Source organism: Pinus tabuliformis, chromosome 4_2 (assembly GCF_031772625.1).
Source record: "Pinus tabuliformis cultivar Carrire ecotype Pingquan chromosome 4_2, CPIR1, whole genome shotgun sequence".
In the NCBI taxonomy this organism is placed as follows: Eukaryota; Viridiplantae; Streptophyta; class Pinopsida; order Pinales; family Pinaceae; genus Pinus; species Pinus tabuliformis.
The window spans coordinates 53,536,914-53,681,092 of record NC_142304.1 but is presented as its reverse complement, the minus strand read 5'-3'; positions in this window follow the sequence as shown (position 1 = coordinate 53,681,092).

Sequence of the window (144,179 nt, the reverse complement as noted above, 5' to 3'; positions counted from 1 at the left end):
AAGATGTGTATGCAAGAAAGGGAGATTAGATTCTAATCTAACAAACAATAGGCACACAGGGATAATGTGTAGCGGGACTTGCAGATGCAAGAGACATAGGACAATCCATTCAAAGTGCAGGTGAATGGTAGAACAAGATCATGCAGAGATATTGAAGGTGAGATGGTATGTTTTTATTTTAATTTGATTTGAAGATTGGAGAGTTGTGGTTTTAATATTGATGCACAGGTAGCAACATAAGAAGGTGAGAAGATTGCAGAAACCTAGAGCAAGGAGTGCTCAATTGGTTCCAAAGGAAAGAACCAGAGAGATGCTAAAAGATTGAGCTCAGAGGAGAGAAGCTTAGTGAGGCATATGTAGCAAGAAGGAGGCTTGTTACTGCAGAGGTATTGTTGCAACTCAAAAAGGCAATTCCACAGAGGATGTGGGTAGAATTGATAAGGGATAAAAGAAGCTGGTAAAAGTTTCTAAGTGAAAGAAGAGGTGGTCAGAACCAAGTATTTCTTGGTGATTGAAATACAAGAGGAAAATTGTGTTCTTAAGAGGTGCATATGAGTTGAAGCCTAGAAGGAATAGAGAGAAGTGCTAAAAAGGTTTCGGAGACAGAGAAATAAGGGCTTGCCAAAAGACCAAGTACAAAGGAAATCTTGGTGAGGTAAGTGGCAGCAGGGAGGACTTTTTGTTGCAGAGGCTTTAATGCAGCTCATAGGGAGTGAGTGAGGAACTCATAGAGATGGAGAAGAATATGACTATTGATATTCATAGTGGAGGTTCTGAGGAAGACCACAACAGAAGAAAGGTGAAGAAGGAGGATGCCAAGGTAAATGGTAAGAGAATGAGTCGAGAGGAATTTGACAAGGAAATTGCTGAGATGAAAGAACAACTCAATGTATTGAGGATGATACTAGAGGAAAGCTAAAGACAAGGTTGGGTCTTAAAGAAGAAGCCAGTAAAGTGGCATAAGTTACCAAGAAAGCTACAACAAAGGCAAGTAAAGTCGCTGATGGAAAAACTCAGAGAAGCTGAATTGGAAATGGAAGTGTCTATTTGTGAACTAGAGCAAGGTGAAGTTTTGGGTGAAGAGGAAGATTTAATGACTAAAACTTCGAGTGAGACCAAAGCATCATATGATTTTAAATCTGGTAATTTCTATATGTTTGCAGGTGAAACATGTGAGGGACAACAATTTGCTGATATTGGCATAAAGAAGGAAAAAGATAGGCATAATCTAAGTTTTGTTCTAAAAGAAGAAGTAGAGAAGGATATCAAGCAATCAAGTAAAGGACTTGATGAGATTGAGGAGAAGGCCAACGAAATATTTCTAAGTCATGTAAAGAACTTGGAACAGAAGGAGGAATTGGTGATTGAATCATCAAATGAGATCATGAGGTCTTATGGTTTTACAACTGACAAAACAATGTAAACTTTGAAACAGGAACTATAAACTCAAAACGGGAACTCTAGCCAAAAAACCCCAAAAAAACATAAAAAACAGTGCTAAAAATGAAAAGTGTGTATACTGGAACGATGTTTTTATTTTTCAGGCGTTAATTTTGAACATGTTTTAAAAATGGCAGTGACTACGAAATTTACTATGAAAATTTCGTGCAAAATATAGCTTCAAAATGAAAGTGATGATACTGGAATAATGATTTTTTTTTTAGGTTCAATTTTCAAAATTTAAAAAAAATGCTAATAAAACCAAATTTTTATGTGTCAAACAAAGTTGTTTATGAGGAAAAAAACACATTAATGGTTTTGGTAGAATATCATTTTTCTTTCCTAATTATAAATTTAACATGTTTTCAACCATAACATACTAGATACAAAAGAAATTGAAATTTTTTCAACTATAAAATTAAAAAATCATGACATTAGGAACAAATTACATCACTAAATGAATTCAAAAGTCATTATTTCTATATTGAATAAAACATTCATTATATCTCTAATTTAATATTGCATTGTAGATACTTTAAAAAATAACATTTATCATAATTAAGACATATAATCCAACAACATAAAAATGCCTCAAAACTTCTCATTTAACACCATATGGAAAAAGATACGATGCATACATCAGTGATATAAACTGTCTTAAACAATTATTCAAAATCAGTCATATTTTCTTTCACACCATCAAAATTCACATCTTTAGATGACTGACTGGATGCTGACGAAGATGTTCCATATTCTTCTCTTTCATCAACTAGTGCCCCATCTGAGTCCACATGCATGTGTTGTTGGGAAAAGTATCCAATACGGAATGACCCTATCCCACTCTAAGGGTGATAGTACCTCATCAACAATCAAAGCAAAGCTATTCGAGATTACTTCTTTATGAGATGTAAGAGAGGGGAGAAAGAGATCCACTAACCGATGTCTTCCGCTAATGATTGATCCAATCTTCTCTCTTTGTTGCTTGCTCCCAGCTCCTTGCTCTTTCACTGGCCCAGCTACACCAAGATCCTGCAAAATAACAAGAGAGGGAAACTACAAGAAGCATACATTCATAATTGATTCAAGGATTAGAATAAATCAAATACACAAGTATAACAACACATCATTGAGACACATGCATATAGAAGAACCTCAAATGCTTTATTAATGGAAGAAGTAAAGTTCAGGAAGTAATACAACCATAAAAGGCCCAATCCAGCATCACCTCCCAGCAGAAAGAAATCTCCTCTTCACCTCCTTCAAAGAAAATCACCCAATAGTTCTATACTCAAACCAACAACACTTCCTTACATTCACAAGATTCCAGCCTCCATAGACCTCATGAGAGAGCTCTATATATAGGAGATTTGGAGAAAGGGTGAGTCAGCTTGTAGCTGGCATGAAGCTGACTAGTGTCCTCTCTCACTTCAGTTATTCTTCAGTTCTTGAGTCCACTTGGAGGTTCTTGCTTCCACTTGGAGATCTAGACCCTCTTACTCATCACCAGTCGAATTCCTTGATCCAAGTGTCATTTTGGAAGCTTCCTGGGCATTGACACCTTGAAGAATGACTGTGCCACTTGTCCCAACTCGCCCAGCGCAGGTAGCCTTCTTTGCAGTTGACATTCAGCGCAGGTAGACAGTGGAGCTCTTGACATTCAGCACAGATGCTTAGTGGAGCAGTTGACATGATCCAGAATTAGCTTGTTTTTGAGTGTTTTCAGGTGGAGAACTGATATTCAGTGCTGTGGTTTGCTGACCTTGTTCCTCCAGGGATAGGAACAACATGTTTAGGGACTTTGGATTCCTTAGATTATGGACATTTCGTGCTTCATGTTGTAAGGCACAAAAATGTCTATAACAGTTGCCCCCTAAAGTATGAGGCCGTTTATCGGGTGAAATGATTTATCAGGAGGATCCGAAGTTCATTCAATCGCTGAGAGGTGACCTGTAATAAAATACAATACAATACATTATGATTCATTCTGCTTTCATGATCTAGCTGAGGCGGGCATTCCCATGCTCAGCTTTATAAATTCATTTTGGTACATATAACAGACGATCGTCTGATGGTAGACTGATAATTCTCTGCTGAAATTATCATCCTTTGAGTAGGATGATCATCTGCTGCAATGATGTACATGTCAAATGTCTTTATATTTCCTGAATATATATCGCAGCCCGGATGGATGAAACTAGATCCGGGGTCTTCAAACTCGTTCGATCTTCACTCTAAGTACAAGTCGATCCATGTGAGAATTGCGCTGAAGTCGAACATGGAAAGACATCGCTTGATTACCGGTCAATGATGTAAACCGTTAACAAGCGCGAGAGGAATCACCGATAATGATAATGACCCTCAAGGTACTGCAGTACAATTCACGTGGTGTGAATAAAGGACTTGGCGTCGAACACCACGCAAAATCTTCTGGTCGAAGGTCATTGATGTATACCTGTCGCCGGAAGTGAGAAACTTGCCATTGAGGCATACAAGCTTCAAAGTACTGAGGGGGGTGTTCCTAGATCAACTTCTTGGATAATGAGCTGAAGTCGACAAGAAGCGATCCGTCAAAGGAGGGCCTTAATGAATCCCACATCAGTGACACAGAACGGAGCTAATGATTTTAGTGGAGGTGAAAACAATCTGTGAAATATGATTCAGGGTGGCGATCATGGGTGGATGAAGGATAATGTATGGCAGTGGATGGGACACGGTTGACTCTTTCTGAACAACATCTCTTGAACATATAACGACACTGATGCGATGGATCAGTAGCATTACCCCAAATGTGGATGGTTTGGCGAGACCATGGTGATGAGACCGGTGAATGAAACAACCCAACCCGATGTGATACGGATGAAAAGTGTCATGTTCAAGAGCGACTTGCTACCATTAAAGCTTTGAGGTTCTCCCAATTTTTCCCCAGTCATTTCTGACCAGTACCTCTTTATTTTTGTCAAGCTTGAGGAGGATAACATATGCTTGTTCTATAACCTGCCCTTCGGGCAAGCCCATCGCTATGTTTTAACGAGCTTAGCGATAGGGAAACTCGTTCTCGTCTAAAGACAAGTTTGTCGCTATTTAATCATTTTAACGAGTCTAACGACAAGGAAAACTCGGTCCTTTTCATTTTTAGAGAGTCTGAAAAGGTACAGAAAGTTAACTCCAAAATTCCTTTTTCGTCATCTAATCCCTTAAGTCCGAAAAAGTATAAAACAATACAAAAGGGATGAGTTTTCGATAACTTTAACGAGCCGAACAAAACAAGCGCTCGACCTTTTTGTGCAATAATCCCTCAGGTCCAAAAATATTAAAATTTAGAGGAGGGATAGCTCTTCCGGTCACTTTAACGAGCTGGAAGGCCAAAACTCGGCAAACTTTTCATATTTTACGAGTCAAATGAAAAGAGCTCAAAGAAGACTCGTCTTTTGAGGAACGAGTGATAAACAGGGATAGCAGCAGATTCCAGGTACAGGTTGGAATTTTCCAATCACGGCAGTGTCACAAGGATGGCTAGGTGAAATCACTCTTCGCAGCTGTTCCTCAAAATGGGTAAACAATCATATGGAGGTGAACGATTGGCCAAATGGAATGGAGGTGGCAGGTGCAAAACACGACCAAGGCTTTTTATGGCTAATAAATTTATGATCACAGTGGTTATTTACCGGGGTATGTTCATTTTTTAATGAGCTTGACTGCTCAATCTTATGTTTATTTTTTAACGAGCATGAACTAAGTGCTAAAACTGCTCGGATCTTGCGTTTATTTTTTAACGAGCATGAACTTTATGATAAAACTGCTCGAATCTTATGTTTATTTTTTAACGAGCATGAACTATGTGCTAAAACTGCTCGATGTTAAGCTTGCATGCCCCCAGCATAATAACGCAAAACGAGGTGCATGCCCCCCAAGCTTCATTGCAATCAACTCGGTGGTTGGAATGAAGGTTTACCTTTGAGATTTGAAAAGGGGATTTGTTTCATTTTTTAATGAGGTTGACATAAGATAGGAACTATCCTCGACTCTTCATTTTTTAACGAGGTTGATATGAGATAGGAACTATCCTCGACTCTTCATTTTTTAACGAGGTTGACATGAGATAGGAACTATCCTCGACTCCTTATTTCATTTTTTAACGAGGTTGACATGAGATAGGAACTATCCTTGAAGTTTTAGATCCATTAGAAATAGAAGGTTTCATATTCCATTGTGGCCATTTCCTCCAGATTACTCGGAGGCGGTAGGGCAAAAGTACCCATTAAGGCAGGGTCTTTTAGGAGACCTACTCCGATATTTTGGAGCGAATAATTGCTTCCATGGATCTTTGGAATGCTTCCCGTAACTTGTGAACTGTTGGGGAGAAAAGTTTGTTGGTCGACGATTGTAATTCCTCCTTGGAAGGGAAATGCAATCTTCCTGAAGTAGGTTGACACAACCGCGGCCATGGCATAGATCCAGGGCCTTCCCAGTAGGATGTTGTAATCGAGGTTTCCATCAATTACTTCAACATCAATTCCTACTATTTTGCCCCCCAGTTCAACTTGCAAGTTACTTAAAATCCCGTATGGAGTGTATGATCGTCCATCAAATGCTTTTAACGTCGTTGACGATTTCGACAAGGGTGGTGAGCCTAAATCTTTCCAGCAACTCATCGACATAAGACATGTAGATGCCCCCTCATCAATAATTGTTCGATGAACAGTTTTGTTGAGGGATTTCACTTGAATAAGGAAAGCTAGTTGAGCTGGTAACTGAGGGTCATATCCTTTATGATCAAAGGCAACAAGATTGGAATCCATTGGGTCAATTCCACCTATTGCTGATAATAAAGCTTGTTCTTGGGAGAAGCAATTTTGCGGTACCTCAAGTGTCGACAGAACGGACGGCGATTGGGCCAGGTCCTCTATCTGTGCTATTTTCGCACAAGGATTAAATGTCGATTTGTGTACTGCTCCCTTTTGCGACTTTATTATTGGCTCAGGGACGATGGGTGGCACAACTTCGGTCAAAGTTGTTGTCGAACTACTAGGTCGTTCATTAGCCTTGTTGTTCGACAACTTTGGATTCCTGTAATCCTTATTCCTCGTCAAAGCATTATTTTGCTGCTTTGAGGTAGACAACATAAGCACTTGGGATAGGGAAGCATTTTGATTAGCAACCAGATTTTGACCTGGATTAGGAAACGGATCAGTCAATACTGCCGGGGTTTTTGAACTCTTAAAGAGTTTCTTAACTTCAGCTATATGTGGACAATCTTTCGTCCAATGATCCTCATCACATATATGACACCCTGCTGGGGGTTTCCTTTTTCTCCCTTTCGTTTTCTTCTTGCCCCCTGGTTGTTTCAGTTGTTTGCCCTTGTCGGTGGACATGGCATTTACTTCTGAGGCAAGAAGTTTTTCATTTGCATTTTGACTATAAATTTTGTGCTTGCCAATCACGCCATCGTCGGCGTGAGAGTCATTGTTTGATTTAGGAGGAGGAGGAATTGAGAATTCTGGTCTAGGGGTGTCAGGTATTTTGTCGTAGAGCGTGCCGGACTGAGTATAGACCAAGTCCAGATATTGCGCACGAGCGATAACCTGCTCTTCCGTTACGACCCCCCCCCCCTTTGCCACATCTTCCGTGATGGCAGGAAGTAATGACTTGATAAACCATTCAGCTAATAGCTGATCGGGAACGTACATTTTTACCATCCTACGACGACGTCGCCACTCATGTATATGATCAGATATGTGGGTGGCAGTCGTCTGTTTGAAGTTGGTAAGGAGTTCTGTTCCCGTTTCATACCTTATCGGTAACTGAAAATGGGTTAAAAAGGTTGTGGCTAAGGTACTTGTTACACTAAAAAATGTCACCATGACTACTTACTGTTAGTATGGCTCAATCAACAGTCATGCTACCCTCTTAGGCAAGTCTTATGCCTCTGCTATCCATCTCAAACTCAAAAAAGAGAGAAAGTCTTGTAAAAAATGTGTTTATCTCTGGGGACGCAGGTTCTCTCAAGCCTTACCTGCGGGGACGCTCACAATGTTCACAAAGACTGCGTCCTTGGACGCTCTGTATGTTAAGGGACAGGTGCGTCCTCCTGTAAAAGGCAAAATGCGCAAGTTTCATCTTAAAAAAGTTACTTGTGGTTACTTCTAGAACTTTCTAGAGGTCGGTTTGATGAAATGGATGCGCCTCCAGTTGGTTCATGTATCCCTATTAAGGAGGAACTTATCCCATCAATAAGGGAGCTATCCCACCCAAAGAGGGGGATTATCCCATTGATGGTGGACCTGAATAACCTCTTTACAGCACTATAAATAAAGGCATTGAGCCAGAGGGAGGGGAGGTTGAAGCTATACATTTTCTTTGGGTAAATGCTGCAGGAATTAGGACTCCCATTTAGAACCTTGTGAGGAGAGATTGTCTTTGCTTGATTCTACTTGGAAGTGGGTGAGCTTTGTCAAAGTAGAGGAAAACCCTTGATGGACCCTGGGAGGAACTTGCACAACACCAAGGCCAGGTTGTAAGAGTTTCTTTGTTTCATTATTAATACAAACTGGTTTATTTTTCTCAATAGCTTGTGTTAATGAGTTATTTCATGTGTTCCTTGGTCTGCATGTTGAATATATGTTTTATTATATGAAATGCAAGTGCTTGGTAATTGTTTGATTGTTTGTGGTTGCAGGAATTGATGTGAAGGAGGAGCTCATCCGGATCGGCAAGGACGGACTACAACAACAGCGTTTTGGAATAAGGTAAGCCTAAACACTTGTAGTTTTCATGTTTTAAAAGGTATATTTAGAGAAATATCACTCCATTTTGTCTTGTTTGTCGCTAGAGAGTTTAGACTCCTAGGGAGGTCAGTTGTGTCCGCACAAACGAATTTTTCCGCCACGACAAATTGGCGACTCCGCTGGGGAATCCATTAATGAGAAAGTCTTTTCCTTTGTGTGAACTTTGCTCTGAGAAAATCATTTTTATTTTCTGGTTTTTGACTGTGAGAATTAGTATTTGGGTGGTTTAGCTTTAGATTTAGTTAGATTTGGTTTTTCTTAACTTTTCCAGAAGGACGCACCCTTTGAGTACTGCACAGTGCGTCTTTGGACGCACTGTTGCCGTTTGCACAGAGCGGGCCCGCGCCTGTTATAACGGGTTGCCTGCGTCTTCCTGTAAAATTTAGGAAAATTCCATTTTTTGCTTTAATTGCTTTTAGATTTTGATTTTTCTTAGTGTTTTCTGCCCAGATCCTTTAGTACCCTATCAAAAAATTTTCACCTGAACTTGTTTTGTGAGCTTTGAGTGTTTTAGTGGATTTCAACGAAGTTTAGGCCTAGGGTTTGATTTTTGGATAGGTCCTGTAGTGACTTTGACGGTAGAAAGTTGTCCAGCCTTAGATCTCTCTGGTTTGTCAGCCTTCTTAGAAGTCGGGCCTGTCGTAAAGTCTCCTTGTGTGAGCAGCTTGCCATTTAAGTTGTTTTGGGTCAAATTTCGAATTACTTGTTTATAAAGTGTTGATTTCCATTTTACAAAAGAACAAAAAGATTAGAGTTTTGTTTTGGCTAGTTTTTGGTTCTGCAATAAGCTAGTCCTTGATTTGATTGTGATCAAGTAAAACACCTTAGAATAATCATTGTTGGTTTTGACCTCGTTAAGATTGCTTAGAGTAAATTTACCTTTTAGTTTGCTTATGACTGAATTTTCGTAGATTTTAATAGTTGTTAAGATTGATTTTTGTTACCTTAGATTTATTTGCTTTATTAAAAGAAAAATACAAAAACATCTTCTTTAAAAGTCTTGTTTCAAGTAGCTTTTTGTTTTTGAAAGAGAAAAAGAGTTTTTTCGTGCATGTAAAGAGCGGTCATGTTTTTATGCTTGGAAAAGACAAACGAATTGTTTCTTTGATTGTCTTCAATTAAGAAGTTGCTTTTATAAAGATTGCATTCTCTCAACTTTTTAGTTAAGCAATTCATCGAAAAAGTAAAGTAGTGGGTAAATCATCCTAGGTGCATTTTGTAGTGGTTTCGAGTCGAGTCAACACACCACTGGTTTCACTTCCATCACCTTTTGACTTAAGAAACAACCTTAAAAGTAACGCTTAAATTAAAATCAATCTAGTAATTTTTATTTTTCTAGGGCTCTGAAACACCAACATAGCTTAGGCTAGGGTCTTGGAGTAGGTGAGTACTTAACTCTCCAAGACTACAAAACCAAACAGATAGTTTATCTTGAGTAGAATAAATCCAATTGTTTCAGTTGCACTCTGGGAAAGCTCCTCTTAAAGGAGAAGCACGAGCTCGTGTCCGAACCAGTGAGGGGATCATTCCCCCCTCGTTGGGAACGACGCCAGACAGTACGTATTACAAACGGTAAACCTCGGATTAACCATTGTCAAGGAGCCAGGGGTCACTTATCGGTAAACCTTGGATTATTGTCAAGGAGCCGGTAAGGGGATTGAGCTTGTTACTCTGCCCTTGCGTGCTGTCGGAGTTTAGACTGTTCCCCCAGGTGTAATTGTTGTGATTGGTAACTTTAGTGACCATAATCTTTAGGGTTCTACTGAGGTGACGGTGGAGGGAAGGTCCCACTGTACCTGGAGCAGACGTCGGTTATACTCACTTGGATTTTCCGGGGGGTTCACTTCACTTCGAGACGGTTAAAGTGGAGGAACTTGTGCCGGTCTATTCATTAAGCAGGTTGCCGGGGTAACTATTCCACCCGCCATTTCTGTACTGAATCCTGCGAGGTTGGGCCTAATCACCAACTAGCGCTTTTGGTCCGGAAGACTACTGTTTGTGTTTGGTTTGACGCTCTAGATTATTTAGGCGTGTGCTTCAAATTTGTTTGCTTCTTTAGAAGACTTTAGGTGGTTTGATTTGAAATTTTTACTTTGTTTTCGTGTGTTGTAGTTAAAAATCTTTAATTGTGGCGGAATTACCGAGACAGTCCCGTCGACTTCGGGGCAAGTCTCCTGAGATTGTTACCGGAATAGATTTGTTAAGAAAACTCCGTAAATCGCGGGGTGAATCTCCTGAAGACATTCCGGGTCAGTACGAAGGGTTAAAGGTCCTTGTAACTCCTCCTAGTGACAGTAGAGTAGGTTCACCTGAAGAAGGAGAATCTTCCTTGGTAGTCCATCCAGATTACCAAAGTTTAGAAACAGGTTACAATCCCGAAACTGTTACAGTTTCTGAGCTTGCTGGTAGTTTTTCATCTGCCAGTGAAACAGGCGAAGAACCTGAAATTTCCGAACCTGTTACTCCAACTTCTAGTGTCCCTGATTCACCGAGAATAGAAAGAATTATCACCGAAAATCTTCCTTCTGGTTTGATTGCTATAGAAGAACTTGCTCCAGAAGAAGATATAGGTGTCTCTCACCTTGAAGGTCAACTTACTATTGATCTAAGGGAGCGTGAATCCATCTTTTACAGTCCGCCTAGAAGTACTTCTTGGTACCTTGCGTTAACCAATTTTTTAGACAACTCAGTAGGTTTTTCTACACCTCGTACTCCTTTTCCACCTGGAGGTATTTATACTCCTGTAAATATGTCTGGTCAGTCGTCCGTGTTTACTCAAAGTCCTGAATCTTTTTTACACGGCGGTCCTTCTGTTCCCACTGGGTATCAGTCACTTTCTGGTACCTTTGCGGGGGCATCTCCTCAACCCGTTGATCATGGGTTATTTGCTGGAAACAGTGGTAATGTACCATTGGGTGTAGGAGACATTTACATGATGTCAGGTTCAGTTCCCGTTTCCCAACCTCAAGGTGGCCAATTACCGCCTGGGGGGCAACCGCAGTTAACGCCTGGGGGGCAACCTCAAGGTACACAAATCGTGTCTGGGGGGCAACCTCAAAGTCAGTATGTACCTATGGTGCAATACGTGCCTCAAGGTCAACCTCAGCCTCAATATGTACCCCAAGGTCAACCTCAGTATCAATATCAACCTCAAGGATGGCAACCCCAAGGATGGCAACCTCAAGGGTATCAACCCCAAGGTTATCAACCTCAAGGGTACCAACCTCAAGGTCAAGGTCAACCCCAGTATCAGTATTTACCTCAAGGTTATCAACCTCAAGGTCAATACTCAAGTCAAGGTTATCAACCGCCTCAAGGTCAGTCGTATGTTCCAAGTATGGGAACTGCACCTTACAATTATCAATCCTACCCTCAATCTGGTTATGGATCTCAGTATCCTCAACCTGTTACGGGTCAGTACCCTGGAATGTTAGTGTGGGATCCATCACAGGGTCAACAGGTGTTGCAGCCAAGTGTACAGATGGTTCCTCAAGCTGGACAACCCGTAGTTTCTGGTCCAACCCAGCAACCGCAACCTGTCCAGCCAAATGTTCAAACTTCTGTAGCTTCGGTAGTTAATCAGCCGTCAATTGCACCTAGTACTCCATCTCAAACGGCTGCTGCAACTACCGCTACATCTACCATACTTACTTCTGGAGTATCGACGGCTCCAGTTTCTACTGTCCCTGTTACCACACCTCAGACATCTTTACCGTTGTCTGGATCTACGATTCAAACCACGGTCCAGATGCCTGTAGGTTAGCCTGGTATAAGTACGGTTGTCACTACTCAACCTCAATTTGTTCAGCCTCCGTACCAGGGACAGTACCAACATGGGCAAGCTGTCCAACAACCGGTTTACCAGTATCAACCGTATCCTGGGTACACTTATCAACAACCTCAACAACCCCAGTACGGTCCGGTTAATCCTGGTTTTCCAGGAGGATATAATATCCCAAATGCGACTCCTGTTCCTAGTTATCTTGGATATCCTCCTCCTGGGGCTGGTATTGTGACCCAGAGTTTTAGAGATCCTAACCGGCAGTTACCGTTTATTGCAACTTTGGATTTACCCGACTTGATGCGCCTAACGAACGATCCAATTCAATATCTTCAGTTCTGGCCGCCAATGCCAAATAAGTTGCCCAGCGATATACCCAAGTTCGAAGGTAAGTCTGGAGAGGATCCGTCCAATCATGTGATGACTTACCACCTCTGGTGTGCTTCGAATTCTATCTCAGATGATTCCATCCGCTTACGTCTTTTTCAACGTACACTCATTGGTCTCGCGGCCAAGTGGTACATTGAGTTGCCACGGGCCTCTTTTTACAACTTTAGCCAGTTAGCTACCTCGTTCTTAACTCACTTTCAGTTGCCGGTCAGATACGATAACAGCACGGAGTTATTAACTTCGCTAAAACAATCGACGTCCACGTACATTTCTGATCACATCCATGAGTGGAGACGTCGTAGGAGGTTAGTGAAAGTTTTTATCCCGGACCAAATCTTAGCTGAATGGTTTGTCAAATCATTATTACCGAAGATTACTGAAGATGTAGCTAAGGCCGGAGTAGTTACTGAGGAGCAAGTCATTGCTCAGGCACAATACCTTGACTTAGTTTACACTCAGTCGGGTACGTTACACGAGAAGATTCCGGATCTTCCAAAATCGAATCAAATCGCTGCTGCTCCTTCGGGATCTCATGCCGCTGATGGTATGATTGGTATCGTGACTACGAAGAGCAAGAAGAAGTCTTCCAAGGCTTCAACTACTCCAATTATCACTTTGCCTGATTCTCCGACAGGAGAGTCTTCTCCTGAACTCACCGCCGACATTCACGCTGTAGAGTCATCTACGGCCAAATCAAAAAACGGTGGAAAGAAGAAAGGAAAGAAGAAGGCTAAAGCAGACAAGGCTCCAAAGGAGAAAACTGAAAAGTCGGAAACCAATGATGAAAAACGCAAACCTCGATATCCTTGTCTTATTTGTGAAGAGGATCATTTTACGAGAGATTGCCCTCATCGGACCGAGGTTGTGAAAATAGTCAAAGGTTCTCCCACTCCTGCTGTGTTAAAGAATCCCTTTCCGGAGCAGGAGAATAAGATGATAGGTTCTTCTTCGAATGCCAGTGAAGAACCCATTTTGATGATGTCTCATGTGAGGATTGCGACTCGATCGCAAGATTATGGTAGTAAGGCTCCTGTGATGGTAAGGAAGCAGAATCTTCTCACTCTAACCCATCAACCTCAGCTCCTGGTTCCGATCCACTACAGATCAAAAAACCTAACCCAGACTTAGTGATTAAGCCGCCCGCCAAGGGTGTACTTCGAAGGTCTGCTTTCAATCCACATGCGAGAGCAGCCCAGAATTACAACATTGTTGAGGACTTAGCTGTTTCACCTTCAGCAATGTCGGCACTCGAAGTGCTGCAATCATGCCCAGCACAACGGAAATTGCTTTTGTCGGCTATCAGAGCTGTCGATGTTCAGGACCCGAACCTAATGATCTTTGATCTAGAGAATAGTACGCCACATCTCCCCCATCAAATGGCTTTCCAAATTCCAGTGATAGTCAAAAACAGGCCTATTCATCGGACTGTGATTGATGAGGGAGCTTCTACGTGTATTATGTCGATTCAATGTTGGAGATCGCTTGGTTCTCCTTCGTTGAACCAATCCCCCACCATCCTTAAGGCCTTTGATGGCCGTGGGTTCCGTCCGTTTGGTATTCTACAAGAATTGCCTATAGGGGTTGAAGGTAAAACCGTTAGTCTGGATGTGGAAGTGGTTGATGCCCCTCTAGACTACAACCTTCTTTTGGGTCGAAGTTGGTCATATGCTATGACAGCGGTCGTTTCATCGGTCTTCAGAGTAATTAAGTTTCCACACAACGGTAAGATCGTGACTATTGATCAGCTGACATACTTTTCATCCGACCCAGCCTCTTCAGAGAGTATCCAGCATGTCGGTAAGACGACAATCCCTTATAGGGACGTTGGTGTAGGTTTAGTTAAGGATTCCGGTTTACTGGGAACTTTTCCTCTCCCTCCACTCAGCGCAGATCCTTCGTTTGCAACAATTCATATGATTACATCAGAAAATATTATTTATGATGATCCTTGGTTCGTCCCATCTGACTCTGAGATAGACTCACTCGGTAATGCTATGCCTTTGAGTCCGTATGAAATTGCTTATGAAGCTCTCATGTCTTTTACCGACTTTCATTCAACCGAAGTCGACCAAATGAATGTGGTCAGTGAAGAGTCACTTTTCACCTCACCCTTAGAACGGATAACGTTTCCCGAAGTCGTGTCATCTGACGAACAACTTCGCGAAATCCTAAGTGTAGACGATCTACCATGGGAGGATCTCCATCACAAATCTTCGTTTTTACCTAAGGATGATGCATTTGAAAATGATTTTTCATCTATCTTTACCGCTGAATATGTCAAAGACGCTCAGGATCCAACGAAACATTCTGATTCAGAGTTGAATTTAGGGAATATTTCTCGTACTATTCCCATTGATATTTCAGTGAAGCCCGGAATCGAGGAAAACATTCATATAGGTGCCGCTTGTACAGAAGATGAAATCCAAACTTACAAGGCCCTATTCCAAGAATTCCGCGACGTGTTTGCCTGGTCTTACGAGGAAATGCCGGGAATTGATCCTGCCATTGTTGTTCATGAAATAAAGACCTACCCGGATGCTAAACCCGTCCGGCAACGGTTGCGTCAAATTCACCCTCGAAAAGCGGCTGCGATTAAAGCAGAAGTCGAAAAGCTGTTGAAAGCAGGTTTCATTTATCCGATCCCGTTAACGGATTGGGTATCGAATATTGTTCCGGTCAATAAGAAACAAGGAACAATAAGAATCTGTATCGACTATAGGGATATAAATCGAGCTTGTCCAAAAGACAACTATCCTACGCCTTATATCGATCAAATTATTGATGATTGTGCCGGAAGTGAAATGTTTTCCTTCATGGATGGTTTCTCGGGCTATAATCAAATCAATATTCTACCTGCCGACCAACCAAAAACGGCATTCATTTGTCCATGGGGGACATTTGCTTATTGCAAATTACCTTTTGGGCTTAAGAATGCCGGGGCTACTTTTCAACGGGTGATGTCTTATGCATTTCATGACATCAAGCACATTGTGCAACCCTATCTCGATGATTTGCCTGCTCATTCTTTACATCGAGCTGATCACCTTGTCCACCTACGAGCAATCTTTATGAGGTGTAGGCATTATCGAATTCGGTTGAATCCCCACAAGTGTGTTTTCTGTATAGAAACAGGTCGATTGCTGGGATTTGTTGTTTCAAAAGCCGGCATTCGCGTCGATCCCTCGAAAGTCGAGGCTATCATCAAATTGCCTCCTCCTTCGAGTTTGCGCCAACTCCAAAGTTTGCAAGGGAAAGCGAACTTTTTACGCCGATTCATCCCAAACTACGCCGAGGTCACTAAAGGTTTTACACGGTTGTTGAAACAGAACGCACAATTCTTTTGGGACGAGATTGCCCAACAATCTTTTGATGCACTTAAACACGCGTTGACCCATGCACCGTTATTGCATCCTCCCAACTACAACCAGGACTACTTCTTATACCTCGCAGCTTCGCATTCCACCATAGGAATGGTGTTAGTTCAAGAAGATGAATTCGGAGCGGAGCATGTGATATATTATCTTAGTAGAACCTTGAATCCCACTGAGCTAAAATATTCGCATGTGGAGAAATTGGCCCTGGCAGCCGTTCAAGCTGTCCAGCGTTTTCGTCACTACATTCTTCTCCGTAAAACTACAGTTATTTCGGATTGCAACCCTATGATTTACATTTTGACAAAACAACTGCTAGGGGGAAAGTACTCTAAATGGATTGTCATCCTGCAAGAGTTCGACTTGGAGTTCGAGAAGTCCAAGTCTAAGAAATCCTTAGTTTTTGCGGAATTGATGTGTGATTTCCCGAGTGCTGACACAGAGACTGTGGCAGAGGAGTCCATTGCGGACGAATCTTTGTTTCTTATCAGTACGTTAGATCCGTGGTACGGGGATATAATCATCTATCTCCAAACCCAAACCTTTCGGCCTGAAGCTTCCAAAGCGGAACGTCGAAAAATTCGGTTTCAATCCCAGCCATACAAAATTATTGGAGATACACTTTATCGCCGGGGGGCAGACTTAGTTTTTCGACGTTGTTTAACTCACGAAGAGGCTGAGAGGGTTTTGAATGATTGTCACTCTGGAGCATGTGGCGGTCATATGTCTGGGTATGCCACAGCTCAGAAGGTGTTGCGCGCTGGCTATTTCTGGCCGTCTATGTTTAAGGATTGTATCATTGCAGTCAGGAAGTTCCACAACTATCAAGTGTTTGATCGCAAGATGCGCGCTCCACCTGCTCCTCTCCACCCTATAATTGCCGTTGGTCCATTCGCCAAATGGGGTATCGACTTTATTACTTGTAACCCTCACTCAGCCGGGGGGCATGCGTATATCATCCTTGCGGTTGATTATTTTACTAAGTGGGCCGAGGCGATGCCTACATTCGACGCAAGCGGCAAAACAGCTGCAGTTTTCGTATTCAATCATATCATAACTAGGTTTGGTGTCCCACAAGCAATCATTACTGACCATGGGAGCCATTTTCGAAACGTCATGATGACTGAGCTTACAAGCCAGCTTGGTTTGCGCCACGATAGCTCTACTCCTTATTATCCGCAAGCCAACGGTTTGGTTGAGTCTATCAACAAAGTTCTAGTTATCATGATCCGACGAACCATTGGTGTTCATCGGTCGAATTGGCACAACATGTTATTTTCAGCGCTATGGGCATACCGAACCTCAGTGAAAAATTCAACAGGGTTCACTCCTTTCCAGCTAGTTTATGGCTTAGAAGCTGTGTTACCCATTGAATGCGAAATCCCATCACTTCAAATGGCTGTCGAATTACTTCCAGCTACTTCCGAAGAGGAGAAACGTTTATTGTACTTGGCTAAATTAGATGAGACTCGACGTGACGCTACATTGGCAATCGAGACTCACGCGAAACGAATGAAAGCTCAGTATGATAGAAATGTAACCCCTCGAAGTTTTTCAGAAGGAGACCTAGTACTATTATATGATCAAGCTAACGATAAGCTAGGTGCTGGAAAATTCGTTCCCATGTGGCATGGGCCCTACATTGTAAAGCGAAAGCTAGCAAAAGGGGCTTATGAGCTAGTTGACTTTGATGGGGACTCTTTGGGTAAACCCAGAAATGGACTTTACCTAAAGAGGTATTATGCTTAAATGATGGGTATGGAGAAATTTTTAGATAGGTTAGATTTTCTTTCTAGCTAGCGAGTGTGTTAGTTTAGTCAGTGTGCTTAGCTTAGAGAGTGTGGTTTTTCGTCGTTATTCTGGCTTATCTTGGTTTTACTCTTGATATTGCAGATGTCGACGCCTCTCCAAACATACATTGGATTTGCTGATGGTGCTTGTCGTAGTACACGGAATATCTCTTCCGCAGCTTGGGTTATCTATTCGCCCTCTGACGAGTTAGTTTCTATGCATGGGGTAAGCCTCGGTCAAACAACGAACAACATTGCAGAATACAGTGCAGTGATTGAATTATTATCCGAATCTATTTCATTTGGAATTCGACGTTTGATAGTGAGGTTAGATTCTGAACTTGTTGTATTACAGCTTAATAGAGTTTATGCCATTAGGAATCCTGTGTTATTAAGGTTGTTTTTGAGAGTGCGTCTCTTGGAACGTGAATTTGATTACATTGAATATCAACATATTCCAAGGTCTTTGAATACATTAGCAGATGCAATTGCTTCTCGAATGTTGGACGGACATTTACGATAATCATGCAAGTAAATTTAAAAAACATTTCATCACATATGTTAAACAGGATAAGCCGGTAATAGTGATATATATAGATAGAAGTGTGTCAAAAAATATATACATCGTCTTCGATCATAGGTTGAAAACACCTTATGATCGGCAAAATGATAGTACAAAAAGTCAAAATGTCACATGTGACTACAAAAGTGACTAGTCAATCACTGGTGGTGCTCTTTGTATGACACCACTGCGCGGGCTACCTTACGCAAAAATCTCCTAAACGGTCCAGGGACCGCGACTACGAAGCGCTGAAGCCTGGTAGGAATGTCGTCCATAGTAGTCTCAGGTATATCTGCCGTGAGACGCTCTAGATCATGCTCCAACTCAGCTAGTACTTCTGCAGCCGCGTCCTGTGGGGCCGGTACCGGTGCAGCTGGATGTAGTCTATCAAAAGGCCGGAGGTTGGCTGGATGCTGTGGACCAACATCTGCATTTTGAAAATTTTACTGTTAGTTTTGAGACGATATATATGAAAAATAAAAAAATACATAATTAGAAAACTTGTGAAAATAAAAGTACCTCTGTCATCCCATTGTTCTCCCTGTGGAAGAACCATGTCCGGATCATGTCGAAAGTCTACTCCGGCATACGGAAAGTCCTGTATCGAAAAAACCTGGTCCTCTAACCAGTGAAAGTAACTATCTGAGAATCGAACCACTGTCGCGCCCTCGTCAGGATGCCGGGCCATCACCGTAACCCATCGTATCAGCTTTGGCTCCCGAGGACCCAAGATATCAACAGTGAGTTGCTGAGGGATCAACATTGGAACTCTCTCCAAGGCAAAGCTCACGACTAGAGGCCCATATCCAAAAGTCTTTAGTCGTCCGTTCTTTGCCTTGGTCAGTTGGCTCTTCATATGAGCCGACACAGCTTCACACCAGTTGAAAATGGTGCCTTGGTAACAGTCAATTGCCATCCGCATTTGGGATCCGGAAGCAATGTGTAAAGCGGCCGCGCCGCAAATTCTGGTAACCGTGAACGCTATGACTTTGAGTTCACGCAGAGTGATGTGTTTTATCTCTATGCCTTTCGAATGGTGAGCCCCAGGTGTGCACCACTCGTCGCGGAGACTATCAAGGGATTGGCCACCCGGCCTAGTCCTCGCAAGACTGAGTTGCTCGCCTCTGTTCGGAAATCCAGTGAGAAAGTATACATCCGAGGGCTCTATCTCGAGCTGGTACCCTCCTATGTAAAAGCATTGTTCTTGAACGTTCCATCGCTCAACCAGCCATTCCAAGAATCTTACCTGGCCCCTCATGCCCGGTATGGTCCAATATTTGTATAATCCGCATGCTCTTAGGGCATCCAGGGAAGGTTGATGATTTATTGCAGCTTCATCATCCTCTACATGCTCTCTTTCTCTCCAATCTAACATGGTTAATGCCCTGCACACCAGAAATAGTCATTAGAAATTGATTTGGGGATTTTTAGATAGTTTTTTGAGGGGATTGGGGTTTTGAAATGCGCGTTTCACGGAAGACGCACCCCGACTTTACAGCACAGGGCGCCCGGACGCGGATTCCCTGAAGGCGGGCTGCGTCTTCCGACCGTTTTCCTGTATAGGAAAAAGTCGGGGGACGCGGGTCACCCGAAGGGCACCCGCGTCCGCCGAGAGGCGCATTCCAAAACCAAAACCCCCCCAAAAAATGAAACTAAGACCTAAAAATTAATTCTAAACGGATAGAAATGCAGAGTAGGATGTGTAAAATACCTGGATAAGACGGCGTTCGATTCCGACGGTCGGATTTTCCGCAGCGACCACGGGAAGTTTCTTGTCAAAAGCTCCTTTTTCAACCTCAACAGTCAAACGGTAAAAATGACATGGTAAAAGGTCTTTTTATAGGTTTTTTGGATGAATTAGTTCATTTTTTACCATGAAAAGATATTTTTCGATGTATTTTTGCCTATTTTAAACAGGTATGAGTAATGTATTGCTTTTGTGCAGGACAAAGGGATTTCGAGGGAAATTGTCATTTTTCACAAACAAAAATATCAGAGTCATCTTTTAAGCCCTTTTCTGACTCCTAAAAACATGAAAAGATCGCCGAGCGTTTCTTTTACACTCGTTAAAACGGAATTAAAAGACGGTCCCCTTTTAGCTCTTTTCTGACCGCAAAATCAGGAAAAGATTGTCGGGTTTTTGTCGTTTCAAACTCGATAAGGAAATAAAACGACGTTTCCTTGATCGCTTTTTACTTTTCAGGTCAACGACACTATTATGAAAGTACTCCTTGGTCGCAAGATCAAGCGGTTCCCCCAGGTATTATTTTATACTTTTTCGGGCTTGAGGGACACAAATATACGAAAAAGTTCAACGTGGAGTCTCCTTTTGTTTTTCAGACTCTCTAAAATTGAAAAACGCCGAGTTTCTCCTATACTGGGCTCGTTAAACTTTTACAGTAGAGGACCTATTCAATTACAAACAGGAACGAACCACTCCTTCCTAGGGTTCGAATTTAAACTAGGTTGGACTCGTCCGAAGGATGAGCTTATAATCAAGCATATGTTATCCTCCTCAAGCTTGTTAAAAATAAAGAGGTACTTGCCAGAAATGGTGGGGGAAAAGAGAGAAGAATGAACTTGTTTGTTACCTTTTGTCTCAAAAGAAACTTTATTACCACTCTTGAACACGACACTTTTTTCATTCACCTGGGTTGGGAAATCTTTTACCTCACAGTTGATCAAACCACTTTGAAAGTCTTTAACCGGGTTCCGGGGATTAACTTTGAGTTATTCGTCACCAAGCCATCTGTCGTGTCGTTATGTGTTCAAGAGGTCTGCAAGCAAAACTTTCATCTGCAAAATACTTGTCATCCATTTGACCATCCCTGAGTCAGTCCTTACAGCAACATTTCTTCAACTTGAACAATGATTTCGTGTTGCGGGCTTGCCTGCAACGGGTCGCTTTCTATCGACATCGACACATTATCTAGAAAGATGACTTAGGAATCGACAGTACCTTGAAGTCTGCATGCATCAATGGCAGGTTTCTCGCCTTTGACGTCAGTTTACATCATTGACTTTCGATCAAAGGATTCCGTGAAGTGTTCGACATCAAAACATCTATTCACATTTCACGGGTTGTGCTTGGTACTTTGAGAACCATTGACATTACTGGTGGTCTCTCTCACGCTTGTTAACAGTTTACATCATCGACTGGTAATCAAGTGGTTTCTAACATGTTCGACATCAAATCATTTAATCACATGGCTAGAATCGTACCAATTCGGGAAGTAGAAGTGAAGACCCTGGATCTAGTTTCTACCATCCAGGCTGCGAGGAGTTTTGTATTCATTATCTATGTAGACTAATCATAAACAGATGGCTGCGTCCATACTGTGTCTACAAAAGTCTATAAAAATGATGTACTGCAAGATCATTCTTGTATCAGAGTAGTTAGTCCTTTAGTTAAAGTTTTGAATCTGAGTATGGGAATGCCTACCTCAGTGATGATATAATCTTATACATGTATTTTGTGTTGAAAATTGCAGGTTCCAACCAGGTCATCCACAAGACAATCCTTGAAATGATAAAGCGCTTCACCCTTCCTAGAATTACAAACCCTAATCTATTCCAGGCTTCGCACTTTAGGGGGCAATCTGTTACACTAAAAAATGTCACCATGACTACTTACAGTTAGTATGGCTCAATCAACAGTCATGCTACCCTCTTAGGCAAGTCTTATGCCTCTGCTATCCATCTCAAACTCAAAAAAGAGAGAAAGTCTTGTAAAAAATGTGTTTATCTCTGGGGACGCAGGTTCTCTCAAGCCTTACCTGCGGGGACGCTCACAATGTTCACAAAGACTGCGTCCTTGGACGCTCTGTATGTTAAGGGACAGGTGCGTCCTTCTGTAAAAGGCAAAATGCGCAAGTTTCATCTTAAAAAAGTTACTTGTGGTTACTTCTAGAACTTTCTAGAGGTCGGTTTGATGAAATGGATGCGCCTCCAGTTGGTTCATGTATCCCTATTAAGGAGGAACTTATCCCATCAATAAGGGAGCTATCCCACCCAAAGAGGGGGATTATCCCATTGATGGTGGACCTGAATAACCTCTTTACAACACTATAAATAAAGGCATTGAGCCAGAGGGAGGGGAGGTTGAAGCTATACATTTTCTTTGGGTAAATGCTGCAGGAATTAGGACTCCCATTTAGAACCTTGTGAGGAGAGATTGTCTTTGCTTGATTCTACTTGGAAGTGGGTGAGCTTTGTCAAAGTAGAGGAAAACCCTTGATGGACCCTGGGAGGAACTTGCACAACACCAAGGCCAGGTTGTAAGAGTTTATTTGTTTCGTTATTAATACAAACTGGTTTATTTTTCTCAATAGCTTGTGTTAATGAGTTATTTCATGTGTTCCTTGGTCTGCATGTTGAATATATGTTTTATTATATGAAATGCAAGTGCTTGGTAATTGTTTGATTGTTTGTGGTTGCAGGAATTGATGTGAAGGAGGAGCTCATCCGGATCGGCAAGGACGGACTACAACAACAGCGTTTTGGAATAAGGTAAGCCTAAACACTTGTAGTTTTCATGTTTTAAAAGGTATATTTAGAGAAAGATCACTCCATTTTGTCTTGTTTGTCGCTAGAGAGTTTAGACTCCTAGGGAGGTCAGTTGTGTCCGCACAAACGACTTTTTCCGCCACGACAGTACTGAAGTTGTCGAACGAAGCTCTAGGCAATTCAATGTACCATTTTGCCGCTGGACCCGTTAACGTCCTTTGAAAGAGGCGAAGTCTTATCGAATCATCATTCAGGGTGTTCAATGAACACCATAGATGGAATGTCATCACATGATTCGACGGATCTTCACCCGGATTTCCATTAAATTTAGGAATATCTGACGGAAGTTTATGCGGAATCGCTGGCCACCAAGGGGCATAAGCAATTGGATCATTCGTCAGCCGGTTTAGATCTGGTAATTCTAGAGTTGCTACAAAGGGCAGCTGTTGGTTCAGGTTAGGCGAAGCATATCCAGGATAAGATGGTATCGCCTGAGCAATGGGTCTTTGCAGACCAGCATAATGCTGGCAACTTTGACAAGGTTGATGGGCATAACCATTATAGCATGGTTTCCCATTACTTACAAAGACTTGTTGCTCGGGTCCTTGATATGATTGTTGGAATGGCGGTTGTTGAGATTGAACCAGCTCTGGTTGTTGGACCATTTGCTGTTGACCAATACTGGATGATTGACCAAGATGAGGAGTCACAGTACTTGTTTGAGCCTGAGTCGCTCCAGATAAGGAGGCACTACCCTGAGATTGTGATTGAGTCGTTGAGACAAGAGGCTGTTGTATTGCAACCTGAGAAACTTGGGGTTGACATACAACAGGTAGCGCTTGTATTAGCGACGCATTCACCATAGCAGGTGTGGTGGGAATATCCGACACAGGGTGTACTGGTTGCATTGAATATACAACCCCTGGTTGTCGAGGCAGTATTGGTACCCAACCGCTGGATGTAATTCCAGTTTGACCTGAACTTTGTTGTAAACTCCCATATGGTTGTTCTCTAGGAGGGAACAATGAAAGAGCATACTGCCCTCCATACGGTGGAAATCCAGTACTTAAAGGGTAAATTGGCCTTTGAAGACACATTGGATCAATTTGTTGAGTTTCAACATAAGAAATACCAGATGATAATCCGGATGAAGAAATAGGAACTAACCATGTCGTCGTCCCTGATGGGACTCCGGCTTGTTGTTGAGGACAATTTGCCGGGACAGATGGTATACCAGCGAACATCGTTGGAGTAGTGGCAGGAGGCTCTGCTGCTGTTGTGTCGGACGACACAGTCCTAGACGTCGACGGTTGTTCAGACATATTGAGTCTATCCAATAGATTGCCTAGCGATTCTACAGGAACTTCACTGGTGATAGACTAACTTTGAAGATCAACGAGGGAAAGGTGATGATTATTCCGCTTAAAATAAATTTTATAACGACGCTTTAGACACAACTTTCTTTTTCATTTTTTAAGAGTCGAGAAAAAGCTAAAGATGACTCTAGTCTCCTTCGATGTTTTAACGAGCCCGAAGTGACAAATGCTCGGATGGACTTTTTCAGTTATAGAGTTTGAAAAAGGCCAAAAGAAACTGCTCTGGAGATCTAGGCAGAGGGTGTGCCAAACTTTTCGCAAAACCGCAGAATACGTTTTACGGTACGGGTGGTCGATCTTCGTGAATGCTGTGTTCACTGCATTACGATCAGTAGGGCGGCCGACACGGTTTCCTATGGATAAAGGCTTTGTTCCTATAGGGGTCTCCCAATATATACGCGACGGTACGTGGGAGCACAAGTCCGTATTGATACTTATCGCTTCACCGTGGAGGAATCATCCAACCACTCAACGCTAAGATATCACGTTTAACGACGCCGGAACACGTCTCTAGCTTAGACCTCTATGTGTTTGCGTTATGTTTCAAAGCGTTGTTAGGTTCATTCAATATATTTTAAGTTGATCTTTTTAAAGTTTGCCTTTCAAGGTTCACCACGAGATGTATGATACAAATTCCTAAATGCAGTCTAAGATGAGAAGCAAGCTTTTTCAATCTTTTCGACTTATGAAAATCTTAACTACTGAGGGAAAAGAAAGACATCATCTTTTCACACAGATCAAAGAGCACACACTAATGCACTTTTCCCTAAATCAACATACAAACTGTCATAATGCACATGCACAATGCAGGTATTTCTTTTCTCTTTCTTAATGTTGATGTAATACAAAAAGAAAGCTGTTGTATAACTTTGAATTCAATTTCAAGTGAAAGCAAACAAGCTTGTCCAAAATCAAAAGACACCTTAAGATTTACTTGTTTCGACACTAGAAATATATAAATTCAAACCATATGACGAAAGCAAAAGCTCAATCAGCTATGAACAGCAAACAAACTAACTCTTAAGATCAAAACGACACTTATCACAGGTCTAGATCTAAGAGGCCACAACAAGACTAGTTCACTTTCCGTTATGGGAAATTGCAAATGATATAAGAAATACACAAAGAACAAATACAGTTTCTTTATACAACCGAGGCGGAATAGTGGCAAGGAAAGTTGGTTTCAGATAGGTACATTGACTGATAACAGGCTGCAAAAACAAGGGTGAAAACAGGGCAATAAACAGGAGGGAACCCCAGTAGCACTAGGCAAAACTGGTTCGGCGCAGGTAGTACACTGGCAGTTTGACCTTCAGCGCAGGTAGCCCCTTCGGGAACTGCGCTGAAATTCAGACTGCCTTCACAGTACCTGCACTGAAGAGATAAACTTTCGTTTTTCTCAGTTTCCGGGTCACAGATTGCTCAAAAATTCACAGTTTTTGGCCAAATCAGAAGCTATCAATCAAGTACACACTAAGGGGTGAAAAGGAGGATGAAAAGCTATCACTAAGAGCTGTTCAGAGTCCTTGTGGATCAGCTCTTCAAATCATAAACTTGCCCAGAAACTGAGCTAGAGTAGCTGCCCTCTACTTTGCATTTGAAAGATTCAAATGCAGTTCGATTCGGCACTCCCTATGTTTATGAAATGAATAGCAAAAACACAAACAACCAACAAGATACGATCCCCAGTGGAGTCACCAATTTGTTGTTGGGAAAAGTATCCAATACGGAATGACCCTATCCCACTCTAAGGGTGATAGTACCTCAGCAACAATCAAAGCAAAGCTATTCGAGATTACTTCTTTATGAGATGTAAGAGAGGGGAGAAAGAGATCCACTAACCGATGTCTTCCGCTAATGATTGATCCAATCTTCTCTCTTTGTTGCTTGCTCCTAGCTCCTTGCTCTTTCACTGGCCCAGCTACACCAAGATCCTGCAAAATAACAAGAGAGGGAAACTACAAGAAGCATACATTCATAATTGATTCAAGGATTAGAATAAATCAAATACACAACTATAACAACACATCATTGAGACACATGCATATAGAAGAACCTCAAATGCTTTATTAATGGAAGAAGTAAAGTTCATGAAGTAATACAACCATAAAAGGCCCAATCCAGCATCACCTCCCAGCAGAAAGAAATCTCCTCTTCACCTCCTTCAAAGCAAATCACCCAATAGTTCTATACTCAAACCAACAGCACTTCCTTACATTCACAAGATTCCAGCCTCCATAGACCTCATGAGAGAGCTCTATATATAGGAGATTTTGAGAAAGGATGAGTCAGCTTGTAGCTGGCATGAAGCTGACTAGTGTCCTCTCTCACTTCAGTTATTCTTCAGTTCTTGAGTCCACTTGGAGGTTCTTGCTTCCACTTGGAGATCTAGACCCTCTTACTCATCACCAGTCGAATTCCTTGATCCAAGTGTCATTTTGGAAGCTTCCTGGGCATTGACACCTTGAAGAATGACTGTGCCACTTGTCCCAACTCGCCCAGCGCAGGTAGCCTTCTTTGCAGTTGACATTCAGCGCAGGTAGACAGTGGAGCTCTTGACATTCAGCGCAGATGCTCAGTGGAGCAGTTGACATGATCCAGAATTAGCTTGTTTTTGAGTGTTTTCAGGTGGAGAACTGATATTCAATGTTGTGGTTTGCTGACCTTGTTCCTCCAGGGGTAGGAACAACATGTTTAGGGACTTTTGATCCCTTAGATTATGGACATTTCATGCTTCATGCTGTAAGGCACAAAAATGTCTATAACAGCATGCCCAACATTTCAGGTTTCAAAATTCTTCTAGATCTACGACTGGTTTCAGCAAACTCCCATGTTAACACTGTTCCTTCTGGTAACAACCTTTTTAGAATCTCTATCGTCTTGAAGTGAAGAGTTCCTCTCTTCGTTAAATTGAAGTCATAAAAAAGTATGTCAACATCCTCCAATTTTAATATGTCTGTGCGGCGGCGATTTATATTTGTACCCTTTCTTTTTCTTTTTTTGCCATTTTTTTTTGTCAACTACCATCTCTGGCTTATACACACCATTGAATGCGTGTGTATTTGTGGCATACCAATGTAATTCAACACTTTTAACATCCTCATTTTCTGTAAAAAACTTTTTAACTTTAGCAACCCAAAATGGATAGCCATTGGGATCTCCATCTGCTAGCACTGCAATCATGCAAACCTCATTGATATCCTGTACTGAACCCCTATAAAGTTCTTCCATGGCTTCACGTTGTGCACGAGATCTTCTGGAACCAATATACATCTCTCTTTCTGCTGCTTGTGAAGAATTAATAATACCTTGAGATTGTTGCTGTTCAACAATGTTTACTTCCTCGTGTTCATTCGACAGATTTTGTGGCCAAATAAATGGATTTTTCAAAGGTATATCTTCATTTGTTGTTGTTGAAATTAGATCACTTTGATTATTGAAAAATGACTCCCACCAAACTGAATCAACAATGTCAAAGTACTCATATGTATATCTAATACATTTTTTAATTTCTTCCAGGAAATCAGAAAAATTTATATCTCTGTTCTATCTGCGTGCATTCTGAACTTCACCAACTGATTGTAATAACAATATTTTTGATGCAAATATTGGATGATCTGGAATGAACTTCAAAAATTGCAAACCTGATGACGGTGCCCATTCTGCAGTAGTTGAATACTTCTTGCCCCATATTAGTGTTTTCCCATCAATTTTTTTGATACGAAATTGATGTTGGAAGCTAATGTCATTAAGTTGTTCAATGCATTTCCCCTCACCATATGATCCCAGAATAAACCTTCGCATGTCAACAGTTTCTTCCAACACATCAAAAGTAGGCTCTGGCATGTATGATTTCTTATTACATTCAATTAGTGATGGCAAGCTCCCAACTTCCTTCCTCCTCAATGTGACTGAAAAACGACTGAACATCTGATCAATATGGTCATGAGTGTGCCCAACAAGAAGGAAACCAACCTTTACCTTTTGAAAAATTCTCAATTCAACAAGCATGTTTAGATATCCAAAAACAACCTGATTTTTGTTTTCACGGCAAGTGTTGTCCAATTGTAGATACAAAACTTCAGGAAGATTACCAGACCACTGAGAAATCACATCATGAATTATGGTTATGGTCAGATTTGCATCATTATGAATATTTGGAGCTGTGAAGTACACCCTTGGCAACATTTTCCCATTGAAGACCATACAACCAACCAAGTGAAACTGAATACAATTTTCCTCCTATAAATTTTTGGGTGTGCGAACAAAACGTGGTAAAAGTGTTTTCTTCTCGTCCATACCATCAATTATCAAACCCAAATATTTATTCGGATTACCATAACACTTCTTTCGATGCTTGTACAACTTCTTCATTTCGTTTTTTTGTTGTTCCTGATGCTCCTGAAGTTCTTTGACAATTAAATCTACACAACATAAAAGAAATTCATTAAGAAATATGTTTTCATAGTTGATGACTATACAGCTTTAGAAGTTAAATTTATGAACGCTTACCTCTTTCTGAGCCTTCACATTTGTCCCTTTTTTATTTAAGAGAAGCACATGTACTACAAATCCCCATCCTTGTCTTCTTAGGAATACGGACATTGTTGAATTATTTCTTACATACCTTCACAAAATATTGATATGTAATAAACTGGCCATGTCCCTCGGCACCTTCTGCATATTCTTTGTATAAGTTGTAGATTTCTCGTCTTGAAAAATTATCTGGAATATGTATTGTCTCTCTATTTGGCATACACTCTCCATGCTTAAAAGAAATCTTTCATCCATGACATTGCAATATTTGATAATGGCCCAAACTGTCTTTTATGACGTACTTCTGAATAAAATGTGGGATCCTTTTCCAAATTTTCTTGAATTCTCGAGAGACGAAAATTCTCCATGGAATGAAACATTTTGAAACCTTTTCTACAGATAAATAAAGTCCCAATATGATAATCATAACCTGACAATGTAGATTGCATGCACCCAACTAAATATGAATTTTGCATGCTTTTATTCATTGACAAATATCTCTTCCTTCCTTCTAATGCAAATTTGAAATCCATATGTTTCAAGCAATCTTTTTGGCAACATTCACTTGAAATGAGAGCACTGGTAAAACTTCTTCTTGTCAGATATTCTGCTCTACCCCTTGTATAACTAGAAAAACTTGCATTGATATGAAAAGGTCTGCTCCTACTCCTTGATACAATATTTCTTGGCAACATCCCCATCATTGGATCATCATTTGTATAAGGCTTTTCATCATCATTAAGAGGAATGTTATCCACACTATTATCAGCTCTGCTTTTCAATATTGACTTGGAAGATATTCTTCATCTTCTGCTTCTTTAGTGCTACTGTCGTAGTCCTTAGAATGCAGACTGAATGGAAAATCTGACTCGATGCTTAATGGATATTCTTCCTCATGTGCATTGTCAGTGCTACTCTCATAGTCCATAGAATTAGGAATACGTCGAAAATGTGACTGTTTACTTATTGAAGATGCTACATCCTGTCCTTTTTCACTGCTACCTTTATACTCATTACAATTAGGACTAAGTGCATCATCCTATCCTTCATCACTGCTGCTCTCATAGTCCTTAGAATTAGGACTAAGAGGGCATAGTGACACTCCATTCTTTTGAAATTCATCATCACGCTCTTCATAACTATTGCTCTCATAGTCCAGAGAATTAGGACTAAGTGGACATTGTGACACTCCAATCTTTTGAAATTCATCATCCGACTCTTCATCACTGCTGCTCTCATAGTCCTTAGAATTAGAACTAACTGGACACCGTGACACTCCATACTTTTGAAATTCAACATCATGCTTTTCATCACTACTGCTCTCATAGTCCTTAGAATTAGGACTAAGTGGACACTTTGACACTCCATTCTTTTGAAAATCGTTATCACGCTCTTCATCACTACTGCTCTCATAGCCCTTAGAATCTGGACTAAGTGGACACTTTGACACTCCATTCTTTTGAAAATCGTTATCACGCTCTTCATCACTACTACTCTCATAGTCCTTACAATTAGAACTAAGTGGACACTGTGACACTCCATTCTTTTGAAATTTTCCATCATGCTCTTCAAAACTGCTGCTCTCATACTCCTCAGAATTAGGACTAAGTGGACACCGTGACACTCAGTTATTTTGAACTTCACCATCATGCTCTTCAAAAATGCTTCTCTCATAGTCCTCAGAATTAGGACTAAGTGGACATTGTGACACTCCATTCTTTTGAAGTTCACCATCATGCTCTTCAAAACTGCTGCTCTCATAGTCCTCAGAATTAGGACTAAGTGGACACCGTGACACTCAGTTATTTTTAACTTCACCATCATGCTCTTCAAAAATGCTACTCTCATAGTCCTCAGAATTAGGACTAAGTGGACATCGTGACATTCCGTTCTTTTGAAGTTCACCATCATGCTCTTCAAAACTACTGCTCTCATAGTCCTTAGAATTAGGACTAAGTGGAATCTGTGACTCTTTATTTATTTGAAATTCTTCATCCCCTCTTTCATTAGTGTTTCTCTCATAGTCCTTAGAATCAGGACTAAGTGGAAGAATTGACTTTCTATTCATAGTGGAAGAATTCCCGCTATATTCATCGATATGAATAGAGATGTTACGCGATGAAGATGTTGATGGTGTATAAATTGAAACTTCACTATCAAAACAATCCATCCCTTTCAAATAAAAGATGTTGAATGATACAAATGGAGAGTCCCCTAAAGATATTATATAGCTTAAATAATGAAATTTTCCCTCCAAAATTTTTCCCTCCAAAAAGTTTGTTAGATTTATTTACCTTCATTATTTTGTTCTACAATTTATTGAAAAATGTAAACTAAATTTTTTATGAAATAAATCATTAAAATTAAAATTGTAAACTACAAATTCTACATTAATTATTTTAATAGTTAAAGTATATAATATTTACCAAACAATTGAATTTTTATTTTTTAGATTTTTATAATATATTCTAAAACAAATTATCCCACATTCAACCCATTGTAAAACAATTTTACAATATTCGCTTTATAATATTTTAAAACAAATTATCGCACATTAACCATACGGTAAAACATCTCCGTAATTTCACTAATATATTAAAATTTCATTATCACTATTACTCACATCACATCTAAGCTTTCTGAAAAACTTTGAAAGACTTGTGAATTTGTGGAGAAGCTACATCGCTATCAACAACATATTCAACGAAGAATTCTCGCAATTGACAAGTAAGTTAAATTTTTTTCCTCAAAGATTTTTTTCTTTTTTTAAATTAATAATTTTTATGAGCCAAAATAACAATTATATCCGTTGTAAGCATGGTGGGCCCAATCAAACTCAATTGCCCAATACTCATGGGTGGACCGCCATGGTGTCATGGGGGCAGGGAGGTTGGGCGAGCGGGTGGGGTGTGAGGGCATGGGGGGGGGGGGGGGGGGGGATAGGCGGTGTGGGGGCGGCCCAGCAGCTCGCCCGCCTGTCGTGGGGTTGGGCGATTCTCAGAATCGCCCAATCCCCGCGGCAGGCGGGTGAGCTGCTAGGGTGGGCGCCACAGCCTGACTCGTCCCCTACGTCCAGCCCCCTTCCTGACACCCTCACTACCTTCACCCACACCCCGCGCCCCTGCCCCCTTAATACCTACCAACCCAACCCACTACCCACTCGAACGCCCTCACCCTTCCCCTTGCCCGCCTGTCGTGGGGTTGGGCGATTCTCAGAATCGCCCAATCCTTGCGGCGGGCGAGTGAGCTGCTAGGGTGGGCGCCACAACCCGACTCGTCCCCTACCTCCAACCCCCTTCCCGACACCCTCACTACCTTCACCCACACCCCGTGCCCCTGCCCCCTTAATCCCTACCAACCCAACCCACTGCCCGCCCGAGCGCCCTCACCCTTCCCCTTGCCCGGCCCGGGCGCCCTCACAACCCCCCGCGCCCCAACCCTCCCTACCCCCCCTGCCGGCCCGGGCGCCGTGCTAACCCCCCCGGGCGCCCACACAACCCCCCGCGCCCCAACCCTCTCAACCACCCCCCCGCCTTGGGCACCCTCACCCGCCCCCCAGCCCCGGTACCCTCACTCGCTCGGCGGCCCCGGCGCCCTCACCCATCCTCACCCACCACCCCACCCGGCCCGGGTGCCCTCGCCCGCCCTGTAAGGCCTTCATTATACCGGGCGCGGTTGGGCATGGGTGAACCGGCCCACACGACGGTCGAAGAGCGAGGGCACGTGGGCGTGCGATTTTAGTTGCACGCGGGCGGGCGCGCGAGCTGGGCTACATGCGGGTAGGGTGCCAGCGAAGGACGAGTCGGCCTGCACGAGATATGCGACGAACACTTGCGACATTTGGTGAACAACTAAGTGTGGCGGCGTTGGTTTGTACCCACGGTTGGAACGTTTGCGATGAACATTGGCTGACCCACGATACAAGGGCGAGGCCGACTTACAAACGAATCGAACGGGTGTGTATGGCATTTGTGGGGCGGTCGGCTGGGTAGCCCACCCACACGCTATGTAACATATATACATGCGATGCAAGGGGAGCATTCAAACATTGAACTCAACTCGTTCGATCTTCGCTCAAGAGTAGTAGACAAGTGCGCAGAAATAAGAGAGGTGCATCGCATAGCTCGTGTGCTCTCTTGGTTAAGTCACACGATTTGGAACGTACTTGGAGAGTGGGTGAAGTCATTGGGCAAGGTGTGCCTGGGGTTCTTCTAAAGCGCAGATTTGTGTGAGACTTGAGGAGGGCGTCTTGGTGTCTCGGGTGAGCACCCTCCCACCGTGCAAGGTGTGCACAAATGTTGTAAAAGGCAGTTTTGCCTCTATTATAAAATTGGCTAAGTATAGACTTGGATTTTGCCAAGGATACTTGTGAATATTGTATTATTGAAGAAAGATTGATTATTATATATTGTTGGGCAGACTCATTGTTCAGGGAGTTGCCCCTCCCTTTATACTGTGCAATTGTTGTTCTCTTTTATAATTGCTTATGATAATGAATGAGTATGGGTGTTCATTAGTATAAAGGCTAAACATAATATTGCTTGGTTGCGAAACACAAACTAAGGAAGGAAAAGTGAAATAGGCATAGTCCATGAACATTAATATTGGTGAAAAGAAAGTGTTCGGTGGTGCCGCACCTCGCTATAAGTGGTTGGTAGATTACCGCAGGTGTAGGGGCGTGACAGGTGGTATTAGAGCTCGTGTTCGGGTTGATGATGAAGTGCTGATCCTAATGCACTATCGTGACAGGTGGTATCAGAGCGTATATCTTGGTTGAAGCTGCTACACACCTCCACTGAAGTGAAGGTGGTATTAGAGCCATTGAACAGGTTCGGGTGTTGAAGCATTGACGCTGATACACAACTTGACAGTTGGTGACAGTGAAGCAGGTACTTGCATGTGAAGGAAGTCGTTTCACACAAGTGGAACAAGGGTTGGTTTAGGTTGCAGGCATCTTGGTGAAGCTATTGAATGGTCAAAACTAGATTGCAAAAGAAGAAGAAGAAGATGTTAGAGATGGCGGCTGAATCTCAGGCTGGGTCTAGTCATGGACAAGATGCTACTTTAGCACTTATGGAAAAGATGCTGTTGAGGATGGAGGTTATGGAAACTTCTTGGGATAAGAAGATGGACTTGTTCGTTTAAGAACAAGAGGCCAACTTGAAGATGAAGGAAGCGTTTGATGAACTCCGGACACAGCATGAGTTCACTGATCTTATGTGTACACAACTTGAAATAAGGGTCAAGGAGGTTGAAGAAGCAAGGGATCGGGGTCTTGCAGAGATCGTGAACTTGAAGAAATCTCTTGACGAAGCTAGGGATGAGATTGCGGTGTTGAAGAAGGCCGTGAGGCATAACTCAGGTGAAGGAGTGCCTCATGTGAAGGTCAAGGAACCAGAATCTTATGATGGCACAAGGAATGCGAAGACTCTTGGAAACTTTCTATGGGACATGGAGCAATACTTGGAACGATTGAGTCTATCTGATGATGAGACAAAGGTCAAGGTAGCTGCTCAGTTCTTAACAAAGGATGCTAAGATGTGGTGGCGAAGGAGGATGGACCAGATTGCCAATGGCAGTACTAATGACATTACTTCATGGGATGACATGAAGAAGGCTTTGCGAACCCATTTCAGTCCTCAGGATGAAACATGGGAAGAAAGGACGAAGATTAAGTACATAAAGCAGACCGGGAGCCTACAAGCATATCAGCGAGAGTTTGCAAGTGCAGCGCTGGAACTTCCTGACATGGCGGAGAGGGACAAGGTGTTCAACTTCATTATTGGGTTGAAGCCTTGGGCATGCAATGAAGTGAAGAGGCAGAAGATTAGGACACTTGAGGAAGCTTTTGCTGCTGTTGACAGGTTGGTAGAGCATTATGATGAGACTTCTGATGACAAGAAGAAGAAGTCCAATAAACCGAAAGAGAAGAAGAAGGATGATGCTTCGAAATCAGATGATAGTTCGAAGACGAAGAAAGCCTTGAAGTGTTAGATATGTGCTGGACCACACAGGGTGAAGAATTGTCCTTCTAGACCGAAGGTGGCTGCTATTGCACAATCTGATGTGAAGAATGAAGGTGCTTCTGTGGGGATGATGAAGATACTTGGTGCTTCTGCTACTACGGAGACGGTCTCTAGGAGGGATCCTGAGAGGAACAGATTGGAGTATGTTCGAATGAGGGTTGGAGGTGCTGATGTACTCACTATGGTGGATAGTGGGGCTTCTCACAACTTCATGGGCGAGGATACCACGAGAAGAATTGGGCTGAAATTTGTACCGGCAAAGGCACTGATGAAGACAGTGAATTCTCCTCCTATTGAAATTCTTGGTATAGCTGAAAGGGTGGACACTACACTTGGCAAATGGATAGGGAAGGTTTACTTCACTATAGTGCGGATTGATGACTATGAGGTTGTATTGGGGATGGAATTCATGAAACAATTTGATGCAATGATTGTTCCACATTTCAAGAAGCTCTACATTTATGATGGAAGGGAAGATGTACCCATTGGTGTGCCAACCATTGGAGTGACAAGGCCTGATTGTAAATTGGGAGTGATGCAAATGGAGGATGAGAAGAGAATGGGAGACATGAGTAAGTGGTTGTCTACTGTTGAGGAAAAGCTTACTGAGCAGTCATTGGTCATCAGGTCACTTCCAGATAGCATCTTGGACATGTCCAGAAGGCTAGAGTTGGTTGAGGATGATGATGATGATGAGGAGGTAGATGTGAGGCTGGATGTCCAGAAGGAAGACCGGGTTGATTATCTACAAAGGATGGAGATTGAGGATCCTGACAGATGGATCGAGTTGATTAGTGAGGGAGAGCCTTCAGGCTCTACTCCCTCTACATCTTCTTAGATGGATGAGGAGATGGGGCTCATTGTTAGCTGCTCATGGCAGTGAGTCCCTAAACATGTTGAGCAGGTATGACTAATGGTGCAGGGATGGTTTGGCATCAAGCATCATGACATGTTGCAGATGAGATGGATGGAGTTTCCATGGACCTGAGCATGGATTACACTTATGGAGATAGATTCTTGAGGAGTCAAGAATGTGGCAGGTTGTTTTGAGAAACGACTGATGGTGATGGAAGAATGTGCATTCTTGTGGTTTGGGCGTATGGTTGGATTAGCTACCCAACTAGTTCGAGTCATGAGGGGATCCAGTGTACAGGATGATGTTGCTATTGGGATGAGATGTTGGCACATGATGGACATGTGTTAGCTCTTGTTGGAGTATCATGACAGAGGTTCACATGATGACACATGATGAGGTCGACACGGGATGTTGCAGTGGAGATTGTGGCAGAGGGGTCGATGATCATGGATCAAGATGATATCTGGTACATGACATACTGTTGAGGTGTATACCTTGGTATGGAGAGCTTGGTGGCAGTTGGTCACTAAGGTGATACATGATGGAGATGGAGTTCTACATATGTTGCAGGGATGTTTGCCTTAAGTGGAGGAGTTAACATCATGGATAGTGATGATCTTGGTGGATGGCTACCGAGATGGTATGTTGTCGACGATGACAATGATTTCAGGTGGAGGAGGATGCAAGGCCTTTGTTATACCAGGTGCGGTTGGGCGCGGGTGAACCGAGCCGCACGACGGTCGAAGAGCGCGGGAGCGCGAGCGGGCGAGCGAGTTTAGCTGCACGTGGGCGGGCACGCGAGCGCGTGGGCAGGCGTGCGAGCTGGGCTATACGCGGGCAGGGTGCGAGCGAAGGACGAGCCGGCCTGCACGAGATATGCGACGAACACTTGCGACATTTGGTGAACGACTAAGTGTGGCGGCGTTGGTTTGTACCCACGGTTGGAACGTTTGCAATGAACGTTGGCCAACCCACGATACAAGGGCACGCCGACTTACAAACGAATCGAATGGGTGTGTATAGCGTTTGTGGGGTGGTCTGCTAGGCAGCCCACCCACACACTATGTAACATATATATATGCGATGCAAGGGGAGCATTCAAACATTGAACTCAACTCATTCGATCTTCGCTCAAGAGTAGTAGACATGTGCGCAGAAATAAGAGAGGTGCAGCGCATAGCTCGTGCGCTCTCTTGGTTAAGTCACACGGTTTGGAACGTACTTGGAGAGTGGGTGAAGTCGTTGGGCAAGGTGTGCCCGGGGTTGTTCTAAAGTGCAGATTTGTGTGAGACTTGAGGAGGGGGTCTTGGCATCTCGAGTGAGCACCCTCCCACTGTGCAAGGTGTGCACAAATGTTGTAAAAAGCCGTTTTGCCTCTATTGTAAAATTGGCTAAGTATAGACTTGGATTTTTCCAAGGATACTTGTGAAGATTGTATTATTGAAGAAAGATTAATTATTATATATTGTTGGGCAGACTCATTGTTCAGGGAGTTCCCCCCCCCTTTATACTGTGCAATTGTTGTTCTCTTTTATAATTGCTGATGATAATGAATGAGTATGGGTGTTCATTAGTATAAAGGCTAAACATAATATTGCTTGGTTGTGAAACACAAACTAATTAAGGAAAAGTGAAATAGGCGTAGTCCATGAACATTAGTATTGGTGAAAAGAAAGTGTTCAGTGGTTCCGCACCTCGATATAAGCGGTTGGAAGACTACCGCAGGTGTAGGGGTGTGACACACCCACTCGCCTGGGCGCCCTCACCCACCCTTAACTGCGCCCCCACCCAGCCCGAGCGCCCTCACCCGCCTCACCCGCCCGGGCGCCATCACCCGCCCGCCCGCCTGCCTCAACCACGCCCCCACCCAGCCCGAGCGCCCTCACCCGCCTCACCCGCCTGCCCGCCTGCCTCAACCATGCCCCCACTAGGCCTGGGCACCCTCACTCGCCTCACCCACCCGGGCGCCCTCGCCCGCCCGCCCGCCCGCCCGGCGCCCTCGCCTGCCCGCCTCACCTGCCCAGGCGCCCTTGCCCGCCCGCCCGCCCGGTTGCCCTCACCCGTCCTCTCGCCCGCCCGGCATCCTCACCCGCCCGACGCCCTCACCCCCACTCGGCCCGGGCGCCCTCACCTGCCTCACCCGCCCAGGTGCCCTCACCCGCCCGCCCGGCGCCCTCACCCGCCCGCCCGGCGCCCTCGCCCGCCTCACCGGCCTCACCCGCCCGCCCGCCCGACATCCTCACCCTCCCGCCCACCTGCCCGCTCGCCTGCCTAGCACCCTTGCCCGCCCGCCCTCACCCGGCGCCCACCCCCCCTCACCCGCCCGCCCGCCCGGCGCCCTCACTCGCCTCACCCACCCGCCTGCCTGGCGCCCTGACCCGCCTGCCTCCCCGCCTGAGCGCCCTCACCTGCCTGCCCTCCCCGACGGCCTGACCCACCCTCCCTCGCCCCCACCTGGCAGGAATCACCCTGCTGCCTGCCGGGCAGGGGTGAGGGCCACCCGGGTGGCGCTCACCCCTACCTGTGCGACCTGGGCGGCCCTCGTCCCCGCCTGACAGGCAGCAGGGCGATTCCCGGAAGCGCCCTATCGCCTGCTGGGCGGGGGCGAGGGCGGCTCGAGTGGCACGGCTGAGGGAGGGTGGGTCAGGCCGCCGGAAAGAGTGGGCGGGTGAGGCAGGTGAGGGCCTCGAGCGGGCGGGTGGGTGGGCGAGCGGGCGAGGGCGCCGGGCAGGCGAGTGGGCGGGCAGGCAGGTGAGGCGGGCGGGTGAGGGCGTCGGGCCGGTGAATCGCCTTGCCGCCTATCGGGCAGGGGTGAGGGTGGCCCGTGTGGCGCGGCCGAGGGAGGGTCGGTCAAGCCGTCGGGAAGGGCGGGCCGGTGAGGCAGGTGAGGGCGTCGGGCGAGTGAGGGCGTCAGGCGGGCGGGTGAGGGCGCCGGGCAGGCGGGTGGGTGGGCGGGCGGGCGGGTGAGGCGGGCGGGTGGGCGGGCAGGTGAGGGTGCCGGGCCAGTGAGGCGGGCGAGGACGCCGGGCGGGCTGGCGGGTGAGGGCACCCAGGCGGGTGAGGTGGGTGAGGGCACCCGGGCGTGGGCGCCGGGTAGGCGGGTGAGGGCGCCAGGCGGGTGGGTTAGCGGGCGGGTGAGGGCTTCGAGCGGGCGAGCGGGTGGGTGAGGGTGCCCGGGCGGGTGAGGCGGGTGAGGTGGGCAGGCGACGGCACCGGGCGGGCGAGCGGGCGGGCGAGGGCGTCGGGCAGGCGGGCGAGCGGACGAGGGCGCCCGGGCGGGTGAGGGTGCCCGTGTCACGCCCCTACACCTGCGGTGATCTTCCAACCGCTTGTAGCGAGGTGCGGCACCACCGAACGCTTTCTTTTTAACAATACTAACGTTTATGGACTACGCCTTTTCCAACATAAACATACTTAACTTATATTTTGCAACCGAATAAGAGCAATATCCTTTATACTTTAATGAAGACCATTCTCAATTATTAACCATGAACAATAAACCAAGAACATCAACAATACACAAGTATAAAGGGAGGGGCAACTCCCGGTAAAGTCTGCCCAACAATATATTATAACAACTTCTTCAATATTACAATACAAGTGTGCTTGACAAACTTCAAGCCAACACTTAGAATAATCCTACAACAGGCATAGAACAGCCTTATACATCATCATATGCACCCTTGCACAAAGAAGAATGCCCACCCGGGCCACCTATCTTACTTTGTCAAGTCCTGCACACAATCTGCACACCTCGGCACGCTTGCCTTCACCCAACCCGCACTTAAGTCAAAACTGCACCTTTACTAGCACTACGCATGAGGTATGCGTAGTCTACTTTTACCCCTGTTGTTTTACCCCTATGCGTATGAAAGATGAGTGAAGATTCGATGCCTTAATGAGCTCTCATGCTCATGTATATATACGCTCTACACCTTGGGATATAACTTTGGTCCGACATGTTAAATGGTATTATGAAGCCCTTACGTCATATCTTTGGTATATATTTATGTTTCATGTTTAATTATTATAAACCTTTGTATTACATAGTTTTAATCTTGTCGTATATATATGTGCTCCATTATATTTTATGTTTTATTATTCCACGCATATATAAACCTCCATATTGTTTCATAACATATGCGTACAAGTGAGGAAGTGAAACTTAACCATTTTTTCTGTATTCTTAACGTCGCTTTCATCGTCACATATTGTCACAAACTGTCGTTCAGCGCGCCCGTGCGCCCGCCCATGCCCGTGCGCGATCGCCCGCCCGGCGCCCGTTGCACCCGCAACCGGAGGTCCTTACATTCTCCTCCACCTGAAATCGTTGTCGTCCTCGACAACATACCATCATCCATGATGTCTAAAATCCATGCTCAGGTCCATGGAAACTCCATCCATCTCATCTGCAACATGTTGTCCATGTGTGTGTTCCCTCCAAAGTGAAGAGATCATCTCATCAAACCAACTCTCGATGTGTCCCATTCAGGTCCATGAAGTCCTCTTCATCATCTGCAATGTGCCACCATCAATCATACCTGCTCCATGTGCTTGAGGGCTCACTGCCATGAGCAGCTAATAATGAGCCCATCTTCTTATTCATCTAAGAAGATGTAGAGGGAGCAGAGCCTGAAGGTTCCTCCTCACTAATCAATTCAATCCATCTATCAGGATCCTCAATCTCCATCCTTTGTAGATAAGCAACCCGGTCTTCCTTCTGGACATCCGGCCCCACATATACCTCATCATCATCATCATCCTCCACCAACTCTAGCCTTCTTGTCAAGTCCAAGATGCTATCTGAGAGTGATCTAATGACCAATGATTGTTCCACAAGCTTTGCCTCAACAGTGGACAACCGCTTGTTCTCATTTTCCTTATCCTCCATTTGCATTGCTCCCACTTTACAATGAGGCCTTGTTGCACCAATGGTAGGCACACCAATAGGTACATCTTCCCTTCCATCATGAATGTAGAGCTTCTTCAAATGTGGTACAATCATATCATCAAACTGCTTCATAAACTCCATCCCCAATACAGCCTCATAGTCATCAATCCGCACTATAGTGAAGTTCACCTTCCCAGTCCATTCACCAAGTGTAGTGTCCACCTTCTCAGCTATACCAAGGGTGTTCATAGGCGGAGAATTCACTGTCTTCATTTGCGCCTTTTTCCGGTACAAATTTCAGCCCAATTCTTCTTGCAGTATCTTCTCCCATGAAGTTGTGAGAAGCCCCACTATCTACCATAGTGAGCACATTAGTATCTCCAATCTTCATTCGAACATACTCTAACTTGTTTCTTTCTGGATCGTCCTTAGAGACTGCTTTTGTAGTAGTAGAAGGACCAAGTATCTGCATCATCCCCACAGAAGCATCATTATCCTCATCATCAGATTGTGCAACCGTAGCCACGTTTTGTTTAGAGGGACAATTCTTCACCGTGTGTGGTCCTTCACATAACCAACACTTCAAAGGTTTCTTCATCTTTGCACCATCATCTGATTTTGGAGTATCATCATTCTTCTTCTCTTTTGGCTTTTCGGACTTCTTCTTCTTGTCATCATAAGTTTCCTCAAAGTGATCCACCATCCTATCAACTATAGAAAAAGCTTCTTCAAGTGTGTTAATCTTCTGCCTCCTTACTTCATTGCGTGCCCAAGGCTTCAATCCCATAATGAAGTTGAACACCTTGTCCTTTTCTGCCATGTCATGAAGTTCTAGAGCTGCACTTGAATACTCTTGCTGGTATGCTTGTAGGCTTCCTGTTTGCTTTATGTACTTGAGTTTGGTCCTTGCTTCCCATGTGTCATCTTGAGGACTGAAGTGGGTCTGCAAAGCCTTCTTCAAGTCTTTCCACGAAGTGATGTTATCAGCACTGCCATTGGCAATCTGGTCCACTCTCCTTCGCCACCACATCTTAGCATCCTTTGTCAAGAACTGAGTAGCTACCTTGACTTGTGTCTCACCATCAACTACGTTCAACCACCCCAAGTACTGCTCCACGTCCCACAAGAAGTTGCCAAGAATTGCTGCCTTCCTCGTTCCATCATAAGATTCTGGTTCCTTGACCTTCACATGAGGCACTCCTCCACCTGAGTTATGCCCAATGGCCTTTTTCACAATTGTAAGCTCATTCTTTGTGTCTTCAAGAGTCTTCTTCAAGTTCTCAATTTCTGCAAGACCTTGGTCCCTTGATTCCTCGACTTCTCTGACCCTTTGTTCGAGTTGTGCACACCTATATTCAGTGTACTCATTTTGTGTCTTGAGCTCATCATACTGCATTTGAAGTCCATCGAGTTTCTCTTCAAAAGAAATCTCCATATCTTCAAGCCTTACCAACACCCTTTCCATGAACTCCATAGGAGTTTCTTTGCCACCATGACTAGACCCGGCTGCCATCTCGACCAGCTTCTTCTTCCTTTGTGATCTAGTCTCGACCATACAAAAACTCCACCGAGTATCCTGCAACCTGAACCAACCCTTGTTCCACTTCATGTGAAAAGATTTCCTTCACCTGCAAGTACCCTTATCTCTGCCTCGAGAAACCTTTGCTCTGATACCAACTGTCACGCCCCTACACCTGCGGTGATCTTCCAACCGCTTGTAGCGAGGTGCGGCACCACCGAACGCTTTCTTTTTAACAATACTAACATTTATGGACTACACCTTTTCCAACATAAAAATACTTAACTTATATTTTGCAACCGAATAAGAGCAATATCCTTTATACTTTAATGAAGACCATTCTCAATTATTAACCATGAACAATAAACCGAGAACATCAACAATACACAAGTATAAAGGGAGGGGAAACTCCCGGTAAAGTCTGCCCAACAATATATTATAACAACTTCTTCAATATTACAATACAAGTGTGCTTGACAAACTTCAAGCCAACACTTAGAATAATCCTACAACAGGCATAGAACAACCTTATACATCATCATATGCACCCTTGCACAAAGAAGAATGCCCACCCGGGCCACCTATCTTACTTTGTCAAGTCCTGCACACAATCTGCATACCTCGGCATGCTTGCCTTCACCCAACCCGCACTTAAGTCAAAACTGCACCTTTACTAGCACTACGCATGAGGTATGCGTAGTCTACTTTTACCCCTGCTGTTTTACCTGTATGCGTATGAAAGATAAGCGAAGATTCGATGCCTTAATGAGCTCTCATGTTCATGTATATATACGCTCTACACCTTGGGATATAACTTTGGGCCGACATGTTAAATGGTATTATGAAGCCCTTACGTCATATATTTGGTATATATTTATGTTTCATGTTTAATTATTATAAACCTTCGTATTACATAGTTTTAATCTTGTCGTATATGTATGTGCTCCATTATATTTTATGTTTTATTATTCCACGCATATATAAACCTCCATATTGTTTCATAACATATGCGTACAAGTGAGGAAGTGACACTTAGCCATTTTTTGTGTATTCTTAACGTCGCTTTCATCGTCGCATATCGTCACAAACTGTCGTTCAGCGCGCCCGTGCGCCCGCCCATGCCCGTGCACGATCGCCCGCCCGGCGCCTGTCGCACCCGCAACCGGAGGTCCTTACAGCCTGGGCAGGGTGGGGGCGCGATTGACGCAGGCGGGCGGGCAGGTGAGGGCGCCCAGGTGGGTGAGGCGGGTGAGGGCACCTGGGCCGGGTAGGGGCGTGGTTGAGGCAGGCGGGCGGGCGGATGAGGGCGCCCGGGCGGGTGAGGCGGGTGAGGGTGCCTGGGCTGGGTGGGGGCGCGGTTGAGGGTGGATGAGGGTGCCCGGGTGGTGGGGCAGGTGAGGGCGCCCGAGAGGGGGGGCGGGTGAGGGCGCCTGGGACGGGTGGGGTGGCAGGTGAGGATGGGGGCCGGGGGGCGAGTGAGGGTGCTGGGGCCGGGGGGTGGGTGAGGGTGCCTGGGCTGGGGGGGGTGTGGTTGAGAGGGTTGGGGCGCAGGGGGTTGTGTGGGCGCCCGGGCAGGGGGGGTTAGCATGGTGCCCGGGCCGGCAGGGGGGGTGGGGAGGGTTGGGGCGCGGGGGGTTGGGTAGGGGGCGCCTGGGCTGCCGGGGGGGTGTTGGGAGGGTTGGGGTGAGCGGGTGGGTAAGGCCGCCCGCACCAGCCAGGGGGGTTGCGAGGGTGCCCGGGCGGGGTGGCGGGTGAGGGCGCCCCGGCCGGGCAGGGAGGGGGGGTTTGGCAGGGTTGGGGCGCATGGAGTTGTGAGGGCGCCCAGGCGGGTGGGTGGGTGAGGGCGTCCGAGGGTGTGGTGGGAGGGTTGGGCGCAGGGGCACCGACGGGGGGGGGGGGGGGGCTGCGTGGGCGCCTGCAAGGGTGGCTGGGTGGGCGCGCCTCGGGCGCTGAGGGGTTGGGGTGAGGCGCCATTACATATTTTTTTGTACTTATTAAAAAAAAATTACATTTCATATATATATATATATATATATATATATATATATATATATATAGTTAATTTTGAAATGTTTATTCGTGATTTACCTTTTTTACACTAGAATGTTAATGCATGCCATTTTGGAATGTGAGGGACGGTCGGTGGGGCGATTGTTGATCATACAAAAAAAAAATATGATATATTTTCGTTGTTAATTTAAGTTAATATGTTTTTATTATTTACTGATTTATATGTTTCTATTTTTCAGGAAAATGGCATCAACTTTCTGGACCAAAGACTCTTAAAGGTGCATCTTCAAGAAACATTGGTGAATGAACTCCACCTGAGCTCATGACTACAAATCTTTCAAGTGATAAGAAGATGATTTTAGACTGGAAGAATTCGAAAGAAGTGAAATTTCCATCAAGAATCTAGTATGTGAAAGAAAAATAAAGAACAAATGTGAATATATATCTATATATTGATATACAGAATGATAATGGAATTTTTGAGGTGATGGGAAGAGTCATAGATATGTGTTCGGTACCGGACACTGAAGTTGTTTACATACTTACAAAGGCTCCCAAGTCACATGAAAGGATTAAATACCGACTATCATATTCATTGTATGACACGAGAGAGGTATCTACAAAGTTGTGTAAACAAATCGTAAATGAGATGACACAAAACATCGTAAGTATTGTTATTTATATTTGTATTTTGCGTTCTTGAAAATGTCTCGCTATATTTTTTAGCTTTGTTTTTTATTGACATATGATATTTTGTTTGGCACAATTTTGTTGAAAGTTTTTAGTAGTTTTTACTCAGTGTCAGAAGAAGATATGGAAAATAGGCAAAATGTAGTAATTGATGATGCTAGAAAATTACATCCAAAGAATAAAAAAAAGGCCTCTGGTGGATAAATCTAGTAAGGGTAAACAAGTTACTTTTGAGAATGATGAAGTTGAAATTGACAGTGAAGCATATGTTGTCATTACTGAAGATGACATTGGAACTGAGAAGAGCCATAAAAAACCAAAAGTAACAATGCCCAAGAATAAATCTGTTGGGAATGTTATGACCAAGAAAAGTAACGCTGAAAATTTTGAAGCAGTCATTACCAGCAGTCAAGAACCTAGTGAAACTTCAAAGGAAACCAGAGAAATCATTACACCAAGAGCTGATTTAGAGGATGACATTATAAAAACAAAACAAAATGTCATTCGAGAGAATTTGACAAAGAGAAAATTAATTAATGGTGGTCGCACATTTCATCTTAATGTCAAGCAAACCTATAAAGCAAGTGAAGGACAATGTCAATATCAAGTTAGAAAGCCACATCATCTGCATGTTCACGACTTGAAGACATTGATGAGGTACAATCCATATGCTCATGTGGTTAGTTATGTGCTTCTTGTTGATCCACTTCAAGTTCCCAACAAAGAAGCATTTGCTAAGTCAAAATGTTTTGAATACAATTATTATGTGCTTGGGGGGAACCATTTTGTAGAAGCTCAAAGACAATTGATGGATGAATATCCTAATAACCCACGTTTTGAAACAATGAAATGTATCATTTACGTAGTTTATCAGATACAGAAGCAAAGTTAGTGGTATGGGATCATAATTCAGATAATGAATATAGGATGTCTATGACTTTCATCCAAAGGGTTAGATTTATTCATAGTGAATTTGAAGAAAAATGTGGTGGGGATAGGATAAATGTTACTACAGATTTCCAAAAGGAATGTTGCATGGAAATAGGATATCAAATTGAAGAGAAAACAAATTCAAATGGTGGAAAAGGAAACAAAAATAATGATTTATTCAGAGGTACTGATAACATTTTCCAATTGGAATTTAGAACTGGAGATGTTTGGAAGTTGATTGATGAGATTTTTAGCATGTGGGAAGACATTTCCATTAAAAACCAGAAGGTCAAAAAGTCTAAGCCATTGATATGTGGCAATAGTAAATTAGCTCCTGAAATGAAGCAGCTTCCAGACGATATGACTATCACACCTTGGAGGGCGATGCATGGAGTGAAAGATGATAAAATTGTCAAAACAATATTTTCTCGTGTGAGGTCAGGGGAATTATCATTGGAGGAAATGTCTGAAGAATTTCAAAAGTAAGTTTGTTGAATTATTTTTATTTATTTCTAGATTATAATTATATTTTAAATAAAACATGTTGTTCTTGGTAGTACTTGTTATACATATCATTATATTAACTTTTTGTTACTTTATCTATGCAGTCACAAAGTTTATATGAAAATTCAAGAACAAATGGTTAGATTGTTGAATGAAGATAGTTGGGATGATGTTGTACGCAACTATCCAGATTCAAGTTCTACATCAACATTAAAAGCTTTTTATCTTGCATTTAAAAAGGTATCTTGATTTATATATTCATTTTTATTCACCTGTGTACTATTTTTATTTTATAACTTACACATATATTTGTTTATTTTATAAAAGATGAGGAAGGATGATAATGGAGCGCCAGATAGTTTCAAAACCTTTATTGAAAAAATAAAGATCGAAAGAATCAAAAAGCAATGTATTAAGAATGTTCAACTTGATCCAAGTCTTAATCATTTCATTTGGAATGGGCTAGACACTATTCAATATCAAGTAATACAAGGCGACTGTGAAGACATTGATAAACTCACACCTAAAAGGGATTATGCCCTAGTCATTGCAGATATTCCCCATGGTTTCAATATTCCAAACATTGACTATGATAGTGACCCTTATACTTATCAAGCTTTTAGTAAAGTGGTTGCGGGATTTTTAGAAGTCACGTCATCACCATTATGGAGATTTGTGACATTTCATTTAGACACACAATTGGCATTGATAGTGTCAAGCTTCAAGGGGAAAACAAATTCAAGGATGCAGCTTACATGGTAAGACGTTTAAAATGTATATTTGATTAATGTTGAAAATTTTATTTATGTACAAGTTAATTGAACTTTTACTATTTCATGTTACAGGAAAAAGCCAAATCTTCTTAACAATGAAGATCAACAATTTATAAATGATTGTGAGTTCATTCATATTGATAGTTGGGCAAAAGATGATAGCCATATGTCTATGATTTTTAACCGGGTAGACGGAAAGAGTCATAGCCAAATACTGACTTATGATGCCGTTGTGAGAAAACTAACGTATGAAGACAAAGAAGCAAAATGAGAGATAGTTAACATTTATCAAAAACCACAATTATTGATTAACTATCTTATAGACATTTATTCGGATGAAGGAGATTGGGTTCTGGATTTATTTTCTGGCTCAGGTAAGTTTTATTATATGGAATTGAATTTCAATATGTTATTTTTTAATTAATATGTCATTGTACTAATTTAGTTCATTATTTATTTTGTGCTTGATAATTAGGTACAACACTAGCATGTTGCCTTCAAAAAGGAAGAAATTGCATTGCAATTGAAAAACGTCCAGTACAGTGCAATTTCATTCAGCAAAGAATTAATGCTCTTCAATTTCTTCCAGATGCAATGCAAGAAATTGGGTTGAAGAAAGGGGACTTTAGTGAATCACGTGTGGCAAAAAAGGAAAAGGAACCCCAACCACCATTACATGGAATGTTTGGAAAGACATACATTGGGAGATTCGCAGACATCAAAGACCCATTAGAAGAGGAATATGAGCAAAATGAAACAGAAAATATTGTGGAAGAAGACAATGATGAAACTCTAGAGGACGAAGAGTTTGGATTACGTGATATTGTTGATTAAATTTAAGTTATGCTTGTAAATCAAGCTTTGCAATGTTTTGACTTTGACATTTTATGAGAAGAATAAACACTCAATTAGGGTTGTTATACGTTCAATATTTGTAATATGTGATTTTCGCATCGATTTTTAAGTTAATCATTATTTTTTGAAAAAAAGTGATTATGATTATTTTTTTGACATGAAATTCATAAAAAAAGCTATTATTTACCATTTTTAGTTAAAATTATCGTATAAAAATTGTGATTTTGACATGTCAATTCTAGCAAAAAAGTATCAAAACATGTAGTTTTTTAGTTATATTTATGTTAAAAATGGTTATTTTTATGTCCATTGTTAAAAAATATTGTTTTTTAGAAAAAAATATTTCATGTGGATTGAAAAATTAATTAAGGATGTATAAATATGTAGAATATCGAAAATTCTAAATATTGACCTCCTAATTTACAAATGCAAAACAATAAAAACCTCACTAAAAAAAAGTTAAAATTAAAATAAAAAACAAGAAAATGTGAAGAAAACGACCACTTCAAAAATGATCAAATTTACAAAATAATTATTTACATTTTATACATTAGAAAATTTAAAGCCAAAAAACAGGTCTTTTAAAAAAGGGGGGTGATGCAAAATACTCACTTTTTAAAATCAGCATGAAAATCACTACCATTTTAAAACGATTCTAAAACGTAATGTACATAAAAAAATTAAAGTGCCAAAAACTATGCTCTAAAAAAAACATGTTCGTTCTGCATCACCCCTTTTCAAAATCAGGTCACTTTTTTATTATCTCTACAAAACGGGTAACAGTAGCAGTTCACGTTTCAAAGTTTACATTGTTACAAGTTTTGCGTGAATGCAGGGATTGCAGAAGAAAAACCATTTTATGGAATTGTCGTGAATGAAGCTGAAAGTTTCCAAGAAAAGTATGATGATGACTTCCTTTCAAATGAAGATCAAGTTGAGTTATTACAGTAGAAGGAGTTCATAAATTCCATGCTTAGTGGAGGAAATATCTTTAGTAGAGATGAGACAGTAATGTCTTATGATAAGAAATTTGCTACTGGAAAGAACAATGAGGAATTAATTTTCTTAAATGACAAAAGGAAGAGTGATGGGTAGACATCTAAAACTATCACAAAGATGGAGGATTAGAATTTTATTCTAATCAAGAAGGAAGAATTAGTGTCAACAAGAAGCTATACTTGTGACAAAGAAGAAGATAGTGAGGATTGTACAGAGCTTTTAGGAGAAATTTCAAGTGAGATGGAAAATTTGTGGCATGAGTTAAGTCTTTTGGAGAAAAGGCTAGAAAACCAAAAAGTAAGTGTTCAAGTTGTAAAATCAGAACTGAATGAGAATGAAGAAGTTCACTACAGTGGACAAGGATAGAAAGACATCATTGAAACAGATGGTGTGGAGGAGAGACTAGCTGACAGTCTTGTGAATTCTGTTGAGAATTCAAAACAACATATTGATGTGCTGACAGAGGAGGAAGAATTAGAGAAGCAAGTTGAATTGTTGCCAAAGGAAGAAAAGGCGCAAAAGCCTTATGATTTTTATTTTAACAATTGTTTTATGAGTGCAGGTTTAGTTGTATATGCTGGAGAAAATTTGGCACAGATGAGCAACCAATTAAAAATGAAAGAAGAAGATTATGTGGAAGTATTAAATCCATGGAACAGAGATGTTCGATAGCTGGAGAGAATGATGGAAAGTCAAGATTCAATGCAAAAAGAGATAACCATGAAAGAGGGTGAGGATGAAAGGGAGGCAGTAAGAATAAGCGGAAATAGAGTAAGTGATAGAATTCAACAACTTCAAGGAGAAAAATAGCAGTTTGAAGAGTTAGTGGACATCAGCAACAACCTGAAGCAAAGAGAAAGAGGTAGAAGTAAGTGGTATCTAGTATGGACCAGTCCAAGGATGTGCTAGAAATGGAGATTGAAGAATTATGGCAGTTAATGATGAAACAGTCCATATGGAGGATATTGATAATAACATGAAGGATGATCAATCAGAGTATGAACCTGATTGACAAGGAGAGGAAGATGAAACAGAAGACAACATACATACATCAGCAGCAAAGGTGAAAGGCATTTGGGCAGTTACAAACTAAAGTTTGGGACCCTGGAAGTTTTCTATCGACATATGAACACACATGATAAGGACATCATGAATATCTTCTACATTGGGAGTCTGATGCAGGAGCATTCAGCCCAAGAAAAATCATTATATTTTAGTAGACATAGGGGGTCTTGTGTTTTAAGGAAGTTGGTTTCCTAAGTGTTGAATTAATGTAATTATTTAGGCTTTTGAGAGATTTTAATGAGAATAGGATTTAATTAAGAATTGTGAGACATATTTGTAAATGTTCCCGAATGTAGGAGAACATGAGAGAATTAGGATAGTTGAGAGATTGAGGGATTTGAGAATTAATTGTAAATCTTAGATTAGGATTTAGTTCATGATTTTTTGGATTATAGAGGATCCTTAGAGATAAGGAAGAGATTTTAGGATTTTGTTGAGAAGCTTATGGATCTAAACCAAGAATTGGTTGTAGAATCCTTTTGTATAAATGTAAGCAAAAAAGGAAGAGAAAAGAGTTAGCTAGTTAGATAATTAAGGTAGTTAGAGTGTGACTGTAAGCTTACGGGAAGATTATGAAACAGAGGCCATTGATATTGGAAATTAGGCCTGAGATAGTTCCTGTGTAAATACTTGTTTATTATTACAACAACTCTATTTTGAGTTCATATGTGTGTACTAAGCAATTGAGATATAGATTGTGTATGAACTTGAGTATTTTGCATAACAGAGGTTGCAAGTGAATATAGGAAGAATACAGAGGATCATAATGGATCACTTGAATCCATTCAAAGGATCACAGTCGAGATTCATGTGTGATTGTGTTAAGAATATGCGAAGTTAAGCTCAGGATGGAGTCACGCAGTAGAACAACGGAAAGACGCGAACCCTGAAGAAGCCCAAAACCACATAAGAATATTGAAGAAATGGTGTAAAACCCAAGTGAAGAGAAGTACGAGAAATAAAGTGTTGATGCACAGGAGTCATTGGATATTTACGATCAACGGATGGGATTAAGTGACAGAGAATGGAGCAATTGGTACCGCATCACAACAGATTTCAGGGGTAATGAACCCTGGCCTTAAGTGATTGCGATTGGCGATAAGCAATGTAATTGATGATCATTGGATCATGTGCTTTGATCAACGATAGAGGATCATTGTTAAATCTCACATCGCAATATTCCAATGTTGAATGAATTAACCTTGGGCCATAATAAAGTGCGACGTGCGATGTCCGATGCGATCGACAATTAGATCGCATCACAATATCCCATAGTATATGTACTGTGGCCCTTATCAATTGCGATTTGTGATTGCAATGTGCGATGAGAGCAGACCTGAGAAGGTAATGGACATGGTTTATGTTATTTGAAGTCTGGTTGTAGTTCATCGCATATCGGACGCGAAAGGAGTCTTAGGAGGAGTCTTTGAAATCCTGCGATTGCAATAAAGGGAAGCATTGGTAAATGTGCAAAGCTTGAAGAAATATGAAAAGGTATGGTTTATGTGTGTTGTGGAATATTTCTATTATGTAAAAATTATAATAGAAATAAAGCACCAATAGGAGGTTTATGGGTAAGTCCGTGAATAATCATAGTTATAGAGTGGGGTTGGTTATATATGTGTGGGCATTAAGGATTGATTAAAAGTTTAATGAAGGGAAGACTATAGAGTCCCGATGGAAAGGATGGACTAAGGGTAGTCTGTGGTTAATAAACAAATCATTCTGCATGCTTAATGAAGGGGTCCTTAAACCTTAAATAATAAAGATTTGACTCAGCAGGGAGTTGAAATTCCTGGGCAAATAGATATATGCATTTTATATGCATACTGTGGGTATTCACAGGTTTTCCTACATCACCTCATGACTTTACTAAGGAAATAAATAGGTAACTCACAATGATCTTCATTATGTGCTAATAAAACTATTGCTTTTGTAGTATCTGATGCAAAGCAGAAGGTAATAAAATATTTTCAATAATCAAGACTAGCTAAGACTAGTTCTTTTGAAATTTCCTTTTTTATCTGAGCAAATGAAAATATATCCCGCGCATTCCATTGAACTTCATGATTTTTTTTGAGCACATCAGTGATATCTTTTAAAATTTCAACATAATTAGGTATAAATCTTCTCAAGAAATTGATTTTTCCCAAAAACGTTTGAATTTCCTTCTTTGTCCTTGGCAAACTGATTAACTGAAACACACACTCTTTTTAGATCTATCCTGACTCCTTCATTTGAAATAATGTGTCCCAAAAATTTTCCCTCTTGTATGGAAAATACTAACTTTTTTGGATTCAACGAAATCCTAAATTTCCTACACCTTTTGAAAACCTTGTTTAAATGTTTGATATGATGAGATTCAGATTCAAAAAAGACAGTAAGGTCATCAAGGTAAATAACCATGAATTTATTTGTTTCTCCAACAAAATATAGATCCATAGCTCCTTGGAAAGTTTCTTCTGCATTTATTAAATCAAAAGGCATTTTGGCATACATAAATGCACCCCCAGGTGTAGTAAAAGCAATTTTACTTATGTCATATTCATTAACCAATATCTAGTTATATCCTAAGAAGGCATCTAACATTGAAATTCTATTTGATCATGTTACTTTTTGCAGAAAATGACCCATCTTAGGCAAAGGAAAAGTACCTTTCAAAGATAATTTGTTCATATTCCTAAAATCAACACACAACTTGACTTCTCCATTCTTTTTCATAACAGGGAATAAATTAGCTATCCAATCAGAATATCTTAGAGGTACAATGATTTTTGCATCAAGTAATTTCTTCACTTATTTCTCAATCACTAGTAATAAGATTGGATTTATTCTTCTCAATTTATGTTGAAAGTGTTTGGTCTCTTGTTTTAAAGGAATCTCGATGTATCATATGTCTTCACATCTTCATATCTCCATGAAAAAACATCTTTATACTTCTTGAACAATTCAATGTATTTATCTTTGATTTCCTGTGGTAGTGAGCCTGAAATTTTGATGTTTTTAATATCCTCTACAGTACCAATATTACCTTCATGTACATCATCCTGTTCAAAATTTAGGAAAGAATAATTAGGGACATCATTTTGATCAAAGAATCTTTCAAGGGGGACTAATCCTTTCAGAATATGATTATTAGATAGCTGAATAATATCATGGTATACTATATTTTGCCTAAAAATTCATTCCCTAACAATGAAGCCTATTTGATGTTGTATATTTGTAGAGTCTCATTGGCCAAAGAACAGTGCCAAAGCATCAATTGTGAGTGGTATTGATCGAAATCAATGATCCAAAGATGCAAATACTTGTCTATGCCTATACTTATTAATCCTTTAGATTAATCAAAAGTGTCAATGTTCCATTATGACCAGGGGAAATTTTAAGAACCCCCCCTAAATTTATAAATATAATAAATGGGCGAATCTCCATGGTATATAGGAAAAATGGAAGGCGATTTTATCAATAATATAATATGTATATATAATTTTTTGGCGAATCTCTCACTAGGCATGGCGAATATTTTACTCAATTATAAAATCTTGTAAGATCTTGGCGAGTCTTTAACTAAATAATAAAACTTTGTAAAGTCCTAGTGAATCTTAGCATAGGCTACATGCTGGTTTAATTCCCCCTTTTAAATAGGCTACCTTCCAGGTGAATACCATGGGTCAATACCATGTGCCATTTTGGTGAATACCATGTGCCATTTTTATTTTTATTAATTCTAATATTAGGGTTAATAATGGTTTTTTGCATGGTATTAATAACAATCTAGTCCATGGTATTTGTCCCATAGTATTTTGGCCATAGGTTTCACCTAAATATAACCCATTTTTTGAGTGTTTGTAAATATAAGGTGACTTATGGAGTAAATATAAAAAAATGTTTTATTTGTTTACCATACCTCTCGTTTATTTATATTTTTATTAATTTATCATACCTCTTTTACAAATAAAACCTCTTTCTTGAGCCTTCATAAATAGAACGAGGGTTATGGACTAAATATAAAAAGAGGTTTTATTTATTTACGATACGTCTAGTTTATTTATATTTTTATTTATTTACCATATCGTTTGAGTAAGTATAGAAAGACGTTTTATTTATTTACCATACCTCCACTTTACTTATATTTTTATTTGTTTACACCGTTACATGTATATAAGGTGACTTATGGAGTAAATATAAAAAATGTTTATTTATTTACCATACCTCTCATTTATTTATATTTTTATTAATTTACCATACCTCTTTTATAAATATGGTATTTGGCCCATAGGATTCACTTAAATAAAACCTATTTTTGAAAATGGGCGAATGGATTCACTTAAATAAAACCTATTCTTGAAAATGGGCTAATGGAAGGTTGTAAGTCCTAATTTCAAGGGCTAAATTTACCTTTTTTACCCTCTCCCTTAAAATAAGGTGGGCTATTTGAGGTGATTTGTAAAAATGTACTATGATACAAAATATTCGCCCACTAAAAATTTAAAACCCCTTAATTTCGCCAAAGGGCGAACATTCGCCCCTAAAATTATCCTTGATTATGACAAAGACAATGTTTATAACTTCTTTGAAGGAAGAATTGAGAAGAACTTAGAAGACTAAATATCCTTCCTGAACATCTAATCATCTGAGTTAAGAGGAAACATACATATGTATCTCTATAGTAAAGAAAATATGTTTAAGTATAGCACAAAAGCAATAATATAATAATATATGAGTATTCAATTAAACATATTATTTAATTATTACATAATATAGAAAATAACTTTGCTGTGGATGTCAGGGAGGCTGATATTCATCCCTTCCCTTCCCAATGTCCTACACTATCTTAAAAATATGCAAAAATAGATTATGGAAATCACTAGAAAGCACTCACAAGTACACAAACACTGCATAAATGGAAACCAAAATCCTTTGATTATCTTGAGGATGAACATATTACAACAATATCACTCCCAAAAATATGCTCCAGGTGTCGACCCTTCTTAATTTGAATTACAAAGTACAAATAGAGATTTTTCCAAAAATTTCTAACCTATTAGAATTTTTTCATGAAAAAAAAAATGTTTATCCAAAACGATTAGGATATTTATGACAAAATTTCTTAAAACAAAAATCCTTGACTAATAAAGTGGAATCTGCACAATAATCAATGATATTGTTTCTAACTATTGGCTTCAAATCTACATCTCCTGATTGTGCTCTAGAATATTATGCACTTTGCCAAAATCCTACTCGAAACCTGTTTCTTGTTCAATTGATAAGTTCAACTAACTTGTCCCATTGATCATAATTTGGACATGAAAACTTTATTACCTTTTTGTAGGCTTCATCTACCTTGATATACTTTTCCAAAGTTTGTTTACTGATAAAAAGATGATGAATTTCATATGAAATAAACAAATCATTTTCTAAGTACTTTAGTAAACTTTGACCACTAATAATTCCTTTAACTCTAGAAAATTTTGATTTGTCTCCTACTATATCACTTAGTCTTTGTTGATAGCCTTCTTGCTAAATCAATCCACTGTGAGAATCCTTGAATGCTAGGAGTCCTTTCTATTGAAGAACAAAGAACTTTTTGTGAAATCTCTTGATCTAAAATTCTAAATTCTCACATTTGTTTTCCAGCTACAACATTAAATTATTTTTAGTTAACACTCTCCTTACTTCAAGGACCGCATCTGTTTGATCATCAATTCCCATTTCTTCTAGCTCTTCCATGGTTTTTGAATTTAGGACTTTGATGATTTTGGTTGCCTGTCCATGTATATGGTCTAGTTCTTCTTTGATATCTTCAATGGCCCTTTTAGCTTTCTCCAATAATTGTTCTTGTTCAAAAATAATTTATATGGAAGACCAAAATTTTGAAATTCTAGAATTTATGTCTATATAAATATGCTCCTTAGCTTCTGATAAATTTTGTGCACTGACTGATTCATCAAAATAATTTTCAAGCTTCTTTGTAAGCTAGAAATTATTTTATACCTCTGAAATGTATGCATTGTATGGTTTTATTTTATTTTCCTCTGCCCTTTGCAATGATGGTTTCAACTTCTCAATTTCTACATTTCTCAAAGATGGATCAACCATTGCTTTTGATAATTTCTCTAATGGATCACCACCCACTGATTCTGAATCTCTTGCAAGGTTATAGTGCTAACAATATTATCTTTTTATTTGACTAATTTCTCCATATCTACCTACATATTTTGTATTTGTAGATTTTGTTCAACAAGTATGCACAACACTATTTTTTTTTCTTTCACCAACTCTCCCACCTCTTGAGCTTGAGGATGCTCTGTTGTGGGTAACTTGAGTCTCCTGCGCAAAGCTTGAATGCCAACATTTCTATTTTTGATTATTTCCTGTGTGGCATCAACATCATTAGGATCCAATCCTAACTTAATGATGATATATTCTAAGGATTTAACCCTTTTGTCTTTGGCGAGAGAAGACATTCTCTCCATCTTTAGTTAAATGTGCATATTGCTCAAAGAACTCTACAATTTTGAAACAATCATGGAAAAAATTGTTAAATAAGAATATATTAATTCACCAACCTATTTATGTAAATCTATCTAGTCTATAGGGTGTATTTGTTTTGTATCAAAAGTAAAAGTAGAAGTTTTATAATCCTTAGCAGTCTTTAGAACTGGAATTTTTGGCTCTATGAAATCCAACTGAAATTTCTTGTTCTCAAGATCCAATGCAGACAATAATATATTTTGAGTAGATGCATGTAGAAATTGGGCTATATATTTGGAACTGATTATGAAGTTTTAATCAAAATAATAGGACAAAAACCTACTCTACTGCTCTATGGACATTAATTCACAATTTAGAACACAAATATTATACATGCAAGAAGAAATAACACACATGTAACAAGTATTTTTATCCGGGGAAATAAATCTGCTAAAAAACCCAATGTCTACTTGCATTAATCAAATTAATAGAGATGTATTACAATTTCTTTGCTCAATTGAGCTCACCCTGAAAGTGCACAACTATCTTTCTGCTCATTGAAAGCCTATGACACAAACTTAGTTAAATTTTTCCTTGGTTTGAGCTCATATTTCCTTGCGTTGTTCCTCGAGGAATTAGCCCCTATTATTTAGGAAGTTCCATTAATTTAATTACACAATTCCTTAGGCTGATCATCTGAATACATGCAACACATGTACACTCAAGTATAGTCTACAACTCAGGTTACACTACCTTGGAATCTCCACGTCAACTAGGTAACTTTGAATTCTCTTCATGCACTAGATATTTTGGGTTGATTGATAAGTTAAATGGATGATCACTGAGTTCGACTGAAGTCCGACTACTTAATTGACCTTCCACTAGTTCCTCCAAAAGTTGTAACTAATTTAACAAAAAAAAAACTTGAGATAATTGACCTTGATTGCTACAAATTAGCAATCACACATGCATAACTGAACTATAACTCCTCCAACTTGAAGTTGCAAAGTAAATTGGGTGACACAAGCCATGTCACATAAGTTAACATCATCCAAGTTTTATGTTGATGTGGAAATTCAATTTTTTTCAATTTAATCAAGGCAAAATCAAATTGAGATTTTCTTGCTACAATTTTCAACACTCCCTCTCAGTAAGAAATGGATTATCAGCGACCCCAATCCTGCACCTATGGAACTCTAACTTCCCTCTTGACAAGGCCTTTGTAGAAATATTAGAATCTTATTCCTCTGTCGAAATGTACTGCAACAACATTATCTACCTCTACACACGATCTCGTAAATGGTGATACCAAATATCTATATTCTTAGATTGATTGTGAAAAATATGATTCTCAGAGAGTTTGATGCAACTTTGATTATCACAGTATATCACAATTGGATCCATCATCCGACCAAACAATCCAACAAGTATCTCTCATCTAGATTGCCTCACATGTTGCTTGACTAATAACCATGTATTCTACTTCTGGCAAGTTGAGTTCCACAAATCTTTACTTCTTGTTGTACTAAAAAATTACTGCAAACCCAACACTAAAAATTCCACCTGATGTACTCTTTCGGTCTGATAGAATCCCCACACAATACACATTTGTGCAGCCACATAACTTCACTCCCTTTTTCTATTTGTACCATAGTCCAAACTGGGTAGTTCCTCTACAGTATCATAGAACATGCTTAGTTTCCCTCCAAAATAATTTGGTTAGCCTAACCATAGCTTGTCTCAACTAGTTGACTGCATAGCACAAATTTTATTATGTGTTCACAAGATACATTAGTGACCCACCAACTATTAGTAAACAATAACATCCACTTCCTCACCTGAAGTGGCATCCTCTTTCCTCCAATTGGTTGCTAGAGGTGTCTCCATGGGTTTTCAATTGTCCATGCAGAGCCTCTGAAGTATCTTGTTGGCATAATTTCCTTGAGGGAAAAATTGTACGCCATCACTTCCAATCTGAGGAAGTAGTGCATGAGACCCATGTCCTTCATTTTAAACTCTCTTGCAAGGTACTCCTTGCAATATCTGATCAAATTCTCATCACCAGTTAAAATCATGTTATCGACATATCAGAAAATAATCAATAATTTACCTTCTACCAAGATATGATAGAGGTTTTCATCTTCTTCACTTTTGGTGAAGCCAAAACTAGTGAGATAGCTATCAATACTGGTTTACCAAGCATGGGGTTCTTTCTTGAGACCGTAAAATGCTCACTTGAGTCTGCACACATGAGACTCTTGATCAAAATTCTCAAAGCCTTCTGGTTGTTCGATGTACACCTCCTCCTCAATAACTCCATTGAGGAATTTTGTTTTTACATCCATCTGGTGGATCTTCCACCCCATCTATGCAACCAGGGAAATAATCGATGTGATGGATGACTACCTTGCTACAGGAGCAAAGGTCTCCTCATATTCAATCCCCTCAACTTGAGAGTATCCCTTGGCCATAAATTTGGCCTTATACATTTCTATGCTTCCGTATTCTACATGATTTACCCCGAAGATCCATCTCAAACCCACAACAAATTTATCTGTTGGTCTTGGGAACACTTCCCAAACACTATTATTTACAATGGATTCATATTCCTCCACCATCGCATCAACCCGCATAATTTTCTCTATTCCTTTCTCGAAAGAGGATGGATCAGTCTCTACAAGCTCAGTCATCATAGCCATGTAGCCAATGTACCGATTTGGTGACCTTCTATGTCTGCAGTGATTTGAAGGAGCACCGACATTCTCCCTCGCATCCTGCACAATTCTCTCAGCTTCCTTGATCCCTTTTTTGTATTCTCTGGATCGTTCTACTTGAGTGGTTGTCTTCGATCTCTGCTCCTCAACTTGTGGTTGCTCCACAAATTCTTGAGGTTCCTCCTTTGGAACTAAATTCTCCTCTTCTGGTGGGATCTGAAGCTCCCTCTCGAGAGATCATTGCATGGCCTTATCTTCATCAAATTTTACATCCCTTTACACAACTATCATTTTGAGGGATGGAAAGTACACACGGTAGTTATGGGGAGTTTCGTGTAACCCAAAAATATCCCCAATTTTGCTCTTGTCTCTAACTTCTTCGTTCATACTTTGGAGACATGGCAGTAAACAAAGGCTCAAAATATACCGAAGTGTGACACATCTGATTTTCTCCCCAAGAAAACCTCCTCTGATGTAATCATGCCAAGAATCTGATGAGGACTTTGGTTTTGCAAATAGATGGTTTTGTTGCATGGCTCGACCCAAAAATGCAGAGGTAGGCCTTGATCATACAACATCACCCTTGCTGCTCCCAAAATGCTACGGTTCTTTCTCTCAACCACCCCATTCTATTGTGGGTTGTGGGGTGATGTTGACTCTCATCTAATGCCTTCTTTTTCACAATTTGTGTTAAATTCATTCAACTCGTACTCACCTCCATTATCACTCCTAAGAGCCTTCACCTTCTTACCTGTTTATTTCTTAACCAGTTCCTTGAATTATACAAACTTGGATAATGTCTCATCCTTCTTCAGCATGAAGAAGATCCAACACTTCTGTGAGAAGTCATCAATAAAAATGAAAAAATATCTGTTCCTGACAGTGGAGGTTGTCGAGAAAGGTCCAAAAACATTAGATTGAATCCTTTCAAGGATTGCATTTGATTTTTTGTCCCGATCATGGAATGTGGATTTTGTGTACTTCCTAAAATCCTTTGCACATCCTGCTGCTCAATTTCGCCTTTGAGGAGGCTTGTGGTTATTTGTTGCATGATCTTCAAGGCACCATGATGAAAATAGCCAAGTCATCTATGCCAAATTTCATTGACATCGTGGCTCTGCACCTTCTCCACTTTTGTGCTCAATGCAACATAATCCTCCTCATCTAGCTTGTACAGTTTCTTCACATGAACCCTGATATGCTTCACCTATCCTGTGGCTATGTGTCTTAGGAATTCCTTTCCTTTGTTAAAGATCACATAACAACCATCGTCTTCTAAAAATGCAACAAAAATGATATTTTTCTTTAGGCCTAGAACGAACATGACATCCTTGAGCCTAAGGGGGTTAGTCTGAATACCTCTGAAAGGTGACTGTACCAATCCTGGTCACACTATACATTTTGTCATCCTGCATCTCAATGTGCATTTGCAAATCCTTTTCTTCCAGGTCACTAACAAAGTCTTTATTCCCCATCATGTGGAACGATGCACTTGAGTCTAGGTACCACACGCTCCCCATCACTATGCTAGCCATGCATGCAATGAGGGTAAACTCAAGATCGAACTATGAAGCCAAAGCTCCACTTGCTGCTCCTTCTGAGGTCTACTTGCTTGTCTTCTTGTGTGGGCATTTCATGGCATATTGACCAAGTTCATGACAATGGAAGCATTTAATTTTTGAAAAACCTTTCTTCTTTCCCCCTTGACTGAATTCTGGTTTGGATTGGTATTTATTCCCTTTTCCCTTCTTTTCATTTCTACCCAATGCAAATTTTTCTTCATCATCACCCTTGGATGAAGTCCCATATATAGTATTCCACCTTATTTCCTCCTATACCAAATCATACCATAAGCACTCCCAAATCGGTAGTTTCTCCTTCCCATTCACCGAATATTGAATCTATCTATGCCAGCTCTTGGGAAGGCCCAGAAGGGCTAGGGTTAACAAGTCTTCTTTAGGGACATTAACACCGACCCTTCCATGTCCATCATGACACTATGTAAACTTGCTTAGATACTGTGAAATTGTGTCATTCTCTTGCATCTTGGTACTTTGAAGTTTATCCTTGAGCACCAACTTCATGTGGTCACTACTATTCTCGAACAATTTTCTCAATGCTTTCCACACTATGAATGAAGTTTCCTTTCCATGGAGATTTGAGACAATATGATCGCATACTCTCTCCAAGATTATTCTCCTCTCTTTGGCTACATATTTCTTCCACTGAGAAATATTCTGGGCACCAAATGCTTGAGGTTTTGCAACATTTGTCATGATGTATTATGGAAATCCATTGTTATCCAATACTTCCTCCATGTGGTCCTTCCATGCAACAAAATTTGAGGTGCCTTCCAAGGCATACTCTAGCCTTAGTCCATTGAAGGCCATCTTCTTAGCTATGAAGAAATCCTACTACATTGATCTTCAAATTCGAACATCTGAGAAACAACTTTGAATTTCCCGCTCTAATGTGAATCCAACACTGATACCATGTATAAATTAGGTTGTATATTTTCAATTCCTTATGAAGTTTTAATCAAAATCACAAGACACAAACCTACTCTATTTCTATGTGGACATTAATTCACAATTTAGAACAAAAATCTTAGACAGGTAAGAAGAAATAACACACATGAAACATGCATTTTTATATGAGGAAATAAATTTTCTAAAAACCCCAATTCCTACTTTCATTAATCAAATGAATAGAGATGTATTACAATTTTTTTTCACAACTGAGCTCACCCAACAAGTGCACAACATATCTCTCTACTCAATGAAGGCCTCTGATCCAAAATTAGTCAATTTTTTCCTTAGCTCGAGATCCTATTTCCTTGCATGGTTCCTTGAGGAATTGGACCCTATTATTTAGGAAATTCCTCTAATTTAATTGAGCAATTCCTTAGGCTAATCATATGACTACATGAAACACTTGTACACTCAAGACTAGTCTACAAGTGATGTTACAATGCCTTGGAATCTCCACCTCAACAAGGTAACTTTGAATTCCTTGCATGCACTAGATATTTTAGGTTGATTGATCAATTGAATGGATGATCATTGAGTTTGACTGAAGTCCCACTGCTTAACTAACCTTCCTCTAGTTCCTCCAAAAGTTGGAACTAATTTAACTGAAAACAACATGAGATAACTAATTTGATTGCTACAAATTAGCCATCACACATGCATAATTGAACTCTAACTTCTCCAAATCGAATTTACTGAGTAAACTGAGTGACAAAAGCTATTGCACAGAAGTTAATATCATCCAAGTTGTATGATGATATGGAAATTTGAATCTTTTCAATTTAATCATGGCAAAATCAAATTGAGAATTTCTTGCTGCAATTTTCAATAATGTAGTTTTCTTCCAAAACTGTGAATAAGTGGTAGACTTCAGAGATTCATTCTTCTTATTTTTCTCAGTGAACTTAGTAAACATATTTATAAGTAGAACTTCGGCATAAATCACATAAAGAGAGACATTTGTCGACGCGTTTCGAACCAACCAGTGTGGCTCATTATCAGGACAAGTTGAAGAAACAAATCTAGCCTATGCATGTTAAATAGTCTGAGCAGAGCCTCCAACGGCTATCTTGATCAACGGCTAACTTTGACTTAGGGATAGTAGTTAAAAAGTCAAAATGATAATTTAAATGGAGTTAGTTAGATTATAGATGTTGATTACGTTAATTAATAAAATCGTGACTTGTATGGGAATTAGTTAGATTAAAGACCTGACTTTTATATATTTATATATATATATATATATATATATATATATATATATATATATATAAATTAGTTGATGGTTTGATTTAAAAATAAAGCAAGGGGAATTAGTTATGATAAAGACCAATATAAAGTTCATATAAAATAAATAAAAGTTAGTTGAAAGGTATAAATCTAAAAATAAATTAAGGGGAATTAGTTATAATAAAGACATATATATATATATATATATATATATATATATATATAAGAGTTAGGTTAGTTAGTTAAATTACTAGAAAAGAAGAAATAATACTATTTTATATGGTGATTACTTATTGTAGGTTAAAATTTTATTTTCCATTGTATTTTTTATTATTATTTATTTATCTATTTTATTTTTATTAATTTTCAACAGAAATTATTTAGATAAATGTATAAGTAATATAATTCAAGGTGATGGTTATAGTAATTATAAATTACTAATATGCTAAAAAAATAAAAATAAAAATAAATAAATAATAATAATACTAATACTAATATTTACGATCATATTTATATAAAAAAAAAGAATTATCAGAAAGAAGCAAATAGAAAGAGCGCTAGAAAAGAAGGAGAAGAACAAAAAAAAAAGCCTTAAAACAAGAAGGACAAACACTAACGACAACAAAGAAGAAGAAAAAAGAGGGAGGGGGGGGGGGGGGGGGAGGAAGAGAAAGACTAGGATGAAAGGGCGGGGATCCAACATCTACTGATCTTCCAGCCGTCATCCCTATTGAGATTGTTTGGCCTTCTTTCAATCTCAATAGCTTCCCTGAATTTACGATGATGGAAATGAGCAACTTTGGCGACAACCTTGGCCTCCTCTATACACACCTGATGCTTGGTCTTTTCTACATGCTCCGCCAAAGCTGAAGACTTGGATCTCCCATGTCTTAGGTCGGCTGCATGTTCGCTGATCCTCTGATGGATGGAGCGCCCTGTTTCCCCAATATAGGGGGTCCCACAAGAACAAGGGATCAAGTAGACACCCTTCATGTCCTTGGGGTTAATGGGATCTTTCACCGATCGGAGGGAATTGCGAATGGTGTTGAGGGGCCTAAAGGTTGAGGGAATTGCGAATTAGTAAACATATCCTGGTTGCTAGAAGAAGGAGAAACTTATGGATCAAATGTTTTTGGTTCCATTTATCTTAAAGGAAACATAGGCTTGCTTGACACTAACATTGATGTTGTTGAAACTTCTGTTTTTGTGACCTCATATGATTCTTCCTCTATCTCCATGGTTTTCCTTCTCTTGAACACTCTAAATTCCACTGATTTTGATCTTGAAGGAGTAGGAGAAATGCTTTCAATTGTTCTTTTTTCTTTTCCCTTTAGGTGAAGAGTTTCAACGGTTAGAGTTGGCATCTGTTTTTTTGGAATTTCTTGTAGAGTATTCTCCTCCCAAACTTCCTTATTGGTAAACTTCTCAATTTATGGCTTTGAAGCATGGATATAAGGAGAAATTTTTTATTCAATTTGGATGGCTGAGATTTTTCTAGTAGGATCATAATGCCAACTAAAACTCAATTTAAACTTAATTTGGGTTAACAAATTTTCTACTTCTTTATCAACTGCTCTTGTATTTTCTATGAAGGGGCAACCCGAGCATTCAATTTGAATTGAGATTTTTATTTTTTTAACACAAAATGAAACTCATCTACATTAAAACTCTTTCCTATGAATTCCAAAGAAAAAATTCTCATTGGAAGAAATACTGGTAACTTATAGGGTGACAATTCACAACCATAAACCTTGATCTTTGTGAAACTCTGATACATATACTAATCTCCTACCTTTGTTTGATCATTTAAATGAAAAGATCTTTTAATTTCAGCTGAAACCCTTGGAACTACATCACTACTAAGAATGAAGACTGAAAAATATAGAAATTGGTCCACAAAATCACTGAATGAATATTCTTATGAATTATTTCTAACTAATGAGGTCCAACGAATAACAGATTGTGGTCTCCCATGTGAATCCAACTTTTATAATGGCATTTTAAGCCTCTCAACTTGATGGTATAAGAATATATAAACTAGCATAGATTGATGTTTGAAGGCTCTTTCAACATTGAATTTTAAGAACTACTCATGAATGTTATATGAGATAAACGGGATAAAATTGAATAAGACAAAGATTTTGTCCATATGAAAAGACACAAAAGAATCCTAAAATAAATTCATCAACCCATTCATCACTTTAATAACCTAAACGACAACAAACCATGGAAATTATTTATCTCTAGATTATGATGCGGCAATTCAGATCCTTCTCGTAAAAATGAGTCAAAAATATGGGCTCTCTCTTTAAATGTAAGCTTTTGGTAAATTTCCATTAACGAGTCAACTGAAAAAGAATGAAGGGAACTTGGAGGATTAATTTGTAAAGCTTGAAGAATAGTCTCTCGTGTTCTATAGAACAAATTTTCACCATTTCTTGCTACTATTGCTCTCTTAATGGGTAAATATCGACTTTTTCACTAGCAGACAAAATTAGGAAAATGATAAATTTGAAGAAAAACAAATTGAGGCAACAAAGATTCCAAAAAACTGAAATCATCACCGGCATCTTCAAACTTTTGAAAATCCCAATTATGTAATTTATATAAATTAAATTCACACTTGGTGTCTACAATCTTAAAATCTAAGCCTACCAATGGCAACACATCTAAATTCGAGACTATAGGAAGCATGGGGTTTTCAACTTTTGACTTTCCTTTTTATTTCTGAGTACTCATCTTGAAAATTTAAGAGAGAGTAAGGGAACTTGAATACCAAGTAAGAATTGAAGACATTGAGAGAATTTCCTGTGTAACTGATGCATCTGCTTGCTGGAAGGTAATTACAAATGTTGCAGTTGCTTGATGTTGTATCTATCTTGGATATATGACAGTTCTAGCATTGTATGGAGCACTGCGCACGGGTATATTCAGTTCTGCGTATTGATTTAATGTGCGTGATGCAAGTTGACTGTAAGGTTTAATGGGTCCTGGTGCAACGTAAAGAACATCGTAACATGAGAAGAACGCTATTGAAGAAGTCAAATAAGAAATGGAGTATCTGAGTTGGAGAAAACGTGGCCAACAAAGTGTTATTACTTGTTGTAAGTAAGATTCTGTTTGACCATGCGTTGAGAAACATGATTGAAGAATCCATTTAGTGCTCTTCATACAGGCACGACGTTTCGTTTATTTCATGAAGATGTATGTAAAAAAAAGCTTTACGCATATCTACAGAATTGTTTTTCCAAAGAAAATCTACGTGCACCTTCTCTGCTTCGAGAATATTTACATACAAATTTAGTAGTCAACATCTGTTTAGAGGAGGATGCGACCTGCGTGAATAAAGTCATGGGTAAAGTTGAGAAAGTGAGCATTAAATTCATTTTCACGCACTGAAACAAGCACGCCTTTCTAAATGTTGTGGAGAAAGAGAGCTCATTCGCCAGCAATCCCATATTTCGTATATCATGTTAATGCTCCACTTATTACTTTCACTTGGATACAATTTTCCACTTATTTTTAAATAAGAATCACCTAAAATTCCACTTATTATTAAAATCAAATTTACGTGAAAAGCATTAAGAATGTAAAGGAAAAGAGGATTCATGTAAGTGGAGAATAATTTTTTTACAATTTTTAATTATATGTGCCTTCTAGGGAGACATAAGGATTTAGCAATGTTTTATTCTTTGTAGTGATGGAGTAATAAGAAATTAATATAATTTTAGAGTGATAAGTGATAGGTTGAGGAATAAGTATGTTTTTATTTTTATTTTGTTGGAGTGATAAGTGTATTTTTTAAGGAAAAGTTCACTAATGCAGAATTGATGTAAAAGTTTGGAGTCAAAAGGAAATTTAGAGTCAAGTTAAAAGTGTCATTAATTGTAATGGGTGCATTATTGGCAGAGTCCGACACCCAAAGTCTGGTCAAAGTGTTGTAAGGACAATTTAAAGAGTTACTGCAGTTGTTGTTTGCAACAAAAACGAGCATGAAATGCTTAGGAGTAAGTTTCAAGTGAAAGGAACCATTGACCAAGTTCAGAGGAGATAACTTGGTAAAGTGATTCAATTGCAGGTTACAATGAACAAGGTAAAGCTCATGAAAGGAGAAGAAAATGAAGATGCAAATTCCAGAGAAAGGCCACGATAATGCTATAGAAGTTAGCATTGGTGATGAAGAGAAAGAGATCGTTGAATTAAATACACGACTTGACATACTAATGGAGTTGTTACAAATACAGAGACACAGATGGGTAATAAAGCGAACAATTAAATGGCCAATTAAACTGTTGATGAAAAGAAGAATGAATCGCAAACTGAAAGTTTTAGAAGTAGAAAAACTCTAGAAAAATATATACATTTGTGAACTAGAACAAGAATCATTGCTGGGTGATGACAATGATAATGTGAACAAGGATTAAATTCCCACAAATGGCACCATAAATTATTCTAAAGAAAAACCATTGAAGACTATTGTGCAGATTGAAAAGAGGCCAGAACAACCTGAGGATGATGAATGTATGGATATGGAAACCAATAAGCAAATTGAAGAAGATGAGGAAGAGTCAGTAGACAACTTGAATAATTGTATGCTACATAAGGAAGGGATGTCGGAAGTCATAATAGAGACCTCCAGGACTCATGACTTTGAAACTAATACTTATTTTGTGTTTGTGAGTAGTGCAGAATCGCAAGAAACCGAGAGTAAGATGGAAATTAAGAAAGATCAGGAACCATTGGAGAAACCTATGCAAGTGTACAAAGGTATAGATATGGAGGTTGTTGTTGCAGAAATGGATTTTTTAGAGGATTGGTTGGACAATCCAAAGAACAGTTGTTAAGCAAATGAAATGATAATGGATTCCAACAATTTCATAGAGGATGAGGACAAGGTTTCAATGAAAAAAATGCAATAGCAAAGTGGCAGCAATAAGGACGACTTCCAAGAGAAGAGGTAGAGAATGAAAGAAGATGAGTGGTATCCTAGTGAATTCATGGAGGACAACAATCATTTTCAACAAAGAATGGGTGATTTTTACCTAGAGGAAGACAAGTTGGACATGGAAATTGAAGAGATTAGAAGATTGGTGGTGAAAGTGTCACAAAAGAGACATATTGCAGGAAGAAAAAAAGATAGTAGAAACTTGTTGATGACAACAGAACAAGCATATATCAACAAGGAGAAGGGAGAATTGCAACATAAAGTTTGGAATCCTGGAAGACATAAAAAGACAACAACAATATGACAACAATATGACAAAGCAATTTATCAACGACAATCCAAAGTGTGGGATCCAAGAGGATGTATAATCAATTATGAAGACATATGGTCTTTTTACCTAGGGAGTCTGATGCAGGTGCATCTAACCTAGGTCAATTGTTTACTAGAGGAGTTAGTTTACAAAGTTAGGATTTAATTAATTATTATATTTTTCTATAGTTTTTAAGAGAGAATGAAGATTATTGTAAATAGGAGAAGATTTGAGAGTATTGTGGAAGGTTTGAGAGGATTATGGATTAGTTAGCTCTTATCTAGGGATAAGAGATTAGATGAGAGATGTTAGGGATCATGAGAGATATTTTGGGAGTTTGTTGAGGCTCTAGAACCTATTTTGGTTCAGATCCATTTGTATAAATTGAGGTGAGCCTATGAGGCATGAAGATGTAGAAGTGTGTGAGTGAGTGTGAGGAATGAGAAGCCAATCATTGGGCCATGATTTCTCCTGTAATTATTTTGTTTTATTAATTAATTATTTCTCCATTTTGTGTGCATAGTTATGGTTTCTTTCAGTATTTATTAAGGTGTTTTGAAATATGGTTATTTGTACCTATGTTAGTAACTTTAGAACTCCTTTACTAGTCGATTTCTCTCGGAACACAACAAGTCTAAGAAAAATAGTTGAACGACTTGGAATAAGCTCAACTTTTTAGAGGAAACAAAATATCTATCGATAAATTTAATGATTGGAGTGTCTAATGGATGTTCGAACGTTGACGAGAATTAAATGTGAAGTTTGGCGATTATGCATTGGCAAATGGTGGACGAAATAGCGAGAGATAGTTTGGTGGAATAATAACAAATGGGATAATGAAGCGATAAGTTTAGAAGAGCAATGGCTAATTAGGAAGGTAGTTTGTGGGGTAGGAGGGGGAAGGGGCTGGGTGTGCAATGCACGAACGCGCGACACACCGATTTCCATGGTTTCTCGAAACCATGGATTGCAGACCCCCCTCCTTCGTTAAATGTCGGGAGCGCCGGGGGGTTGTGGGGGTGAGTGGACGGGGTCCCACATTTCTTTATTACCCATTGATCGGGGTAGAAGATGTGGTCGATAATGCGGAATGATAGGGCTCATTATTTTTTCAAATTATAAATAAAGATTGTGCACTTTATTACAAAGTGCATGAATAAAACAATTATTTCAAATTTTGAAATAAAAACTTCAACACTTTGACTATACAAGAAAATGTTACAACATGATGTATAGTTTTGAAAAAATATTTTATCCCACTTGCAATTTAAATTGTAATATTCTTATATTTATAATTTAGTAACTTAAAAATTATTTTTTAGTATGTTTTAAATTTTCAATGTTATAATTTAAATATTAAATCTATTATAAATATAAAATAAATAATAAATTGGTTAAACATAACAAAATTTATCAATTTGATTTTAATAAATATTATTAATTTTTATATGAATAAGTGTAACTCAAAAATGTGAATTTGACACCGCTAGAAATGTATATTTTATAAAATTCACTGAAGAGTGAATACACTATGAGGCACGATTCCCTTGGTCATAATCATATCTATTAAAATCACGCACATACACACACATATCTATATATGTATATAATGTAGTGATATTCACTCGTTCACAGAAAGAAAGAAGTGCAATAATAGTTAACGTAGTTGTAATAGTTGTAAGTTATAATTAATATAGTTGTTTTGTTTTTTTTTTACTACTATAATTTGATTGATTTTTATTGAAAAATAAATAAATTATAAAATTATTACGTATAAAAATATGTTATATTTAAAATAAAAACAATAAACAAATTACCATTTTTAAGAATTTCAAAATTTAAAAAACAAAAATGAAATCTTTTATAGAAACTTATCTATATATTATTATAATTATTTTTTTGGTAAACTAAAATAAAAATTGGATTTATTATTAATGAAAATTAGTGTTTGGAATATATTTGAATATTTATAAAAAAAATTGTGGAATAATTTTTTTTTATAATTCACCTAAAGGCAAGTATTGAGAGACTTCAATTTTTTTCTTTTTTCTTTTTAGATAATTATGATAGCTTGATCAAGCATATACCTCAATCAGGCCTTTGTTTAACCACATTAAGGGCTCGAAGAGTTATTTGAAATTTTATCTCAAACACTCGATATAGTGTTTTAAGCGCTCGATTGAGCGTTTTAAGTGCTCGATTGAGCCACTGAGGGCCTAGAAAACAAAGTTTTAGGTCCTCTTTTGTAGATTTCTCTACAACACTATCTTGTACCCTGACAAACTCCATATGAAATTTGTCCTTAATTGGTGGAGTTGATCATGTTGGATTCCGGAAGGAATCCTCTTTCCAATGGCATATGAGTTTGACATTTTCGAATTCATATGATATTTTGTTTATCTAATTTCTTTTAAACATAACACTTGATTTCTTTTTTACAATTTCAAAGACGTTATATTAAAAATCAATAGCATAAAATATACAAAATGGAAAAAATCTTAAGCGAACATATATCTACAAAATGCAATAGAAATATTAGTTCGTGAACTTCGAAAAATAATAAAAATATAATTTTGCATAAAAAATAAACTTTTAATAAGAAAAGCTTAATTCTCTTATTGTAAATCATATATTTATAAAAAAAATATTTATAACTAATTATAACACATATTTATAAAAAATCAACTTCATACTTTACTTCATACATTTATGATTTTGTAAGTTTCAGTGAAAGCCATTATCATGCTTTGCCTGATAATTACCCCTGTATTAATTGTTTATATATATATATATTCTTCTTCCTTTATTAATTTATTTGGAAGTGGAATAATATCATGAATCTTCTCTAATTTTAAAAAGAAAAACGTGTATGTCATGACACGTTAAAGCGTGAACCTCCTCGTTTTAAATCCAGCCTAAAGGGGTGAACGTAATTTGTGTAAAAGCATTGACAAGAAGTTAAACATTGACGGTATAAATGTTTAGAAAGGACATGCACATGAAAAATTTGTGACAATAAGTCAATTAACTGAAGTTCCAAAGTACTAGTAATGACAAAGGCAAATCAAATAACTTGTTACGTGTCTTTCTCAAGTTGAATATTATGTTCCATAATAGTTAAATCTCTTTATTATTATATTGAAACTTATAAAATATTAATAAAATGAATTAGAAACTAAGTTACTTTTACTATTTGATTTAAAAATTATATGATCTAAACGTCCCGCCTTTGTAACTTATTGCAAAAAAAATCACGGGTTATCTTTAAAAATTCCAAATTAAATATTTGGTTAATTTTAATGAGTGTAATTGGGTAAATGAATATAAGTAGCATCCGTTTAAGACATTTAAGACATTCCTCTTTTTTTTTTTTTAATTATTATTTATGAACCAGCGATTTCAAAATATATCAAATTTTAATACTCATTTCTTCAATAAAAGAAATATTTATAAAATATTATAATTATTAATATATATTTTAAAATTATATGTAAGTTTTGTAGAATTATTTTAAATTTAAATGATTAATTATTAATTATTTATATAATGTAAAATTTAAATTAATTTATAAATTTTGGGACAAAATTATTTATTATAAAAAAGTTATATTTTTTTCTCAGGTTTAAAATTAATTTTAATTTAACTTATTGTTTGATTGAAGGTTGTAAGAAGTTCAATTACTATTACTTGTTTTTTAATCTAACTAACTGCTTGATTGAAGGTGGTAGGAAGTTCAATCACTATTACTTTTTTTTGTCCCTTAGAATAATGGTAATTAGATACCTTTCTTGATTCAAAGGGATTGAATCATGTCTCTTTGTTCGCCTTTTAAAGAAGTTTTTTTCTATTGAAATGAATGCGAGATAATTTGTTTCGTAATGTATATTCACATCAATAATGTTATTAAATTTCAACGAAGAACGAACATGTCAATTTGTTAAATTGGCATGATAAGTGCTCTTTGAGGTATTGATTGGATCTACTCAATGGATGTCCATCTTAAAATAATTATGCCATGAGGGATTTTGATTTTTTCCTTTAAAACCTATGATAGGTTTTTCTCCAAACTTGAGGATGCAACATGTCCATGATCAAAATAGAGTTTGCATAAACACACAACTAGGAAACAAGACTTAGTAGATATTTTGTTAGAGGTGCTGCAATTTTTTGTTGTTGTTGCAAAAACTCACCATTGATGCACTTTTCTATAACATAGGTGCATTGATGCTCTTAATACAATGATGCACCAATGGTCTATGATAAATTCTCTAGAGGGTAACTGGCCCCAAAATACCTTTAGAATCACAATATTCTCAATGGCTCATAAAGCATAAATTAAGGATATCTATTTTCAAAACATTATATACAATCTACATAGCCTTATAAGAGGCATTAAAATAATGCTCCTCATACGCCAAAGTACATTGATTCCAACATCCATGATTTGCATTTAACATCATACAATTTACCTATTACTGTATGTTGCACTTTGTTATTATTAAGAAAATGGTCTCATCCTCTCTTATGTGTGCTAATCACATTTCCTTGTAAATAATTGAAGGGTTCATAAGAGAATCTTAGAATTCCCTCCCTCATTTTTAGAGAGGTGACACTTCTTTTTCAGAGTTCTAGTTTTTCTTTGTTAGCTGGAAAATGAGTGAGTGCTAAACAACAAATCTCAACATCTCTTCAACATTCAAAGTTTTTCTAAGCACAATGCAACCTAAGAAAGGTTAGGTAGTCTCAAATACTAAAAGCAAGAAAGTAAATATTGCAAAACATTATAACCAACAAAGCTACCAACAATACATATTTTCCTTTCATTCGATAACATTAGCGCATTAACACATATCTTCCTTTTATTCGATGATGTAAGCACATAATTAACCAAAATGTTACACGATGAAGGAAATAGAAACATATGGATAGAACATCCAAAAACGTTAACGACTATTGCATTAATGATCAAATAATAAAAGGCAAGCCATGTACTCAATCTTCCACTAATTTGAAACCAAAAAAAAATATAAAATATAAATAGTTTCTTAAGTAATTCTTTATGCATATAAATTAAAATAATGAGTTCCATGGGGGGTGACGATGATTTAATGAGCCCCCCTAGCGGAGGTTCGAGGGAAGCGCCCATGAAGCTAAAAATAAATGAAAAATTGCCTTGTAAAATATTTTAATTTCGTAGTCAAATCTGGGTTGTTCATTAGGTATATGATCTGACGGTAGAAGTTATGTTAATTTAGGGTCTTTTGCCTTGGAAAACAACCCTCGATTTAAATGAGGGAATTGTATTGTGACTATGTATTATTATTTTGAGCGAGAAAGAGAGAGGAGACTGTGTGGGAGCGAAGAGGAAATTACAACAGATTTGTTGTAGGTTGTATCTCTTTAGTTTCTTGGATAATATAAAAGGAAGGACTAGCTTTTTCTTTTTGGATGTAGCCCAAATTGGGTGAACCATGTATATCTGTGTATCTCTTATTTTATGTGTTTTTTTGTTTGTGTTTACACAATATTTATGTGTTTCATTGCTCCATTAATTAATTTATAACACAAACCAAGGCTTCTAGAGGGAAAACCACCTAAACCCTCAACCATTGATTCCACCTCACAACTGGACATCACTAAAACCAACCAAATTGGTTTCTACCCAAGCTAGCTAGGGCTCTAGGAACTAGTAACTCAACCCACAACCTTCCAAGGCTCCAGAGCACTTGTCCAACCTGGCTCCATGGACTAGTAACTCAACCCACCAAGGCTTTTGAAAAATTTGTCGCCATAGGCTCCAAGACTAGTAAATCAACCCAAGTTGTTTCAGGGCTTTCAAAGTGTTTGTTCCAACCCACAACCACAAGGAATTATTAGCACCAACCAGAAAAAAAATCAAGTGGAAAAAATCACAACACCATGGATATCCAGGAAATTGAAAGAAAAGCTAAAACCATTTTCAATCCAGGCAATCCTCCATGCCAATGACAACACATAACCAAAAAACTACATTCGTATACCATGTATCCATAAATAAACAAGGAAACCACACATGGAACCTGATACCTTCAAAGCAATCTAGCTGTAGTTGTTGATCCACCTATTCTCTTGCACTTTCCTACTTTCCTTTGCCTTCTTTCTCCAAATCCAAGTGAATACTAGAGTGTCTGAGCATGCTCCAAGAGTGATCTAAGCATGCAAGAGTATGAGAGAATGAGAGAATAGAAGAGATCCAAAACTAAACTGATAAAAGAGTGTGAGCTTATCCTTAGAAGGCTTTTTATCATTGAGGCCTCTATTTTCTTCATTTTCCTTCAATTCCCCTCTTATGTAAATTTGTGTATCTTCAACTTCCTTTTCTACTATTTTCCTTTATTTCATAAATAAAATGCCAATTAATTCCTATTTTCCTTTTCCAATTTCCTTAGCCATAAATAAACTGAAAGTGACACCCACTAGGATGGTTTTCCCACCACTCAACTTGGAATGCATGTCCCATGACCTTGGTCTTATATATTTTTCTTACATGGAAAATTAAACAGGGGTTGTTATAGTTGATTTTTACAAAATGAGAAGTAATGTTCCAAACATTTAATCACAATTATAATAATTATATTAATTTATATATTTTAATCATTATGTTTTGATTTAATCCTTTTATATTTGTATATACCATATAGTTAAATTAATAAACATAATTCCACGATATCCATTGCAATATACAAGATTAAAATGTAATGGTACTTATTGATTGTACATTATAAGTGTAGATTGATGTATATAGTTATCTACATATCTTCAACATAAAAACATGGAGAAAGAGAAAAAAGTAAATGTAAAGCCCATAAATAGTTATCTACATATCTTCAACATAAAAACATGGAGAAAGAGAAAACAGTAACTATAAAGCCCATAAATAGGTGGTATTTTTATAACCCCTGAATATATCCATTTACAATGATAGTATGATGCATATTTATACTCAAATATAATGGGAAGATAGCTATAAATGATGTAACTATCTTATTTGATCAACTAACTCGGTTACAAGTTGACTCATACACAAGCTAATACTCAATTTAGTGGACTAGTTGACTAAGGCTCCTACAACAACTCCCCAAACCTCAAGTTTTATTTATTTTAAGAAGGGAGGGGCTAAATTTGAGAGATACAAAAATACAATACAAATGTTATTTTTTCATTATCATTCAAAGTTCCTTTCTTTAAGTGGGTGTTTCTTGTCTTTGTTGATATAGAACAATTCACTAATTGAATTTGATGGAAGAAGCGATCCATTGGAATATATTCTTTGTTTTTTTGTTTTCCACTTTGGTTGTTTTGCTTTTGTTTTCCTTATTGAATTTGCACATATCCAAGAATCCTAGGTGCAATATTATTCAAATTATCTTCAAAATTATCCCACTTTGGTAAATATTGTTATGTAATCATGGTGGTATTGTATATGTTGAAAAGTGGTTTAATTCAGTGTTAAGTGGAAAACTATACATCTCTTTTAATTCTGGTTTTTTGGTCACAATAACTTCTTGTACCTATCGAGAGGCTTCCCACATTTAACCAACAACTTGTCTATTTATCGTATTTGCATTATAGTAACGTCAAACTAGTTTAAAATGTGATTCCTTAATAATGTCTTGTCTCCCATGCTTTAGTGCACATCTCCTTAGTATATCATTTATACAAAGTCCCATCAATCAAGATATATGAAGCATCTTTCATGGAAACTACCTTCTTTTTCTTCACTAGCATGTCAATTGGAGCCTTGCCTTTTTCTTACGAGTTGTACAACTTCAACCACTTCCCTTTTTGTATATTCTACAAAAAAATAAACACTAGGTTGGTCATCATCAATCCATATTGGTTCTTCCCCCATATCTACCCTTGATAAGTGGTTTGGACCTACACGTGCTTTCCTTAGCTTCACAATTACTCCCAATTTGAACCCCTACAAAAGAAATATCCATTTGTAGATTCTTCCTTAGTGAACACAATTATTTACCTAATAATTTAAAGCTTGGTGTTTTGTAAAAAATATAAATGGGTTGGCTAATAAGTAATATCTAAATTTTGTGTAATGCAAAAATAATCTACAATCCTTCAATTTAAGTGGTCAAATAGTTTCTCCTAGCATTATTTTGTTTTTGACTAGCATGACAATTTGAATGGTTGATGTTGTCTTCTCATTTATGTGCTAGAACAACCCCTACTAATATGTTTGAATCATTAAAATGCACCTCGAAGGCCTCTTAACAGTCCATAATCTAAAGGAATTCTATATCATTCTTAAATAAATCATTTAGGGAGACAAGTATATCAAAATAAGGCTTGATAAAATTTATATAATATCTTGTGTGACCTAAAAGAATTCTAAATTGTTTTGGACTATGTGGAAGCTACAACTTGTTGGGAAGCTCCTATTTCCACTTACATAATTTTTTTGCAAGTTACAACCCTAAGAAGGCTCCTATCTCAATAGGCTCCAACCTGTTCTTTTTAAGCTACAACTTGAAAGGAGGCTACAATCCCTTGAAACATAAATAAAACAATGTTCTGGTTTACCTAGACAATAATTACGAATACCTCCATCTATGTTTTAGCTTCTCCTCCTCCTCAAATATGCTTCACATATCCTTCACATGTGCGAGGTAACACATGAACAACAACTCAAATATTTCACATACACTCTAACCATTCGAATTTTCCAAAAGCACATATTTTTATAAACATAACTTGTTGGCTATTAGTATTCCACATAAGAATATGAATTGAAAAAACTTGCGTCTTTGCATTCCAAGGTTGGCTCTTTGGTTTCAAACTCTTTCAACCTCTGAATATTAAAAATATATAAAATGAATTTTAAAACATTCAAATGACATGAAATAATATAAGCCACCTTTAAATATTACAACATCCAAAGTCCTCTTGCATCACAACATTTTAAGTACCTCTAATAAACCTTTAATCAACTTTACATGTTGCATAATTTTTCCTTCAAATCAACCTTCAAATATGCAGCACAACATTTTCAACTTCGTTCAAACCTCCTCACCTGCTTCAACAACATACCAACACACATCAACTGACATCATAACATCACAAGCATAACACGCCTAACTTCACAATATCACAACATAGCCATAACATCACAAAATATGGCGACAACATAAGTAAGGAGTGTCTAACAAGAAGCAACATATACTTACTAAAATCCTTCACCTCTAGTCAACAACAACTACTCAACATCAATACCTTCAACATAGCCTATGAAATATACCTTGAAAAATATAAAGCATACCAAGATTCTCTGCAAGCATAACATATCAAGCATACATTGATGCTCATATGCCATCAATGACAACAATGTCAACAATCTCCCTCTTTGGCATTGATAGCAACACAATGATCCTCCCCCTTTTTTCTTGAAAATCACATTCCTTACCTATGCTTACCTCCCCCTTTGACATCAGCAGAAATGGGGTTGGAGACTTAACAAAATTCCCTAACCGTGTAAAGCTCCATGAGTATGCATTGTTGTGTGTCTTGTAAAATCCATACATCTATGTGTTGCTATGTGTCATTTTGGTTGAACCATAGATCACAAATAGGTCGATTCCTTGCTATAAGAATATGATATAAATACATGATCATTATTGATAGTATAAGCATGAAGGTCTTTTGCATAATTATGATTATTTCTACAATAATTGGTGCCACAAGTAAAATTGAAAGGCCTAGATCCACAATTCAAATCAATGATAAGAACAATTATATTGATATGAGAAATTTGGACTAATTTTATTTGGAATTAGGGCATAAAACCCTACAAATATGATTTTTTTTCAAAAGGTTATAATATATAGCAATATTATGCTTGTCCAATCAATTTCTTTTTCTTGAGAGGACATTTTCCGAAAACAATAGGTGGCACTTATCATAAAACAAAGATTTATCAAGGCATATCAACCGATAGAAATATACGTACTCTAGTGACTATGAGATTCATTTCGAAGCATACTTCAACTTGAAATTTCTTGTGCAATGGCATTACTATATAGCACAACTATGTGATGCAAGCTATACTCATCTAAAAGACAATATTCCTCAAAATTTGAATCTATATTAAAAAGGTGTCTAGGTGGAGACTTTAGTGAAATCATTTCTTGCCAAAGCTCCAAAAACTCATCCATGAGTACAAATTTCTTTTCAATGGAACACTCTGAACACTTTTAATTGAAAATCATAGTGTATTTGTGGAGTTGTTGAATCAACTATTCCCTTGCCCAACTGCTGAACATTGCGCTTGTCGATCTCCATATTTCATCTTTCTTGATGGCTTGAAACAATAATAAATTGGCTAATTCTTCCTCTATTGTGCCTCCACTGCTAATACCCCTCTACATGAATTTAAGCTCACGAGTCAAGGACATAGGCTTACTTACTTCTTTTGGATCATGAGTGGTTTGTAATTAGTTTTGAAATATATTTTGTTGGCCAAATATTACATGTAGGTAATAATCAACCCAAATTGTTGTGCTGTGTTGTAGGTCACTTGTTCTTTCTTCTTGCATGCAAGAGAAATTTTTGTTGAATTTCGGTACATGGATCAATGCAGTATTATGTAAACTTACACTTCTAGATGTCTACACCCAATCGTACATTTTTCTATCTCATAGAACAACTGTAATGAAATATTTGAAATATCTCCATTAACCTCTCCAGCAAAACAAATCAACTCAGGTTACGTTTGATGGCCCAATGTTTACTTTTTTTCCCTCTTACGAATGCATTTGTACGACACCAATGAATATAGACATATCAGCCTAAGGTGAATGCCACATTCCATAGACAAATTAATAAGCCACTATTGCTATTGATGATCGTAAACATAAAGTTCTTAAAAACTCTGGCTGTATAATTCGATATTCTTCCATATTGGTTTCCTCTTCCTCAATCCATTTTAGGTGAATGTGGTTGCACTCTCAGATCGTCATTTCTCTTAATATCCTTACATAATACAAAATTACATATATATTTATTTTAGACATGCAAATATCTTGAAACATTGAACATAAATATTGATGTAATGATAATAAGTTACACTTTGTATGTTGGAAATACTGAGAGGGGGGTGAATCAATATTTCCTTTTTTTGTTGTTCTTGTTGTTACCAAAAGCACGCACGCGCACACACACACACACATATATATATGGAACACAAAAATAGATAATTGGAATTAATGCTTTTACTAACACAAAACAATGCAATCAAATAAATACAATATATAGATAACTGGTTGCAATTAGTTGCCACGCTCCAACTTGGACTTCAGTGAGGCTCCAACCTCCAGAGCACCAACTCTATCTTGCAATAGTTCTGCACTTAGGAGCACCAACTCCCAAGGATTTCAATCCTGTTTAGTTCTAAGGCTCCAACCTCTTGGGCTCCAACCCAAACCTGATATAAATTTTTCTGTTGCAGTTCTCTGCTCCCAAGCCTGCTGTGCTTCTGCTTCTCTCCTGTTCGCTTTCTTCTCTAGCCTCTCCAGCCTCTTTCCTATTCTTCAGCTTCCTCTCTCACTGATTATGCATGCATCAATCTCACTTCACCTTGTTTTTCTGTTTTTATGTGTTTTAGACACTTCTAACTGTTCATTTCCACCTTCCACCGCCTCTTTGGCTTCCTCCCCCGTCACTGTCGTTTCCTTTGAATCGCTTGATTATTCTTCTTCCCTCCTTGGTCACTGTGGCTTCCTCTGCATTGGCTTTCCATGCCACTTCCTAGCTTTACGGTTACCAAGTGTTAAAACTGTAACACAGGCCAATTTTTTTAATGATAACAGGCATCCATCATTTAACGGACATGCCACGTCCTATCGCAATCGCAATCGGCTTGATTCTAGCCTTTTGAGCTATATTTCAGGCTTCCTAAACCATTTGGAGCATCCCTTAGTGTATTTCTGCCTCCAAATGCCGTGCAAGCCAAATATACAATTACATGGGAAATAGGAGTAAAAACAGGCAAACAGGACTAGAGGGCGGACTTCAAAAAATATTACACCTGCACCTAAACTGTATCAGATCCGCTCCTCCACAGTTTTATCGCAATCAACACTTTAGTGTGGCAAGGCTTCATATTATATGCGATATGTGACAGATGCGATGATAGATTAACTCATATTGCAATGTGCGGTGGGTCCACGTGTATATGTATCACAATCAGGAGTTGCCCTTGGTGGAGGTTCAATGCAACATCGCTAATCGCTATTAGCGATCGCAATGGACCGCTTGACACATTATAACTCTGCTTTTGAAGTGTCAATGCGATATACATCGGCAATCTCAAGTCACAAGGGTTCAGGGCTCAATGTTAACGCAAAACACTCATAGCGATGCGATATGTCGGACCCGATACAACTCAACACTCCCGTGTATAATGTTTCAGGTCCACTTTCCAAATCCGCTAAGTGTTTAGCCTGATTTCTCTATGTAAAAGGCATTTGGCAATGAACAAGTAAATACATAGGGGTGATGCTATATGGGTTCTATGGGCCCAATAGCGTTAACACTTCCACCTCCGATAGGTTATTCACCATAGTATATTTGCCGGGATTCCACGCTGATAGTGTATTTTCTATATAAATCAGTCTTTCTGCCCCGATAGTGTATTTGCAGATATATGTCCACGCTCTGATGGTTGTTTGCATCCTCTATTGCTCCGATGGATTTGCTTTCTTCCGTTTGTTCCTTTTTTTGCTCTGTTCTTCTTTGTGCTCTATTAGTTCCTCTAGTGGCTCTGTTTGCTCTGTGCTCTGTTAGTTCCTCTGGTGGCTCTATCCACGCTGTGCTCTTTTAGTTCCTCTGGTGGCTCTGTCTACTCCTCTTGGCTCCGCCTGCTCCTCGAATATTGCCATATTGACATCAATGACAATATGTGTCCATCAATCTCCCCCTTTGTTATTGATGGCAATATTCTTCTGCTCTCCCCCTTTGACATCAATGGCAAAGGAATGCATATGGACTCCCCGTGTCAAACTGCTCCCCCTGTCTTGCTACATCTTTATGAATGAACTTGAGTGATGATAAAGAGATAACCCCCATATTTTGACGCAGATGTTCGAATGCTTCTTGAGGAAGAGGTTTTGTGAAATGGTCAGCTATCTTCTCCTTAGTACTGATATATTCCAGGACGATGTTTTGTTCAGCTGCTTTCTCATGGAGGAAATGATACTTGATTGGTATGTCTTTAGTCCTTGAGTGCATCACTAGATTTTTACTGAGACTGATAGCACTTGTGTTGTCATAATATATGGTAATCGGTTGATCTGTACCTATGTTGACATCTTTTAGAGCTTCCTTCATCCATAATATTTGAGTACAATAGTCTACTGCAGCTATATACTTGGCTTCGGTTGTGGATAATGATATGGATGGCTGTTTTTTGCTGAGCCAAGATACTAAACAGTCTCCCAGGAAGAACGCATTTCCACTAGTACTTTTTTGATCATCTACACTTCCAACCCAATCAACATCGGTGTATGCAGTTACAGTCAATGTTGAGATCTTAGGGTACCAAAGACCGAAATCAGGAGTTCCTTTCAGATTTCTGAGAATTCTTTTTACAGCTAATAAATGGGATTATTTGGGAGCATATTGAAATCTTGCCACCATTCCTACTGCCTGCATTATGTTTGGTCTTGTAGCTTTTAAGTATAGAAGGGCTCCAATTATTGACCTGTAATGAGTTGCATCTACTGGAGGGGAGTCATCATCTTTGCTCAATTTTTAATTTGTGGTCATAGGTGTGCTCATGGGTGCACAGTCCTCCATTCCATATCTTTTGAGCATGTCTTTTAGATATTTGGTTTGAGATATACATAATCCTGCTCTGGTTTGAGATACTTGAAGTACAAGGAAGTGAGATAGCTCTCCTATCATTGACATCTCAAACTCTTTTGACATTTTTTTAGAAAATTCATGGCTCATTTCATCATTATTGCTAGCAAAAATCAGATCATCGACATAAACAAGAGTAACTAGTAACTTACCTTCATTTGTCTTTAGGTATAAATTACTTCTAGCCACTCCCTTTTTGAAGCCTTCTTGTTGTATATAGTGATCCAATCTTTCATACCAAGCTCTAGGAGCTTGTTTCAACCCATATAAAGCCTTTTTCAATTTACAGACTAAGTCCTTTCCTTCTGTTAGATCAAACCCTTCTTGCTGCTCCATGTAAACTTCTTCCTTGAGTTCCCCATTTAGAAATGTTGATTTTACGTCCATTTGATAGATTTTGAATCATTTTGAGAAAGAAAATGCCAAGAACATCTTGATAGCTTCCATATGAGCTACTGGTGCAAATGTCTCTTCAAAGTCAATTCCTTGAATTTGTGAATAGCCTTTGCAGACAAGCCTTGCCTTGTTTCTGATAACCTGTCCTTCTTCATTCATTTTTATTTTTGAACACCCATTTGGTTCCTATTATGTTTTTTTCCTTTGGATGAGGTACCAACTCCCATGTCTCGTTCTTCTCAATTTGGGACATTTCTTCTTCCATGGCTTTTACCCAATGAGGATCCTTACTTTCTTGTGCAAATGTTTTCAGTGCTATCATGGATAGAAGAGAAATAACATTTCTCTTTGGTGTAATTATTGTCCTTCTTCGGGTTTTTATCCCTTCATCTCTATTGCCAATAATATGCTCTTCTAGATGGTATTTCTGGAGAAACTTCATCTTTGAAGGGGTGTGAGGTGGTTATTTTTCCTCTTCTTCTTCTTCCTAATCTATTTCTCCTTCTTCAGTGAGAAGATCATCTTCATGTTCTTCAATTTCTTTTTCTGGAAGGTCTTCATCAATCTTTACATCAATGCTTTCCACTATTTTCTTTAGTAAAAAATTGTAGCACTTGTAGGCTTTGCTACGTGTAGAGTATCCAAGAAATATCCCTTCATCAACCTGAGAATCAAACTTTCCTGGTGAGCCATCATTGGTTTTTATGAAGCACTTGCTTCCAAAGATCTTGAAGTACTTTACTGAAGCAGGTCTTCCTTTCCATAATTCATAAGGAGTTTTTTCACAATTTGGTCTTAATTAAGTCCGATTCAGGGTATAGACAGCTGTCCCGACTGCTTCTCTCTAGAATTTTGGCTGCAAGTCTGCTGCTAATAACATTATTCTTGCCATTTATTGAACTATCATTTTTCTTCTTTCAACTAGCCCATTTTGCTGGGGTGTTCTCGCAGCAGAGAATTCCCTTTTAATTCCATGAATATTGCAAAACTCATTAAACTCTTTTGATGTGAATTCTCCCCCTCTGTCTGTTCCGAGGCACTTAATTTTTGAGTCTTTTTCATTTTCAATAAGAGATTTTAGATTCTTAAAACACTAAAAAGTTTCAGATTTATATTTTATAAAATATATCCCCATCATTCTAGTATAGTCATCAACAAATAACACAAATTACCTTCTCCTTGGAGTGCCTGATTTCTATTTGGTCCACACAAATCAGCATGGATGATCTCCAAGGGCTTTGATGCAGAGAGCTCCTTTGTCTTGTGGCTGGTTCTGGTTTGCTTTCCATGTTGACATGGATCACATACTCCTTGATTTGGATATCCTTGGGATGTCTCATACAGCTCTAATCTTGCTGATATTGATCAGATATTCAAAGCTTGTATGTCCAAGTCTCTTGTGCCACAGCGAACTCTCATCTATCTGACTTAGGTAGCATTTATTTTCTTGAATCTTGTTCGGAATGTAAATGTTTTCTGGTGTTCTAACCCCATTTTCCACAAGTTCCCTTGAGGAAGAGTTCCTTATTTCACAGTCTTTGGTGCTGAAGACAACCTTATGTCCTTGATCACAGATTTGGTTGACACTCAGGAGATTGTGTTTGAGCCCGTCTACTAGCAGAGCATCTTGAGCTTTTCCCTTTCCATTGATTAGAGTAACAGTTCCTTTTCTTGAAATTCTGGCAGATCCACTTCCAAAGGACACATTCCCTTCCTTTTTGCTCAATGAGACAAACTTCCTTTTGTCTCCTGTCATGTGTCTGGAGCACCCACTATCCACAAACCAATGACTTCCATTATTTTGAGCATATAGAGCCAAACCACATTTATCCATGTTGGAATTCTTACTACTCATCTTTATTCCTTTGAGTGGGAAGTTTTGTTCATAGTGTCCATTATTGTAGCAAAATGAGCAAATCAGATCAAATTTGGTCAAGGGATCAAATGAATTGAAGGTTTTGATTTGTCGCTGCCTTTTTGGGGCATATGAATTGATTATTCGATCCTTTAGCTTTGGCGTTTCACTTCTGCGAGCCATGCAATGTTTGGCTTGATGACTGAAGTTTTTACACTGAAAACAGTGTCCAAGAAAGATGGTTTTATACCTATTGTAGCAGCCACAGTTTGAGTTGATTTCCTTCCTTAGAATTACTCCTACCTCATTCTTTGGATTTGATATGGGCCTTTGGTGGAATACTAGTTTGTATTTGCTATAGTATCCCTGATTCGACTCCACATTCTTCTTTGGAGTAATTCTCTCTTCATTCTTTTGATCTGGGATGCGCTTTTGATGACATACTTTTTCTTCTTTTGGATTGATAGAAAGTGCATCGGCATAACTTTTCACTCTATTCTTAGTGCTTGAATATTATCCTTTAAAACCTATTCCAGACTTGTCATGTTGAGGTTTTGACTTTTTAGAATAGTCTCAAGTATTTGAGAGCTTTTACAACCCTTTTTAATTTGCTCCAACTCCTTTCTCAGAGACACTATTTCGGCTTCACGTTCCTCACAAGCCTCTTCTTTTTCTTTTAGCTTTGCTTCCAAGATATCTTCTCTCCTTCATGTTTCCTCGTTTTCCACTTTGAGAGAAATGATTTTATTCCGTAGTTTCTCATTTTCTTCAATGGCACTTATTAACAGTTCATCTACACTTCCTTCTAGCCCTGAGTCATCTTCATCTGTGAATGCCATGAACAATGTTTCTTGGCTTTCATCATGGTCACTTTTCTCATCTGATTTCCTTTTGATGACTACAAATTCATCCTCATTAGACTCATCTTGCTTAGAGATGAATTTCTTCTTATTGAACCCTTTCTTTTTGTGTGTCATTCTTTTAGAATTTCCTTCATCATCACTATCATGTTTATGAGGAAATTTTGCAGCATAATGACCTATTTTTCCACATTTGAAATAGATAAGAGGGTACTTACCTTTTAGCTTAGATCCTCTCTTCATCTTTCGCACAAATGGAGCCAACTGGGATTCCACATCAAAGTCATCACTACAATCATTCCTTTCTTTCCCCTTCTTTGATTTTGAAGCCTTGAATGCTGCATCTTTGGAGCTTGGGCCACCTTTCCTCATCTCGTAGGTAGTGAGGATTCCATGGAGTTCATCCATCTTGAGAGTATCTAGATCCTTTTCTTCTTCTATGGCGCTTATTTTGGAGTTGAATTTGTCTGGAAGAGATCTTAATACCTTTTGAGCAATGGTACTTTCTTCAATCTTTTCGTCCAATCCTTTAAGGGAGTTGCCCACTTCATCTACTCGGAGGAGGTATGTTGCAATATCTTCTTCATCTTCCATCTTCAGACTTTCAAATTACCTTCTATGAGTTTGGAGCTTTGTCTTCTTGACTTTTGAGTCTCCATCATATAAGCCAACTAGCTTCTCCCACATTTCTTCGGCAGAGTTACAATTCATTACTTTTGTAAACTCGGAATCAATGATTCCACTAGTGATGGAGTTCAAGGCTTTTGCATTGGCGATGTAGGCTTTCCTCTCATCTTGATCTGTTGGAAGAGTGGGAGGAATTTGGTACTCATTTAGAACGAAATGCCAGACTTCAGGTCCAAGGGACATCAAATAGTAGGTCATTCTCTTTTTCTAGAAACCAAAATTAGTGCCATCAAATAGAGGAGGTCCTCCTACTGCCTCGTGATTTCTCATCATGGATATGAATCCTTCTTAAAGTTGTTAGGCTAATATGAAGAAGCCTGCTCTGATACCAATTGTTGGAAATATTGAGAGGGGGGTGAATCAATATTTCCTTCTTTTTGTTGTTCTTGTTGTTACCAAAAGTGCGTGCACACACACACACACACATATATGGAACAAATAAATAGATAACTGGAGTTAATTCTTTTACTAACACAAAACAGTGCAATGAAATAAATACAATATATAGATAACTAGTTGCAATTAGTTGCCAAGCTCCAACTTGGACTTTAGTGCTACTCCAATCTCTAGAGCACCAACTCTGTCTTGCAATAGTTCTGCACTTAGGAGCACCAACTCCCAAGGATTTCAATCCTGTTCAGTTCTGAGGCTCCAACCTCTTGGGCTCCAACCCAAACCTGATATAAATTGTTCTGCTGCAGTTTTCTACTCCCAAGCCTGCTATGCTCCTGCTTTTCTCCTGTTCTCTTGCTTCTCTGGCCTCTCCTGCCTCTTGCCTTGTTATCGGGAAATCTAGTGTCCACTCGGAGCTGCTAGTACCACTAAGACTGGTAGCTATCTTAGAAACAAACAAAATAAAACTACTTTCGCTTTCCTTTATGAGAAGTAGATAAGAGGGGAACAAAGGACACCAACCTCAGTCTTGCGCTTAGTTCCTTGCTTGGTTCCTCTCCCTTCTGATAGATCCTTGCCACTTTGCCTTCGTCTACCCAGCTTCAAAGAGCACCTATGGAATCAAAGCAGCACAATACTATCAAGGAACAGAGATTTACAATCATAAACAATATAGGACCAGATATATATTGACCACACAACTGCATATATCATCAAACATAGAAGAATGTGGAGGAAAACTTGAATAGCTTTATTAATATCAAGAATAGCAAAGAGGACTACAACCAATTGTTCTGACCCAGTGTCATCCTCCTAGCATGAAAGCCTTCTTCATCTCATGAAAAGCTTAGATCACCCAACACTATGATGTTCCACTAAGAAACCAACAACACTTCCTTACAAGATACAAAATTCCAGCCTCTGATCTCTGGGATGAGGGATCCATATATAGATGATTGCAGGGGGGTGAGTCAGCTTCTGGGATTTTGTTTAGTGTCCTGTCTCTGATAGTTCTTTATTCCACTTGGAGATTGATGATCTCCTACTCATCCCTGGGCGAATTCAGAGAGGCAAGTGTCATAGGAGAAGTTTCTAGAAGATTCTATGATCATCCACCTCGCAAACTGTCTCTGCCATTTGTCCACTCTTTCCCATCGCACCCTACAGAAGGGCTTTTTAGTATGCATCGCACCCTTTACACTGGGTAGGTGGGATGCATCGCACCCTTAGCACTGAGCAACCTATATGGTCCAGTTTTGACCAGTTCTGAGCAGTTTCTTATGGAGAACTTCTGGGAGATGATGTAATCAGCTGACCTTGTTTTTTTTAGGGTATGGAACAACACTTTTAGGGACTTAGGAGCCCTTGGTTTATGGACATGTATGATTGGGGTTGTAGTGCCCAAAATGTCTATAACAGTTGCCCCCTAAAGCATGAGGTCATTAATCTTTTGGTGTCGGGTGAAATGCTTTATCATGAGGATCCGAAGTTTTTTCAAGCTGGAAGGCGACTTGTAATAAGACACAATACAATACATTATCTTCATAATATTTTTCATGATCTAGCTGAGGTGGGCATTCCCATGCTCAGCTTTATAAATTCATTTTCATGTACATAAGACAGACAACCGTCTGTGCGGGAGAGTGATGATTCTGATAGAGTCATCATCCTTTGATTCAGACGATCATCTGTGCAGTAACAATGTACATTTGATGTCTTTATTTTCCTGAATATATCGCAGCCCGGATGGATGAAACTAGATTCGGGGTCTTCAAACTCGTCCAATCTTCACTCGGAGTACAAGTCGATCCATGTGAAAGATGTTCTGGGGTCGAACATGGAAAGACATCGCCTGATTACCAGCCAATGATGTAAGTTGTTAACAAGCGTGAGAGGAATCACCGATAATGATGATGACCCTCAAGGTACTACAATACAATTTGCGTGGTGTGAAAAAGGACTTGGTGTCAAACACCACGCAAAATCTTTCGGTCGAAGGCCATTGATGTAAACCTGTCGCCGGAAGTGAGAAACTTGCCATTGAGGCATGCAAGCTTCAAAGCACTGAAAGGGTTGTTCCTAAGTCGACTTCTCGGATAATGAGCTGATGTCGATAAGAAGTGACCCGTCGTAGGAAGGCCTTAATGAATCCCACATCTATAACACGGAACAGAGTAAATGGTTTTTGGAGGTGAAAACGATATGATGATACAGGGTTCAAGGTGGCGGTCATGAAAGAATGGAGCGTGAATGTATTGCAGTGGATGAGACACAGGTGAATTCTCTGAGCGACTTCTCTTGAACATACCGGCGACACTGACATGGATTGGTAGCGTTAACCCCAAATATGGATGGTGTGATGGACCAATGGTAATATGACCAATGAACGAAATAACCCAACTCGACTCGGACATGGAGTGAAAGTGTCATGTTCAAGAGCGACTTGCTACCAATAAAGTTTCTTCAAGTTTTCTTCCCAATTTTTCCCCAGTCATTACTGACTAGTACCTCTTTATTTTTGTCAAGCTTGAGGAGGATAACATATTCTTGTTCTATAATTTTCCCTTCGGGAAAACCCGTCGCTATGTTTTAACGAGCCTAGCGACAGTGAAACTCGTTCTTATCTGTATGGACAAGTTTGTCGCTATTCAGTTTTAATGCGTTTAACGACAAAGATAACTCGGTCCTTTTCAATTTTAGAGAGTCTAAAAGGGACGTAAAGGAAACTACAATAATCATTTTTCGTCATATAATCCCTTAAGTCCGAAAAAGTATAAAATAATACGAAAGGGATGAGTTTTCGGTAATTTTAATGAGCTGAACAAAACAAGTGCTTGATATTTTTGTGTAATAATCCCTCAGGTCCAAAAATATTAAAATCTAGAGGAGGGATAGCACTTTTGGTTTCTTTAACGAGCTAGAGAGGCCAATTGCTCGACAATCTTTTCATATTTTATGAGTCAGATGAAAAGAGCTTAAAGGAGACTCGTCTTTTGAGGAACGAGTGATAATTTTAGGTAGCAGCTGATTCCAGGTAAGGTTTGGAATTTTCCAATCATGGCAGTGTCTCAAGGATGGCTAACAGGATCACTCTTCGCAGTTATTCCTCAAAAGGGGGTAAATAATCAAATGGAGGTGAATGATCGACTAAAACAGAGTGGAGGTGATGGTAAGAACACGACCAGGGCTCAAAAGTTGATGATAATGCATTCACAATGGTTATTTACCAGAAATTGGTTCATTTTTTAATGAGCTTAAACTCTGGGGGAGCGTTTGCTCATTGTTAAGGTTTAATTTTTAACGAGCTTGAACTTCGCATAAAAACTAGTCGTGATAATGGTCATCGATTTAATTTCACCGCTAATCACTTTGTTCCTTCAATGGTTGTATTGCCTGTTCAATTGCTTCATCGAACCGATTAGAAATGAACAATATATGTTTTAAAAAATGAGTTAAAACACTAATATTTTACTTGAATTAAGTGAAAAATAATTTAAAAGTGGTTTTTACCTCTCATTTTACCATTTCATTTGAACTTTGGTTTGTTGTAGCTCTGGAGGTGCTTTTCCCCCTTGATTTTAACCAGCTGATTCCGAGAGATTATGTGGACGATTCTCGGCGCCGTCTGGACTAGGTAGGAGCTAAACCTGAGCTCTTCCGTTGCATTCCTTCCTTTTTGAATTCTGTGCATGTTTCCCTGTTTTTCTGAGCCTCTGGGTGTTATAGACATTTTTGTGCCTTACAGCATGAAGCATGAAATGTCAATAATCTAAGGGATCAAAAGTCCCTAAACATGTTTTTCCTACCCCTAGAGGAACAAGGTCAGCAAACCACAGCACTGAATATCAGTTCTCCACCTGAAAACACTCAAAAACAAGCTAATTCTGGATCATGTCAACTGCTCCACTGAGCATCTGCGCTGAATGTCAACTGCTCCACTCTGTACCTGCGCTGAATGTCAACTGTAAAGAAGGCTACCTGCGCTGGGCGAGTTTGGCCAAGTGGCACAGTCATTCCTCAAGGTGTCAATGCCCAGGAAGCTTCCAAAATGACACTTGGATCAGAGAATTCGTCTAGTGATGAGTAAGAGGGTCTAGATCTCCAAGTGGAAGCAAGAACCTCCAAGTGGACTCAAGAACTGAAGAATAACTGAAGTGGGAGAGGACACTAGTCAGCTTCATGCCAGCCTCAAGCTGACTCATCCTTTCTCCAAAACTCCTATATATAGAGCTCTCTCATGAGGTCAGGGGGGGCTGGAATCTTGTGAATGTAAGGAAGTGCTGTTGGTTTGAGTATAGAACTATTGGGTGATTTGCTTGAAGGAGGTGAAGAGGAGATTTCTTTCTGCTGGGAGGTGATGCTAGATTGGGCCTTTTATGGTTGTATCACTTCCTGAACTTTACTTCTTCCATTAATAAAGCATTTGAGGTTCTTCTATATGCATGTGTCTCAATGGTGTATTGTTATACTTGTGTATTTGATTTATTCTAATCCTTGAATCAATTATGAATGTATGCTTCTTGTAGTTTCCCTCTCTTGTGATTTTGCAGGATCTTGGTGTAGCTGGGCCAGTGAAAGAGCAAGGAACTGGGAGCAAGCAGCAAAGAGAGAAGATTGGATCAATCATTAGCGGAAGACATCGGTTAGTGGATCTCTTCCTCCTCTCTCTTACATCTCATAAAGAAGTAATCTCAAATAGCTTTGCTTTGATTGTTGCTGAGGTACTATCACCCTTAGAGTGGGATAGGGTCATTCCGTATTGGATACTTTTCCCAACAACAAATTGGCGACTCCATTGGGGATTGTATCTTGTTGGTTGTTTGTGTTTTTTCTATTCATTTCATAAACACAGGGAGTACCGAATCGAAATGCATTTGGATCTTTCAAATGCAAAGTAGAGGGCAGCTACTCTAGCTCAGTTGCTGGGCAAGTTTATGATTTGAAGAGCTGATCCACAAGGACTCTAAATAGCTCTTAGTGATAGCTTTTCATCCTCCTTTTCATCCCTTAGTGTGTACTTGACTGATAGCTTCTGATTTGGCCAAAAACTGTGAATTTTTTAGCAATCTGTGACCCGGAAACTGAGAAAAACGAAAGTTTGTCTCTTCAGTGCAGGCACTGTGAAGGCAGTCTGCATTTCAGCGCAGTTCCCGAAGGGGCTACCTGCGCTGAAGGTCAAACTGCCAGTGTACTACCTGCGCTGAACCAGTTTTGCCTAGTGCTACTGGGGTTCCCTCCTGTTTATTGCCCTGTTTTCACCCTTGTTTTGCAGCCTGTTACCAGTCAATGTACCTATCTGAAACCAACTTTCCTTGCCACTATTCCGCCTCGGTTGTATAAAGAAACTGTGTTTGTTCTTTGTGTATTTCTTGTATCATTTGCAGTTTCCCATAACGAAAGTGAACTAGTCTTGCTGTGGCCTCTTAGATCTAGACCTGTGATAAAGTGTCGTTCTGATCTTAAGAGTTAGTTTATTTGCCGTTCATAGCTGATTGAACTCTCGCTTTCATCATATGGTTTGAATTTATATATTTCTAGTGTCGAAACAAGTAAATCTTAAGGTGTCTTTTGATTTTGGACAGGCTTGTTTGCTTTCACTTGAAATTGAATTCGAAATTATACAACAGCTTTCTTTTTGTATTACATCAACATTAAGAAAGAGAAAAGAAATACCTGCATTTTGCATTTGATAAGTTTGCATGTTGATTTAGGAAAAAGTGCATTAGTGTATGCTCTTTGATCTGTGTGAAAAGATGATGTCTTTCTTTTCCCTCAGTAGTTAAGATTTTCATAAGTCGAAAAGATTGAAAAAGCTTGCTTCTCATCTTAGACTGCATTTAGGAATTTGTATCAAACATCTCGTGGTGAACCTTGAAAGGCAAACTTTAAAAAGATCAACTTAAAATATATTGAATGAACCTAACAACGCTTTGAAACATAACGCAAACACATAGAGGTCTAAGCTAGAGACGTGTTCCGGCGTCGTTAAACGTAGTGACTATCGATCTCGAAGAAGGTGGGTGATTCCTCCTGAGAGTCGGTGGCACTAATACGGACTTGTGCTCCCACGTACCGTCGCGTATATATTGGGAGACCCCTATAGGCATATATCTTTTATCCATAGGAAGCCGTGTCAGCCGCCCTACTGATCGCAATGTAGTGAACACAGCATTCACGAAGATCGACCACCCGTACCGTAAAACGTATTCTGTGGTTTTGCGAAAGGTTTGGCACACCCTCTGCCTAGATCTCCAGAGCAGTTTCTTTTGGCCTTTTTCAAACTCTATAACTGAAAAAGTCCAACCGAGCATTTGTCACTTCGGGCTCGTTAATACATCGAAGGAGACTAGAGTCATCTTTAGCTTTTTCTCGACTCTTAAAAAGTGAAAAAGCAAGTTCTGTCTAAAAGCGTCTAATAAAATTCATTCAATTCGGAAACAAAAATTTCCCCTTTTAATATTTTGGTTGATCGAGTAATCCGCAATCGTGGAAGAAAGTCAATTGAAACCCCGTCGTTCGCGGAGGCTTACGAGTCAACCGTCTTTGTCTCCGGAATCGAAAACAGTACAGACAAAGCGAACTCGTTTAACCGGTTCAAAATCTCCTATAAAAGTTAGAACAAGTGTTCCAACTGCATCTGAGGTTCCGGTTACTCCTAACATTTCTGGAAACCCTGCCTCTATAGAAGAAGTTCAACAGCCACAGAAGGACAGTAATACTGATCCTAGTCTGGGGGCAAATACTTGTATAACTGAACCAGTTCCATCTGTAACCGGTCCAGAGAGTTTTGTTCCTCAAACAACTGTCGCTGTCGAAGCAACCACTTCTTCGGCACCAGAAATATTTTACGGACCTGACGGTCTTCCTCTTCCACCGGGTTTGATTGCGATAGAGGAAATTGCAGAGGATCCGCAAGCAAGTACTCCAACTCATTTTGGAGCCGGGGTCACTCTCTTTCCTTCATCAGAGGTTAATTCACCACAAGTGGAAGTTCCTGTAGAATCGCTAGGCAATCTATTGGATAGACTTAAAATGTCTGAACAACCGTCATCATCTAGGACTATGTCAAATGACATAGCGACAACAGAAGCCCCTGCTGTCACTCCGACGATGTTTGCCGGCATACCAGCTGTCCCAACTAGCTCACAACAGCTAGAAGGAGTCCACCAAGGGACTATTTCGACAGTATGGTCTGTTCCAGTTTGTTCATCCGGAGTAATACCCGGCAACTCTTATGTTGAAACTCACCAAATTGATCCATTTGGAGGTCAATCTGGGCAATCAATCCCCTTGAGTTCTGGATTGATATCGTATGGGGGGCAGTATGCCCTTTCATTACCCCCTCCGGGAGGGTACCCATACGTGAGTTCGCAACAGTATTCAGGTTATACTGGAATTGCATCAAGTAGTTGGGTACCTATGCTACCTCAACAACCAAGGGTTGTATATTCTATGCAACAGTGTGTACCTATGACGAACATCCCAACCACACCGGCTATTGTAACAGTGTCACAAGTTCAAGCGATACCTGTTGCATGCCAACCTCAGATTTCTCAGGTTGTAATGCAACAGCCACTTGATCATGGGTCACAACCACAATCGCCAACTGGTGGGGCGACGCAGGTCCAAACGGGTACAATTACCCCACACCTCGGTCCAACGGTTAGCATAGCACAACAGAACATGGCTTCACAACCATGGTTAGTGCAATACCAACAACCGCAATTCCAGCAAGTGTACCAAGGTTCTGAGCAGCAGATCTTTGTGAACAATGGACAACCGTATATCAAAAACGGTCAAAACCAACCACTTTACAGTGGTCAAGTCCACCAACCGTATCAGTCATACCAACATCAATTACATTATGCTGGTATGCAAAGGCCCACTGCTCAAGCGATTCCATCGTACCCTGGTTACGCTTCGCCTAACCTGAATCAACAGTTACCATTCGTGGCAACTTTAGAGTTACCCGATTTACACCGGTTAACCAACGATCCGATTGCTTATGCCCCTTGGTGGCCAGCGATTCCTCATAAACTTCCATCTGACATTCCTAAATTCAATGGAAATCCAGGTGAAGACCCATCGAATCACGTGATGACTTTTCATCTGTGGTGTTCGTCGAACACCCTAAACGACGATTCGATAAGGCTTCGCCTTTTTCAGAGGACATTGACAGGTCCAGCGGCTAAATGGTATATTGAATTGCCAAGAGCCTCTTTCGACAATTTTAGTTCCCTAGCCACGACTTTCTTAACCCATTTTCAATTACCGATAAGGTATGAAACAGGAACAGAAATATTAACCAACTTCAAGCAGACAACTGCCACTCATATATCTGATCATATACATGAGTGGCGTCGTCGTCGTAGGATGGTGAAAACATATGTTCCCGATCAGCTGTTAGTTGAATGGTTTATAAAGTCGTTACTTCCTGCTATAACGGAAGATGTGGCTAAGGGGGGAGTCGTAACAGAGGAGCAAGTTATCGCTCGTGCACAGTATTTGGACTTAGTTTATACTCAGTCCGGCACGCTCTACGACAAAATACCTGACGCCCCTAGACCAGAATTTTCAATTCCTCCTCCTCCTAAATCAAATAGTGACTCTCATGCCGGTGATGGTGTGATTGGCATGGCAAACGTGAAATCGATAAAGGCTTCGTCAAAGAAAGCCCGTAAGAATTCGGATCAAAATGCAAAAGAAGAAATTCTTGCTTCGGAAGTAAATGCCGTATCAGAAGATAAAGGCAAAGAAACCAATCAACCAGGAAGCAAGAAGAAGCAAAACAAAGGGAAGAAGAAGAAACAGGGTGAGTCATCCCCTGGAAAAAATTCTTCAAACCCTCCTGGGAAGGGGAAACAAAATTATCCATGTCTAATATGTGATGATAAGGATCATAGCACAAAGAATTGCCCATTCAAAGCTGAGTTAAAGAGGTTCTTTAAAAGTTCCCAAACCTCAGCTGTGTTAACTGATCCATTTCCCAACCCAGGTCAAAATCTGGTTGATAGTGGAAATGCTTCCCCGTCGCAAGTACTTATGTTGTCAGTTTCAAAACAGCAGAATGATGCTTTGATTTCGACAAGGAACAAAGATTATGGAAATCCTCAGCTGTCGAACGAAAAAGGTAAAGATCAACCAAGTAGTTCGACAACAACTTCGACAGAAGTTGTACCACCCATCATTCCTGAATTAACAATAAAACCGCCAAAGGGTGTAGTACACAAGTCGACGTTTAATCCTCGCGCCAGAGCGGCGCAGCATTATAATATAGTGGAAGATTTGGCACAATCGCCATCCGCTATGTCGACTCTTGAAGTACTACAAAATTGTCCATCCCAAAGGCAGGCATTGTTATCAACAATTGGTGGGGTTGATCCTAAGGATTCCAATCTTGTATCCTTTGATCACAAGGGATACGATCCTCAGTTACCAGCTCAACTAGCTTTCCTTATTCAAGTGAAAGCCCTCAACAAAACTGTTCACAGAACAATAATTGATGAGGGAGCATCGACATGTATTATGTCGATGAGTTGCTGGAAAACTTTAGGATCTCCTACCTTGTCGCGATATTCGACGACATTAAAAGCTTTCGACGGAAGGACTTATACCCCTTACGGTATCCTTAATAACTTGAAAGTTGAACTAGGAGGAAAAACAGTAGAAATTGATGTTGAAATCATTGATGGAAATCTTGACTATAACATCCTACTGGGTAGACCATGGATTTATGCCATGGCAGCTGTTGTGTCGACTTATTTTAGGAAGATCGCATTCCCATTTGAAGGAGGGATTACGATCGTCGACCAACAGAATTTCCTCCCTAATGGTTCACAAGTTACAGGAAGCATTCCCATGATCCATGAGAGCAACCATTCCATTCAAGATATCGGAGTAGGATTATTGAAAGACCCCACATTGATGGGAACTTTCGCGCTACCACCTCCTATTTATATAGGAAATGTACCGTTTGTAGCAACCTGCAACATGATATCTTCCACGAAGGTCGACATGGACCGTTCAATGGTTTTGCCCCCAAACCCTTTAGAAATATTGTAGCAATCAATGTTTCAAGCATGGGAGGCGAACCCGAATCAACGCTCGTCAAGCGTTTGGGTAGATAGGTCTAGAGAATATGGAACCCCATTAGATCCTTGGTCAAAAGTACATGGGACTGACGAAGGAATCTTACAATCAATGATGATTGAGGGGGCACCATGGAATGATCACCACCATCGTTTCCTTCTTCCGGAATATGAAGAAGATACTCAAAGTGACCTTTATCACCCTTCAGTTTTTGAATTCCTAACAAATACTGTAAACACGGTGGATTCCGAGCAAAACCTATCCAATATTGAAGAGACTATAGCCATAAATATCTCGACTAAAACAGATGTTGTAGAGAATATTTATGTCGGCAAAGGTTGTTCCCCTTCAGAACTGGAAATATATAACGCTCTTTTTCGCGAATTTAGAGATGTCTTTGCTTGGTCATATGATGAAATGCCAGGCATTGACTCGAGTATCGTTGAACATGAAATTAAAATGTATCCTGATGTCAAACCAGTAAGACAACGGCTTCGACAGGTACACCCCAAGAAAGCCGCGACCATTAAGGCAGAAGTTGAAAAACTTCTCCATGCTGGATTCATCTACCCAGTTCTTCTAACCGATTGGGTATCGAATATTGTCCCTGTTATGAAGAAACAAGGGACGATTAGAGTGTGTGTTGATTATAGGGATGTAAACCAAGCTTGTCCGAAGGACAACTACCCTACACCCTTCGTCGACCAGATAATTGATGAATGCGCCGGATGTGAAATCTTTTCATTTATGGATGGATTTTCCGGGTATAATCAAATAAATATCCGCCCACAGGACCAATCAAAGACTGCATTTATTTGTCCGTGGGGCACATTCGCTTATCGAAAATTACCCTTTGGTTTAAAGAACGCAGGGGCGACGTTTCAGAGGGCGATGAATTATGCCTTCCATGACATCAAGAACATTGTTCAACCTTATCTCGACGATCTTTTGGCTCATTCGCGAAAGCGGACTGATCATCCGCAGCATTTAAGAGCGATATTTCTACGTTGCCGACACTACAAGATAAGACTCAATCCACACAAATGTGTGTTTTGCGTCGGTTCTGGTCGCTTACTTGGCTTCGTAGTCTCTAAGGATGGGATTCGTCTCGACCCCTGCAAGGTTCAGGCAATCATTAATTTGCCTCCACCTTCAAATTTGCTTCAGATTCAGAAACTCCAAGGGAAAGCAAACTTTCTGAGGAGGTTCATTCCAAATTACGCAGAACTTGCTAAGGGTTATACTCGTCTTTTGAAAAAGGATGTACCTTTTGTCTGGGACCAGGTGGCGCAAGCTTCCTTTGATGCTCTGAAAGAATGTCTAGTAAAAGCATCATTAATGTACGCCCCGGACTATCAAAGAGATTTTAACCTGTATCTGGCTGCAGCGGATACGACCATTGCGATGGTTTTAGTTCAAGAAGTCGATGGAATTGAACATCCTATATATTATTTAAGTAAAAACTTAAATGATACAGAAAGTAAATATTCTTATGTTGAAAAACTAGCGCTTGCAGCTGTTCAAGCGATTCAAAGGTTTCGACATTATGTCCTCTTTCGGAAGACTACCATCTTGTCAGATTGCAACCCCATGACTTATATATTGTCGCGACAATTGCTGGGGGGCAAATATTCAAAATGGATAGCGATCCTTCAAGAGTTTGATCTGGAATTTGTAAAATCCAAATCAAAGAAAGCTCTAGTTTTCGCAGAATTATTATGCGATCTCCCATCGTCGTCCAACGATGAAACATCGGAAGAGTCAATCGTGGACGAAAGTTTGTTTCTGATATCTACAAGCGATGAGTGGTATGGAGATATCATAGTTTATCTCCAAACCCAAAAATTCAGGCCTAACACCTCTCGCTTCGAACAAAAACGTATACGATACCAAGCAAAAGACCACATGATCGTCGGTGATACACTTTACCGTCGTGGTGTCGATACAGTTCTGAGGAGGTGCCTTACCCATGAGGAGGCCGAAAAAGCCCTGAATGAGTGTCATTCAGGCGCGTATGGGGGGCATCAATCTGGATATGCAACAGCACAAAAAATCTTACGAGCAGGATACTTCTGGCCAACCATGTTCAAAGATTGCATAACCGCAGTCAGAAGTTGCCATGCTTGTCAAATTTTTGATAGCAAAACCAGACGACCACCCGCACCTTTACAGCCGATAGTTGCTGTTGGGCCCTTCGCCAAGTGGGGCATCGATTTCATGCAATGTAACCCCACCTCGACCGGGGGGCATGGGTATATTATAGTCGTTGTTGACTATTTTACCAAATGGGCCGAGGCGATGCCTACATTGGATAACACTGGTGAAACAGCTGCCCTTTTCTTTTTCAATCATGTAGTCGCCAGGTTCGGCGTACCACAGGCTATAGTTACAGATCATGGGTCACATTTTCGCAATCACATGATGGTCGAATTAACTGCCAAGCTAGGGCTATCTCACGACAGCTCTACCCCATATTATCCGCAAGCCAACGGACAAGTTGAGGCAATCAACAAGGTCCTGAAGCGTATGTTGCAAAGGATGATCGGGGTTCATAAAAGAAGGTGGCACCTAATCCTGTACTCAGCCTTGTGGGCTTACCGAACGTCGGTAAAGAACGCAACCGGGTTCACACCTTTTCAACTGGTGTATGGCCTGGAAGCAGTCTTGCCAATCCAGTGCGAAATTTCATCGCTTAAACTCGCGATTGATCTCCTCCCCGGAACTTCAGAAGAAGAGGCTCGTTTCTTGGAACTAATCCAATTGGATGAAACCCGTCGTGATGCCGCTTTGGCTAACGAAGCCCATAAGAAACGAGTCAAGGCTCAGTTTGACAAAAGTGTCAAACCCCGTGTCTTCTCAGAAGGTGATTTGGTCTTGCTTTATGACCAAGAATCCGATAAATTGGGAGCAGGTAAATTCAAGTCCTTATGGATGGGCCCCTATATTATTAAAAAGGTGTTAGCAAAAGGAGCCTACGAGTTAATGGATTACGATGGAATTCCACTGGCGCAGCCCCGCAACGGGCTGTACCTCAAGCGTTACTATGCTTGAATAGTAACCTGCATGCTTTTGTTGTATTTTGTTTTCGCTAAAGCATTTGTTCTGGTCGAGTGATCCACCTTTTCCATTTGTTGCAGATGTCGAACCTTCTGGAGACATGTGTTGGATATGCCGACGGAGCGAGTCGTAGTTTGCGGAACCTATCCTCCGCAGCTTGGGCCATTTTTGATCCAAGCGGCGAGTTAGTAAGTTTCAGAGGTGTATGTATTGGGCAATCAATGAATAACATCGCTGAGTATAGCGCGTTGATAGAACTACTCTCTGATGCCATCACACGTGGCATACGCCGACTAATTGTTAGGCTAGACTCACAGCTCGTAATACTACAACTCAATGGTATATATTCTGTTCGCAATCCAGCTATTTATCGCATGTTCCTAAGGGTTAAGATCATGGAAAGACGATTTGATTCAATTCAATATCAACATATTTCCAGAAACTTAAACACATTAACTGACTCAGTAGCAAACTATGTGTTAGATAGACATTTGCAACATTTATAAAAAGGACACATCATCAAAGATTGTACATATGGATCATATAACTCAAACAGAATAAAACTCGAAAATCAAAATATATATAAGCTGTTTATAGTTCATATATAATGTTCTGTAACCAAGACAAAATTGGTCATATGACCTAAAACTCAAAAAGATGCTAGGGGGCACCCTAGCCTAGTGGTGCTCATGATAGCACGTCACGGCCTGTGCAATCATGCGCAAGAGACGAGTCCATCGTCTAGGTACACCAGTAATGTGTCGCTGCAGCTGTAAAGGTAACTCATCAATCCTCACATCGGGAATGCCAAGAGTAAGGCTCTCAACCTGCTCCTGCACAGCTGTAAGGGTCTCAGTATCGTCAAGGTCGCGAATAACAGCTCTCCTAGCAGGCTCCACTGCCGGGGCAGCAACTGGCGGTCTCGGACGAACTGCTGGACGAACAGGACCAATATCTGCATGCACCCAAGAGTACAATTAAAAGTCTTGATAGAATAAAAGCACAACAACATTATAAATAAGAACAATAAACAGTAATATGGTCAAGGAGTTTACCAATGGCGCCCCACTGTTCGCCATCCGGTAGCACCAAATCCGGATCACCTCGGAAATCCATACCCACATATGGATACTCGGAAAACGCCATCTCCTGGCGCTCGAACCACCTGAAGAAGGCCTCAGTAAAAGTAATCTGAGGTTGACCAGCATGCCTAGACATGTGGTCGACCCACCTCTGCATGCGTGGCTCGGTCGGAGAAGGCAAGTCGAGTATGATGTACTGAGGCTGCATCAATGGGATTTTCTCCAAGGCAAAGGCAGTCAGAATAGAACCAAATCCAAAGTTCTTCAGCTTTCCGTCCTTTACCTTGGTCAATTGAATTTTCATCTGAACAAGTACTGCATCACACCAGTTGAATACTTTCGGTTGGAGACACTCCAAGGCGTGATGCTTATAAGATCTGTTGGCAACATGTAGAGCTGCGCTACCGGCCATCCTACCAATGGTATACAGAATGGACCTAAGAGACCTGTCAGTAATCTCACGGATAACAATCTTGCCGTCTCTGCTCGGCTGAGAACCTTCCCTGCAATACTGGCGGACATAATCTCTGGTAGAATCAGTCCCCCGGGCCGTACCTGACAAGGAAATGGGGGCACCTCGTCTTAACAACCCAGTCAAGAAGTACATGTCCTCTATGGTCAAGGGGATGGACTTTCCCCTAATCTGGAATACTTGGTTAACAGGATCCCAAGCATCAAGCATATACTGCAGCAAAGTAATCTGTGCCCTCATGCTAGAGATACGGAAAAACTTCAGCAGGCCACAGTTCCGCAGCGCGTTCACCGTGATAGGGTCATGGAGGGAAATCATGTCCTCCTCTTCATGTTCTCATTCTCGCCACGTAAGGGACATTTTGTTCAAAGTTCCCTGCAAAGCAAACAAGAGAAAGAGTAAGTTCCTGATTTTGATGAAAAACTGGCAAAAACTCATCAAAAAATGAGCTGAAACTCAATTTTTTCTGAGCCCAGCGCAGGCAGAAAGTCTCCCACCTGCGCTGAGGGTCAGGCTGCCTTAAGGCAGCTTGACATTCAGCGCAGGTTTCGAATGGGGAACCTGCGCTGAAACTAGGGCGCCCTGGCAAAACCTCAGGGGCTCATAAAGACTGAAAAACAGGCATGAAACTGGAAAAGAAAACCATGAAAAGAAAGAGCTAGGGTTTAGCTCCTACCTGGTCCAGATGGCGCCGAAAATCATCCGCAGAATCTCCCAGAATCAGCTGGTGAAAATCAAGGGGGAAGAGGCACCTCCTGAGCTCCAACAAACCAAATGCGAATGAAATGGTAAATGAGAGGTAAAAACACCTTTTTATGGCTTTTTACGTAGTTCAAAGTAAAATATTAGGGTTATAATCTCATGTTCATGCAAATATTATTCATTTCTAACAAAGTTTGTTGCAGCAATTGAAAATGCAGCACTACCCTTGAAAAGAGAAAAGCTAGTAATGGTAAAAAATCAAAATTTGACCATATAATCGAGCAGTTTTACCGCGGAATTTATGCTCGTTAAAAAATAGAAAAGCAAGATCCGAGCAGTTTTAGCACATAGTTCATGCTCATTAAAAAATAAACATAAGATTGAGCAAGAGTTTCCTCCAGAGTTTAAGCTCATTAAAAAATGAACCTATTCCGGTAAATAACCATTGTGATCGTAAATTTATTAGCCATAAAAAGCCTTGGTCGTGTTTGCACCTACCACCTCCATTCCATTTGGCCGATCGTTCACCTCCATATGATTGTTTACCTATTTTGAGGAACGGCTGCGAAGAGTGATTTCACCTAGCCATCCCTGTGACACTGCCGTGATTGGAAAATTCCAACCTGTACCTGGAATCTGCTGCTATCCCTGTTTATCACTCGTTCCTCAAAAGATGAGTCTTCTTTGAGCTCTTTTCAACTGACTCGTAAAATATGAAAAGTTTGCCAAGCTTTGGCCTTCCAGCTCGTTAAAAGGACCGGAAGAGCTATCCCTCCTCTAGATTTTAATCTTTTTGGACCTGAGGGATTATTACACAAAAAGGTCGAGCGCTTGTTTTATTCGGCTCGTTAAAGTTATCGAAAACTCATCCCTTCTGTATTGTTTTATACTTTTTCGGACTTAAGGGATTAGATGACGAAAAAGGAATTTTGGAGTTAACTTTCTGTACCTTTTCAGACTCTCTAAAAATGAAAAGGACCGAGTTTTCCTTGTCGTTAGACTCGTTAAAATAATTAAATAGCGACAAACTTGTCTTTAGACGAGAACGAGTTTCCCTATCGCTAGGCTCGTTAAAACATAGCGATGGGCTTGCCCGAAGGGCAGGTTATAGAACAAGCATATGTTATCCTCCTCAAGCTTGACAAAAATAAAGAGGTACTGGTCAGAAATGACTGGGGAAAAATTGGGAGAACCTCAAAGCTTTAATGGTAGCAAGTCGCTCTTGAACATGACACTTTTCCTCCGTATCACATCGGGTTGGGTTGTTTCATTCACCGGTCTCATCACCATGGTCCTCGCCAAACCATCCACATTTGGGGTAATGCTACCGATCCATCGCATCAGTGTCGTTATATGTTCAAGAGATGTTGTTCAGAAAGAGTCAACCGTGTCCCATCCACTGCCATACATTATCCTTCATCCACCCATGATCGCCACCCTGAATCATATCTCACAGATTGTTTTCACCTCCACTAAAATCATTAGCTCCGTTCCGTGTCGCTGATGTGGGATTCATTAAGGCCCTCCTTTGACGGATCGCTTCTTGTCGACTTCAGCTCATTATCCAAGAAGTTGATCTAGGAACAACCCCCTCAGTAATTTGAAGCTTGCATGCCTCAATGGCAAGTTTCTCACTTCCGGCGACAGGTATACATCAATGACCTTCGACCAGAAGATTTTGCGTGGTGTTCGACGCCAAGTCCTATATTCACACCACGTGAATTGTACTGCAGTACCTTGAGGGTCATTATCATTATCGGTGATTCCTCTCGCGCTTGTTAACGGTTTACATCATTGACCGGTAATCAAGTGATGTCTTTCCATGTTTGACTTCAGCGCAATTCTCGCATGGATCGACTTGTACTTAGAGTGAAGATCGAACGAGTTTGAAGACCCCGGATCTAGTTTCATCCATCCGGGCTGTGATATATATTCAGGAAACATAAAGACATTTGACATGTACATCATTGCAGCAGATGATCATCCTACTCAAAGGATGATAATTTCAGCAGAGAATTATCAGTCTACCATCAGACGGTCGTCTGTTCTATGTACCAAAATGAATTTATAAAGCTGAGCATGGGAATGCCCGCCTCAGCTAGATCATGAAAGCAGAATGAAAAAATAATGTATTGTATTGTATTTTATTACAGGTCACCTCTCAGCGATTGAATGAACTTCGGATCCTCCTGATAAAGCATTTCACCCGATAAACGACGTCATACTTTAGGGGGCAACTGTTATAGACATTTTTGTGCCTTACAGCATGAAGCATGAAATGCCAATAATCTAAGGGATCCAATGTCCCTAAACATGTTGTTCCTACCCCTAGAGGAACAAGGTCAGCAAACCACAGCACTGAATATCAGTTCTCCACCTGAAAACACTCAAAAACAAGCTAATTCTGGATCATGTCAACTACTCCACTGAGCATCTGCGCTGAATGTCAACTGCTCCACTCTGTACCTGCGCTGAATGTCAACTGTAAAGAAGGCTACCTGCGCTGGGCGATTTTGGCCAAGTGGCACAGTCATTCCTCAAGGTGTCAATGCCCAAGAAGCTTCCAAAATGACACTTGGATCAGAGAATTCGCCTAGTGATGAGTAAGAGGGTCTAGATCTCCAAGTGGAAGCAAGAACCTCCAAGTGGACTCAAGAACTGAAGAATAACTGAAGTGGGAGAGGACACTAGTCAGCTTCATGCCAGCCTCAAGCTGACTCATCCTTTCTCCAAAACTCCTATATATAGAGCTCTCTCATGAGGTCTGGGGGGGCTGGAATCTTGTGAATGTAAGGAAGTGCTGTTGGTTTGAGTATAGAACTATTGGGTGATTGCTTGAAGGAGGTGAAGAGGAGATTTCTTTCTGCTGGGAGGTGATGCTGGATTGGGCCTTTTATGGTTGTATCACTTCCTGAACTTTACTTCTTCCATTAATAAAGCATTTGAGGTTCTTCTATATGCATGTGTCTCAATGGTGTATTGTTATACTTGTGTATTTGATTTATTCTAATCCTTGAATCAATTATGAATGTATGCTTCTTGTAGTTTCCCTCTCTTGTGATTTTGCAGGATCTTGGTGTAGCTGGGCCAGTGAAAGAGCAAGGAACTGGGAGCAAGCAGCAAAGAGAGAAGATTGGATCAATCATTAGCGGAAGACATCGGTTAGTGGATCTCTTCCTCCTCTCTCTTACATCTCATAAAGAAGTAATCTCAAATAGCTTTGCTTTGATTGTTGCTGAGGTACTATCACCCTTAGAGTGGGATAGGGTCATTCCATATTGGATACTTTTCCCAACAACACTGGGGTTTGAAAAATTTGCCCTGGCTCCATCGCACCCTTCCTATATCGAAAGGTGTGATGCATTGGCTTGGCCATTGGCCAGTCAGTATGCATCTCACCCAATACACTGCTGGGGGTGTGATGGGCACGAGAAGGGAAATTTTCGCACTGTTTTCTCATGGAATTTTTGCCTGTTTTTTTCCAAGTCAGGACCGTGACTCTTCTCTTGCTTGTTTTGAAGAGATTCATCGGAGCAAAATGGTTGTTACATGGTGAGAATGCGAGCATGAAGAAGAGGACATGCTTGCTTTACATGATCCGGTTACAGTAACTGCACTGCGGAACTGTGGCCTGTTCAATTTTTTCCGCATCTCTAGCATGAGCCAACAAATCAACTTGTTGCAATATCTTCTCGATGCATGGGATCCTACCAACCAGGTGTTTCAGATCAAAGGCAAATCTATCCCCTTGACTGTTGTGGACATCTATTTTTTGACCGGTTTATCAAGGCGTGGTGCCCCTCTTTCATTATCAGGTTCCGCCCGTGGGGACGAATCCGTGAGAGATTATATTTGCCGATATTGCATAGAGGGATCTCAGTCGAGTAGGGATGACAAGATCAACATCCGAGATGTCAATGACCAGTCCTTGAGGACCATTCTTTTCACTTTTGCTAGACTGCCTAGTAGTGCGTCTCTTCACGTGGCTAACAGGTCCTATATGTAGTACGCCTTGGAATGCCTTGAACCAAAGGTGTTCAACTGGTGTGATGCAGTACTCCCTGTGATGAAAGAAAAACTGACTAAGGTAAAAAGCGGAAAATACAAGAACTTCGACTATGGTTCTATTTTGACCGCTTTCGCCTTGGAAAAGATCCCACTGATGCAGCCGCAGTACATTTCACTTGGCTTACCTCCATTGACTGAGCCACGGATGCAGAGATGGATCGACCTTATGGCCCGACATGTTGGTCAGTCCCAGGTTTCCTTTTCTGATACCTTCTTCGAGTGGTTCAACTGTCAGGAGATGGTTTTTTCTGAGTATCCATATGCTGATATGGATTTCCGGGGTGACCCGGATTTGGTGTTGCTGGCTGGTGAGCAGTGGGATGCTATCGGTAAATTCCTTGACCATATCTCTGTTTATCATTTCTTTTTATAACGTTCTTGTGCTTTCTTCTATCAGGACTAATCAAAACTCATGTGCTCATGCAGATATTGGACCATTTCGGCCAACAATACATCTGAGAGTACCAGCTGCCGCTCCAGCAGGAGAGGCTGTGGGGAGGGCTATCCTTCGTGATCTTGATGTGGCCGAGACTCTTTCAGCATTGCAGGATCAGATCGAAGGCCTCACTCTCGGTATTTTAGACGTGAGGACCGACGAGCTGCCTCTGAGTTTGCAGCAACATACTACTGGCATGCCGAGTCGATGGACTAGGATTTTACGCATGATTGCACAGGCGGTGACTTGTTATCACCAGCATCATTAGACTAGGGTGCCCCCAGCATTTTGAGTTTTGGGTCATTTGACTGATTTTTTCCTGGTTACAGAACATTATGTATGAACCATAAATAGTATATATATATATATATATATATATATATATATATATATATATATATATATATATATATATATTATTTCCGGAGCTTTATTTTGGTTGAGTTACGTGATCTTGATGCAAATATTTGATGAAATGCTTCTTTTATAAATGTTGCAAATGTCTATCTAACACATAATTTGCCAATGAGTCTGTTAATGTGTTTAAGTTTATGGAAATACGCTGATATTGAATAGAATCAAACTTCCTTTCCAAAATCTTGACCCTTAGGAACATGCGATAGATAGTTGGATTCCGTACGGAGTAGATACCAGTGAGTTGTAGGATGACGAGCTGTGAGTCTATCCTGACGATGAGTCGGGGTATGCCATGCGTAATGGCATCAGAGAGGAGCTCTATCAACGTGTTGTATTCAGCAATATTGTTCGTTGATGGACCAATACATACCCCTCTGAAACTCACTAACTCGCCGCTTGGATCGAAGATGGCCCAAGCCACAGAAGATAGGTTCCACGAACTACGACTCACTCCGTTGGCATATCCAACAAATGATTCCAATAGGTCTGACATCTGAAACAAACGTAAAAGCGGATCACTTAACCAAAACAATTACCCTTAGCGAAAACAAAAATGTAACAAAAGCATAGGGGTCACTATCTTGAGTCAAGCATAGTAACGCTTAAGGTACAACCCATTACAAGGTTTCGCCAGTGGAATCCCATCATAATCTACTAACTCGTAGGCTCCTTTTGCTAATACACATTTAACAATATAGGGGCCCATCCATAAAGAATTGAATTTACCTGCTCCCAATTTATCAGATTCTTGGTCGTAAAGTAAGACCAGGTCACCTTCTGAGAAGACACGGGGTTTGACATTCTTGTCGAACTGCGCCTTGACTTGTTTCTTATGGGCTTCGTTACCCAAAGCGGCATCACGACGGGTTTCATCCAATTGGATTAGTTCCAAGAAATGAGCCTCCTCTTCTGAAGTTCCAGGGAGAAGGTCGACTGCGAGTTTGAGGGACGAGATTTCACACTGAACCGGTAAGATTGCTTCTAGGCCATACACCAGTTGAAAGGGTGTAAACCCGGTTGCATTCCTCACTGAGGTCTGGTATGCCCACAAGGCTGAGTACAAGATCAGGTGCCAACTCCTTTTGTGGACTCCAATCATCCTTTGCAGCATCCGTTTCAGGACCTTGTTGATTGCCTCAACTTGTCCGTTAGCCTGCGGATAATATGGAGTAGAGCTGTCATGGGACAACCCTAACTTGGTAGCCAACTCAACCATCATGTGATTGCGAAAATACAATCCATGATCTGTGACTATGGCTTGTGGAACATCGAATCTGGAGACTACATGATTGAAAAAGAAGAGGGTAGGCGTTTCATCGTTGTTGTTTAATGTAGGCATCGCCTCGGCCCATTTGGTAAAATAGTCTACTACGACTATGATATACCCATGCTCCCCGACCGAGGTGGGGTTACATGTCATGAAATCTATGCCCCATTTGGAAAATGGCCCAACAACAACTACTGGTTGCAGAGGTGCGGGTGGTATTCTGGTTTTTCGATCAAAGATTTGACATGCATGGTAACTTCTAACTGTGGTTATGCAATCTTTGAACATTGTTGGCCAGAAGTATCCTGCTCGTAAAATCTTTTGCACTGTAGCGTAACCAGATTGATGCCCCCCACACGCGCCTAAATGGCAATCATTCACGACTTTTTCGGCCTCCTCGTGGGTGAGGCACCTCCTCGGAACTGTATCGACACCACGACGGTAAAGTGTATCACCGACGATCATGTAGTCTTTTTCTTGGTATCGAATGTTTCGTTGTTCTAGGCGGGAGGTATTAGACCTATATGTTTGGGTTTGGAGATAGATTATTATGTCTCCATACCACATATTTCTTGAAGATATCAGAAACAAAGATTCGTCCATGATCGCTTCTTCTGATGTTACATCGTTGGACGACGATGGGAGATCGCATAGTAACTCCGCGAAAACCAGGGATTTCTTCGATTTGGATTTTATAAATTCTAGATCAAACTCTTGTAGAATTGCTATCCATTTTGAATATTTCCCCCCCAGCAACTGTCGCGACAATATATAAGTCATGGGGTTGCAATCTGACAGAATGGTAGTTTTTCGAAAGAGGACATAGTGTCGAAATCTCTATATCGCTTGAATAGCTGCGAGAGCTAGCTTTTCAATGTAGGAGTACTTTCTTTCTGTATCATTTAAGTTTCTACTTAAATAATATATAGTATGTTCAATTCCATTGTCTTCTTGAACTAAAACCATTACGATGGTCGTACCCGCTGTAGCCAGATACAGGTTAAAGTCTTTTTGATAATCAGGAGCGTACACTAATGATGCTTTTATTAGGGATTCCTTTAGAGCATCAAAGGAAGCTTGCGCAACCTGATCCCAGATGAAGCGTACTTCTTTTTTCAATAGACGAGTATAACCTTTAGCAAGTTCTGCGTAATTTGGAATGAACCTCCTTAGAAATTTTGCTTTCCCTTGGAGTTTCTAAATCTGAAGCAAATTTGAAGGTGGAGGAAAATTAATGATTGCCTGAACCTTATATGGGTCGAGATGAATCCCATCCTTTGAGACTACAAAGCCAAGTAAGTGACCAAAACTGACACAGAACACACATTTTTGTGGATTGAGTCGTATCTTGTAGTGTCGGCAACATAGAAATATCGCTCTCAAATGTTGCAGATGATCGGTCCGCTTTCGTGAATGAGCCGGAAGATTGTCAAGATATGGTTGAACGATGTTTTTGATGTCATGGAAGGCATAATTCATTGCCCTCTGAAATGTTGCCCCTGTGTTCTTTAAACCAAAGGGTATCTTGCGAGATGAAAATGTGCCCAACTGAAAAATAAATGCAGTCTTTGACTGGTCTTGTGGGAAGATATTTATTTGATTATACCTGGAAAATCCATCCATAAATGAAAATATTTCACATCCGGTGCATTCATCAATTATCTGGTCAATGAAGGGTGTAGGGTAGTTGTCTTTCGAACAAGCTTGATTTACATCCCTATAATCAACGCACACTCTAATTGTTCCTTGTTTTTTCATTACAGGAACAATATTTGATACCTAATCAGTTAGAGGAACCGGGTAAATAAAACCAGCATGGAGAAGTTTTTCAACTTCTGCCTTGATGGCAGGGGCTTTCTTGGGGTGCACCTGCCGTAGCCGCTGTCGTACTGGTTTGACATCTGGATAAATCTTAATTTCGTGTTCAACTATGCTTGAGTCAATGCCTGGAATTTCATCATACGACCAAGCAAAGACATCTCTGAACTCGCGAAAAAGAGCATGATATATTTCCAGTTCTGAAGGAGAATAAGATTTGCTGACATGAATATTCTTTACAACATTTGTTTTTGTCGAGATATTTATGACGATAGTCTCTTCAATATTGGACAAGTTTCGCTCGGAATCCACTGTGTTTACAGTATTTGATAGAAAATCAAAAACTGAGGGATGATGAAGGTCACTAGGAGTATCTTCTTTGTAATCCAGAAGATGGGAACGATGGTGGTAATCTTCCCATGGTGCCCCGTCAATCATCATTGATTGAACAATTCCTTCATCTGTATAATGTACTTGTGACCAAGGATCTGAAGGGGTACCATATTCCTTAGACCAATCTATCCAAACGCTTGATGAGCGTTGATTTGGGTTTGCCTCCCATGCTGAAAACATTGTTTGCTACAAGATTTCTATTAGGCTTGGAGGAAATACCTGCAGATGATCCATGTTAATATCGTTTTCAGAGATCTTTTGAATAGAAGATATCATATTGCAGGTTCCCATCGTTGCCACTTCCGCCAGATTGAGTAGAGGCGGCAGGGAAAAAGTCCCCATTAATATAGGGTCTTTTAGTAGGCCTACTCTGATATTTTGAAGTGAATGAGGGCTTCCATGGATCATCGGAATGCTTCCTGTAACTTGTGAACTGTTGGGGAGAAATATTTGTTGGTCGACGATTGTAATTCCTCATTGAAAGGGAAATGCAATCTTCCTGAAATAGGTCGACACAAAGGTTGCCATAGCATATATCCAGGGCCTTCCCAGTAGGATGTTGTAATTGATGTTTCCGTCAATTACTTCAACATCTATTTCTACTGTTTTTCCCCCTAGTTCGACTTGCAAGTTACTTAAAATCTCGTATCGGGTGTATGTTCATCCATCAAATGCTTTTAATGTCGTCGAAGATCACGACAAGGGTGTAGATCCTAAAGTTTTCTAGCAACTCATCGACATAATACATGTAGATGCCCCCTCATCAATAATTGTTCGATGAACAGTTTTGTTGAGGGCTTTCACTTGAATGAGGAAAGCTAGTTGAGCTAGTAACTGAGGGTCATATCCTTTGTGATTAAAGGACACAAGATTAGAATCCGTTGGGTCAATCCCACCTATCGCTGATAATAAAGCCTGCTTTTGGGAGGGGCAATTTTGTAGTACCTCAAGTGTTGACATAGCGGATGGTGATTGGGCCAGATCTTCCACTATATTATAATGCTATGCTGCTCTGGCACGAGGATTAAATGTCGATTTGTGTACTACTCCCTTTGGTGGCTTTATCGTTAGTTCAGGAATGATGGGTGGCACAACTTCGGTCGAAGTTGTTGTCGAACTACTAGGTTGATCATTAGCCTTGTTGTTTGATAGCTGTGGATTCCCGTAATCTTTATTACTTGTCGATATCAAAGCATCATTTTGCTGCTTCAAAACCGACAACATTAGCACTTGGGACGAGGAAGCATTGTCACTAGAAACCAGATTTGTTCCTGGATTTGGAAACAGATCAGTCAATACCGCCGAGGTTTTTGAATTCTTGAAGAATTTTCTAAGCTCGGCTTTATATGGACATTCTCTTGTCCAATGATCCTCATCACATATAAGGCATGGACGATTTGGTTTCCTATCTCCAGAAGGGTTTGCAGAAGATTTTCAGGGGACGACTCCTCCTGTTTCTTCTTTTTCACTTTCTTTTTCTTCTTGCCTCCTAGTTTCTTGGTTTCTTTGCCTTTGTCAGTTGATACAGCATTTACTTCCGAGGCGAGAAGTTCTTCATTTGCATTTTGACCTGAAACCGTACGGGCCTTTTTCGACTTAGCCTTTACGATTTTTGTGCGGGTTGTTCCTATCACGCCATCCCCGACATGAGAGTCTTTGTTTGGTTTAGGAGAGAGAGGAACGGAAAATTCTGGTTTAGGAGCATCAGGGATTTTATCGTAGAGCGTGCCAGACTGGGTATAAATCAAGTCTAGATATTGTGCACGAGCAATTACTTGCTCTTTAGTGACGACTCCTCCCTTTGCCACATCTTCCGTAATAGAAGGTAACAACGACTTAATAAACCATTCAGCTAACAACTGATTAGGAACATATGTTTTTACCATTCTACGACGACGTCACCACTCATGAATATGATCAGATATGTGAGTGGCCATTTTTTTCTTGAAATTGGTAAGAAGCTCGGTTCCCGTTTCGTACCTTATGGGTAACTGAAAATGGGTTAAAAGGTTGTGGCTAGGGTACTAAAGTTATCAAATGAAGCTCTAGGCAATTCAATATACCATTTTGCTGCTGGACCAGTTAACGTTCACTTAAAAAGGCAAAGCCTGATCGAATCATCATTTAGAGTGTTAGATGAACACCACAGGTGAAAGGTCATCACATGATTCGATGAGTCTTCACCCGGATTTCCATTAAATTTAGGAATATCTGACGGAAGTTTATGAGGAATCACTGGCCACCAAGGGGCGTAAGCGATTGGATCATTTGTTAGCCGATTTAGATCTGGTAACTCTAAAGTTGCCATGAAGGGCAAATGTTGATTCAGGTTCGGCGAAGCATACCCAGGATAATATGGGATTGCCTGAGCAGTGGGTCTTTGCATACTAGTATAGTGCATTTGATGCTGATAACTTTGGTAAGGTTGATGGGCATAACCATTATGAAATGGTTGATGTTGACCGTTTTGAATATACGGCTGCCCATTACTTGCAAAGAGTTGGTGCTCAGATCCTTGGTAAACTTGTTGGAATTGTGGTTGTTGATATTGCACCAGCCATGGTTGTGAGAGCATGTGTTGTTGTCCAATACCGGCTGTTTGACCAAGATGAGGGGTAATGGTACCCATTTGAGCCTGGGTCACTCCAGTTAAGGAGCCACTAATCGATGATTGTGGTGGCGTCGTAGGGACAAGGGGTTGTTGGATTGCGACCTGAGAGACTTGAGGTTGGCATACAACAGGTAATGCTTGTACTTGCAACACCATCACAAAATTCGGTGTAGTGGGGATATTTGACATAGGCAAACTTTGTTGCATTGAGTATACAACTCTTGGTTGTTGAGGCAGTATTGGCATCCAACCACTGGATGTAATTCCAACATAACCTGAATTTTGTTGCAAACTCTCGTATGTTTGACCTCCTGGAGGCAACAATGAAAGGGCATATTGCCCCCCATATGATGGTAATCTGGTGCTTAAGGGAATTATTTTCCTTTGAGGACCGGATTGCCCAAATTGACATTGGGAAGGATCAATTTGCTGAGACTCAACATAAGAGATTCAAGATATTATTCCGGATGAACAAACGGGAACAGACCATACCGTTAAAACAACCCCTAGATGGATTCCATCCAGTGATTGAGAGCTAGTTGCGACAGATGGTATGCTGGCAAACATTGTTGGAGTGGTAGCAGGAAGTTCTGTCGCTGCTATGTCAGATGACACAGTCCTAGATGTCGACGGTTGTTCAGACATATCTAGTCTATCCAAAATATTTCCTAGCGATTCTACAGGAACTTCCGATAATGGTAGACTAATTTCTGACGAAGAAGGATATAGGGTGATCCCAACTTCAAAATGCGATGGATTACTAGATGGGGGATCCTCCACAATCTCTTCTATAGCAATCAAATTAGGTGGAAGAGGTAGACCGTCAGGTCTGTAAAATATTTTCAGTGCCGAAGAAGGTATATATTCTGCAACGACAGATGTTTGGGGAATAACACCTTCCGAATCGGCTGTAGATGGAGCCGGTTCAGGTATAGAAGTGTTTACCCTCACACTAGGATCAGTTCTACTGTCCTCTAGTGGCTGCGGAACTTCTTCTGTAAAGGCAGGGGTACCAGAAAAGTTTGGAGTAACTGGAGGCTCCGAGGGTGTCCGAACACTTGTTCCAACCCGACCAGGGGACTTTGAGCCGGTTAAACGAGTTTGCTTTGTCCATAATAGTTTTGATTCTGGAGACAAAGATGGTTGACTCATAAATCTCCGTGAACGACGGGGTTTTAATTGAATTTCCTCCACGATTGCGGATTACTCAATCAACTAAAAATAAAGGGGAAAAAATGTTTCTGAATTAAATGAATTTTAGATGCTTTGGCACAACTTGTTTTTTCAATTTTTAAGAGTCGAGAAAAAACAAAAGATGACTCTAGTCGCCTTCGATTTTTAATGAGCCTAAAGTGACAAGTGCTTAGATGGACCTTTTCCTTTAAGGAGTCTGAAAAGGAATGAAAGAGACTACTCTGGAAATCTAGACAGAGGGATTACCAAACCAATCACAAAACTGCAGAATACTTTTTACGGTATGACAGTCAATCTTCCCGAATGTTGTGTTCAGTGCATTACGATCGATAGGGTGGCAGACATGGCTTCCTATGGATAAAGAATATAGCCTATTGTGGTCTCCCAATATATACTCGACGGTACGTGGGAGCACAAGTCCGCACTGGCACTTGTCATCTCAGAGAGGAGGAATCACCCAACCAACAATGAAAGCAACAATTACCAGGCTTTACGACGCCGGAATACGTCTCTAGCCTAGACTTCTAGATGTTGTGCATTAGGTTCCAAAGCATTTTTATGTTCATTGAATTTATTTTACAGTTGATCTTTCTTAATAAATTTGCCCTTCAGGTTCACCGCGTGATGTAGATATATAATTCCTAAAATGCAATATAAGATGATAAATAATCGTTTAATCTTCTTTTTGTAATGAAAATCCTAGCTACTAAAGAAAGAGAGATGATATTCTTTCAACATAGAGCAGAGAGCACACACTAGATGCATTGTACTAAATCAAACCAACAAGCAGTCTAAATGCAAATGCACATGTATGTATTTGTTTTCGGCTTTCTTAATGTGTGAATGACAAGAAGAATGCTAAGTACAAATCTGAATTATCTTTTCAAAGCGATAGTATTAACAAATTTCTCTTCAAAAATGAAAGGAAGATAATGACGAAACTTTGCTATTTTGAATTGAAAACTACTTTTGACACTTGAAAAACTACTGATTCAAATCAAATACAAGAGTAACCGTATAATTGATTGTCCAGAACAATAGAATTCTTTTCTTTGACTGAAAACAACACTTGCGACACTTTCAAATCAGAAGACGACAGTTTCATTATGCTACTTCTTTGTAAAAGAGAACTGAAAATGGCACACAATACATAAAAATATTCACAGTTATTTGCACAATGGAGGTGGAATGATGGAAAGGAAGGGAGTTTCCACAGTGTTATACTGATCACAGACAACAAAACTCTTGATCAAAGCCGAAGAGAGTGAACACAGAAACCAAAATCTGAGAGCAGAAGAGGTCTTGTCTGATCAGCGCACCTGTAACATAGGGAAAGTGCGATGCAGCGCACCTACTGCACACGGGAGGTGCGATGCATACAGATTCCCAAGAGGAGAAGGTGTGATGGTCTAGGGACGAGACTTCAACTGGGTTCTAGGTCACAGTTTGCAGCTCAGTTCAGGGATTTAGGCCGAGCAAGTGATGTTCAGTAAATATAAATCAGAAGGGTTGATCTAATGAGGTTACTAGAGCCACCACTAGGGAAATTAGAAGGTTTGCAAATAGATTGTTCAGTTTATAAACAAAACTAGGAGATAGACTGAAGAAACATTGATCTACTTTGTACTTGCATAGCAAATGCAGTTCGAAGGCTAGCTGGCTTGACTTCAGGCTCCATCTGTAAGTCTATAAAACAAACAAATATAGACAAACAAACAATCTATTCGCTCCCCAGAAGAGTCGCCATTTTGTTATCGGGAAATCTAGTGTCCACTCGGAGCTCCTAGTCCCACTAAGACTAGTAGCTATCTTAGAAACAAACAAACTAAAACTACTTTCGCTTTCCCTTATGAGAAGTAGATAAGAGGGGAACAAAGGACACCAACCTCAGTCTTGCGCTTAGTTCCTTGCTTGGTTCCTCTCCCTTCTGACAGATCCTTGCGCTTTGCCTTCGTCTACCCAGCTTCAAAGAGCACTTATGGAATCAAAGCAGCACAATACTATCGAAGAACAGAGATCTACAATCATAAACAATATAGGACCGGATATATATTGACCACACAACTGCATATATCATCAAACATACAAGAATGTGGAGGAAAACTTGAATAGCTTTATTAATATCAAGAATAGCAAAGAGGACTACAACCAATTTTTCTGACCCAACATAATCCTCCTAGCATGAAAGCCCTTCTTCACCTCATGAAAAGCTTAGATCACCCAACACTATGATGTTCCACTAAGAAACCAACAACACTTCCTTACAAGATACAAAATTCTAGTCTCTGGATCTCTGGGATGAGGGATCCATATATAGATGATTGCAAGGGGGTGAGTCAGCTTCTGGGATTTTGATTAATGTCCTCTCTCTGATAGTTCTTGATTCCACTTGGAGATTGATGATCTCCTACTCATCCCTCGGCGAATTCAGAGAGGAGTGTCATAGGAGAAGTTTCTGGAAGATTCTATGATCATTCACCTCGCGAACTGTCTCTGCCATTTGTCCACTCTCACCCATCGCACCCTACAGAAGGGATTTTCAGTATGCATTGCACCCTTTACACTGGACAGGTGGGATGCATTGCACCCTTAGCACTGAGCAACCTGTATGGTCCAGTTTCGACCAGTTATGAGTTGTTTCCTGTGGAGAACTTCTGGGAGATGATGTAATCAGCTGACCTTGTTTTTTTAGGGTATGGAACAACACTTTTAGGGACTTAGGAGCCCTTGGTTTAAGGACATGTATGATTGGGGTTGTAGTGCCCAAAACTGTCTATAACATGCCTGTTCTTTGGCTTCCTCTCTCACTGATTATGCATGCATCATTCGCACTTCACCTTCTTTTTCTTCTTTTTTTATGTGTTTCAGAAACCTCTGACTGTTCGTTTCCACCTTCCACTACCTCTTTGGCTTCCTCCTCCGTCGTTGTCATTTCTCTGACTCGCTTGATTATTCGACTTCCCTCCTTGGTCGCTGTGGCTTCTTCTGCGCCGGCTTTCCATGTTGCTTCCTAGCTTTACGGTCACCGAGTGTTAAAACTATAACACAGGCCCATTTTTTCAATGATAACAGACATCCATCATTTAACGGACATGCCACGTCCTATTGCAATTGCAATCGGCTTGATTCTAGCCTTCTGAGCTATCGTTCAGGCTTCTTGAACCATCCGGAGCATCCCTTAATGTATTGCTGCCTCCAAACGCCGTGCAAACCAAATATATAATTACACAGGAAATATGAGTAAAAACAAGCAAACAGGACTAAAGGGCGGACTTCAAAAAATATTACACCCACACCTAAACTGTATCGGATCCGCGCCTCCACAGTTTTATTGGAATCAATGCTTTAGTGTGGCAAGGATTCATAATATATGTGATATGTGATGGATGCGATGATAAATTAACTCATATTTCAATGTGTGGCGGGTCCGTGTGTATATGTATCGCAATCGGGAGTTGCCCTTGGTGGAGGTCTGATGCGACATCGCTAATCGCTATCAGCGATCACAATGGACTGCTTGACACATTGTAACTCTGCTCCCGAAGTGCCGATGTGGTATACATCGTCAATCGCAAGTCGCAAGGGTTCAGGGCTCGACGTTAACCCAGACCACTCATAGCGATGCGATGTGCTGGACCCGATACAACTCAACACTCCTATGTATAACGTTTCAGGTCCGCTTTCCAAATCCGCTAAGTGTTTAGTGTGATTTCTCTATGTAAAAGGCATTTGGAAATGAACAAATAAATACACAGGGATGATGCTATATGGGTTCTACGGGTCCAATAGTGTTAATACTTCCACCTCCAATAGAGTATTCGCCATAGTATATTTGCCGGGATTCCGCGCTGATAGTGTATTTGCCATATAACTCAGTCTTTCTGCCCCGATAGTGTATTTGCAGATATATGTCTGCACTCCGATGGCTATTTTTGTCCTCTATTGCTCCGATGGCTCTACTTGCTTCTGTTTGCTCCTCTATTTGCTCTGTTCTTCTTTGTGCTCTATTAGATATTCTGGTGGCTCTGTCTACTCTGTGCTCTGTTAGTTCCTCTAGTGGCTCTGTCTGCTCCTCTTGGCTCCTCTTGGCTCTGTCTTCTCCTCTTGGCTCCGTCTTCTCCTCGAATATTGCCATATTGACATCAATGACAATCTGTGTCCAACATTGTATACAAATTATCACAATAAAGATTTGTGAAGGATGAATTAGTTCCATCATTAAAATATAAAATAGGATGGAATGTTATTAAAATCATAAATATTGTTATGATGACAATTAAGATGGGAATTTGGTTCATGTAGCTTGAAAACAATGACCAACTATTTTGTTTTCTTTCTGCCAACAATAGGGCACAAACCCTAAACAAAACTTGTGTTCACTATTAAATGTGCATACGATAACACATAACTGACTAAAACCTGTGTTAACTAATATTCTTTGGCTTGGAAGACCATAATTCATACATTTTTCTCTAAACTCTACTATTGAATCCCTAGAAAACCATAATACATACATAGAGATAATTTTTAAGTTCTTCTCAATCACAGGTATTGTAATGTTTCTAAAATATCCCTTCCATCAATCCTCATCATACCTCAATCCTTTGGCTCATTTTTATTTTGTAACACATATTTTCATATTGGGATGACCTTTGGCCTTTGTTTATCTATCTAGCATGAATTATGACTTATGTCAATCCTTCATTACATGGCGTTACATTTGAGCCTTCTATCTATCCTGCTCATCTAACATTCTTGTCTATTGACCACCTGGCACTCTTCTGTCCTATCTGGTATATTTCTATGTCCTTACCCGTGTCTCTTTTGACCTGGATATCCATAAATTATACTTTGGATTCTTCATGAACCTCCATGCCACTCCATCTGATCCTCAATATTATACAAATATCCATGCTAGTTGAGCCTCATTCCTCTTCCTTCTCCTTTCCTCCTCTAGGGACAATTGAATTTATTCTTTCAAAACTCTACATTTTGTTTGATCCTACATGGAGGCACTATAGTCACTTGTTTCTATATGTTTCTTACAATTTAGCTCCTAAGCTTGAGTAGCCATAATGGTCGCCTCCTTTCCTATCACTTCAATATGGAGTCATATTATCATTCTTATCTTATCAAGTGGCCTACTTGAAAGAAGAAACACGTTTTCTTCCATAGGTCTTCTCGTAGAATTCTTTTTGTATACCATTTATATTAAGTTTAAACATTTTCAATGTATCCGCACATACATATCTATCAAGTTTAATCATTTGTAGGATATAAAAAAAGTAACTATGCTTGCACAATAAGTGTTGCTTCTATAGCAATTGTTGTAACTTTTCTTTCAATCTCATCTTTCTTTGCACCCACAACCTTATCCATGAACTCTCATTCCTTGATAAAAATAAACATAAGTCCACATCCCACTCTTTGCATGCAGTTTTCATTCAACAACTTTATGTCTAAAACAACCCTACAGGTCAAGACGTGTATCCACCATTTTTAACCCCATACATAAGACAATTAAGTCTTGGAAATAATCTACTGGCTTGAGAAACTTGATCAATCTATATAGTGTTACTTTTCCAGATATTGAGCTAACCACTCCCCAGATAAGCTGCTTGCTATCTGTCCTCACCTTTCTGATGTCAAGTTTTCACTCTGTCCTCACTTTCCCAAATGGAAAAATGATATGTCATTAGTTCCCTTAATCATCTCATATACTTCATGAGTAATTTCACAATAACAATATCCATAGAAAAAAATTGTGTTCTTGGTCACTAATTTTCTTCTTTGTTTACTTGTTGAGGAAACCTTCTTGTTTGCTACACCTGATGCTAATTAGTCTTGATTTCTTTCTCTTATGTTTTGCTGCTACATGTCTAGGTTCATGGCAAGGAAAATACTTGACATCTTTCAAAGTAACAAAGAATATCTATTGGGACCTTCAAAATTTAATCAACTCATTTCTAGGAGCCAATGACCATCTTGCAAAGGGAATTTTCTTCAACTCATTATTTTCATATTGGTTTTGTTTCTTGCCTTTATTTTTTATTATGTTGCTGCTAGCTTCTCCTATTGATATTTTTGATGTTTTTCTATCCTTTTTTGTCATTTCCTTTGAATTACTTCACTTCTTTGGGTTCTTCATGGAGAAAACTTCCTCTTCTAGTGTTTTACATAGTCTGTTCTTTTCATATAACTCACTTCTATATGAAACAATATCAACGTCTAATATTTCACACTTTTTTCTTTCTCCTTCAGTCGAGCATTCATCATCTCTTCATTTTTTTTAGTTTTGTTCCAATTGTGTCCTCAGGCTAATAATTTCGTCCTTGCATTCATGCTTTCTTTCATCACATATCTGCAACAATTTCTTATGATCTTTGGTTTCATTCCTTGGTATTTATATTTTAGTCAAGGATAAATCAAGGTTTCCTTGTTTTTCATCTAACCTCTCCTCATAACAATCATGTACATTTACACTAGTAGAATATTTCTCATTAGGCTGAACACTTCTCTATGAGAGGAATTTTTCTTCTTCCTTTTTTTCTTCTCCTTTTCTACATTGTTGCTACTATTATCTCCTTAATGCATAAGCTGAAACCTATTCCATATTTGTTTTGCATATTTGAGATCTATCATTGACTCAAGGTCCATATTGTGAATATTTTTATGCATTACACATTTTGTCTAAGCATTCAACTATTGTTCTTGCGTAGAGGGGGAGAATTTGTGGTATCCATCTCATATTAACCTCCAAACATTAGGTCCATATCCCATCAGTTCGGATTTTAATTTCTCTTTCCATTCCTGAAATTTTGTAGTACTAAGCATAAGTACCCTTTCATAATCCATATTCAACTAGGTCTACCTTCTAGCTATTAGGCTGACATAGAAGGAACTGACTCTAATACTAGTTGTTTGAAACTTGACTAAACTGAGTGGGGGGTGAATCCATTTAGTACATTCATGGACATCAAATTTAATTTATTTTTAATATTTCTTTGAACTATTCAATGAGTAGCATACCATCCTATAAAAAAAATATTTAACATATAACTAACTATTAACATGTAAACACAACATACAAATCAACACCTAAAAGCAATCACTTGTGGACACCAGATATAATTGTAAACCCATAGAGGGATAAAACCATGAATTTTTTATTGTTGTGATGCAAAGGAAAGCTCCCACTTCATATATTACATCAACTACTTGGAGGCTACAACCTCTCTGCTATTCTGCAAGCTACAACTTTTTGGGAAGCTCTTACTTTCACCTACATAAATTTTCTATAACCCACAGGATGCTCCTACCTCAATAGGTCCGAACTTGTTATTTTTAAATATACAACTTGAAAGGAGATTACAATCCTCTGATACATAAAGAAAACAATGTGCTAGTTTACCTGGACAATAATTATGAATACCTCCATCTCTATTTCAACTTCTCCTCCTCAAATTTGCTTCATGTGTGTCAGGTAACACATGAACAACAACTCAGTTCTTTCACATATACTCTAACCATTCAACCTTTCCAAAAGCAAATATTTTTATAAACACAACTTGTTGGCTATTAATATTCCACACAAGAATATGAAGTGAACAGACTTGCCTCTTTTCATTCTATGACTATCTATTCATTTTCAAACTCTTTCAACTTTTGAATATAAAAAGTACATAAAATGAAATTCAAATATTCAAATAACATGCGTTAATATAAGCTACCTTTAAATATTACAACATTCTAAGTCCCCTTGCATAAAAACATTCTAAGAATCTCTAATGATCCTTTAATCAACATTACAAAATGCACAAATTTGCCTTCAAATGAACCTACAAATCTGCAACATATTATTTTCAACTTCCTTCAAACCTCCTCAGTTTCTTTAACAACATTTCAACATACATCAACTGACATCATAGCATCACAAGCATAACAAGAATAAAAGGCCTAGCTTCACAATATGATAACATAGCCATAGCATCACAACATATGGTGACAACATAAGTAATCAACGCCTAACAAGAAGCAGCACATACTTACTCAACTCCTTCAGCTCTGATCAACAATCCCTACTCAACATCAATACCTTCACCATAGCCTCTAAGAATATTATAGGGTTCGGAAATTTTACCAACAACTTATGATGTGATTAATCTGAAAGAGATTATTAATACCTTGTAACATATCAAGCATACCAAGCTGCTCTGCAAGCATAATATATCAATCATACCTTGCTAATCCTTTTCCATCAATGACAACAATGTCAACACTTAAATATGAACTCTTGGAATTCCTTAATTACAATTCTTGTGAAGAAAACATGCACCTTCTTCAACCCAACGGGCATAATTTTTATGCAAATGATCCAAATTCACTTACAAATGTGGTCTTTTTTGATCTTATTTTTCTACGAGTGTTGATTATAACTAGAAACACTATTAGTGAAGGAGCATTCATGCATTACTACTTAATTTGTAGTTTCAAATTCAAAGGGTGTTGGAAAAGGATTGGTAAGTGTTATTTTGTTCAATCCCTTAAAGTATACTAAAATACGTAACCTCTTTCAAACCTCTTTCTTAAGATAGACCACCATAGGACTAACCCATTTTTATAAATAATGGAATATTCACAGATACAAGTTTTTTGATATCAATGTTTCAAAGCCACTATCCAGATCCCTTTTCAAGATACGGATAAAATGTGAAGAGAAGAGGCAAGATATATAGTGGATAATTAAGGAATATGAAACCCTTATGGCCGACTAAGGTCAAACTAGACAAAGTCAGAAAGATGAATAACAAACCTTATATATATATATATATATATATATATATATATATATATATATATATATATATATATATATATATATATATATATATATATATATATATATATATATATATATATATATATATATATATATAATCATTCTTTTTTATGGGATAAATGGTGTCTGCTACAAGCACATTCTCAATCTCATGCTAGACTAGTTATCTATAGTTTTGTGCAATATCTTATAAACACTTTTCTTGATTAGTATTGTGCCTAGGATTATTTTAATTTCCATTTCCCCTATTTCTTTAACTGGTACTTTTAGGTCTTTATAGTCCCTTTCAAACACATTTTTGACCAAGGGGTTTTCATCATTTGAGATATCTACTTCCAATATCTAAATTTCAATGTTCATCCATTCAACATTGTAACTATCTCTCTCTCTCTCTCTCTCTCTCTCACACACACACACACAAACACACTATATCATGTAGGGAATTTAATCATGTCTTATTATATTTTTGGTGTTCTTCCTTTATTCTTTATCTATAAGAAATTTTGGTTTGTACACCTATAAAATGATTCTTTTTTGAACTAAAAACCTCACCAAAAATATTTTGAATTCCCATTATAATAATTCTATCTTATTGGTCAACTATCCTTACTTTTTTACAATTCAAAGTCAACCTTTTTTTACATTCAACTTTCGTTTATCTTCATTATCATGTTTGAAAAATTCTTTAATGAAGCCTCTAATTTCTTAAACTACAAATGTAATCAATTAATTTTTAGGGAGGAAAGAAATTGGTTTATGAAAATTTATTTTTAGTTTTCTCAAACTCACCATTTCTCCCATAGTTTCCTCTACCTTATAACATTTGTATGATACATCATTTATTGTACTTGGGAATATGTGTGGCTAAGATATTTCATCATAATACACAAATTTTATCTTTTATTTCTCACATTCTTTGATATGGTTTTCCACTAAAAATCGTAGCTTAAATTTATTTATTTCTATTGTTGCTTGCAATTTCTTGCCACCAAATATTTCTATAATGAAAGATGAGAATGTTGTCCAAGTTTACAGTCAATGAATATGGTGCTCCACCAATGTATAGCATAGCCAATAAAGGGTTTCTTTATGTCTATGCTCAACCTGGTATCCTACATTGTTATACACCTCTTCCACATGGATATGAAGTGATTATCTACCTTTGAATCTCAAAGGAGAGTATTAGGATGGATTTTATTCTATAGGGATCAAACTCATATAATGTCTATTTTTTTTCAAAGACAACTAGTTTTTTATTTACTAATAATCTTGTTCTTATTCTATCTTAATAGCCTCAATTTTACGACATTCTTTATTTCTTCAAGTTTTCCATTTTCCAGTCATAAAGTTAAAACTAGAATTTTATATTGTATACCCAAGGGAACCCAAACAATATTATCCCTTGGATTTTTTTCTCGATAATTTCTTCATTTCTTTGTGAAACAAGCTTTAAATTCCCAACATCTATTTTATATTCCAAATTCTATGACTAGGGATTTCCTTCCTTGGTGTTTAGGAGCACAATAATATTCTTTCCATTTCTTTTATACTTTATTCTATCCTTTTGTGAGGATATTGTAGCTTCCATTATTCTACTTGAAGGTTTTCCCACTAAGCCTACATATGCATTGATTCCTTCTACTGAGTTGATGATGTCGAAATTGAATGCTATTATTATTTCCATTATGCTAGTTTCTACTTTTTTCCATTTCAGTAGCTCGACAAATAGTTGATCAACCAATTAAAAAAAAAACTACGAACCTCGTTAGTAGGGGTCTCCTCATTTTATCCTAATGGATTTCAGTAATATGTTTACTTGTGATCCAAACTCAAATATGAAATAAAGAATATAATGTCCTCCTCTATTTTATTCAACCTAATGTTGTATTTGCTACTACCTTTTCCTCTTTGCTCAACCGGTAGAGAGGATTTATACTCTTATTTTTTGTTTTCTTGTGGCAGTTTCTTAAAATTTTCAATAGTTCTACAAAACTTGAAATAACATCTTAAGTTAACATCCCCAAAATTTCTTTGACTCCAACATATTCTTCCTTAGTTTCTTCATTTTTGTTTTGTTTTGTTTCTTTCTCTTCTTCTTCAACAATTCTAAACATTTTATAACCTTGTATTCTTATTGTATTGATAGGTTAGGATAACCAGATTTGTTTCTTTTTATTGGCTTGGCTTGTGTTGTTCTATGCAAGAGTGCATCCTCTCATGTATTTGATACTAATCTGATCACCAAATTAAATTTCTTGTAATTCAAAGCCTCATGCTTCAATATTATTTATAGTATATTTACATTCCTTCTATTATATATTTTCTTGAACATTATGTTTATTCCACCACACATTTTTTTTTTCAAATTTTTGTTACCACTTTTTCTTTAGTTCTATTGGACACCTAATCCAATAAGGTTTATGGTGTGGAAGGTGAACCAATAAGGGGAATCTAAGAGACCTTGGAAGATAAATCCAATGGTCACGAAAAATGTATCTATATGTACATCTTTCTGAAAGATAATGTAATTCACGCTTATCTTTCACTTTGGTGTTCTCATCCAAACATCACAACTTGAGCAACACCAAAAGAAGAGCCTCAAGCCTAAACCATAATCAAAGTTGCAGCCAGACTCAAATTTATGAGCATGATTCAATTTATGGTCATCTTCAACTGGAATTGGGAGAACTTCCTCTAGTAGAAGACTTCATCTTCTAACCATATTTGGAATTGTTCTAGGAATTGCACTAGGCATTTCAGAGTTGGTGGTCAACCTTAAACCATAGCTGGTTGATACCTCAATGGTATCCCTTTTTAGAAAAAAAAGGAGCACTTCCTCTAGCAGAAAACTTCAACTTATAGCCAAATTTGGAATTTTTCTAGGAACAACATCGATCATGCTAGGTTGAGACCCCAATGGTGTCCCTTTTCAATTCATCAGGGAGCACTTCCTGTAGCAGAAGACTTAAAATTATAGCCATATTTGGATATGTTCCAAGAGATGCACTGAGCATTCCAGTGTTGGTGGTCATCCTTAAACCACCACCGGTTGAGACCTCGAGTTCTCCCACCTTTTGGGTTTTTGGTATTCTCTAAAAACCACCATTTTAGAAAGCACATTCAACCAATTTTTTTCATGCATTATTTCAAATCTCTTCTTTGACACATATATACCCCTTTGGATTAATGGGGATAATGTTGGACACTTAATCCGTTAAGGGTTATGGTGTGGAAGGTGAATCATCAAGGGGAGTCTAAGATATTTTGGAAGATGAATCCAACAGTCATGAAAAAATATTTATATGTACATCTTTCTAAATAATAATGCAATTCACATTTATGTATCATGTTGGTCCTCTCATTCCAACAAGTTCTTTATTCATATTTTAAAAAATCTTAATTTTCATTTTGATCAGCGATTTTCCATTTAAATCCTTGGCTCAAGAAAACCTTTTTTTAAGACTATCAATTTTTCTTATCATAGTCTTCTATTATTCATCAAACAGTTTTGTAACTTTTATTAATAATGAAATTCCACTAGGAATGTTAAAAAGTTAGCCAATGGAAAGTTTAAAAGTGCGTCAATGAGTAGCATACTATGAAATTTTTCATGCACCATAATCATCAATAATATTTTCAACTTTTAACGAAGAGAATGGTTAAAAGGACAATAATTGAAAATTTATAACCTATGCTAATAAATGTTGGAATATTGACTGAGAAAGATAAACGTTTTGTTAAAAACCACTTAGTGGTGTCAATGACCAATACTGGTTAAAACGGAAACTTTTATATCATAGAAATCAAACCTGAAAACATGTTCGGTATAATTTGTAACACACCCAACCCCTAATGCAATATTAGGGTTGTGGGGTGTAATTAGACCTCAAATTCAAGGTATGTTATGAAGATGGTGTTATCTAAAAATCTTATTTCTTTCATCACCTCAAATCACAATTTTGATACTATTGTCGTCTTCTACTCATCAAGATATTTCCAACAATATAATGTTTTTCTCATTATAAGCTATCAGTGCAAAGTTATGTCCCTTTAAATTTTTACTTGCTAAAATTCACATCATCATTCGTACACCCACCTGTCTACCAAGTGGCTTCCATGAGCACATGTCAATTCACACTGGTTCACATATCTAGGGATATGTTGCATATTAGTCCTCACCATATTAGTGAATTTTATAATTTGCACTATTCAAGACTCTTGGGGTTCTGATAGATTATACAGTCGATATGGCTCCTTGTTGGTGTAGCTGGTATTGTTGATAGGTTGATAGAATGGTGGCCTAGACCACCAATATGCTAATATGTTATATGAAATGGTATAGGAAAACACAAATATGCATGTATAATACCATCCCTCCAATACATTAATATTATAATATGGGCCCACCCCACCAATTCATCAATATATTGATATGGTGTTAATTTGATGCAGGATACTAGGACCTTGGAAAAATGTTATAAAAATAACCCCCTGCAAAACATCAGTGGGTTGATATGCCAATGGCTCACTCAACTTTCCACCTCATCACTTTACCAATCAATCACAACCCACCATGTGGCATCAATTGACATGTTTGACATGTGCTCACTTGATACATGACAATTGTTGATGTGTCCACTACCACATGGCAATCTTGATGTGTGTCGCATGCCACCCATTTTCATAAAGTTTCCATGCCCAAAAAGTCTATGTCTGGGTGACGCATGTCATCCACATGGAAGTGCCACATCATTTCTTCTGACATCATCATGACATCATCCCTTCATCATTCCAATACTTCAATACCTAAATATTTTGAGTTCGTTAACCAATGAGATTGGTAAACATAGGCATGGTCATCATGTGATGATCCATCACCCAAGTCACGACATATTGTAGTTTTTCCATATAGCATTTAACGCCTTCACCCAAGGGTCAATATGTAGCATGCCCCCTCTTGTAGTTGGATCCTGGTCCTGGCTCCCTTGGTCCATGTGACTAGAGGTTATTGAAAGAGCCATCCAAACCCCAAATTTTTAAAGGAAACAAAAGGATTTCCACCCTAATTCTCCTTTGATCTCTTCATTATCTTCCACTAGCAAACAAAATCTCTAGTTTCAACCAGAAAGGCTTCCCACTTCCAGTAGACAAGACCATTGCACCATTTTAATCTATGTAACATATTAATATGGATATATTCATTCATTTACCCTAGAAGATGAAACACCAAAAGGTTTTTGGGCCCCAAGGTGGCTAGTTGGTACATCAACTTCTCAGGAGTGAAAATTTTGCATATAATATCCATTTCGACTACACTATATCTTATTGTAAAGAACTATTTGAGGAATACAATTTTTTTCTTAGGATCAGGAATGTTGTGGTAGCTAGTGGCCCTCCAAATTTCTAGAAGACACCATTTAGGGCCTTGTTGTGGTAAAACACAACCCCCCCATTTTTGACTTGTTTAGTTCAAATAATGGGCACCCTTTCTACAAAATTTTTGGCTAAAACACTTTTTAGAAATTTTATTAAGTTAACTATCCTAGGATTTTGTTAATTTTTCATTTTCTTCAAGTTTTTGTTTTGATTCTTTTGTTGAAATCGATTTTTGGCAAGCTTCTCGTTGATACTTGTTTCGCCTCATTTGGTCAACTAGTTTGTAAATAACACTTCTTTGAAGTTTAATCATTTATGCCGCCTCGGTTAAAAAATGTATAAAATACATTTATTGTAAATATTAATCTTTAGTTTAATTTTTATTAATTTTTCTCTAACGATCTTGCTAAATAACAAAGCCAAATTGTAGTTCATTTTTAGGATTATTAATTACCAAAAATAGTTGTAGTATATAAAAGGAAATCCAACCATAAATAGGCCCCACTTTACTTCAATATACATTCCATAATCTCAACAATTCACAATTATTTTGAATCCCAAATAAAAAAATATAAATTTTATTTTAATAAAATATTGTCTCCATCACATTGCAAATATTACGTGAATTAGTTTTTAAAAAACCCGATACATTTATTGTTGCGATTGCGAAAAGTTGAAAAAGAAAAAACAAAGTCTGATGATAAAGTTTGGAATTCGATTTTGAAATTCGAATTCATTCACACGTATGAATTAATATGGTATGTTAGATTAATTTAATATTAATTTAAATATTTAAAATTTAATATTAAATTTTGAATTGATTAAGTTAATTAATATATAATATATGATTAATTAAATTAAATTAAATGAGAATTAATTGTATATTTTAGTTAATTAGATTAATATTAATTATTAATTAGTCTGTAAATAATTAATTTAGTTTATAGTTAGATTATAATTAATTATTAGATAATTAAAAATCTAATTTAGTTAAAAAATTATGATTTTTTAGCCGATCAACAGAAATTCTAAAATTTTGACAGTTTTGACTTATCAACTTTGGAAGTTCATAAATTGAGTTTTACTTGACCAAATGAGGCCCATGATGGCTCATTGGAAAGATAAAATCAAGGAAAACATTTATGAGAAGGTTTCACTAACATATTTGATCATTTATTGGGTCTAGAAATAGGCAGAAGATCAAGCTTCAAATTTTTAAACAAAATCAATTTTCTGAGTTTTATTCTCTATATTTTCATTTGCCCAAGCCTCTTCTGAATGCAGATCCATTCGTCAATGATATCCTTGGCCAATTAAATAATTATAAACATCAATAGAAAGCTAAAATTTCATTTTCAATTAGTTATTTAATTGAAATCAATTATATTATTTTAATTCCAGATTTGGCATTTTAATTTTGTTTTGATTTATTTTTGCAGGAAAACAATTGAAAAGATGAAGAGAACACGATCTCAACCAATGAGAATGCTCCAGCAATTGAAGAATGGAATTTTCAGCAGATGAAAATTGATTGGGCAAATCTCTTTTTCAACAAACTTTCTTGATAAGAATTCCTTTGCAAATATTATAAATAGCAGATTGCAAATGTAATAAGGGCTTCTCTCCTCTGCAATTCTAGAATTCTAAAAGAACTTTTGTAATAGGGATTTATAGTGGTAGGTGGGAGGAGTAAAAATCTCAAATTTGGAGATTGTTGAGGTTTTTCTTTTACATTTTGAGTTAGGTATAATGAACAGAGTTTGCACTATCGTAGCTCTGATTTTGAAAGCAGAAGCTCAGGCACTGTAAAAGACTGTTGGAGATTGGAGCTAGAGAATGGATTCAATAAAATTGGTATTTCGAATACTATTATTTTAAATACTTGTTTCATTTTATGATGATAAGAATGTGTCAATTTACTTTCATATTTGTGCACTTTTGTTGGTATGGGTAATTTGTCTCAATTTTATGTTATTATGTGTCTCTACTCTTATGGATTAAATTTTGATTTCTCAGTAACTATTTACTCAGAAATCTATCTTATAAAACTGATTGGTTGAATAGTGATATGTTGTGAACTTCTTCCATATATTATTATTTAATTATTCAAGTTACTGATTAAATGATCAATACCATTTTGTGAACTACTTCTTGAGTGTTGTTGGTTGATTATTTTAGTTAAGAGGTCTCAATAGGATGTGTTTCGGTATTCACAAATGTCAGTTAATTGAACTACTTTGTTGGCTTGATATTAATTAAAAGCTAGACATATTTAAATCCCTAGCATTTAATTATCTTGCTCTTAGTTGGGTTAGATCTATATCTGCCTAATCGAGATAGGATTATGATTAGTTTCTTTTGCTTGCATTATAGAATAAGTTTTCATTTAGATTAAGTTCTATATTCTTTTAGGTCCTCTTCTCAAAGAGTCAAAATTTTATTTATGGTTTGGTTGAACCCAAATCAGCTTAAGGGTCATTCTATTACCCGATCAACAAGAAGAGTTGATTTGATATCTTTGTATATTGGTAGTTAAAGATACCTCGTAAACCAATAGCGATAGGGAAAAGGTAACTGGACCTAGTTAAACCAATCGAAGCCACTACTCCAAATGGAAAAAGAGCTACTTTAAGGTCCAGACTTGGTGATTATCCCCCAATGTTGAGGCAGACATTTTTGGCCCTCAACATTTTTGGCGCTAGAAGGAGGGCCTGAAAATTGTTGTCTATTGGAGTCTTTTGAATTTTAACATTTCACTTAATCATGATGGCTCCTCTTAAGCTTCCAATTTGGAGTTGTATCCATGGACGTGCATCTTCCAATACTCCACCCGAAGTGGTAAGACTCTTGTCTCAGGTGAAGTTTAATGGTAAGATAAATTCTTCTGCTTTAAATCATGTCTTTCAATTTATTCAAAAGTTTCAAATTATGATTTTCAAGAAATTGATGAAGGCATTTTATGCCGAATTTTTACTCTCACATTCGTGGAAAAAGCCAGAAACTGGTGTCGAACGCTTCTAGTTGCCTCAATTCACAACTGGGATTAATTTGTTACAATTTTCATTTGTAAATTTGACAACTATGGTTGAACAGGTATGTGATGAAATTGAATATGTACGAAGATTTGAAAATGAGTCTGTTAGAGATTTTAATATTTGATTTCGTTTGAATTGTTTAAAATTTAAAGTCGAAGATAAACCTCCGAAAGAAGAATCATTATATTTGTTTGAACATATTTTTTCACTTCCTCCCTTTCCCAATCCATATGAAATTAGTTCAAGCTTTGTCCTATCCCCTTCCAACATAAATGAGAATTCCAACATTGATGTGCAAATAAATTATGATGAAGTGGTCCCACAAAGCTTGGAAAATATTTCTATCCAAATGAAAGAAGACAACAACAACGATTTTGGAGAAAGAGCTGCCTTGAAATCTGAAAATTACTCTGCATTGAATTCAAAAAATCAGATCGCAAATCGACAAATACAAGCAACAATCAAAGTAACCAATAACACACAAACTGCTCTACAAATTTCTAAATTCTTTCATGATGAGAAAATGCCAAAATCAGAGCAGCAAAGCAACCTTCTTTAAGAAAGCATGAGTACACAAAGGAATGATTTAGAATCTAAATTTTATAATGAACAGAATGCATAAGAGTTCTCAAACAGAGAAACTTTTAAGTTCATTATTTCTGATTCTCATTTTTCCCTTTATTATGATATTTTTACTAATGGTAATTTTCCCCTCTTGGTATTAATGATATTTCAGAAAATACAGAGGCTGATCTAAATGAAATGCCAATTAGTTCTTATCAAGATAGAGAAACAAAAATGATCATTCTTTTGGCATTAATAAACATGTACTTTATATTCCTTCTTGTTTTGATACATTGGCTAAGATCGAATGGAATTCTAATAAATATCGTGAAGTAATTTATGATAATCACTCTAATAATGAATATGTTGATTTTTATTCTTTTCAAGTCAATCCTCATGAGAAAATTCCAAACACATATGAAGATGAGGAACGCTTTAATTCAGAAATTATTCCAAGTAATCGTCATTCTGAAGCAGCAAAATATCTTCATGATTTTGCCATTCAAGAAAATATTCCAATTTATGATTCCATGATCAAGCTCTCATTCCTATTCATGGTCATAATTCTCTTTCTAATTCACAAGTTGGAATTGACAATAATTCAAATTTCATTATTCTTGCCAAATCTTGTGAAAACGAAATTATTTCAAAACAATCCCAATTGTGTTATAACATTAGTTGTACCATTAGTGATTTTATTTTATTTTTGTTTTCTCACTTACTATGTTCAAAATCAGATTTAACTTCTGATTTTATTTTTCAAATTTTTGATACTTTACGCTGGCATATTGAACTTTGCACTATCAAACACTCAATTGATGCATTTCCCTGTTGGGAAATTAAAGTTTCATATTATAATCATGAACATCAAAAGCTATCAATATTTCAATTTCAATCGATGCTAATTTTTTATCAAAATCTTCTACCTTCTCAAAGGCAGTAGCAACAAGAGAGTGTATTTTTACAATCTGACCAACAATCTAATTCAATTAATAATATTCCATTGTATCTAACAGATTTCCATCCATTTTTCATTAACTCATTTGAAAATTATTTGGAAAATATTTCTTCAAGGAAGATTATTAATAATTTATCACTCACAGATAACACTAATAATTTTTTTCAGGCCTGTGAATTTAAAAGCTCATTTCCACAATCTGGCTTGTTATCTTCTCTTTCTAATCATTTCCAATCATTAATAGAAATTCATTTAGATTTCTATGATCTAATGGAAATTCAGTTGGAAAGGGCATTCCAAGAGAAGGTAATGAAAAATAAGATGCTAACAATAACTGTACATTCTTCTTTCATATTTGGCTTACTTACTTTAATTAGATTTTTATTTCTACTACTAATGTTTGAACTGTACATATATGCAGGAATTAGAATGAGAGAGTCGTTACATTGGAAATATGACTATACCTAGTCATTTTCATGTATATAGTTAGGATAGGAGTAGAATTAATCTAGTTAGTTTGCTTATATAGTTAATTTATTTTTCAATTCTGCAAATAAAAATAAAGCAAGAAATCAACCCTTCTCATATCATATACATGTTTAGAAAAATATTTTCCTCTCATCAGAAAAGTTTTAATTTTTTCTTCCCATCTTTAAATCAAAAATTTCTTGCAACAATACCTCTACCCATGACTACATCTCTTCCTATTTCAAATAATGCTTTTGACTAGATTTAATTAAGAATACACTTGGCACACATCACCTTAAAGCCACTTTTCTTTGTTTCGACATTTCCTTCTAAGATTTGCTTCTTAGATTGTAATTTTGAAAATTTCAATGATGCAAAAGCTTCCTGATATCACTGTCCTATCAAATATATGATTGTCTAAGCTCTCAAGCTTAATGCCAATTCAATCATTATTAGTAGGTCTAACTTTTCACTATAATCACATGAAGTTCATGTTATCTTCCTCGGAATTTGTTAAAATGACCTTAAGGGTGTCTATGTTGCTATATGCACACATTTAAATCTGTGTTGATATTCTTTCATAATTAGTGGCTTTATCCTATTCTGATCTTTAGTTTATTATTTGATGTTGTAATATGCATCATATTTATTTTACTAAAGACATTATTGAACAACCGCTATAACAATACAGACTCCAGTCAAGATTAATTTAGAATGAGCAGAGGTAATAATTACTGTTGCAATTCAAAGGGAAGCATATTTTCATTTTCATTTCTGTTGAATTCTATAAATTTTAGATTCCTGAACATGAGTAAATGATTTCCCTTAAGCTGATTGCCCACTCTAATTTAGAATAAATATTGAGATGATTTTGGAAAAGGTTTGAATTTCAAAAAACGACAGAAGACTTTGAAGATTCATGAGGTAAAATTTACGGACAATTTCCTTCCAAGTACAGATTTATAAGTTCATTTTCATCTATTATTAGTTTCTTTTTTCCTTAGTTTATTTCTTAGTCTTGTTCTGTTTCATTTGCAAGTTTTCATTCATTTTCCAAACTTGAAGTAAGTAGCAAACTCATTTCTGATTTGCAATATGATCAGGGAATTATTATTTTTTGTTCATCAGAATTGGAGCATTTTTAATTTTGCTTTCATTCATTAAAAACCCAATAGGCCTTTAAAACAGTATTGGAAGATTCAATGTTGTAGCTCCGATACCAATTGTTGTAGCTCTGATACCAATTGTTGTAGATCTGATCCAAGAATATTATGATAATAGAAATAACCCAAGAATAACAAGATCAAAATATAGATAGAAATGATTCACTTTATTGATCAAACCCTTAAGGTAGGGCAACACCATACATTCACTCCTTAAGGAAGGAGAACACTCCACAATCCATATGCTTGTTCATACAATAATACTTCTCTTCATGTTCCTCTATGTGGAGTCTCTAGCCTCTATATAGGCCTCATACATACAATACCATGGGTCATTACCATGGTTCCCTCATACCATCAAACTAATACCATGGGCCCATTACATTATTATTAACTACTTGTGGTCCCTTACATGACATGGGTTAACCACCTTATTTAGTACTATGGCCCATCCCATTATTACATTATTACCTTGGGTACCTCCCTTGGTACCCCATATTATCCCCCCTAGGTATATAACATTCCACCCCCCTAAGCATGTTTCGTCCCCGAAACATGGGAAGAACACAAATAATAAGATCTACTCAAAAGAGTAGTCCACTGATACCATGCACGTGCATCTAGCCATCCAAGAGAAAGGTGAACCCTCGATCTCGCTGGTGCCTTGCTCGCTTGAGATGGAAGTTGACCGTGGCAGCTCTTCTGTGTTGATGTGTAGTAGGTGGATCGTCTCTCCTTTCTATCCATCATGTGACTACTTGGTTTCCATGATGGTTGTCTTGCGGGGTGATGTGGGTGATGATATGTTGAAGTTTTAACCCACGATGGCTTTTGCTTGACTTCACCTTGCTGTGGTGCCTGTTGTGGTGTCTTTTTTTTCAATATGACTTCAACCACTGAGCCCTCCTCTGATGTATCATCACCTGTAACCTTTTCTTCTGCAGCCTCTGTTTGTGTTTGATTGTCGATCATCAAAGGCTCATCATCTGATATGTCAGTCCCTTGAACATCTTCTGCTTCAGCCTCCATGTGCTCTACCTGATACCAATTGTTGTAGATCTGATCCAAAAATATACGAGAACAGAAATAACCCAAGAACAATAAGATTGAAATAGATAGAAATGGTTCTCTTTATTCATATCAAACCCTTAAGGTAGGGCAACACCATACATTCACTCCTTAAGGAAGGAGAACACTCCACAAGCCATATGCCTGTTCATACAAGAATACTTCTCTTCATATCTCTCCATGTGGAGTCTCTAGCCTCTATATAGGCCTCATACATACAATACCATGCATCATTACCATGGTTCCCTCATACCATCAACTAATACCATGGGCCCATTACATTATTATTAACTACTTGTGGTCCCTTACATGACATGGGTTAACCACCTTATTTACTACTATGGCCCATCCCATTATTACATTATTACCTTGGGTACCTCCCTTGGTACCCCATGTTATCCCCCCTAGGTATATAACATTCAAATTGAAATATTTCATATCGACGATACTATAAAGTCCATACATCTCCAATGTTCCTTTTCGCTCATTCTCCGATAAAATGACTTTACCAATATTGTGATGTTCACACAATTCTAGACCCGATATGAAATTTAAATCAAGTTCATAAAAATATCGCATCCATTCAATCGCAATAATGGTAGGGGCATAAGTTTAAAAGTACCGATGTCTCAGATCCGATATGATATTAAATTCTCATAATAAATTTATTGGGTCCATTCTTCATCGCATATCGGCGTATCAAAAATATTACATCCTGTACTTAAGTTTGCCGATCGTCGATTTCTTTTGAGATCCAAAGTCGGTCCCACCTAAGAGCCACGTCATCCATCGCATTCTTGCTATCGCAAGAATCATATTGGCATTTCCAACATGACTATTTTCCAATATTTCAATATGCCGATATCGCAATCGCTTCATCATATTTTTATTATTATTATATATCTATCACAATTCTGAATCTACAATGTGTGATGTGCGATCTGCAAAGCACGATGTGGGATGTGTGATGTGCGATTTGCGATGTGACTATTCCCCTTTCCCCAATATAACAATTCTTCAATATTGTGATCGCTCCATCTCATCACATATATTCCCATCGCATGCTCTCATATCACAAATTTTCCATTGCAACAAATATATCGTATCGCAAAATTAAAATGAACCCTTATCTTAAGATTTTCTGATGCGATAGAATCCAATACATGCCTCTATGCCATTAACATTTAATCGATATATGGCATATCAACAAAGGTAAAATTTTGCAGATTGAACTTTAGACATGGTGAAGAAACTTGCAATGCAAATTATCCGATAAAGTGTTGTGTTGTATGAAATATTTTAAAGCAATATTGGGTAACCACTATGGTACTAAAGTAATTGATAACAAATTTGCAGCATATTTTAATCATTTTGATTTCTCATATATTTCAGTTTTAAATATATAATTCCATAATTAATATGAAATTCAAGACCTCTCTATCTTCACATTTAAATTTCATTATCTTGGATTTGGTCTTATCTCTGGATAATTTATAAAAATTCATGAAGTTTATATGAAACTTATAATATTTTGAGAACATTCATCGCTGCATATTCTCATTCTCATTTCTGATGGATTTGTTTTAATTTCGATTCACTTGAACACAAAACATTCCCTTTTTATATATTTTACTGCTTGTTTTAGTTTAAATAAAATAAATAATGATTTTGGGTTATAAGATTTTGGTTAGTTTGACTTCTTCTTGTTTTTAATGTTAACTAAAAGAAGAAGTCAGTTAGTATTGGAGAAACTGGTACCTCTCAGGTAAGATCAAATGCAATTATCCAATGGTAAGATTTATGTACCCACTTTCATTAATTTTCATTTTGTTACTTTAGTTTCAGTTTTGTTTTAAAATTCTGTTGATATATAAATCTGTTTTGCAGCTCTTCATAAAAGCTTTCAATCCTCCGCCAGATCATATTTTGAAGTCCTATACTCTTTTCCTGGTTTGCTTTCAAGAAGCAGTGATAATCTTCGTCGAAACAGCTACACTAGGAAGTTTATGAAACTTTAGTTTGTTTCATTAAATATTTATTTTCTTAGAAACTATTCTGCTTTGAAACAAAACGATCGACAACAAATAGAAATTTTCATTGCGGTTGAATTTTTATCATCACTGCTATCTGAAGCCTAAAACGTTTATAACCCTACAAGGTAAAATTTATCTAAATCTCGACATAAGAAGGAATGGTTACATGATTATTTTCTTTTACTTTGTTTTGTTGAGACATTGGTATAAACAGTCTTGTTAGAGTTTATCTTTTAAAAATTAGGATTTTCCTTTCACTTTTAAACTTCTTCATTTTTATTTTTGTTTGCTGATTTCTTTTCTCACTTTAGCTTAAGAATTCTTTTCCTTTTGTTTTCAGTTTTGATTTTGGTGACTCTGCCATGATTTATACGGAAGGCCTTCTTGTTACCTGACAATGGTCGACATACATAGGGAAAAATTGTTAATAGTCTACTATTGGCTTTTTCTTAAAATCTCTTAATAAAGTTTGTTTTTCTTATTATAAAGGTAGACATACTTAGGGAAGAGATTACAAAACAAGAGAATTTGACAAGGTATCATAAAATCTAAAAATTCTTTTTCATCCAAATTGTAATTATTTTGAGATTTCAATATTTTATTAAGATCTTTCAAAATTCTATTATCAGTCAAGAAAAATTATTTTTAACCAAGTAAAAGACATTTTACAACAAAGCACCCTTAACTATGAAATTGTCATTCTTAACTCTTAAGGAGTCTTTTTGAATTTTTGACCAGAGAACCCACAGTAATGGAATTTTTACACCAACGTTTCGAATCCCAAATGGGATCCATCATCAGGGTAAGAGAAAGATGATAGAATATGATAAAAGAAGAGCCAGATGGAAGAAATAAATACTGATGAGGGAATAATAAAGGAACAGCACAGGTCGGCCAGAGAGATTTTAAAAAGAAACCTAAAATTGATTTTAATAATTATGAATTAATATTAATTGTTTTTATTGTTATTTGAATAAATTAATAGTTATTTAATCTTTAAAAATTAATATCAAATATTTAAAATCTATAAAACAAAGACATTAAACTAAAACCAATATTAAAATTAAAATCTAAAATACTAACATATATATTAATATTAATATCATAATTCTATATATAACCTAAACTCTATATTAAAATTAAAATCAAAAAACTAAAAAACTAAAAACTAGAAAATATGCTAAGGTCAACAATTATAAAATCTATGAAACACTAATACTTATTTAACTTAATAATAAGAAACCTAATCCCACTATAAAACTTTAATATTAATATATCTAGATTCTATAAAACCTAATATATATAATAGAATTAATAACAATAAGACCTGAAATTAAATCAAAATCTGAAAAAAACTAATATATATATATAATATTAATATCAATAACTTTTATATAACTAAAGACTATATTAATATTACTTTCTCAAAACTAATACATATTATAATAATAATATCATAAAACCTAATATTTTTATATAACATTAGTATTTAAATAATCTAAAGTCTATGAAACTAAATAATATGTAAAACAAGCTCACTATAAAACTTAAAAATAATCTAACCTAGAATCTATCTAACTTAATATATATAAAAGAATATATATTAATAAAGCCTATTCTATACTAAAATCTAAATAAATTAGAATTAAGATAACTACATAAATTCCTATTAAAAAACACAAATTCTTTATTAAAATCTATATTTAAAATTTTTTATTTATAACAAACATACATTAAAGACCTAATTATATTAAAACATGCTAGAGATTATATTAAAAAGAGTTTTAATAGAACTAATAACAAAATTAATATTAAGATCACAACTATGCTACTATCTATAAAAAAAATTATTTTCATATGTAGACTTATATTAATATATATATTAATCATCTTACCTATTTGACAACTTACCTGGGGCCTGGCAGATGCTTCTTGATTTCACTGATCAGTGGAAGCCAACTTCCGCTAATTTCCAAACCGCTGTCTCTGTTCAGATTACAAGGATGCTTCAGGATTTCGAGGGCTTCTCTGATTTTCCGTCTCTGATGTTGTTCTTCTCTTGCGATAATTGATGCGTTTTCTAAGCAGATGTGGTGTTTAGTCTTCGAGGAGTGCTCTGCCAAGGCTGAGGTACGAGATCTTCCATTTCTGATGTCAGCGCCATGCTCTTTCAGTCTTGTCTGGAGGGAGCGACCAGTTTCACCTATGTAGCTTTTTCCACATGAACAGTCTATTTTATAAACTCCTTTAAGCTGCTGCTTGTCAATATCATCCTTAACAGATTTTAAACTTTGTCTGATGGTACCGGGAGCTGAGAATTGAGTTATAATGTTATTCTTTCTTAGGATCTTTGCCATTTTATCTGTGACCCCATGGATATAAGGTAGAAAAACCTTACCATCCTGAGGTTTATTCTCCTCTTTAGATTTGGGAGATGACAACCTCATTTCAGCTTTCTTTATGGCTTTCTTAATCTCATGATCCTTGTAGCCTATATTTTTGAAAGTTGAAACCAAATGCCTCTTTTCTTCATTTATATGATCTGGGTCAGAAATTCGGAGGGCTCTAATGGCAAGAGTGTGCAGAACGCCAAGCTTTTGGGCTGGGTGATGGTGGGAATCTGCATGAAGGTAGCTCTCCGTGTGAGTTGACTTCCTGAAAACCTTATGGCCCAAAGAGCCATCCTCTTTTCTGATGATAAGAATGTCCAAGAAAGGAATACTCATATTTTCTTCAAGCTCCATAGTGAATTTAATATCAGGGGAGATGGAGTTAAGGTGATTAAAAAACTTGTCGAGTTCTGTTTTACCATGGATCCATTTTATATTGGTGTCATCGACAAACCGCTTCCACCAAGTTGGTTTTAAAGGATAAGATTCCAAGGCCTTCTTCTTAATAATTCTCCCCATCCAAAAAAGTTTTGTTTTTCTAGAGTGTAATCCAAAATATATTCAAACTTAAAAGGTAAGAGGTCTCATCATGACCCTGATTACCATGATCATAGGGGAAAAATAGACTGACATTACCAACACTACTAAACAAACCAAGGTAATGGCTTATGATTGGAAACAATTATAAGATAAGGGATCTCATTACGAGTCAGCGTTTTTAGTCCAATTATAACCAGTGAATGGCATTGTCAACTATCTGGCTACCAAACCAGGACAACGAATTTTAAGAATTAAAAATAAAAATAAAAAAAAATACAAAGAAAATAAACATATGTAAATGGATTTATCTCTAGTTCAATAATTCTTAAATGGATGAGATTCTGAATCATTGATGATTAAAAGGTAACCCTGTCAAGACTATAGATGTTCGTTGGTAGCAGTGGCTCTACCTATGACAAATGAGTATATTTTAAGCTAAACTATAAAGTGCCCCCTGCTTTCTCTTTACAACTAAATAAGGATTGATATAGAGTTATAAAATATTTTAATCTATGAGGAATTTTAAGAAAAATTACAGTTAGATGATTCTTGTTTCTTTTCAGATTAATGAACTTAGTCAAACATTTTAAAATTAATTTTCTTTTCTTTAATTAATTTTACTTTAGTTTTAGGAAATCTCATTCATATAAAACAAAGATAACTAGTTCTTCTCCCGTGTGTCGCCATTGTTGTGGTAAAACACAACCCTCCCATTTTTGACTTGTTTACTTCAAATAATGGGGACCTTTTCTACAAAATTTTTGGCTAAAACACCTTTTAGAATTTTTATCATGTTAATTATCCTAGGATTTTGTTAATTTTTCATTTTCTTCAGGTTCTTGTTTTGATTGCTTTGTTGAAATTGATTTTTGGCAAGCTTCCCATCGATACTTGTTTCGCCTCATTTGGTCAACTGGTTTGTAAATTGAAGTTTAATAATTTATGCCACCTCGGTTAAATGTATAAAATGTATTTATTGTAAATATTAATCTTTAGTTGAACTTTTAGTAATTTTTAAATTTTTCTCTAACGATCTTGCGAAATAACTAAGCTAAATTGTAATTCATTTCTAAGATTATTAATTACCAAGAATCACTGTAGTTTATAACAAGAAATCCAGCCATAAATAAGCCCCACTTTACTTCAATATACATCTCATAATCTTAACAATTCACAATTATTTTGAATCCCAAATAAAAAATATAAATTTTATTTTAATAAAATATCGGGTCCATCGCATCGTAAATATTACATGAATTAGTTTTAAAAACCCGATACATTTATTCTTGCGGTTGCGAAAAGTTGAAAAAAGAAAAAACAAAGTCTTATGTTAAAGTTTGGAATTCGATTTTGAAATTCAAATTCATTTATACATAGTAATTAATATGGTATGTTATATTAATTTAATATTAATTTAAATATTTAAAATTTAATATTAAATTTTGAAATAATTAAGTTAATTAATATATAATATATGATTAATTAAATTAAATTAAAACTAATTGTATATTTTAGTTAATTAGATTAATACTAATTATTAATTAGTTTGTTAATAATTAATTTAGTTTATAGTTAGATTATAATTAATTATTAGATAATTAAAATTTAATTTAGGATTAGAATTTAATTAAAAATGATGATTTTTTAGCTTAGTAACAGAAATTTCAGAATTCTGGCTGTTTTGACTTATCAACTTTGGAGGTTCATAAATTGAGTTTTACTTGACCAAATGAGGCCCAGGATGGCTCATTGGAAAGATAAAATCAAGGAAAACATTTCCGAGAAGGTTGCACTGACAGATTTGATCATTTATTAGGTCTAAAAATAGGCAGAAGATCAAGCTCCAAATTTTTAAACAAAATCAATTTTCTGAGTTTTATTTTCTGCATTTTCATTTGCCCAAGCCTATTCTAAATGCAGATCCATTCGTCAATGATATCCTTAGCCAATTAAATAATTACAGGCATCAATTGAAAGCTAAAATTTAATTTTCAATTAGTTATTTAATTGAAATCAATTATATTTGTTTTAATTCTAGATTTGACATTTTAATTTTGTTTTGATTTGTTTTTGCAAGAAAACAGTTGAAAAGATGAGGAGAGCAAGATCTCAACCAATGAGAATGCTCCAACAATTGAAGAATGAAATTTTCAGCATATGAAAATTGATTGAGCAAATCTCTTCTTCAATAAACTTTCTTGATAAGAATTCCTTTGCAAATATTATAAATAGAAGATTGCAAAATGTAATAAGGGCTTCTCTCCTCTGCAATTCTAGAATTCTAAAAGCACTTCTGTAATAGGGATTTAGAGTGGTAGGTGGGAGGAGTAAGAATCTCAGATCTGGAGATTGTTGAGGTTTTTCTTTTATATTCCAAGTTATGTATAATGAACAGAGTTTGCACTATTGTAGCTCTGCTTTTGAAAGCTGAAGCTCAGGGACTGTAAAAGACTGTTGGAGACCGGAGCTAGAGAATGGATTCAATAAAATTGGTATTTCGAATACTTGTTTCATTTTATGATGACAAGAATGTGTCAATTTACTTTCATATTTGTGCACTTTTGTTGGTATGGGTAATTTGTCTCAATTTTATGTTATTATGTGTCTCTACTCTTATGGATTAAATTATGATTTCTGAGTAACTATTTACTTAGAAATCTATCTTATAAAATTGATTTTTTGAATAGTGATATGTTGTGAAATTCTTCTGTATATTATTATTATTTAATTATTCAAGTTACTGATTAAATGATCAATACCATTTTGTGAACTACTTCCTGAGTGTTGTTGGTTGATTATTTTAGTTAAGAGGTCTCAATAAGATGTGTTTCAATATTCACAAATGTTATTTAATTGAATTACTTCGTTGGCTTGATATTAATTAAATGCTAGACATATTTAAATCCCTAGCAGTCAATTATCTTGCTCTTAGTTGGGTTAGATTTATATCTGCCTAATCGAGATAGGATTAGGATTAGTTTCTTTTGCTTGCATTATAAAATAAGTTTGCATTTAGATTAAGTTCTACATTCTTTTAAGTCCTCTTCTCAAAGAGGCAAAATTTTAGTTGTGGTTTGGCTGAACCCAAATCAGCTTAAGAGTCATTCTCTTGCTCGATCAGCATGAAGAATTGATATGATATCCCTGTCTATTGGTAGTTAAAGATATCTCGTAAACCAATAGCGATAGGGAAAAGGTAACTGGACCTAGTTAAACCAGTAGAAACCACAACTCCAAACGGAAAAGGAGCTGCTTTAAGGTCCGGACTGGGTGGTTATCCCCCCAATGTTGAGGTAGACAATTTTGGCCCTCAACGGGCCTTGAAATGACCTTGGAATTTCGGGACCAAAAAATGATAGAAAAGAATGGCAAGAAGATAGAGAACAATTGATATAGTGGAAGGGGTGGGAGGTCGTTTATATCCACTTGGATTAGTCATCCTCCCTTAGGAAGAAATGGTCTCAATTACATCAATTTCCCTCAACATATGTGGAAACTTTTACTAAATTTGGATCCTAGTGAGCCACTTTCCTTGGTGAAGAATGTTGGCATTATGATTCAAGTGTTGTCCTTGATGGCAACTCACTCAGAGGATGGTATAGGTGCTCAGAGGTTGGTACAGGTGATGGCAACTTAATCAGAAGACAGATCTTAGTACAGCATGCCAAGGAAGTTCATATACGCATGTTCGTTAAGCCCAAGTCGCGTGTACACGCAAGTTGGTTTCAGAAAAAGCGCGTGTATGTGGAAAAGTATCTTTGGTCCATGGTGGTTAGTCCTTGGAAGTTGTGCCTATGATTTCGGACCATTGTGTCTCGACGGGCGTGTCGATCCCTAGTTTTGAAGTTGATGGTATTGTGTTACTATGGTTTTGGCTCTTGGTATTGAACTAGGCCTAAGACTATATAAGGAGAAGAAGATCATTAGGCAAAATCATCTTTCGACAAGGCTTGAATATCTAAGAGAGAAAGAGATCTGATATGCAGGTTCTGGGTTGCTTGATCTAAGCCAAGGAGAGATCACATCGGTTGATGGAAGACTAGATCTAAGGATAGATCGGGATCTAATGGTTTGAAATGCACTATCATGATATGGTTGATTATGCGTATTTCTAGATCTGCATATTGTCGCAATGTTACGTTTCGGATCTAACTAATGTCTGGTACAGAAAGTTTATTTTT